The sequence below is a fragment of the Ochotona princeps genome, chromosome 4 (genome assembly GCF_030435755.1).
Source record: "Ochotona princeps isolate mOchPri1 chromosome 4, mOchPri1.hap1, whole genome shotgun sequence".
NCBI lineage: Eukaryota > Metazoa > Chordata > Mammalia > Lagomorpha > Ochotonidae > Ochotona > Ochotona princeps.
Genome location: NC_080835.1, coordinates 54,183,716 through 54,327,320, shown reverse-complemented (window position 1 = coordinate 54,327,320; position 143,605 = coordinate 54,183,716). Strand labels below are relative to the sequence as shown.

Here is a 143,605-nt window from a genome sequence, read left to right as displayed (position 1 = left end):
TAAAATTCACAACAGAATGGATACAACGAAGTAATGAACTAGAAGAGCACATTGAACACAGCATCTACTTTCTGTTGCTGCCTGAATATGAATAAGCTTTCAAGTATTGAAATCAAGATGGCAGAATAGGATAAGGACGTGTTTAAACAGATGGAGAAATATTAGCCAGTGTCAAGAAGAGAGGGCACATTCCAGGAAATAGGAGAGGACAGAACAACTGCAGAGGGGTACCTGGAGACTGACAGACACAAGAAAGCAACAGACACAACAGTGTGATGTTGCACTGACTGATACCCCAGTGGCATTCAGTGAACGGCAATCTGAACTCCACTGGCAGCCAGAACTCCACCAGCAACCGGGTGGGAACAGACTTTCACTGGGAGCTCAGGAGGTGAACCCAGACAAAGAACTGTACATCATGCTGGTCCGTTTGATTTGGCCAGGAACAGAGACAGAGCAGCAGGTCGCACCTCTGCTGCGGGAGCAGGATGGATTTCACAACCCAGTCTGCCTCCTAGAGCCAAACTGGGCACCATTTTGTTTAAGGAGGCAAAGGCAAGGGAAAGGATTGAGCATATAGGAGCTGGGAGTGAACTCATTCCTGACTCAGTGAACTGCAACAATGTGGCATCCTACAGGTTCCACTCAAGACAAGTCCAGGTGGCCTTCAGACCTGACAGCCAGCAGATCAAGAACTCTAGTACTGGCACATCAGGAGCCATTTTGTGCACTGTGACAAAGAATTTAAGACGGCAGGGGACAACAGTGAGCTGTGCATGGGCTGACCTTGGCAAGAACTCACCGAGCTCATTGCATTGCACTGGTCCCACAGGAAAATACTACTGACCATGCTATCGTACAGGTCAAAATAGGCCCGTGTGGCCCTCAGACCTAACGGCCAAAGGGTTCCAGCAAAATCAGCACCACCAACCACCTAGCTATATAGGACTCTTGGTGTCTCCCTAATCCTGGGACCTGTTCCAACCAGAAGTGGGAGAAAGTTTGCACAGACAACAGTGCAGCCTCAGCATGGTGTCACAGGAGGTGGAGAGTGGTGAGCCAGGAGCTGGGGCTATGGAGACCATGGTGGAAATCTAACATAAGAATCCAGACCTGGAACTCACTGGAGGGAGTGGCACAAGTGATTGCAAACAAAGACCAGGGTGCCAACTGCAACAAGTAAAACAGAACTGTAGATGTGTGAGTGACAGAGCTTAGAAATCTGCCCCAAGGAGAAGAATCTGATAACCAGAAGCACAATGACCAACAGCAAAAGAAGAGACAGAGGCACAATGAATATCACTGAAGCCTCCCTCACAAAGGAACAAAACCCTTTGCCAACCTCAGAATTCACTGAGGAAGACATTGAGAAAATGAGGGATACAGAATTCAAAACACTTATTGTGAAACCTCTTATAAGCAATGAGAAGCACATAACGCAGGCATTCAAGAAATTCAAGGAATATGTCACACTGGAAATAAATCAAATGAAAGTTGATATATCAGAAACGAAGAATACAATGGAACAAATTAAAAATACAGTGGACAGTCTCCAAAATAGAATTAAACAGGGCAGAAGAATCTCAGAATTAGAATATATTTCCTGTCACCAGGGGGAAACAAACAAAAAGCTGGAAGGAGAACTGGGTCAGCTAAAAAACTTATTCAAGAATTAAGAAACACTATTAAAAGATCAAATATAAGAGTTATGGGAGTCCCAGAAGGTGCAGAAAGAGAAGCTGGGTTTAAATGTATAGTCAGTGAAATAATAAGGGACAATTTCTCTAATCTAGATAAAGAATTTGAAACAACATCCAGGAGGGATACAGAACTCCCAACAGGGTTGACCGAAAGCGATCTTCACCACGACACATGATCATCAAGCTCTCTTTGATCGAACATAAGCAAAAGATCCTTAAATGTGCACGTGAAAAAAAAAAAAACTGACATACAAAGAAATCCCAATTAAGCTCACAGGAGATCTCTCACAGGAAACACTACAGTCAAGAAGAGAATGGAGGGCCCGGCGGCGTGGCCTAGCGGCTAAAGTCCTCGCCTTGAAAGCCCCGGGATCCCATATGGGCGCCGGTTCTTATCCCGGCAGCTCCACTTCCCATCCAGCTCCCTGCTTGTGGCCTGGGAAAGCAGTTGAGGACGGCCCAATGCATTGGGACACTGCACCCGTGTGGGAGACCCGGAAGAGGTTCCAGGTTCCCGGCATCGGATCGGCGCGCACCGGCCCGTTGCGGCTCACTTGGGGAGTGAAACATCGGACGGAAGATCTTCCTCTCTGTCTCTCCTCTGTGTATATCTGGCTGTAATAAAATGAATAAATCTTTAAAAAAAAAAAAAAAAGAAGAGAATGGAGTGATATATTCCAGATTCTAAAAGAAAATAATTGTTGGCCCAGGATAATGTACCCAGCAAAACTTTCCTTTGTCTTTGAAAATGAAATAAAATTCTTCCACAGTAAAGAAAAATGAAAAGAATATGACTCTTTTTTTTTTAAAGATTTATTTTATTTTTATTACAAAGTCAGATATACTGAGAGGAGGAGAGATAGAGAGGAAGTGGAGCCGCCGGGATTAGAACCAGCGGTCATATGGGATCAAGGCGAGGACCTTAGCCACTAGGCCAAGCTGCCAAGCCCAGAATATGACTCTTTCAAACCTACGCTACAAATGATATTTAAAGATGTTTTCTTGACAGAGAAAAGAGATAGTGCCCACCAAAACCTAAGGCAAATGTGAAGAACACCCCAGTAAAATAACAACAGGAGACTAAATCAATGAACAGCCCATTGCTAAAATGACAGGACCAATTTGTATTGTATTAACCCTATTTGTATTTACCCTATTTGTATTAACCCTGAATATAAACTGCTTAAATCAAACGTCATAGATTAGTAGACTGAATTAAAAGTAAAACATCTATTTGTTGCCTGCAGGAGACACATTTCACCAACAAACTATATCTCATGGGTTTTGATTTTTTTTTTTTTTAGTTTTACCTCTTCAAAACACTTTCTTCTGATTAAATTCTTCAATGACTCATAGGTCGTAAAGTAGCATTATTTTCTTCAAGAAGGTTCTTGATTTTCTTTTTCATTATTTCAGCGACACATTAGTCATTCAGTACCAAGTTATTTAACTTCATAGTGTGATTAATTTCTTTTTTTTTCTTCCTATTGTTGATTTTGTTTTGTGGCTTTTCATTTAAGGGAATATATAGTAACTGTGTAATATAGACTATCATATCCAGATGTGAGGATACAATCCAGTATGCATCTCTATTTCCAGACAAAGAAACTGTTTACTATATATTGACAATAGGATGCTGGACTCTCTGCCATTGTCCATGCCTGCAATGATAGACATATGACTGTGTATGAAGAACTATACCATAGTAATGATATAAGGGAACTCAGTGAGGCAGGGAGGGGATTGGGAGGGAATAAGGGAAATTCGAAGGCCTATGGAACTGTATCATAAAATAATAATATTTAAAAAGTTTTTAAAAATCTAAAATTAACAAGGGGAAGACATTTATTTCAAAAAAACTGCCTTTGGATATAAAAAATTTCAATAGGAAAATATGATGAACCAAATAGTAATTCTAAAATTGAAAAAAAAACACAGGAATTGATTTCATTTTATGTGAAAGACAAAAAGACAGAGAGAGAGAGAGGCTCCATTCACAGACTCACTTCTCAAATGCCTCAAACAGCTAGGGCTGCTCCACACCAAAGTGAGGAGTCCAGAAGTCTGTCCTGGTCTCCCACATGAGAGATAGAGACCCAGGTGCTTAAAACTGTCACCTGTTTCCTCCCAGAAAGCTCATTACCAGGAAACCAGATTTGAAGCAGAGTAGTGGGAACTCAAACCAGGTACTACACATGGAATGTGGAGTCCCAGTTGGTCATTTGACCGCTGTATGACATCCCTGTGCCTAAAAGCAAAATAACTGTTTAAGTAAAAATAAGTTAACTGGAACATACATCATCATGGAATATTCAAAATTCAGCCAAAAATCATGCCACAGACAGAGGAAGGCCTAAGGACTACACAGAATGGAGAATGAGGGTCTAAAATAAGAAATAAGAAAAAAGCAAGAGTTGAACGCCTGATTAAGAATTTTTTTCAAGATTTATTTGTTTTTTTACTCAAAAGCCAGAGTTACAAAGACAGAGGGAGAGATAGAGAGATTCTGCATCCACTGGTTCATTCATCAAATGGTTGTGATTACTACAGCTGGGCAGAGCAGAAGCCAAGAGAGTTGAACTTCCTCTAGGTCTCCCACAGGGGTGCAGGGGCCCAGTCCATTCTTGGTTGCTTTCCCAGGGAGCCATAAGCAGGAAGTTGGATCAGAAGTACAACAGAGCCCAGAGGGATGGCTCAATGGCTAAATCCTCATCTTGCAATCACCAGGATCCTATATAGGCACTGGTTCATGACCTGGCTGCTCCACTTCCCAACCAGTTCTCAGCTTGTGGCCTGAGAAAGCAGCCAAGAATGGCGCAAAGCCTTGGGACACTGCATCCATGTGGGAGACCAGGAAGAATCTCCTGGCTCCTGGCTTCAGATTAGTTCAGTTCTTGCCATTGAGGCCACTTGGGGAGTGAACCAGTGGGTAGAAGATCTTTCTGTCTGTCTCTCCTTTTGATCTGCCTTTCCAATAAAAATAAATAAACCCTAAAAACAAAAACAGAATTGAAGTATTAGCATGCTATGCCACCATGCTAGGCCCCAAGAGTTTTTGAAAATCAACTAAAGATATCAATCCATGTGTTGAAGCAATCTGATAAACCCTGATCAGGAATCTCATAGTAAAGATGCTAGAAACCAAACTTTAAAAAGAAAAAAAAATACTCTTGAACTATCTAGAAAATTTTTTTTCTCCTTAGCAAGGAACCTTCACCCATTAACTGTAGCTTTTTCAACAGAAAGAATTGAGTAAAAAAAAAATGTGGTATTTCTAAAACTGTGATAAATTGTGGATCAAAAATTCTATATTCAATAAAAATTCCCTCAAAAAAAGAAAGAAAAAGATAGAACAATTCTGTAATGAACTTAGGGTATACCCACACCAGAGTATTTCAGGAAAGAGGATGTTAAGTTCAGGTGGAAGCCTGCAGGTGCAGGAAGAAATAAGAATCAGTGAAAGGAGCAAATATGTAAGAAAATCAAATGTATCTAGTTAGAGAAAACTCCTGCTGTGCTGCTTGATACAGTAATTTTATCAAATGTGCCTCTAATAGTGCTGCTGCCTTACTCCTGTGGTTCCAGAATCCTATTGTCCCAAACAACATTAGGAGACTAGTTCTACAACATCTGCTGTCAGCCATGACATACAGAAGGTCATCTCACCAGCACTCCCTCTTTCTCATCAAAGCAGTGGTGCAGTAAACGTAGGTCATCATTTCCCTAGGCATGCAGAAGTCCTCTAGAAAGAAAGTCACTCCAGCTCAAGGCACCCTTGCCATTAAATCCCAAGTCACAGAAAGTTCTCTCAAATCGATCAACTGTACCTTAATCTAATAACGTCAAGATCCATTCTTGGAGATGTTCCTATATTATTATCCAAGTCCTGCTGCAACTTTGTAGTTTACCACTCAAACCGCAGGCACCTGATCATGACCATTAGTGAAGTAACCATAAGGGGAGTTAAAGGTAGGGCTTCAGATTGGAATACATCATCTTACAAGGCTTACCCCTCAATCTACTGTACAAATGTCAATCAAGAGGAGGTTTCTGTCCTCCAGCAAGGAAAAAACAAGCCACTCTTGCAGAAATATCTGAATTCAATATTCTCACATGCCCCCACTCAAATATGTCCATCCCAGGGCTTGGGATCTCAGTCCTTCTCTGTTGGGGCCCTGAGTTTAACATATAAGATTTACCAAGTTCTCATACTCTTAAATCCTGAGCAAGATAAAAAAAAAAATCTATAGAACATGAGGATCTCCATAAATGCTACCACTGAAGCTTCTCATTTTCATTCCTCTCTTGAATTGGTTTTGGATTACCTAAAGCTGCTTCTACTACTGCCTTAAGTTGAAATTTTCCAGAAGCATCTCTCCCATAACAGATGAGCATAAACAGGCAGAGTGATATTGTACACACACTCTCCTTCTCTCTCTCTCTCTCTCTCTTCTGCTTCCTTAGTCCTTATAATGACCATTTCTCTCAGTGATATTAAGTAAGCTAATGCCTATTCAATACTCCATCCTAATTCATCATGAGCATAAAACTTCTACACAGAAACATCAAAACATTATTTTTTCAGATTTTAGCATTTTAATTATGTAATGCATATAGCTATATGCTCTTTTCATAAACTTTAAATACAGTGGCACATAAGACAGAAAAACACAAAAATATGTGCTAAATAGCAACTAAAATAAGCTTGTATTAAATTTATTTCAGAAACACTTTTTCTAAGGTGTGTATTTGGTACAATCATCAGCACTTGGGACAACCTCATTCTGCATCAGAGTGCTTGGAGTGAGTTGCAGCTACTCTATGCATTTTCCTGCTAATGCACATGCTGGGAGATGGCAGATGATGGCTCAACTACCTGGGTCACTGTTAACCATGTTGGGGACCTGTATTGAGCTCCAGGCTCTAGGTTTTAGCCTGGCCAAACTCTGGCCGATACAGAAGTTCGGGAAGTGAACCAGTGGATGAAAATGCTTCATCTGCCTGCCTTTCAAATAAAATGAAAATTTACAAAAACAAAAATTGAGATAACATTTTTAGGGATAAAGTGATATTCACATGATGATACAGAAGAGAACTATTAACCACCTAATAAAATCTTATCAGAAATTTTCATTCATACATTCTGTTAAAGCAGGTATTGGAATCCTGAATTTGTATATGCACCTATCAACAAAGTTTCACAGCAAAAACTAACAAAATTAAAGTAACTGACATATCTATAAGCATAGTAGAATTTGAAGCTAAATAAGATCTGAATAAATATATATGTCAGGATCAATATAGATTACTTCAAAAGTTTATAGAAAAAAGGATTTTAAAAGTTTGTTTTGGTGCAAAACTTTTGCAATTTATGAGTGTGTTCTAGAAGACTCAATGTCATAAAAATATTTAGTTTTCCTAAGTTGATATGTGTGTGTGTGCATTCCAAACAAAATCCAAGCCGAGTTGCATATGTTTGTGGAAATCAATAAAGTGGCTATAAAGGAGAAGGAGGACCACTAGAAAGAAGAGTGGTAAAAGAGGAAGATAAGAAGAAGGCAGTGAGGTGAAGCAGGAAGAAAAGGAGAAGGAAGTAGGATTAGAGAAGAATGCAAAGGAGGATGAAAGATAGAAGGAAAGGTGAAAGATGAGAGAATTGAGGAAAGCACAGATGATTTCAAATAACCAAGAGTAGGATGTACAATGGCAGAGTCGGCTGGGGGTTTCTGGATGACAATGAAGATCCAGTTAAAACAGCTGAGGACTGTGGATTGAGCAGGCCCACATTTTCTGAAGGATTCTTCAGACACACAAGTAGCAATTGACTTGAGTTTTCACTACATGTCTGCAAGATGTCAAGGGGGAAATTATTCTTCCCATTGTATAAGTGAAGACCAGGAGAAAATGCTCAGCCCATGTGGGTTAGTGATGGATCCCCAGTCATAGAGCTTTGGGCAGCTTATGTCTGACCTGGGGACTTTGGAAAGAGGGCATATGTTGCCAGCATTTGTCACCTGGGATTCCTTCACAGAAGACTGGGCAGCTGAACCAGCTGGGACGTGGGACTTGCTCTGGACCTCATTTCTGTGATATTGGGATCCCAAATCCCCAACTACAAAGAGAGAGGATTATGCCTGATGGGTCTATGTTTATGAAACTTCATCTTCAATCCATCCCCACACTGTCCTGGGAGAGTAGCCCAAAGCCCAGCCCTGCATTCCAGGCAGTGGAGAGGACACCCTAAGGAGCACAGAAGCAGCAGACTTAGGACACGAAGGAATGGTGACAGCAAATCCTTCCACTGGGCTCCTTCTCTCACTTTCCTGAAACAACAATCTGCCCCCAGAGGAAAGTGACTCTCCCCAAGGCTTAGCATCAGGAGACCAGGATTCCAACTAGTCCCAGCTTTGCTCTGTGTTCCTGACTAACTGAGAAGCGCAGGGGACACACACATGGCATGGTTGAGGAGAGCAGTCATACATTCAGACCCTGGGGAGAAGTAGATGAATCACTAATCAATGGCAGTGAGCACGGGCCATGCACTGACTCAGGAACTTCATGAAATTGCTTCTAAGTCTCACCAAAACATGTGGGCATTGCTGTTCCCATTTTTCAGAGGGACTATGAGAGGTGAAATGACAAAATGACAGTTTTCTCATCAGTTTTCTCTCTCATATTAAAAACCTGATGCTGATTCAGATGTTAGAAAAAATCTGAAGAGATAAAAATAAATATAATGCAAAAACCCTGGATTCCATGGGAAGGGAAGGAAGAGACACATGAGGGCTAAAAGGCAAGCAAGCAGGACCCAGCGCAGTGGCCTAGCGGCTAAGGTCCTCACCTTGAATGTGCCGGGATCCCATATGAGCGCCGGTTCCTTTCCAGCTCCCTGCTTGTGGCCTGAGAAAGCAGTCAAGGATGTGAAACAAAGCAACTGCCAACCAAGAATAATGTGTCCAGCAAAGATTTCATTTGTATTTGAGAATGAAATTAAATTCTTCCACAGTAAAGAGAAACTCAAAGAATATACTAGCACAAAACCAGCTCTAGAAAATCTCCTTAGAAAGGTGCTAAACCCAGAAAGAAAAAATAAAAACCAAAATCAAAGATGGCAAATAGAAAGACCCCCCCCACTAAAATCTATACAAGGAAAGTCAATCAATCAGAGATACTAATAGATGCAAATACACACTTGCACACTTACACATGCCCATGGCAGCGCAAAATCACAACAATCAACAAAGTAAAAAAACACCCCACAGAATGGGAGAAGATCTTTGCACACTACATAGGTGATAGGGGGATAATCTCCAGGATATACAAAGATCTCCAGAGAAACCAAAACACCAAAACAAACACTCAAGAAATGGGCATGGAAAATGGGCAGACGTCTCACAAAGGAACAAACCCAAATGGCAGGCAAACATATGAAAAAAAATGCACAAGTTCCCTGGCAATAAGGGAAATATAAATTAACACAGCAATGAGGTACCACCTAACGCCAGTAAGAATGGCTCATATACCAAAAAAACACCAACAACACTTGCTGGTGAGGATGTGGGGAAAAGGGAACCCTTCTCCACTGCTGGTGGGAATGCAGATTGGTGCAGCCCCTATGGCAATCAGTATGGAGAACACTCAAACAACTGAAAATCACCATACCATACGACCCAGCAATAGCACTCCTAGGAATATATCCAAAACACCTGTTACACGAGAAACCCACATGCACCCCTATGTTCATAGCAGCACAATCAATAATTGCAAAAACTTGGAAGCAGCCAAAATGCCCTTCAACAGAAGAATGGATAAGAAAGCTATGGTTTATTTATTCCATGGAATACTATTCAGTTATTAAAAAAAAAAAACAAAATGCAGTTCTTTGTGGCCAAATGGGCCCAACTGGAAACCATAATGCTAAGGGAAATGAGCCAATCCCAAAAGGTTGGATACCACATGTTTGCCTTAATTTAAGATGAAATTATGTCAATATGAAAAATAGTTCCTGTAAAATGTAATATTATCTCAAACTCAAACAGCCTATCTCACATGCAATAAGATATTATGAAGTAACCAGTGAAACTACAATCAATGTGAGTCAGACTGCTTATGATCTACATCAAAGAACTGTAAAACCTAATATACTTTTAATACCCTATGTTATTCCGTAATGGGGTGGCAGAGTAGAGAAATCTTCCATAGCTCCCTAGAATGTGTGAGGAAGACGTGAAGTATGGCCTATCAGGATCATAACTGGTAACTCATGGACAGCAGACTCGAATCAGCATTAGACAATAGTAAAACCACAAAGGCATATGGGGGGAATCAAGAGCGATCCTGACAACCTCTTAACAGGAGGTCATATGCACAGAGCAGGAGGGATCCCAGAGTGGAGCGGGCAGACAGGAGGAGGCTTGTATCCCAACCCAGAGGACTCCTAGATCCTCACCAAGGACTATTCAGTATGGGCACGAAGGACTACATCCCAACTGCCAAGGAGACCACAGGGAATTGGAGTGCTTTTGGAGGCCGAGAACTCTGAGGTCACCCACCCCCATCTGGATCTACCACATGGGATGGAAGAAGTCCAAATCCTGCCTTGTAGGATCCAAGGACATCGGAACTACAGCCAGGAGCCCTGAGTGGTCTGCAGAAACAGAAGAATAGTAAAGTTCCTTCGGGACTAGGGAGGGGAGCTTTCTCTGGTCCTTGCTTGGTTCCAACTTTGGGTCCCCACCCTCTCTAGCAATGACCATCAGGATTGCTCCAGAAACCTCTCAAAACAAACAAACAAACAAATCTAGAATAGATAGACAGAACAACAAGGAAAGCTTAGAATCCGACAGGAAATGGTCAGCGTGGATTCACTTATACCTCACTAAGTGGGACACAAAGATTAGTTACTCCTCACTAGGATACTGAAGATTTCTCTGCACACCCCTCCTAAAACTGTTCTGCACCTAAACTGTTGACATATGTCTTGTTAGAGTTATAAGTCAGTCTAGACTACCTGAAAAACAGCCAGGTTCAGCAAAATTATGCTTCAACGCTATAAAATACTAAATACTATAATGAAAATAGACACAAGACAGCTGAATAATAATCTATACCCTTTTTAAGGTGTATAGAACTCAGTTGTATATAAACTAAAATTGAAATGTCAATGAAGAAGGCACAGGATGTGGTTAAGAACTTGCATTTTTTTTTCTTTTCTTTCTTTTTCTTTTAACATATTGGTTACTCAATACTATGTCAATTAATTCCATAATGTTATAAATTGTGGCTGATGTTATGTTGGGGCTTTTAATTGATTGGGATGATACTCTACCGGCTCTACCTTCAGACCGAGATGGTCTCCCAAAGAAGCCGTTGAACTTATCTGGACAATAAGATGCTGGACTCCATGCTTGGTATATGCTTGCAATGAAAGACTCTCAACTGAACTTGAACTGTGGTAATGGAACAAGGTGGAGGAATCCTCCATTGGGGGAGGGTATGGGGAGGGTGGAGGGAATCCCAGTGCCTATAAAGCTGTGTCACATAATGCAATGTAATTAATAAAAAAAAAAAAAAAAAGAAAGAAAGAAAGAAAGAAAGAAAGAAAGAAAGAAAGAAAGAAAGAAAGCAAGCAGTCAAGGACGGCCCAAACCCTTGGGACCCTGAACCCACGTGGGAGACCTGGAGGAAGTTCCTGGCTCTTGGCTCCGGATTGCCGCAGCACCGGCCATTGTGGTCACTTGGGGAGTGAATCATCAGACGGAAGATCTTCCTCTCTGTCTCTCCTCCTCTCTGTATTTCTGACTTTACAATTTAAAAAAAAGGCAAGCAAGCAAAGTTTTCCTGGAGGAGGTAGATTTTCAGCTGGGTCTCTCAGTGGGAGTGAGTTTGAGACAAAGATATATATATATATATATATATATATATATATATATATATATATATATAGAGAGAGAGAGAGAGAGAGAGAGAGAGAAGCAAAGAACACAAGGCCTTAGACTAAGACTTGGCCATTGTCTCAAGTAAGGAGTACATAAGAAGGTTTCGGTAAGGATGGACTAGACATGTAGACTGTTCCAACAAGCAGCCTAGAGAGCCTTATCAAGACTATGGGAATTTAGGAGCTGTAGGAGGTGTGCAAACCAAGGAAGGACCTAGATTTGGGTTGAATGACATAGGGTGGAGTCATGGCTTGGCCAGTGATCAGACCCATGACCCCAAGGAGTCCTTTCGTTTTTCTGACTCTCATCTGTAACTACTTGCCTGATTCACAAAGTCATGCTCATTACTGTATCCCCAGTGCCTGAATCAGGATCCATCACACTGTCAGTTTTCAATAAATGTTGATTAAATGAACTAAGATTAAAAATTTCCAAAGATAACATAAAAACTAAATTACGAACATTTTCAAAGAAAACATGGCAGCATATTTCTAGCTGGGACTCTAGTCTTGGCAATAATCTCTTGAATATAACAAGAGTATAGGCAACAACAAAAAAAATCTGACTTCATCACAATTTACAGCTTTGGTTCATCAAAGTATACTCTCAACTGGGCAAAAAGGCAATCCACAGGATGGGAGAGAATATTTATAAATCACATGATTTCTAAAGGAGCAACATCTAAAATATGCATATTAAACAACTCTAAAATTTAAAAATAAAAATAAATAACAAAAATCCCAAAAAAAACTTGTGCAGAAATGAGCAAAGGACTTGAAAAGATATTTTTCCAAAGAAATGCCTATTTCCAATATCGTATGAAATATTCCACACCATTAATCATTAAGGAAACACACATCAGGACTATAATGAGATGCCATTTCGTAATTATTAGGATAGTTAATCTAAAAATGAAACAAAACCAATATTACAGATGCAAAAAAGTTGGAATCTTTTGCATTGCCACAGGAACGTAATATAATGCAGTCACTGTAGAAAACACCATGATATTTCCTCAAAACATTTGACATAGAATTACCACATAGTACAATAATTGAACTTCAGAATGTATATCCCTCAAATTCAAAGACTCAAAAATAAACCTTCACCGCCACATTCATAACAACAATATTCACAGCAGCCAAAAGATAGAAATAGTCAAAGTGTCTACCAACGGATGAGTGGAGAAACAAAATGTGCCAAAGAAATGGAATTTTGTGCAAACTATGATGTGGATGAACTTTCAAAACATTATTGTAAGTGAATTCAGACATACAATACCAAAGGATGAATATTGCATGATTTCGTCTACATGAAGTACACTGAAGAATCAAGTTTATAGTAATATGTAATAGAAGATTGCTATCAGGGATGGAGGGGAAGGGCGAATAGGGTATTCATTAATAGGCACAAAGTTTCAATTTAGCAAAATATAACAGCTCTGGATTTAGACAGTGGGGATGATTATACAACAGTGTAAATGTACTTAATGCTACTAAATTCTGCAATTGAACATAGCTAAAATGGTAATTTTTATCATATATATCTTATCACAATTTCTAAAACTTCCTATCCTTCTTATAAAACACTATTAGCCATAATAAACAAATAACCCAGAGCCAGTGCCATGTTGCAATAGTTAAGCTTCCACCTTTGGCACCGGCATCCCATATGGCCACTGGTTCGAGTCCCTACTGTTCCACTTCCAATCCAGCTCCCTGCTATGACCTGAGAAAGCAGTGACAGATGGCTCAAGCCCTTGGGCCCCTGTGCCCATGTAGGAGACCCGTAGTAGGTTTCTGGCTCCTGGCATCAGATGAGTCCAGTTCTGATTATTGCTGTCATTTAGGGAGTGAACCTGCAGATGTAAGATCTCGTTCTCTGCCCCTCCTTCTCCCTGTAACTCTGCCTTCCAAATAGAAATAAAATAAATCTTTAAAAACAAATAACTAGGGCCCGGCGGCGTGGCCTAGAGGCTTAAGTCCTTGCCTTGAATGCCCCGGAATCCCATATGGACGCTGGTTCTAATCCCGGCAGCCTCACTTCCCATCCAGCTCCCTGCTTGTGGCCTGGGAAAGCAGTCGAGGATGGCCCAATGCATTGGGACCCTGCACCCGCGTGGGAGACCTGGAAGAGGTTCCTGGTTCCCGGCTTTGGATCGGCGCACACAGGCCCATTGCGGCTCACTTGGGGAGTGAAACATCGGATGGAAGATCTTCCTCTCTGTCTCTCCTCTCTGTATATCCGGCTTTCCAATAATAAAAAACCTTTATAAAAAAAAAAATAACTATACCATAATTGAGTTTTAAAACCTGTCCTAATCAGTTGTGCTACAACAGAAAAAGCTCATTTTCTATCATCGACATATATAAACTCTGGAACAAAAATTTAAAAACAACTGTCTACAGATTCTAGAAAGAAATCAAAAGAAACCAAATCTTGAAGAAATGGCAAAAAGTTGGAAGAAGGGATAAAATTGATTTCCTATTTTTACAAGCTATAGTTGCAATGCCAAACATGATGAATAACACTCAGAAAATCTGCAGTCTAGCAAGAATAACCAGAAGAAAGAGCCTAGAATAATCACCTCCTTTGGAAACATATGAGTGGATGGATCAGGAGTTGTGCTCACGGAAAGAAAGGAACCAGAGGGAAACAATTGAGTTCTCTCAGTAAATTCTTACCAAGTCTCTGGTTAATCCCAAACCGTAAACATTTGAGGCAAACTCAAGCCAACATGCAACTGAGTCTAAAAGATCTGAGTTAGTATTTAAGTTACAATCACAGAGAAAGCAAAACTTTGTAATTTGAGTACAATCATGTTAGTTACTTAAAAAAAATCAGCCTAGTGATATCATGGAGAATAGTGAAATAGTGAAGGAAAATAGGATATTTCCCTTCCCTTCACTGCAGCAAACAGTAAGTTGAAATGAAAAGGCACTAAATAATAAGTCAATATCACACAAAATATTGAAAAGCTCTCTGGTAGAGAAAACCATATAAACAAATAACAAAATCCAGGAATATTGAATATTTATTTTATAATTATATTCTCTCTATGTGATTTAAAAGACAAAGGAATAAAACAATAATTCCCCAGTGTTCATGGGCACACAAGTTAGAAAGTTGTGATTTGTGATGATATAAGGGGAAAGGAGATACAAGAGGTGCTGATTGTGTCAGTGGTTAAGTCCCCTCCTGGGAGCCCTGCGTCTTGTACTGGAGTGCTTGGGATTGAGTTCCAGCTACTCTGATTCTGATACACCTTCCTGCTGATGCTCACCACAGGCAGTAGCAAGCAATGGCTTCAGTACCTGAGTCCCTGCCACCCACATGGAAGCACTCAATGGAGTTCTGGGCTCTTGGCTTTGGCAAGTATTTGGGGAGCAAGTGAATGGAATATGGTTCCCCACCCCACCCCACTCCCTCTCTTTCAACTTTTCAAATAAAAAGAACATAAAAAGTTTTAACGTAAAATCAAATGAGAAAGCAAAATAAATGCTACTAAGGATGTAGTTATAAATGCTAATGAGGATGCTGATATGAATATAAAAGATGGAGCTATTAGGGAAGGAAATTGGCAATTCCACAATAAGTTAAACACAGAATTACCATATAGTCCAGCAACTTAACTCCCATATTGTACCCAAAATATTGAAAGCCAATGTTCATTCAAAAACTTGAGTGTCAATGTTCACTGCAGCAATATTTACAACAGCCAAAACACAGAAACTACTCACAAGTTCATCAACTGAGAGAAGGATAAATAAAACATGGACTGTAAACACAATATGGGATATTACTCAGCCACAAAAAGGAATCAAACCCCAACACACACTATAACCAACATGATTCATGAAGGCATAATGCTGAGATAATCCCCACAAGGACCCGTTTTGTAAGGTTATTGCTTATATAAGATACCTAGAACAAACAGATCCACAGATAGAAAATAGATGAGGAATTACCAGGGATTGGGGAAGGAGAGGATAAAAAGTGATTACCTACTAGTTGCACATGTTTTCTTTGAAACAATGAAAAGAATTTGGAAATAAACAGTGGTGACGGCCACACCACATTGTGAATGTAGTTAATACTGTAGAACTGCACACTTTAAAACAGTTAAATCTTATCATAGTCTTAAAAGTTAGTGTGACATACCAACACTGAGCCATACATTTCAATTGTATATATAAATCATATCCCAATAAACCTGCTTTTGAAAAAAGGAATGATGTAAACTAGTAAATATGTATAACAAGCATGAAGTTTGAAGACATGCTAAATGAAATGAGTATATTACAGGAGACCACATATGGAGTGTGTTCAAGAAGTTCATGGAAATGCACATTATGGAAAAACTACATAAGGATTTTGGTGTGGGGTATATTTTGGGGCACCAAAAGAAAGCATATTTTAATTTCATTTTTACAAATTTATCATTCTACTTCATTTATATGGAATATCCTAAGCAGGCACATCCATAGAGACAGAAAGTATATTAACAGCTGCCTAGGACTGGGAGGAGCTAGGTTAAGGGGAAAGGAAGTGGAGGTTAATGGATAAAAGGTATCTTGTTGTGGGTGATAAAAATATTCTAGAAGTGATTTTGCCGACTGGTGCACAACTCTGTGCATACACTACAAACCATTGAATCCTACACTTTAAATAGATGAATGGATGAAGTGTATGGTATGTGCAATGATATCTCAATAAAGCTATATTAAAAATGAGATCATTAATAGAAAGGCCCAGGCTGGAGTCCGGCCCCTAGCAGTGCTCACAAGAAAGCAGTGCAGAGCTGAGGGTGAAACAAGAGATGTCCACCAACCTGCGCTTCACACAGCACAGACGCATGTAACCATCTGCCCCCTCTGCACCTCCCCAGCTGCCAGAGGCCTTAACTGGCCTCCAAAGGGGAAACAGATCTCTCACCGGGGCGGTGGGCGGGGGGTGGGGGAGAGCTAATTAATCCCTAGGAATCAGGTCCCTATAGCCTCCACTCACCCTAGCCTGGCTCCCCAGTCACTTGTTCCAGACAAAGAAAGAACTTCTCAGACTCCCCAAGGAAAGAGAGGCCCGAGGAGAAGGCCGCATGTGTGGTTGGTGCTGGCTGGCATAACAAGCCCCTGGAGATCATGACTCAGCACAATGAAAAGGAGCACGAACTGCCCTTCCTAGTACCTGGAGGGGAGTGCGGGCTGCACCTGGACACCTCAACCCCTCACAGACATTTGTGCTCTTCGTAACCCCCCAGCTGCCTCAGGGACAGCTCTGCCCACCTACCTCCTATGCCCCCTGGTTTGGAGGCTTGGTCTGGATCCTGCCCTAACAGGGCATCCCCATGATGGGGAGGTCCTGAATTCACAAGAGACACCTCACATAGTTCTGCTCACTGTTCCATGCTCCAAAGTCCCTCTGTGAAGCGTTAGTCAAGAGCCAGACAGGCTACCTCATGCTCCTGGGGAGCCCCCACTGTGGTGGTCCTGGCAGAGCTTAGCACTGCAGGCTTTGGAGCAGAGCTGGCCGGGCCTCAGCTGCAGAAGCCAGATCTGGGGCGGGGAAGGCTCAGCTCTGCCCCAGCGCCCTCTGTTTTCCAACACAGAGTGTTCCACACTGTGTTTACAGCTATAATTTAATAATGAGGTCAGCAGTCAAATACAATTACTAAACAAGACTTTCCTGACTCCTCAGAACCTTCACTATGTTAAGGGATGGAGTCCTTTGTTATGCAAGGAAAATCTGTGCCCAGATCGCAGTGGATGTGCAGAGTTCCAAACCATGTAAGCCCAATGTGCAGAGCACACACGGTTTCCTATATGTGGCTCTCTCCCCAGACCTCTCTTTCGCTGGAGAGTCTGCAAAGAAAATTCTTTTCTTGTCTGAAACAATCAACTGGGGAGTTAAGCTTGGGTGAGAAAACGTGAGAGCCTAGAATGCTAGGGTTGGATTAGGGTGCTTCAGTGGGATCTGTTTATAGTTGGGTAAAATATTTTTTTCTATACTCATGAAAGCTTTTTGAAAAAGTTCATGGAAAATTCATACAATGAAAAACAGGAATAGGTTCCAAAAATCTTTTGCACACAAATAAGCCTCTTTTAATTCAATTTCCCCTGAAATTTCTGAAATATCCATGATAAATTTCAATTTATAAATTGGACACAGTAAGAGAGTAATCACAGTAACTAATAATAGGATAATTATAACTATATTGTAATTGTGTAATTGGAGTTGTGTAATTGTGTTCTTTTTTTGTGGAAAATCAAGATAAATAGTGACATTTTCAGTTGACTGCAAGCAACTGTTTTCACAGGAAGAAAAACTGTGCAGAAAGGAGGAACACTGTGTACTGTGAGTCTCCAGGAAGGTGTGCAAATGTGACAGTTCCCAACTCCTTGACTATAAAATGTTTTTTCCCTCACTCTTTCTATGAGACCAGTGTTCCATAGAATATTCTGGAAAATTCTGACCTAGATTAAAACTGACATTCACCTCATACCATATACCAAAATGAACCCAAGAGAAGTTAAACAGGTAAATGTGAGAAGGAAGCTATAGAGAATAAAGAACAAAAAAGAAGGCAAAGGCAGGCAGGATGTTAGATTCCCAAGCCTGGCCCTGATCCCAGGTCACAGTGCTCTCGGTAATTATTCATGAGAAGAGCACAAAGGTTGACGTCACTGATGGATACGCTATATAGCTAACAGTCCATGCTGCTTTGGAGGTAGGCAAACTGCAGCTATTAGACTGACAGGGCTTTTGCTTGGCCATTTTCCTCTTATGAGACAACATCCAGGAAGCTATAACCTCAGCCCTGGAAAAGCTCCCTAGTGGTGCTACCTCATAGGGTCACCACGACGGACCTCTCCTCAGTGCTGAGGCAGAAACTAACCTTTCATCTGCAGTGATGAGTTCAGACCTGAGCTGATGGTGCCAATGTTGCTTGGGAGGCAGACAGGACTCAATCAGGCTCTTCCTTTTGGTGGGAGCCAGACTTTCCAAAGAAGACTCAGCTTCCAGCAGGGCCCCATCTGAGTCCCAGGAACAAGCTGTGAGGCCAGCAGTATCTACTGCTTATACCTGGCTACCCTTGCTAGACCCTGCCCAGGACCATGGACATTACAAGTCCTTCATCCAATCAGCCACTAATTCCTGCCAGTTCTACCCTTGCTTTCTGTCCACCACTGCTGCAACAATTCAGCCTCTTCAGGGCTCTCTTCCAGGCCCCCTATCTTCCCTCTCCAGGCCTGTGAGCTCTGAGAGGGGCAGGTTCAAGTGTCCCTGACATCCAGCAGAAGAAACTCTTTTTTTTTTTTTTAATTTTTGATGATGTTTACATAGCTGATCACAGTGGAGAGGGTCAAGAATTAGGGGAAAGTGAATGAGACCACTGTTTCCAAAATTTCCTTTTCTTCCTCCTGTATCCAGGGGAAAGGTGGGGAGATAAAGGGAGAAGCCACACCCAGCCTCCCAACCACATCAGTACCCAGGGTTGGAGAGCGGCCACCAGGGTCTCTGATGTGGAACATGGTCCAAGAGTTCTGAGAAGAAACTCTTTCTGAAGGCGGGCGGGCGGGGGGTGGTCACTGGGTAAAGACAAATTCTAACTCAAGATGGGAGCCACAGAAAGGCAGGCCCAAGAAGGGCAGCGGGGAGAAGAGGCTGAGCTCCTTCCCAGTATCCACCAGGAACCCACAGCTGCCAATGACTAAGACTTGTAACTTTAATACTGATCTCCAGACAGGATGGAGACTTTCCCAGCCACAGGACTAATAACATTCTGGGAAGGAATTCCAGCCAGTCACATCCATCACTTTCCCCATGAGCAGAGACAAGTAACAAGAGGTACTATGAGTGTGAATGAAAGCGGATCTGTCTCTGCAATACAGGGCAGGGGTCGTCACTGGTCATTTGCTGAGCCTGAAGCACATGGAAGCTTAGCAAAGGGGAAAGCCTGGGGGAGAGAGGGGTGACAGCTGGGTGGACAAAGAGGTTGATGAGATTGGGTCCATAGCATTTCCCTATAAGAGAGCTTAATTTCTAGCATTCTCCTAGCCCATACCCGTAATTCCTCTTCTTTTTCCCAGCAACCTGCTGTTCCCCTTGGGTTGGACACAGTTATCAGATCTTTCACATCCGTCCACATGATATCCCCCATAATGTGCCTTGCTTTTTGTGGCATTTATGAACTCGGCCTCTTTCCTGATCTCCTGTCTTCTGCAGTTCCCTCCAATCCAACTCTTTCTTACGCAATGGAGATGTTTCTAGAATACAAGTGTGACTATGCTATTCCCTGCCTGAGAACTTTCATTGCAGGTTCTATCCCCTCTCTTGTGGGATAAAATCTGAGCTCATAAGTGGGCTCTCAGGGTCCTGTCTAGCCTGACTCCAAACAACTAACTGCCTGTGTACAGTCACGTGGCCCCAAGCCACACTAGCCTATATTATAGCCTTTGTAGAAAACCCATCCCCACCCCTACCATGGCAGACAGATTATACAGATGCTCCCTTTCCTGGTAAATTAGTCATAAATGGTGGCCATAGGGGGTAGAGGTCTTCTGACAGTGGCATACAGGGCAACACATCCACTGTTACACGGAGGACTAGCCAAGCAGAGTAAGGACTGCCTGGTGTCTCTGCAAGAGTAGATTGCAGCCGAGCTCCCCACACTATGAATGAATACAGCGCTTGCCCTGGAGGCCTTGCTTCCTCCATCCCCCAGCCTTCCTTCCATGCCCAGGAAGGCTGGGCATGTGGCCAAGAGGTGAAGTATGCAGATCTGGAGCCCTTAATGAGACAGGAGCAGCAGGGGCCCAATGAGGACAGGGAACATAACCAGCACAAACTCCTCCCGCTCCTGAGCCTCTCCTGCTCAGACCCTTACCTCTGTTCCCACTGCCAAAGGGACAGCCAGATGCCCCCTCCTACTCAAGCCTCTCAACAGTTTGATCCATGGCCCCACTCCAGCTCTGAGGACCCTCCCCAGAGTGGCACAGAAGGAACCTCAGGCCTGGCTCTGTATTGACTTGCTGAGTGACCACCGCTCTTTCCTCGGTCTGTTTCTCCATCTAGAACACAGAAGATCACAGCAGGTCACCTCTGAGGCTCCCCTGTCTCTTACATTCTCATTGTCAGCAGCAGGAGGGGAAAAAGGCCCCCACTGGTACAGCCTGAAGCTCTAGAAGTTTGACAAGGTTGTGCAGGAGTTCAGGTACTGCAGGGACACTGCCCACTGCTGTCTTCCGGTGCCTCCTCATGGCCAGTTTAGAAAGGCCCAGGTCTTATGTCAGAGTCAGGCAGAGGACAGAAGGAGGCTGGGCTGAATGTCAGCAGATAGGAGATGTAGGAGAACAGACAAGAGGACCAGATCATACAGGGCCTTAAATGCAGCACTTGAGAGCTTAGTCAAGGGCTGGAAGCAGAGGGAGGCTTGACTTGGGGAAGGGGCACAGTCACACATGTGCTTTAGAGGAGTCTGAGGAGCATAGAGCTGAGGGGTAGAGACTGGGAGAGCAAAGGAACAGCTCCCACTGGCCTGGAAGAGGGGACTGGGTACTGAGTCCCAGAGTGACCATAACAGGAATGGAGTATAGAAGAAAAAGGGGCTTAAGGGGATACTCAGAAGGAGAGTGCACAGAACCCAGCCGCTGACTGCCTCTTGACTTGGTGCCCCTAGCTACACGATAGAACACACAGGTAGATCTTACAGATAGGGAAACTGAGACCAGGAGATGATTAGGGACTTGCTCAAGGTCACAGAGCAAGGGAGTGGGAAGAGGAGTCCAGAGCCCAAGCTGTGGTGAAAACAGAGGAAGGCCTCTGTGGGTGTCTCAGTGGTTGACTGCTAAGCCTGAGACTGTGGAGTGCTTCCACGAGCAACTGGGAACTGAGGAGAGTTCTCAGTACTTGGCAGCAGGTCCTACTTCTTCACCTTCCCCCAGCGGGGAGCTTTCCAGTGTTATTGCTAAAATGCACAATCCAGCTGCTTCTAGGCCAACCTAACCCTGTCAGTCATCACGCTGCATAGTGAAACATCCTATCCTGTACACAAAGGAAGCACAAAGCCCAGAGAGGTGAGGAGACTCACTGAAAGCTGCACAGCGAGATAGCAGGCCAGATTGTCTTCAGTCCCTTGCAACATCCTCCTACTCCTAGATACTGAAGTCCAGAATTCTGGAGTCAAGCACCTAGAGAGGGGGAGGGTCTGGTCCACTCCCAGGTGGGTGGCTATATAGGACTTTAGGCTCTAGGCAGACCCTGCAGCCAATGCCACAGCCAGACATGTTCCTCCCCATCCCTGGCCTCTTCCTCTTGGTGACTGCACTTCTGTCCTGACTCCCTCTCTCAGCAGTCATTGTGCCCCCATCTGTCTTGTCAGGGACCAGTGCTGGGACATCTCCAGGCTGCCTTCAATTATGAGCCAATAAATATGAGATGTACTGCGCTCCCACCCCTGCCAGCCTCTGCACAAGGAAGATTGGATTTTGAGTCGTTCATTTTTTATCTCTAGTCCATGTCGGATGGAGAGATATAGGGCGTGGGCAGTGGATAATTTTATCCTTCCCCCATTTATCCAGTGTAGTGCTTAGATAAGGTGTGTGATGTCCTCAGGCTGCCTGCTGCCCTCACATGGGGAGGTCTTCCACCCTAAACCAGAGGCCCTGGATTCGGGTGCCTCACCAGGGCAAAGGGCACATGTAGAGAAACGTATCCTGAGCAGCAAGACAAGAGAGCTGGGTCAGGCCTTGACCCTGCTGCCAATACTCTGTGTGACCTTGGGAAGTGAAAAGATTCTTCTCCAGGTGGGCAGGCAGGAGACTACCATGAAGAATCAGACCTACTTCCTGCGCTCATGGAGCTGGCAGTCGGCTCCAAGCAAACAGAAATGCCCATGGAGGGCTGGCAGTCATCGGTCCCGGATAGGAAGAATGTGAGAAAGGGAGAGAAGACATCCAGGCAGAAGGGCCTCGCAGAGGGAGTGAATGACCAGTGTGTGCTTGGAGTCCCACAAGTGTGGCTGGGGAGCAGGGTGGGTACAATAGGAGACATAAGTTCGTGCGGGTGAGACAAACAGATTTGCATTTTAGAAAAATGGCCTCCAATGTGAAAAAGAAGAATTTGGGGTGGTAATGGAGTATGAAGCCAGGGAATCCAGTGAGAGAATTGCTGCAAAGCTCCAAGAGGGAAAAGATGATGTTCCGGACTACAGCAACAACAGTGGGTTTAAAAGTAACTATCATTATCATCATTATAATGTCTATCTTTATGGGACACTAGGGTTATTATCCCCATTTTGTAGGTGAAATTTAAACTTGAGTGAATTAAAAGAGATATTCCAAGTCATACAGCCAGTAAGTGGTAAAGACAGGATTTCAACCCAGGCCTGTCCAACCCTAAAGCCCATCTTTTTCCAACCCAAGTCTTCCTGCTGTGTTCTACTTCCTGCAAAGGAAGATAAAGTTCCCACACAAACTAAGAAAACATTGACTCCATTTGATTTTTGTGACTTATATTTTGCAATGTTGAAAGCAAAGGATAGACATGTTTTAAGAATTTCATGCCCACATTTCTAACCAAGGAGACTGGGTGAATGCAGAGAAAACAGGAAAAGAATCAGGCCTGGAAGAATTGGATGAATTTGGGTTTGGCCAGTTGAATTAGAGAACAGTTGAATAGCTGGGTGCGCAGCCGAGACCTAGCCTGTAACTAGAGCTCCAAAAATTGTTGACAAATGAGTAGTCACAGTTGTATGCGTAGATGAAGTTATTATAGGGTCTGTATACAGTGGATGAAAGATCACAGCTAGGACCTCAGAGAACGTCAACCCTTTGAGCAAGAGCAGGAGGATGGACAAGGAATCAGAGTGGTGCAATATGAAGCCAGCCAAGGAGCAGTGGAATTGCTACAGGAAGGTCAAAGAGTGATGTGCCTTGATGTTTCTAAGTGGTCATTAAGATTAAAATGTAAAAGCATTGCCTATGTTTAGGGACCAGCAGGCAGAAAGGCTCCATTCAGCTGTCTCTGGGAACCTTGGCAAAGAAGTCTTCATGGACACTGCGTTATCAGAGGGCGGGGCCTGCACATACCCACTCCTGGATGGTCTTTGTGCACTAGGTACTGGCACTCTGGTACTTTCCCAGGAGCTCCAAACCAAATGAGGAAAGTGATAGCACTAAGAAGGGAAATAGAGGAGACAAGGGAAGGCAAGGGGAATGAAGGCTGTACGCGGGGGAGAGAAAGGATAGGAACCACAAAGACTGCTAAAGAGGCATGATTGTTGGAGACTTAAGAAAGAAAAGACTAACTTTGCTACTGTTCTCAGATGATTGTAGTTAGCAAAAAGGAAGTCACAACCCATCATGTGGCTGAAATGTCAGCTGAGCAAAGAGCCAGCAGAGTGAGAATTGTGTGTACCAAGTGAACAGAACAGGTACAGGTCTGCTGCTCTGAGAGACACTTTGGTTGCTGTCTTCACTCTAGAATGACACCTTGGCTTGGTGTATTAAAGTACTGTGAGCAGAAAAAACAAAATGTCATCACTATGTGACTTACATCAAAGCACGCGGTACTTGTCTTCGCTCATATTTTCTACCTTGATGAAAATTTTTTTGCAAAACCACTAGAGCTGTAACACGTATAATTTACAAAGTTAACCTCATGTTTGATTGACAAGAATTTTAGGTTGTCTAAGGAAAACTGGGGGAAATGTAAGGACATAATCTCCACATACTTAGGGCAATTTAGAGGGCAAAAGGTGTGGATGCCAGTTGAAAGAGGAGTAAGGAAGTATAGAAAGCAAACAAAAAAACCTCCTTGGAAAAATCGGGCTGCGAGTGTGCAAATAGAAAGCATGGTGACTGTTGAGTAACACGAAATTGAGAGCACTTTGGAGATGGGAAAGTTGTGAGAATACTGAATGTCCAGAAGCCACTGGGGAGAGAGTGCAAAGAGAAGAGCGGGCGACAAACAAAGATAGGAACAAAGCAGGCTCCAAGGCCTTGTGAGCATAGCAGTTAAAGAGTCCAGGGTTTGCAGGACAATGGTCTGACTTGGAGTCCTGGTTCTACCAGAGTAGTATGACTCTGGGACTCTGGTCAAGTCATTTAATCCAAAAAAGGAGGTTTGCCAAATAAGGATACTAGAGGTGCTATCCTATAGTTATCATGGCTAAGCAATCAGATCCATGTGAAGTGTCAGAACAGTGACTGGCACATATTAAGTGTCCGATGAAAACCAGCTGATAGTATCATTTTTTTATTTTTATTTTATTAAATTTATTCATTAATTACATTGTGTTCTAATTTCATAGGAACTGAGATTCTCCCCACACCTCCCCACACTGTCCCCCCATGGTGGGTTCCTCCACCTTGTTGCATCACCACAGTTCGAGTTCAGTTGAGATTCCCTCTTTGTAAGCATATGCCAAGCATAGAGTCCAACATCTTATAGTCCAGTCAAGTCCAACTGCTTCTTGAGGAGACCCTCTCTGGTCTGAGGGCAGAGCCAGCAGAGTATCATCCCGATCAAATAAAAGCCCTAACATACCAAGCTGATAGTATCATTAAAAATGAGTTGTGGGCCTTGCCTGGAAACCTAGTGGCTGAAGTCCTCACCTTGCACGTGCTAGAATTCCATATGGGTGCTGGTTCTAATCCCAGTGGTCTCACTTCCCGTCCAGCTCCCTTTTGTGGCCTGGGAAAGCAGTCAAGGGTGGACCAAAGCCTTGGGACTCCGCACCCACATGGGAGACTTGGAAGAGGCTTCTGGCTCCTGGCTTCAGATCAGCACAGTTCTGGCCAATATGGCCACTTGGGAAGTGAATCAAGGGACAGAAGATCTTCTTCTCTGTCTCTCTTCCTCTCTGTATATCTGACTTTCCAATAAAAAAAATAAATAAAAAATTGAGTAGTAATTTTGAGTTGTTAATTCACTATAAAGCTAGAGGGAAGGGGGAAGTGGGTGTGGCTTGAGGAGACTCCAATTGGAGAGCAATATAATGGCCACAGCTCCTCCAATGGCTTTGCTCCTGAGCCAGGGACTTTAGGGTTAGATTTGGGTTTGCATCACTTCATCAGCCTAAACCTCAGAGTTTGCATCTGGACACAGCTCTGCCTCAAGGTAAGACAAGGTGTGTGTGGCGAGGGGGTAGGGGTGGGACACAGCATGCAGAACATACATGGATAGAGCCCTATGTGCAGGGCCAGGTACCAGAGATTCTCAGTGAATGGCAACCTCTTGGGATCATTAGCCACTTGCTTCCTGCTGAGCTACACCTTGGTAGGTCAGCAAAGCAGTAAAACAGAGCTGGGCTGGGCAAGTTTTGCTAAGGTGCAGGGTACTGGAAGGTCTAGGAGGAAAGATCAAGCCACCCCAAGTTCAGCCTGGCCAGGAAGGGAAGGCAGGTCAAGGAAAAATTCAGGGGAGAGGCGCACCCCAGGCTGGAGGCCTCTAGGTAGAGAAGAGGGAAGATCCAGGAGAAGGAGAGGTTTTCTGAGTCTCACTCGGTCAAAATGTTTCAAGCACTGTTGTACATCATCACCACATGCAATACTTTATGTGCATGAGGCTAACCCAATTCCACCCTGCCTACCTGATTAGGGCCATGTCAACACAGGGGCTTGTCCTGTGAGGATCTAGGAGGGCTTTGGGAGCCCCTACTCAAGTGGGGCTATTCTCTGAAAAGGCAGAATTCAGCAGCTCCAATTTGATTTATGCTGTTATACAGATTATGTATGGGGAGGAATGAGGAACAGTTGGGAGTATCAAGTGACAGACTACAAGGGGGCTTAGGGGCAGGGGCTGTGCAATTGCAGCCACCAAGAATGTTAGCAAAAGTTGTATTCACGTAGAGACCCTGAGAAAGTGGAAGCTATGAGACAGAGAGATGAGACACACGGGAGAGAAGGAGAGGTGAGCAGACAGCAACAGGACACCTGTTAACAAAGAGAGGGAGGAGACAGTCCCCAGCTGGCCTCTGCTCCCCACAATGTTTAGGTTCCGGAACCAGACCCCATTTGTTCCAAATGGGCTCAAAGGATTGTCCATGCTTTGCAACTAAAGAAATCCAAATAAAGCCCATTCCCATTTTGCCGATGGGAAAACTAAAGCTGAGAGGCCAAACAACTGGAGCAAAGTCAATTAGCTGAGTGGCAGAGCTGGAACTAGAATCCAACAGATTTTTTTTTGTTTCCCTCCTTTCCAGGTAAACCAGGGTCCCTTCTCTTCACCCTCAGCTTCCTCAGACTCTACAGGCCCTGAGAGCAGGGGATGGCAAACCCTTAAATACCCAGCAGGCGCCCTACCCAGTGAAAAGAAAGCATGAGCCTCCTCTCCTCTCAGGAGCGCTGGGTGGACTCAGGACTAACTCTATTCCCCGACTTCCTCACTTCAGTGCTGTTTCTGGGGGCTCCCCAACCCCTTTCCCTTTTAGTTTTCCTGCAGGGGTGAGGAATGCCCAGCCTACAGGACATCAAAGGCCCACACAATCATTTGGCCTGGCCCTGCCAAGGCAACCACAGGCAGGCCTCGAAAATCAATAAATCTATACCAGGCTAATTCTAAAGTTGACAATTGTGTATGGCCCACACATGGTGTTATAAATATCCAAATGGCCCTTGGCAGAAGAAAGGTTCCCATTCTTGTTGGGGAGCCATGACATCCACTTAGAAAGTGCCCAGATTAGTGCAAAGCAAATTTTAGGTCTCTGAAGAGGGGAGTGAAGGACTTGCAGGACTCAGGCCAGAGGCACAAGGTCCAGGCCTGAGTATTGTGGGTGAAAATGAACAATTTCTGAATGAGTGCCATGCTTAAATAAGACTGGATCATCTCCTTGGAGCCTTATGACTCCCTAGCTCAGTGCTAAGAGTACAGCTGAGACAACTGAGGCTAAAGGTGATGAAGTCCCCTTGCAGAGGAGAGGAAGTTGGGCTTTCCTCTTGGGCCTCCAGCTCCACGCACAGGCACCTCGTCCCACTGTGGCTGTCAGCTTTGCTCAGAGCAGGGCTCTCCCTCTGTCCTGCCATGGCATGACTGTGACACTGAGCATGCTGCACAATCTCCCCCCCCCCCCCAGGGTCTCAGCTGTGTGGAAAGGGGCTCCACTCCTTCTGTGGGGTCAGCCCCTCCACAGTCCATAGCAGGGCAGGATTCAGGCCACTCCCCACCTCCTCCATACACCCCTAATAATTAATCTCCAGCAAACAGTCCCAGCTGCAGTGCTTTCATCATCCAATTACCAGAGCTGCTGGCACAATAAATCTTGGTCACACAAATGCAGGCAAATCTGAAGCTATTTTCATGGCCATTACTGTGCATAGGACATTGGCACTCGGGTCATTTGCCTTTCTGACGTGGAGTCTTTCCCCTCCCCCCGTATCTTCCCTGCCTGCTTGAATTGCTCATTAGCAGCCGCCCTCTCCACCCCACCATCCTCCAAGCACATGTGCCTTCCTTCCCCTTCTTCTGTCCATAGGCCACAGGGTCAAGACCGGAAGACTGCATGTGATCTTGGCCAAATCAAATATCCTCTCTGGGCTTCAGTATCTTTACCCGTAAAACAGAAATAACATTATTGACCTCCCAGGGATAGGTGAAAATTAAATAGCCAAAGTGTCAGCAGCCATTAAAAAAAAACTGTGTGCTTATTGGAATATATATATGAGACTAATATATGAGATATATAAATAGGTTTATATATCTCATATATAATATATATGAGATTAATATATGAAATTTCACTCATGAGTATTACTGCTTAGGAACCCAGGGAATTGGTATTTACATGAAATATATATCAAAGGATAAAACAGATTTAGCAAAAGATCATGGAAGACAAATGTGTTTTATACAAGACTGGAACTCCTCTGAAATAATGGCAAAGCAATGCTGACCTTCGTGCGTATTTGTCTTGTTCTCCCACCTCCTCCACTCCCTGAAGAGGGCAGCAGGGAGGCCCACGGAGGGGAAGACACCCCAGTGTGCCGAGGCCGCCCTGGGCCAGTGCACGACCCTTCACTCACGTGAGAGACCGTGCCCAAGGCCTGTCCAAGCGTGTCTCGTGCTGAGTGCTAGGGGCCTCAATGGCGGGACACACAGACACCCTCCAGGGGCCTCAAAGACGGGACCCTGGCCACCGGGACACACACACACACACACACTCCAGGGGCCTCAAAGACGGGACCCCGCCCACAGAACGGACACACACACTCTCTCTCCTCTGAACAAGTCCCTCGGGGGTCCCCACCTTTCCTTGACAGGACGGGGAGCAGGGCTTCGGTTGGCTCCGCCGTGTGGAATGGCACCGACACTCTGTGAGGAACAGCGTGGCGCATGCGCACACGCACTCAGCCTTGGGCGGGAAAACGCGGAAGTCAGCCCGGCTCTGTAAGGCGGAGGGCCGAGCTGAGGGCGGCCTTAGCTCCTCAGAGAAACTGCGCACAGCGCCTGGGGCCGCCTCAAAGACCCCGCAGAAGACTGGCTGGGCCCAAGCCGCGATGAAGTCTCTGGAAGGAGAGTCCCAGGGCCAGGAGCCCGTCCAGGAGCCAGCCATGCTCAGAGGGCAACCAGCCGCAATTCCAGGTGGAATTCAGCGGTCCCCGTGTTCCCTTTTCTTGCTGGCTGCTCGCAAAGAAGCACACGGGTGAAGGCAGGACAAGGATCCACCAGGGCCATTCAGGTGGCCTCAGCCCAGGCGAAGGCGTCCCTGGCTCCACAAGGGGTCTCAGCCAGGTCAAAGGAAATGCGGCCGCCGTCTTCTGAGAGGGCTCTCGGCAACAAAGGCTCCACAAGAGGAACTGAGCACTGCACCAAAAATCGTGCCAAGCATTACCCAGTTAATGCCGGTCAGCCGACTCTACCAGCTTGTGAGCTCTTGCGCATACATACGGAATCTCTTCCTCTGAAAAGACCACCACCACCCTTCTCAAGGGGTCGTGTTCCGCTTGTGGACAGCAGTTTAGGAGGAGACCAGGCAGGGATTGCCGTCTGTCCCCACCCACAGACACACACCGTGTTGGAGAGTCCAGGTTGCCCGAGGCTTGCAGGCAGTTGGGAGGAGACTGCCATCTGGTGACCAATGTTGGCAGTGCCACGGAGCTGTGTATCGACCCCTGGTCTGGGAAATCCTAGGCTCAGGAGCCAGGCCTGACCCTGGCTAACCTTGGGCAAGAGACCTCCACCCTCTGTGCCTTTATCCTCAACTAAAACGAGCGTGGGTGTAGCATGATGCCAGCCTCGCAGGTCCGTAGTGAGGATAAAACTAAATTATTGCATTATAATTGATAGTCCTGGTCTTGTTCTGCCAAGCTCAGGAGTCAGAGAGGCAAAAAGACATCCTCACCCCCTGGTCCCAGCTGCCTGGGTTTCTTTCCTGCTGTCATCCACAGACGTCTGTCCACACGTGTAGAACTGTTCCTAATACAGCCCTTGATGGATCCTCTGATGAGAGAAATTCAGAAAAATGAAATGCGGACTGCAGAGTCTAGTCCTCAAGGCCTGGTTTCCACTTTGGTTCCAGCACATTCTTGCTGAGTAACCTTCAGCCAATCACCAGGTAAGTGTCCCTGTCTCTGCCCCCTCTTTGAATAAAGCAGGCAGTGATTCTTGCCCCTTTCACACCTGCTTTACCCCATCCGTTACCTAGTTAGCCTAATCCTGAAGGAAAGCCCGTTACACACTGGCTTGTGACAGTGGCAGCTTAGGGAATAAGGGAGCAGGGGAAGGGTCTGAGCTTGTGGCAAAACAGTGTAGAGGCCTAAGAAAGCAATGGTAGCAGGAGTGAACAGTGAGAGGGGTTCTCAGTATAAGCTTCCCAGGAACAACACAGGCTAATCCTCCAGCTGTGGTGCCAGCATCCCATATGGGTTCCCATTCAAAATACCAGCTGCTCAACTTCTGATCCTGCTCCTTGCTTATGGCCTGGGAAAGCAGTAGGAGGACGGTTCAAATCCTTGGGTATATCCACATGGGAGATCTGTAAGAAGCTCCTAGCTCCTGGCTTTGGATTGTCTCAGCTCTGGCTGTTGCAGCCATTTGGGGAGTGACTCAGAGGATGGAAAAGCTTTCTCTCTGTGTCTCCTCTCTCTATAAAATCTGCCTTTCAATATAAGTGCCCCAGGAATCTTGGGAAAGACCCTAAACTTTGCACAGAACACAGGATGGAGACTTGAGATATATTCAACCGAGACTGAGAGAGTGATCCCTGAAAGCAGGAGACCTCCATGTCACCCAGAGCTTGTTGTGGAGCTGCCAGCAGATGGGAAGGACTGAGTGTAGTACTAGTGTCCATGTGTGACCTTAGGACATTGTTCCTGGGCTGTGGACAGGCCTACGCAGAGTTGATAGTCACCTCTGCCAGCTCCTCACAATGCCTCAGATCTTGGATTTTGGCCTAGGCCGTCTTATAGATGATGTAATCTAATTCCTAGAAACAAATCCAGGCCTAATCTTCTTTGACAAAAGAAATCAGTATAATGAATTTTCTACTCTGTGCTCAGTCCAGGCGACCCTCTGAGGCTGGAGAACAGAGCCACTTTTCTGCAACTGTCCACCTGCCTGCATAGTTCTGCATCTACACATGCAGCCAGAAAAACCTGTGATGCTCATTTTCTGGGACAGGCCCTGGATGGCTATTCGTCCTGCCTTAAGGAGTTCACAGTCTAGAAAAGGGGCATAGTAACAGCACCAGAGCATTTCCCAAACAATGGCCAGAAGTAGGGGCTGACCTAGGGATCAGGGAAGGCTCCTAGGTGAATGGAACATTGGAACTGGACCCGGATAGAAAAGAGGCACTTTCCTATTAGCGAAGGAGAAAGAGCATATCAGACAGAAGGAGCTGCACAGAGCCATCACCACAGGAAACATTCAGTCATGTGTAAAGAGAACTGTAGTGGGAGATAGGGCGAAAACATAGCCTGGACTCTAACCCCTAAGGTATCAGCTTTACCCTGTGGGTAAAGGGACCATGGATGACCGGAAGCTGATGGAGCAGTAAGGACACTGGGTGGGCAGTTCTGAATGATGCGACAGGCCCGCAGCCTTCATGTCTTCAGGTTCTCCCTTGACCACTAGCCAGGCCTGCTTAGTGGGCCACTGAGGTTCCCTCAGATACCAGAGGGCGAGCCCTCACTGATCTCACTTCCCAGGCCATGGTCCTGCCAAGGCATTAGAGTGGGGACAAGGAGAAGGAGCTGACTGATCCCTCTTCTGAACAAGATGCATTTTTTTAATCTTCTCAGCAATCCGAGAGGTTAGAGTTGTGTACCCACTTCACGGGGGAGGAAAGGCAGGTTACATAAATGGAAGCAAAGGTCAGTTTTCCTTCAGGAACCACAGGTGGCTATGAAGGGCTCCAGGCTTCTTATGAGTTCCAGCACAGTCTTAATTCACATAATTGTGTTCATTCAGTCAGGTCCCATTCAGTACAAGATAGTCTCCTAAATAGCGTTCAGAGGTTTCCCTGCCTGTCTCCCAGGTTTATCATGAAAAAATAGGTTTCATTAATCCCTGCCCTCAGAACAGAGGTTGCATTGTCAAAGACTAAAGGTCTCTTTTGAGAGTGGTCTATGATGCTTCATATGTAACTGTAGGATGGGCACACCCCAGACACCCTGAGTGATGGGGACTGGGTCTGCTCATGGACCCAAGACAGTTTCTCTTAAACATCAGGAGAAGCAGAATCTTAGAAGAAGGAGGAGAAAAGAAAAAGAGGAACAAAGAGAAAAAGAAGAAAATCAGGCAGCTGTGGTTAGCCCCATCTCTGACACACACAGCCCATGGTCCACCTGTGCTCATTAGGAAAATGGCCCCTTCACTCTGGGCTTGGAGCGCAGCCTCCATGCCCCTTGAGATGGCATGTTTGTACTGGATACCAAAAGTGGTAGCCCTGCCCAAACACATCACTTTCCAGAGTGCCTACACCTGGATCTTACCTGTTGTTAGGGGTAGGATCAGCCACAGCCCCCAGTGAGTGTACATGTGTGCAGCCCTGGAACCTGGTCAGGCCCCTGGAGCTCAGGCAGTCTGATGAGAATTCACCCCAACTCCTAACTCTGGGCTTAGAATGAGGCCTGCAAGCTCCCACTAGCAACTTAGAAACTTAGGTGATAGCCTCTCACCTGGGAAGACTGTCCTCTACTCTCTTGAGAATTGTAAGGAAATTTTAAGTTCCCCCAAGGGAGCATCTTCGCATGAGGCAGGGAGGGCAACTGACCCACCAGACTCTGGCCCCTAGGTTCATCTGCCCCTTTAGGTCTCCCCTTGCTCAGTCCTCCCACCACCACTCTGCTGGCCTTTTTGGAGCTTTGCTGTCCTCTTTCAGAACTCCAGGCCGAATGAGCTCACCCTACCATTTGTTTGAGCTGACAGCACGGCAGATGCCAGGCTGCAGTGATCAGACCAGGCTTCCAGTGAGGTTTTCAAGTAGCAACAAAGAACATGGTATGAGCCTGACTTAGAGAAATGGCAAAGCACTTCTTCAGCTCCAGCCTGATGTCCTCTGAATGGCACCTTCTGGAATCCATGTTTTATCGTGGGCTACCAGGGATCACTTTGATGCCATAAAATCTCAAGCCAAACAATGAGGCCAAGAAAGCAGGAGTGTTCCTTGCTGCCTGAGACCCAGCTTTGACTTTTCTAAGCAATAGAAAGTGGAATGGCCAGTAATTCAATTGTTCAATAAATGTCTATGGAGTCCTATCAGTGTTAGAGGGTGGAATCATAGCATGAATAAATGGAAGTAGGACTCTTCTCCATACTCAGAATTGCCCACAGGACTTGGCCTTAAGCCAAGCTCCACAGACTGAAACCATCAATTGCTGTATAGATATTGGAGCTTTCAAGACAAGCAACATACAGTGGCAGGAAGGGCACTAAGGGTTCTGAGACTGAGAACATTCAGGATCATGGTGCCAGCAGACTCTGGCCAAGAAGGGCTTGTTTTCTGTCTTACCAAGTGGCACCTTCCTGCAACACCCTCACATGGCCAGAGGGCAAAGGAGTTAACAAGTTCCCACAGACCTTTAATAGTAGAACAGATTGCTTCATGAGGGCTCTGCCTTCATCATCAAATTGCCTCTCAAATGTCCCCACCTACTAATTCTATCATCACGAGGTTAAGGTTCAACATGTGAATTTAGGTGGGATACATACACTGTGTGTATTTGATAGACTAATATGGTTATTACAAGTTATTAAATTATGGCAATTCCTATTTTTTTAAAAATGTATTCATTTTTATTGGAAAGGCAAATATACAGAGAGGAGGAGAGACAGAGAGGAAGATCTTCCATCTGTTGATTCACTCCCCAGGTGAGCCGCAACGGCCGGTGCTGTGCCGATCCGGGAACCAGGAATCTCTTCCAGGTCTCCCACGCGGGTGCAGGGTCCCAAAGCATTGGGCTTTCCTCGACTGCTTTCCCAGGCCACAAGCAGGGAGCTGGATGGGAAGTGGAGCTGCTGGGATGAGAACCAGCGCCCATATGGGATCCCGGGGCGTTCAAGACGAGGACTTTAGCTGCTAGGCCACGCCGCTGGGCCCAAAAATAGCTTAATTGCTGGGCCCGGCGGCGTGGCCTAGCGGCTAAAGCCCTCGCCTTGAACGCACCGGGATCCCATATGGGCGCTGGTTCTAATCCCAGCAGCTCCACTTCCCATCCAGCTCCCTGCTTGTGGCCTGGGAAAGCAGTCGAGGAAAGCCCAATGCTTTGGGACCCTGCACCCGCGTGGGAGACCCGGAAGAGGTTCCAGGTTCCCGGCTTCGGATCGGCGCAGTACTGGCCGTTGCGGCTCACTTGGAAGTGAATCATCGGACAGAAGATCTTCCTCTCTGTCTCTCCTCCTCTCTGTATATCTGACTTTGTAATAAAAATAAATAAATCTTTTTTAAAAAAAACCTATTTTTGAAATAATTTCCTAAATAACAGACTCTTGAAAGGAGGCATGTTGGGAACAGATACAAAGATCTTCACTCATTGGTTACTCCTGAAATCACTGCAATGACCAGAGTTGGTCCAAGGCAAATCCAGGAGCCCAGTCCATCTAGGACTCTCGAGTGAGTGATAGGAGTCCAAGTACTTGGGCCATCTTCTATTTCCCAGGAACATTTGCAGGGAACTGGTTTAAAAACAGAGCGAGTGGGACTCAAACTCATGCTCCACTATGTAATGTAGCTGTCATAGGTGCTGTCCCACAATGCTGGTCTTAGTTCCCATTTAAAAAATTAGTATATGCCAGTTACTTTTTTTAAGATTTATTTTATTTTTTATTGGAAAGTCAGATATACAGAGAGAAGGAGAGACACAGAGGAAAATCTTCCATCCGATGATTCACTCCCCAAGAGGCCGCAACAGCCAGAGCTGCGTCGATCCAAAACCAGGAGCCCAGAACTTCTTCTGGGTCTCCCACATGGTGCAGGGTCCCAAGGCTTTGGGCCATCCTCGACTGCTTTCCCAGGCCACAAGCAGGGAGCTGGATGGGAAGTGGAGCTGCCGGGATTAGAACCAGCGCCCATATGGGATCCCGACGCATGCAATCTGAGGACTTTAGCCATTAGGATACCACTCTGGGCCCAATGCAATTACTTTTAAACATTAACCAACTTCATCCTCATAATAGTTCTATGAGATACTTTTAGTAGTCTTGTTCTTACAGATGAATTATACTTAGCCAAGTCACTTCCCTTCCAAAGTTTCAGTTCCCTCATCTGGTTGGTGGCTGTGATGCAGATTAGAAACAAGAGCATCCACACTGCATAGTGGGCTCAAATTCAGCCACTGGGGGCAGCTCCAGAGATGGGCCCCAGGCAGGAGAGGCAGAGGCCTGGCTGCTGCCTGCCACCCAAAACATGATCTATTCCAACTTGTGGCTCACAATAGAACAAAAAGAAAGCCATGTAAAATTCAGGAGGTGTTAAAACTATCACCTCATTTCACTTGGATAAATATTTGTGGCCTCTTCAGCTACAACTGAGAATAACAACTGGAGATTAACCTCAATGCGTTTTGAAAGGAAGCGATGGTAGGCAGGGTCAGGGATAAGGGGCTGCATGGAGGGACCAGCACTAGAACTGATGTCAGAGAGGATTTGGTGCATGCTGGCTTCTCCACTTAAAAGCTTGTTTGTAGCGTCATCCTGCCACATCAGTCGCCAGGATCTTGGCCCCGCCTCTCCTAGAAGATGGGTATGTTCAAACAACAGTGTGAAAAAGCACTTAGAAAATAATCCTTGCACTATTTTCTAAAAGATCTATTTTGTTAATTTTAAATGTACAGTTACAGATTGAGAAAGAGAGGTCTCCCATACACTGGTTCACTTCCTAAATGGCTGCAACTGCCTGGGCTGTGCCAGGCAAAGCCAGGTGCCAGGAACTTCTTTCAAGTCTCCCATGTGGGTGCAGGGGCCCAAGCACTTGGACCATCCTCTACGGTTTTCCCAAGTCATTAGCAGGAAGCTCAATAGGAAATGTAGTAACTGGGACCCAAATGGCCAACGAACCACACAGGAGATACTTATGTGGCACAGAGAGGGACAGCATGTGGAAGGGGCGGAAGGCAGAGAGGGGGAAGACAGGATAGAGAGAGAAAGAGGGAGAGACTCTTGCCATAGCGGCAGTAAGGGGGCTCCAAGGGAGCCCAGTGTGGGAGAGAGCAAGCAGCAACAGAGGAACAAGGCAAGAGAAACTTTTCATAACGCATGGGCGGGTGTTGGGGGTACAGGACTACGGGGATTGGTAGATGAGGTGGTGGGCGGGGCCAGGGATACAGGGCTGCAAGGGATTGGTGGGTAGAGCTGTCAGATATGAAATTGGTCTGGAAACTAGCACAGGCTTTACAGAAATGAATCCAGAACCAAAGCTTTGGAGGAAGCGAAGTGGGCATCCAAAATGGAGTCTTATTGGTCTTCGGGGCTGATGATCAAGTCACTTGTTTCATTTAGAAACAAACTAAATATTAGGATCATAGGGCCCGGCACAACAGTGTAGTGGTTAAAGTTCTCGCCTTGCACACGCCAGGATCCCATGTGGGCGCTGGTTCTCATCCCAGCAGCCCCGCTTCCCATCCAGCTCCCTGCTTGTGGCCTGGTAAAGTAGTCGAGGACGGCCCAAAGCCTTGGGACCCTGCACCCACGTGGGAGACCTGGAAGAGCTCCTGGCTCCTGGCTTCAGATTGGCCCAGCTCCAGCCATTGCGGCCACTTGGGGAGTGAACCACAGGTCGGAAGATCTTCCTTTCTGTTTCTCCTCCTCTCTGTATATTTCCAATAAAAATAAATAAATCTTTTTGAAAAAATAAATATTAGGATCATAATCATCTCAGTTTAACAACAGAAACTAATAATCAGAATGAAGCTCTTTTTTTTTCAAAGATTTATTTTTATTACAAAGTCAGATATACAGAGAGGAGGAGAGACAGAGAGGAAGATCTTCTGTCCGGTGATTCACTTCCAAGTGAGCCGCAACGGCCAGTACTGCGCCGATCCCAAGCTGGGAACCTGGAACCTCTTCCAGATCTCCCACGCGGGTGCAGGGTCCCAAGGCATTGGGCCATCCTCGACTGCTTTCCCAAGCCACAAGCAGGGAGCTGGATGGGAAGTGGAGCTGCCGGGACTAGAACCGGCGCCCATATGGGATCCCAGGGCATTCAAGGCGAGGACTTAAGCCTCTAGGCCACGCCGCCGGGCCCAGATTGAAGCTCTTTACTTGTTTTTCATGTTTGAAGGACTGGCAAGAATTGCATGGCTCACAGAGTGTTTGTAGCACACAGCATCACACAGCCAAGACATTAAGAACATTAATAATACATTAAACGTCAGTGCCTCCACTGGAGTCCTAGAGGCAAGGCAGGTATAGAAAATCCACCCGAGAGCAAGAGTAGACAAGGTAGTGAAATGAGAACCCCACATGAAGGCATGCCTTTGGGCCTGGACTGTCTTCCATGAGACATCTAGGCAAGAACAAACCTAGCCCAGAATTAAGACCCTTTCCCACACAGTGCTGTGACTGACCAACCTGGGAGCCAGCAGCATACATCATTCACTCAAATTCCAGAAGTAGGCAACATCCTCCTGCTTGAGGAAGTACTTCCCCAGCCTCCACTCTTAGCTTCACAAGGTCAGGTTTTGCTGATTGCATTCATTCACTGAGCAGAGCTTTACTGCTACCTTTTCTGCCCCAGGTCCTGTGCTGGTTACAGGTGAGAGACAGGAATTCCATACAGTCCTCACCTTCAGGCATCTCAGAATAGAAAAAGCACATATTTACAGATAAGCATATGCAAAAAGAACACTGAGAGGAGTCCACAGCCCAGCAGAGGCCCAGAGGCACATCACAAACCATAACACAGGGCTGTAGGAAGGCCCAAGGGGGACCTCTGACCATGAACCTTGGCAGAACACTTCCTGAATACTGCAGTGGGAAAACTTGGGGCCTACTGAAGAAGAGGGAACAGCCTATTCTGGCCAAAGTGGAGGTATAAAATCTTTCTGGGGATAAGGTGTGGATGTTAGTCTGAGTGTGTCCCAAAGAACCCTATGTCCTCAGGTGAGTGCTTTTGGGAGGTGGTGGAAACCTCAGGAGAGAGGCCTAGCAAAAAGTCCTGAGGTCACTGGGGGTGTGCCCTCCAAAAGTGGTTCTCACCAGATCTCTGTTAAAAGGGCTGAACTTGGGCCCAACCTGTCTCTCTACTTCCCATATTATGATCCTTCACAGACAAGCCACATTGCACCCAACATCCTGACCAGAGCCAAAGCCTGATCATCCTGTTTGAACTTCCAGCCTCTCAACTGTGAACTGCAAAAAAAAAAAAAAAAATCCTTTCCTTTTAAAGTAGGTTGTATCAGACATTTTGCTATAGTAACAAAAAGCCAGTACAATTACACTTGATAAAAGACTGTGTAGCCTGAGATTGACTTCTATGGGTCCTTTGTGCTTCCCAATAGGCAGGCTCAAAGTTTCTTACCTACACCTGTAGTTGCATGATACTCCGTGGCTGAGGGGAAACTGATAGCCATGACAAACAGGTCCAAATAAAAGTACTCAAGTAAGTGAGGGCCTGAGCAGTCTATTAGGAGCTGGGGAGCCAAGGAGCGTGAGCACAACCAGCAGGTAGAATGGACAGGGTAGAATCCAACAGCCAAAGATCCCTAACTATATTTCCTCTACTGTCAGGTGTGCGCCATGTGAGCTAGAGGGATTCATTCTAAGGACAGAAGGAAAAGAATGGGAAGCTTCTAAGGATAAAAAACCCACAATCTGTGCAGCCCTGTCTTCATTAATCTGGATTATTGGCTTACCATTTGCTGTCCTCTTTTCTTCAAAGCTGTCATCATTTGCTCCATCTTTTCTACCCTACTAATTTTAAAGTAGCTGAAATGTGCTCAATTAGGGGGTTCAGTATCATGTATAGGTCCCTGGGGGCTGGAGGGCTTGGGTGATTGACAGAAATAAAATTGGAATCTTTGTGTATCAACTGAGATGTCTTTGTTGTTAACTGGGATGCAGGCAAGCTGGGCTAGCTTCAAGTTAGAGTTAGCAGAACTTTCCCTTCTCACACTTTTCAGGGAACAGTTCCAGCCTGTTATCATTTGTTTTCCACAACAGCTGCCAACTTTGCCACAACTTTAGCATAGGCCTCATGTCTGTGCCGCCTTCTATGTTTGTTGACAGGTGCCAGGATACTTACCTGCTGTTCTTTTCTTCACGGACGCCATCACCCACCCTGTACCTCCTTCGAGTCCTAATCCTGGACTTGCTTGTCTCTAGACCTCTCTTCTTACTATTCCTAAACTAAGTTCACAGGTCCTTTCTCCATTAATGGTTCCACTATTAACTGTTAAGGTGAAACAAAAAGAAAGCACACATGGAGGACTTGGGGAAGACAGTTTGGAGAGATGGGTATCTCATGAATACTGGCATTAAACATCTGTGATTCACACTGGCATGTGGCTGAGGTCCCTTCCCTGAGTTGCCTCTCGGAGAGTCCTTCTTATTCTCATTCTCTTCATCTTTAGCCCTGATGGAAGACCACAGCCACCTTCCATTTTCCAGTTTTCTTGGGGGTAAAGTGCTAAGGAAAGTTTTGCTGAACAAAGAGTTACTGGTCCTCAGGAAAGGGCTGCCTTTTGAATCCCACACTCCTTCCCCAATTACTCCCTACACCACCAACTCTGCCCACCGCTAGGCCCATGCTGCCCTCTGCTTGCCAACAAGACATGGAAGTCTTCCCTTGATTTTGTGCCGGAGTCCAGCTGAGCTGAGTTCGGAACTCGAGAAGGGTACGTGGATGAGGCGTAAAGAAAATAGATGGACCACTAGGATTCCATGATCATCGTGGAGAATGCGAGAACGCTGTCCGCTTTATTTATACAGAAGCAGTCAAACTCTGGCTGAGACTTTTTACGTCATGGTCAAGTGGGAGTTTCCAAGGATAATTCTGCCATTTGTTTCCCCTAAGGCAGGATGTTATCCATCCTGGTGCCTATCAATCAGTAACACATTCCTACTGCAATCCTCATTCTATAGCTAGTCTTGAATCACCTAAGGGAGGAAATGTATCGCAGAAGGCAGGACCTAAAGATCAAAGAAAGAGGGAAAGAATAGGTTTCCCCTGCACCTGGAGACTTAGCACCCTTGATTAGCATATGGTCAATGGGGGAAGAACACCCTAAGCATAGGTTCCCACCACGCCTGGGGGCAGAACACCCTTGATTAGCATATGGTCAGTGGGGGAGGAGGATCCTAAGCATAGGTTTCTGCTATACTTTTTTTTTTTTTTAAGATTTATTTATTTTATTGCAGTCAGATATACAGAGAGGAGGAGACAGAGAGGAAGATCTTCCGTCCGATGATTCACTCCCCAAGTGAGCCGCAACGGCCGGTGCTCGCCGATCCGATGCCGGGAACCAGGAACCTCTTCTGGGTCTCCCACATGGGTGTGGGGTCCCAATGCATTGGGCTGTCCTCGACTGCTTTCCCAGGCCACAAGCAGGGAGCTGGATGGGAAGTGGAGCTGCTGGGATTAGAACCAGTGCCCATATGGGATTCCGGGGCATTCAAGACGAGGACTTTAGCTGCTGGGCCACGCCGCCCAGGCCCATCTGCTATACCTTTGATTAGCATAGGATCAAAGGGGGAGTTAACACCCCTGATCAGCATATTGTCAATGAGGGGCAGCCGTGGCAGCAATAGTGAGAAATCTTTTGGCTAGAAGCGATACCAGCAACATTAGCTTCCAAGCTCTCATTGATACTATAGGTTAACTCCACAGAGGCAGACAATGCCTAAATAGATTACAGGAATCTCAGTGGGATTGTCCGGTGTCCATGCAAAGGGAGGCGGAGCTGCATTCAGGTGATCGTAGAGATATTCCTGCCGGAGCCCTGCTACACAGCAGGAGGTTCCTTGCGGCCCTGTGGCAATGGAACAATACTCTTCACACCTTCCTGTCTTCCACACCCATCACACGGACCAGCAATTTTGGGCTTCACAAAAGAAAGCTGAAGGAAGAGATTATGCATTAATTTAGCCAGCAATTGGAAAATCCTATGTGTTACACTAAATGTAAACAAACTTTTAGCAATCAGTGGGGAACCATAAATCATTATATACCAAAGAATGACAACAGAAAGTATTCTGCATTATGCATAACTTCTGAAGAAGTATTTGGATTAATGTAACATGGATGATTGGATGATCCTAACTGAGAATTGGGGAGTCTATTTTGGCAATTGTAAGCTAACAGAATTCTTAAAAGTCACTTTAGTGCCTGGCACAATAGCCTAGCAGCTAAAGTCCTTGCCTTGAACATCCAGGGATACCATATGGACACCGGTTCTAATCCTGGCAGCTCCACTTCCCATCCAGCTCCCTGCTTGTGGCCTGGGAAAACAGTCGAGGATGGTCCAAAGCCTTGGGACCCTAAACTCACATGGGAAACCTGGAGGAAGTTCCTGGCTTCTGGCTTCGGATCAGCACAGCACTGGCCTTTTCGGCTCACTTGGGGAGTGAATCATCAAACGGAAGATCTTCCTCTCTGTCTCTCCTCCTCTCTGTATATCTGACTTTGCAATAAAAATAAATAAATCTTTAAAAATGTATTTAATGAAATAATAAGGGAAATTTTTCCTAATCTAGAGAAAGAATTGGGATACAACATCCAGGAGGGGCACAGAACTCCTAATAGGTATGACCAGAAGCGATCGTCACGACACATGATAATCAAGCTCTCTTCGATCGAACATAAGCAAAAGATTCTTAAATGTGCACTTGAAAAAAAATCAGTTGATACATAGAGGAATGGCAATCAGACCCATAGGAGACCTCTCACAGCAAACACTACAGGCCAGAAGAGAATGGAGTGACATATTCCAGATTCTAAAAGAAAAAAATTGTCAGCCCAGGATAACATACCCAGCAAAGCTTTTCTTTGTCTTTGAAAATGAGATAAAATTCTTCCACAGTAAAGAAAAGTTAAAAGAATATGCCTCTTCCAAACCTGCCCTAAAATGATACTTGAAGAAGTTCTCTTGACAAAGAGACATAGTGTTGTGCTGGTTTCTGAAATCCCCAGATAATCATCAAGCCAAGTCCGTGTTAAGGCAAAAAGGTGGTTTATTCGAACTAACCTAGGTCTCCCAGCCACCTCCCCCAGCCCAGCATGGCCGGGCGGGGGAGGGGCAGCCGTTGCAGGATCCGCAGCAAGCCCGTGAGCCAGAGAGAGAAGAAAGGAAAAGACCCTGAGAGCCCAAGCTCCCCAGTTTTTATACATTTCAGGCTATTAATTATACAGTCATGATCTAGCAGGCTTCTATTGGTGGGTTTGAAACTAGCGACTTTCAAAAAGTACAAATCGATGAGCTATAGGGTGGTGGATCTTATCAAACACCAGGTACCTCCTTCCTGAGGAGTGGTCTGCCTACGTGACCTGCCAGGTGTCCTGCTGGGTGTCAGGCCTAGAATCCACACAGCCCCCAGCCAAGCCATCAAGGCGGGATCACAAAGGGCAGAAAACTTCCAGGCTCTTCAATAGCACCCACCAAAACCTAAGACAAATGTGAAGAACATCTCAATAAAATAACAACAGAAGACTAAATCAATAAACAACCAATTGCTAAAATGAGAGGACCAAATTATCACCTATTTTTTATTAACCCTGAATGTGAATGGTTTAAACTCATTGATCAAATGCCATAGATTAGTAGACTGGATTAAAAAAACAAACCCATCTATTTATTGCCTACAGGAGACATGTCTCACCAAAAAAGATCAGTGGAAATTCTATCTCATGGATTTTTATTAGTTTTTTTAGTTGTATCCCTTCAAAACACTTTCTTAAATTCTTCACTGAGGTATAGATCATACAGAAGCATCATTTTCTTCAAGAAGGTTCTTGATTTTCTTTTTCATTTCTTCAGTGACAAATTTGTCATTCAGTGCCAAGTTATTTAACTTCATGGCAGTTTTAATTTCAGTTTTTTGTTCTTGTTGTTGATTTGGTTTTGTGGTTTTTCATTCAAGTGGATGTACAGTAACTGTGTAATGCAGACTATCATATCCACATGTGAGGACACAATGCAGTAAGCATCTCTACTTCCAGATTAACTATAGACTCTCAATGAAACTGTTAACTATATCTTGACAATATGATGCTGGACTCTCTGTCATTGTCCATGCCCACAGTGATGGACATATAACTGTGTATGAAGAATTATACTATAGTAATAATATAGGAGAACTCAGTGGCTGGAGAGGGCATTGGATGGGGGGGAAGGGAAATCCCAGGGCCTATGGAACACTCATAAAATGATAATAATACTATTAAAAAGAAGTAAAAAAATAATAAATTTAACCTTGAAGAATGAAAAATTAAAAAAAAAAACATGAATTTAATGTGTGCTGGTTCAAGTCCTGGCTGTTCCATTTCTGATATAGCTCCCTGCTTATGACCTGGACAAGGAGCAGAGGATGGCCCAAGGCCTTAGAGTGCCTATATGGGAGGCCTGGAAGAAGCTCTGGCTCCCAGTTTCACACTGGTCTAGCTCTAGATATTGCAGCCATTTGGGGAGTGAAACAGTGCATGGAAGTTATCTCTCTCTTTTTTTCTCTCTTTCTAACTCTGACATCTAAGTAAAATACATAAATCTAGAGCAAACAAGCAATAACAACAACAAAAACATGGACTTAAACAATATGTTGAAGTAAGGAAAGTTCATCTTTATTTTCGTCCAATGGTACTTTCCTTCACCTGACCGGCATAAGTGCAACCCCAGCACTCCATTAATATGACTTGCCCTCCATGTTCATTACCCAGTACCAAAAGTACTGATATCAATTTAAGGCATTATTTTCCCAAAATGGGACATACAATATAAATAATGATAGAATTTCAGACACAGTGACAGTCTGGGAAATGCAGTAAGATAGGAACAATCATTCTAGCATCATCTGAGAGACCCAACAGTGGATAAGTTCATTTCCAAAACTCTTTTTTTCTTTAAGATTTATTTATTTATTTTTGGAAAGTCAGATATGCAGAGAGGAGGAGATACAGAGAGGAAGATCTTCTGTCCATTGATTCACTCCCCAAGCAGCTGCAAAATCTGGAGCTGCGTCAATCCGAAGTCAGGAGCCAGAAGCTTCTTCTGGGTCTCCCATGTGGGTGCAGAGTCCCAAGCCTTTGGGCCATCCCCAACTGCTTTCCCAGGCCACAAGCAGGGAACTGGATGGGAAGCAGGGCCAACGGGATTAGAACCAGTGCCCATATGGGATCCCAGCGCATTCAAGGCGAGGACTTTAGCTGCTAGGGTATCGCACCAGGCCCTCCAAAGCTCTTAAGCAAAGAGGATTTCCTACTTCACAAGCAGTTCCAAATAAATAGGACTGATTCAGAAGGCTGAGAACCCAGAGACCTTCCCAATGGTAAAGACCTTCTCAGCTGAGAAAGGGGTAGCTAGCCCAGGACACAATACTGAGAAAAAGAGATGCAGGGAAAACCCAGCAATCTGGACAAACTGATGGATCCAGGTACACTCAAAATGCAACTAAGACAGTGACATCAGGGGCTACCACCATTCCAGCGTATAGCCCAACATCTACAATCTGTCTACCCAACTACATTTCTTGAACTTTTTCCTTCTTCTAACCTCTTAAACTATGAGCAAGCTGAGGGCACAGACTGTGATAAGTTTCATCCAATGTTTCAAAGTCCTAACCCAGGTCTTTTTTCCATTAGGACCCATCCTAATAAATAAATTTCAGGCTCATTCTGATGTCAGTGTAATGACATCAAAAGCAATAAGTATCATTATCAAGAACTACTGGCATTGAACTTCTTGTTTTTCTTTCTGGGAAATACTGCTTTCTGGATGAGGAAGGGAAGTTTGAGCAGAGTTGCAAAGCTAGAGAGGTAGGTGACCTCATGACTCTACTGTTTCATTTCATTCTTCTGGGATAGAGTGTCTGCAAAGTTGTGAGCATGATGAGGAGGGTGTGAGTACTTTTCTTCTTAAAAATGGAAGACAGCTTCTAGATCGTCCTTCTTGCCATGACATATGACACTCAGTGAGGGGCAAACTAATAAAAAAGATAAGTCCTCTGAGTTCCACTTTGGGATTAGAGTTCTTTATGCATCCAGGACTTGGAGCATCTGGCCACTCTACCTTTTTTACGTACAGATGGGAAGACAAGATCACAGAACTAATCCTCTCATTTTATAGATGGAGACCCGAGCCATTTCCACATCAGGGTCTTGTAACTCTCAGTTCAGTGCCATTTCCATTGCCTAGCTACTTCAGGCAAATTTTTCAGTTTGTTCTTTGTAGGGGGAGAAATGGGAAAAAAAAAAAGGTAGGGAGCGGAATAGTAACTTCTTGGTTTCTATGTAGGCTTCAGTAACTTCTGTTGTTCTGACTGAGGCTGCCACCCCCTATCGGAGAAAGTTGCAACATATGCCAATTATTAATTCAGGTTCCAACCAGGACTGGTGTCATTTGCCTGCATGTGACTCAGGATCTCTCGGTTTGTAAACAGGCGGAAGGCAATCTGCTCACATTCCCACTTGATCCCACATTCAAACAAACATGCAAACAAGCCCTCCTCCTCCAGAACAGCCAGATCAGAGTAGCCAGAAGGTCCATAGTGCAAGATCCAGGGCTGGGACCAGCAGGCTGCGTCCAAGGGGTTCTGGTTAAGGTAGATACCTAGGTTGAGCCTCCGTTTTTTATTGACTGGGTGTGAGTACAAGAGCCATGACTCCGATGGTGTACTAGCTTCTTCCTTCAGTCTTAGAGTACTTTCCAGTAGAGGGCTCTGTTGAATGGCTGGAATATCTTTGCCACTAGGGACCTGGCTCCTGCATAAGATTTCCAGAGGCCGGAAACTCACCACACTACCCTGACAGCCATGTGGGGGCTCACAGAGCCGTGTGTTCAAGACTTGTCTCTGAAAACATTCACCATAGTCAGTGCTGAGAGCCTCTGCCCGGTACTTGTTGGGTGTTCGGGCACTACAGTAGAGTACAGGGTGGCCAGTCTTCCTAGTCACCTCTGCCACTTCACATTCCACTGTCACCATGGGCTTAATGAGCCTGCCATGGTGCCATGTGTTCCCTAGGTCATCACTGTAAATCATCAGGGAATGAGGGTGGGTTTTGCATGGTAACCGAAAGCAAAGGAACCAATGAGGGATGTAATAAGCATATGCTGGGATGACCAGCCTCCCTGACTGCAGCTGGATGCCATGACCTGGGCCCACAGCAAACGTGGCCCAGTGTTTCACTTCTGAGCCAATGACCTCCTCAGTCAAGTCTGTCACCTCACTCCATGAACAGCCAGCATCCTGACTACAGATGAAGCAGAGGCGGGCAGCATTCCTGCCTGACACAATCTGTTGACACTCGGTGACACGGCCCTGCACACAGATGAAGAACAGGTACACACGGCCATTCTTCCGCTCCCACACAGGACAGGGGTTCATGGTCCGATGTCCAGGCAATGTGGCTTCCATCAGCGGCTGAAGGGGCCCCCACTAGACAAGAGAAGGTAAAGAAGAAAGAAGAGGTGTGAGATATTCATAGGAAGATACAAGGCTCAGAAAAAAAACAGGAAGGCCCTGGTGGATATCTGGCCTAGCGGCTAAGACACTGCTTGGGATGCCCACATCCCACATTGCAGTGGTCTGAGTTCAAGTTTTTGGCTTTGGCTCCTGATTGAAGTTTCCAGCGAAGTCACACCCTGGGAGACAGTGTTGATGGCTCAGTACTTGGCTGCCTGTCACCCATCTGGGAAACGTGGACCGAATCCCCAGACACTGGTTTCAGTGAAGCCCAGACCCAGTCACTGCAAGCAATTGGGAAGTGAATCAGTGGATGGGAGAACTCCTTCTCTTCTAGCTAGCAAATAAAATTAAAAATTTTTCAGAAATTATGGTATATAAGATTTTGTCTTTAATGTCTAGCACAGGATAGTAGCTAAATATTTTTACAAAGAAAAGGAAAGAAGGAAGGACTGATGGAAGGAAAAGAAAAAGAGAAAGAAAAAGAGATTAAGAAAAGAAAGGAGTGAAGGTAGAGAAACAAGAAATAAAGAAAGAGGAAGACATTTCTTTTCATATATTGATGATATCAAAATTTTCATAATGCTATTGAATAAGTAAAGCAGAATAGAGAAGAGTATGCATTGTATGCTTGCTCTCAAATAAGAGTGGAAGAAAGGGACTTGTGCTCACAACAAACTTAGTATTTCAACCAATCATTCCACTGAGAACTAGAACAAAGCATATGTATGTTTGAGAACTTCAAAGAGCAAATAATAATGAATTATAGCCCAAGAACTGAAAGCTCATTCAGAGGCAATGGCCTGGTGTTTCAAGTCCCCTTTTCCTCTGAGAGTTCCTACAGAATTTCAAAGAGGTCACTGAAAGGCTGAGAAGCTGAGTGATTCTTCTGATCATCTTTTGAGAGTAAGAGGATAAAAACCAAGAGCTTGGTAAACCCTGCATGATTTAAGATGAAACCATAAAGGACTACATCCTAGGAAAAAAGATGAAACTGAAGCAGACCAGCCCCTTCAACTAGCACCCAAGAAAATTGGCTGGCATTTTTTTACTGATATGAAATACACATACTTGCAATGCCTCAGTAGTTATGTACCTAAATAGATACCCAACACAAATGCATATCCAGGCACGATGCGGTAGCCTAGTGGCTAAAGTTCTCCCCTTGAATGCGCCAGGATCCCATATGGGCACTGGTTCTAATATTGGCAGTCCCACTTCCCATCCAGCTCCCTGCTTGTGGCCTGGGACCTTGCACCCACGTGGGAGACCCAGAAGAAGCTCCTGGCTCCTGACTTTGGATTGGCTCAGCTCCAGCCATTGCGGCTGCTTGGGGAATGAATCATCAGACAGAAGATCTTCCTCTCTGTATCTCCTCTTCTCTGTATATCTGACTTTGCAATAAAAATAAATAAATCTTTTTAAAAATGCACATCCATAGCACCAAGCAATGCATATAAGAATATGCAAAGCAGCACTATCTACACTCATAATAATTAACCCTAATAGCCAACAATAGTAGACCAACTGGGAAATACTCATACAATGAAGTACATATACATAATTAAAATCAATAAATTATGGCTACAAAGAACAAATTCGATAAATTGTAAGAATGCTGAACAAAATTAGTCATAAAAATATATAGATTAACAGTAAGCAAAACTAAGCTCTAGAGTTATAAGTTGGCATAGTAATTACCTCTGAGAAGGAGAAAGAAGCCATAAGAGAAGCTTCTAGGTACCAGCAGTATTGTTTCTTGGCATGTTGCGGGTGCACTTGATAGGCAGTGTGTTCAAAAGTGATGGCTTCTCTCATAATATTCTGAGCTGACACACATATTCTGTGCATTGATGTTTTATTTTTATGTAAATGTGTTATTATTTCACATTTTTAAATTTCCAACAAGTACTAGAAAGAATATATACTTGCTTTACTTTGCTTCTGTATGAGGAAGTACTGGAAAGAGACCCAAGAAACAACCAGTGGCATCCCTTAGGAGGCAGGGAAATGTGATTAGGACATAGTTATTTCTTGGGATCTATCGGGATTGGTCCTAGCACACCTCCACCCCAACCCAATGGCTACCAAAATCTGCAGATGCAAGTTTCGTTTATTTGTATGTATAACCTATGCATATTCTCCAATATGCTTTATTTTTTAAGATTTATTTATTTTTATTGGAAAGGCAGACATACAAAGAGGAGGAGGGATGAAGAGGAAGATCTTCCATCTGCTCATTCATTCCCCAAGAGGCCACAATGGCGGTAGCTGGAGCTGAGCTGATCCAAAAACAGGAGCCAGGAACCTCTTCCAGGTCACCCACGTGGGTGCAGGGTTCCAAGGCTTTGGGCCATCCTCTACTGCTTGCTCAGGCCACAATCAGGAAGCTGGATGGGAAGTGGGGCTGCCAGGATTCAAACCAGTGCCCATATGGGATATTGGGCTTCGGCCACTAGGCTACCATGCCAGGCCATCTCCCATATACTTTAAACTATCTCTAGATTACTTATCATACTCAAATATAATGTAAATGCTATATAAATACAAATATAATGTAAATGCTATATAAATACTTGTTATACTGAATTGTTTCTGGAATCCTGGCAAGTAAAAAAAATTCTGTACCTATTCAGTATTGAGGCATATCTTCTATCTGCAGAACTTGCAGATACAGAAGGATACTGCTTCTGTTGTCAGTGTATGAATATATTAACTACTCAGAATAAAAACAGAATGTAAAGCTGGTCAAGACAAATCAAGCAAGCTTTAATCTTGAAACCCCAGTGGGCCAGGGGATTTATCCAGTGCTTCCTTCCCTCCTACACCTGAGATGTTTTCTCTTAATCTTCTGGATAAAAGGCCATTCAATCTCCCTGGGTACCAGTCTAGTGACAAGGATTCACCTTTTGGACAGTCCTTTCTATATCTTCACAACCTCAAAGACAAGACATGAAGTCAACTTAATTAGTGAGCAGTCTAGTTTGTTGAGCTATTAGAAACTCAGTCATTCTTAATGGCTGACAGAAGAAAATTATTTGGGCAGTGTGCTTTAATGTGCACATGCAGTTGGCATGGAGATTGAAGAAACAGTAAAGAAAGCACGAAAGCCTTAGAGTCCAAGATGATTTCAACCAGCTGGATATGCTGAAACATACTTTGGGCTTAAAAATTTGGATTGCAAACTTGATTAAAGATCAAATGTAATGACCAATAAAGCATATGAAAAGGTACTCATCACTAATCATTCTGGACATCAAAACCACAATGAAACGTGACCTCGTATTCCTTAGGCTACAATGGTGACGCAATGGTGAAGGCTATGTACTGTTGGTGAGAATGTAAAACATGGGAACCACTATGGAAAACAGTATGCCTATTTCTTGAAAAGTTACATGTATGGGCCCGGCGGCGTGGCCTAGCGGCTAAAGTCCTCGCCTTGAACGCCCCGGGATCCCATATGGGCACGGTTCTAATCCCGGCAGCTCCACTTCCCATCCAGCTCCCTGCTTGTGGCCTGGGAGAGCAGTCGAGGCCGGCCCAATGCATTGGGACCCTGCACCCACGCGGGAGACCTGGAAGAGGTTCCTGGTTCCCGGATCGGCACGCACCAGCCCGTTGCGACTCACTTGGGGAGTAAATCATCGGACGGAAGATCTTCCTCTCTGTCTCTCATCCTCTCTGTATATCTGACTTTGTAATAAATAAATAAATCTTTAAAAAAAAAAAAGAAAGAAAAGTTACATGTATGATTTTGTTTGATGCAGCAGTTTCACCTTTGGATATATATGTAAAATAGTTAAAATTGGGGTCTCAAAGAGATATATTTGCAGAGTTTTTCACAGCAGTGCAATCCACAACAATGCCTAGGCGGAAGTATCCCAAGTGTCCATCAAGAGATGAATAAGTGGGCCCAGCACGATAGCATAGAGGTTAAAGGCCTCACCTTGAACACGCTGGGATCCCATATGGGCACTGGTTCTAATCCTGGCAGCCCCACTTCCCATCCAGCTCCCTGCTTGTGGCCTGAGAAAGTAGTCAGGGACAGCCCAAGGCTTTGGGACCCTGCACCCACATGGGAGACCCAGAAGAAGTTCCTGGCTCCTGGTTTTGGATTGGCTCAGCTCCAGCCATTGCGACCACTTGGGGAGTGAATCATCAGACGGAAGATCTTCCTCTCTGTCTCTCCTCCTCTCTGTATATCTGCCTTTCCAATAAAAAATAAATAAATCTATAAATAAAAGAATAAGCAGGATGTGGCTTACATATCCAAAGGTATATCATTAAGCCCTAAACAGGGAGGAAATTCTGATATATGCTACACAAACGATGAAACCTAAGGAAACCACATCAAAATAAGTAAGAGCAACTGTTTATAACAGGTATTGAGTACTCAAATATAATATAGAACGTAGAATAGTGCCAGAGGCTAGAGAGGGGAGAAAGAGAGGCAGGTGTGGGAAGCACACTGTTTAACTGACATAGAGTTTCAGGTTTGAAAGATGAAAAAGTCCTGGAAATCGGTGGTACAACAATTGGCATATGCTTCATGCTACTGAATTGTACACTTAAAAATTGTTAAGATTATATATTTTGTTAGATATATTTTTCCACAATTTAAAAATATTAAGCAAAACAAATGAAAAAAAAAACCTACCTGAAGGGTTATTCCTGACCTTCTACACAGTATTAGTCAACCATGTGAAGAAGCTGCCCATGAAGTTGACACCACTTTGTATCAGGCTGCATACAAAGGATAGGAGATGGGCCAGTCCTCCTCACTGCTGAGCTATTCAGTCTGACCTTGAGGTCTGAAGTTCAATTCTGAGTCTTATACTTAGTATAAGGACACTGAAACCTCAGACTAGATCTCAAAGACAGTAATCATAATTTCCAAAGGATCACAATTGAAACAGAACTGTGGCCCAAGAAGTCACTAGAAGAACTGAAGCTATCTAGCAGAGAAAATAGAAGACTCAGAGGGTACAACTTCTGCTTCCAGGAGGCTCAGAAAACTGTTTCCTGGAAAAGGTACTTTATCTGTACTATGTACAGACTGACTGCCCCAAAAGATAGAACACAAACAATGGGTGATTAAAAAGAAATAGAGATCATCTCATTAAAAGGGATGGGGGCTGGGGAGGGCAGGTGTTGTGGCACAGTGGATTAACTCCAGTTGAGATTGCCTGCATCTCAGATCAGGAGTGACTGGGATTGAGTCCTAGCTCTGCTTCCAGTCCAGCTTCTGGCTAATGAGCACGTTGGGAGTCAGTATATATTGACTCAAGTACCTGGGTCCTTATCACATGGGAGACCCACATGGAGTTCTTGGCTCTCGGCTTTGGCCTGGTCAGCAATGGTTCTTGCAAGCATCTGGGAAATGAACCAGCAGATAAAAGCATGTTCTCTTTCCCTTTCTTTCTCTCATAGCTCTGCCTTTTCAAAAACAAACAAACGAAATTTATTTGCCCCAGGATTTTGTTACTTATTTGGAGATTTCTACAGTCAGATCCCATATGAAAAGTGATGAATGTTGAATTGTTACTCTGTAATGTCTGCTAGTGATTCCATTTTAAGATGATATGAACAGGGCCCAGCGTGGTAGCCTAGTGACTAAAGTTCTTGTCTTGAATGTGCTGGGATCCCATATGAACACCAGTTTGAGTCCTGACTGCTCCACTTCCCATCCAGCTCCCTGCTTGTGGCCTGGGTAAGCAATAGAGGACGGCCCAAAGCCTTGGGACCCTACACCTGTGTTGGAGATCCAGAAGTTCTTGGCTCCTGGCTTTGAATCAGCTCAGCTCCAGTTGTTGTGGCCATTTGGAGAATGAATCAGTGGATGGAAGATGCAGTCTCTGCATCTCCTTCTCTTATAAATCTGACTTTCCATAAAAATAAATCTTTCAAAAAAACAGACAATATTATCAGGAAAATGTCAAAGGTCACACACCAATGAGTAGCCAGTCTTAGACTGACTCCAAAACCCTGCTGTTAGTCACCTTTAAGCTATTAGTAGCTACCAGCATAATACAGACAATTTCTGTATTGGGAAAGAAGTCTGACTAATGAGTCTTCTCATTTCAAGATTCTACAATCAAGTAAATCAAAGGATGAGCATAAATAAAATAGGGAGGAGAGAGAATGAATTAAAGTGAACATGTTTGTGAATCCATGACCACATGGTGTCAGGGTTATACACAGTAGTCTGACCAAAAGTGCTTGACAGTTGTCAGTGCAGAAAGTAGAGTGACATGACCAGAGGAAACAACTGCCTGGAGGAAATGAAAGAGCTGGAACTCCAAGCTTTGTAGAAGACAGTCACAATAACAGAAGTCAGGGACTAGGGAACCGTGGGGAAACTCATGACAACGTAAGGTGAAGAGCAGGGATCGGAAATTTCCTAAGTGAAAAATCTCCCCACTGGGAAATGTGAACCAATGTCATCAAAAGTAAGGAAAGGGGTTGCTGGCAATGATGAATAGCAGAACATCATTTATGCCATAGCAGCACAGCACATTATCACAAAGCATTAATGGTGAGATTTCAAACATTTGTAGGTAGAAAAGTAGGGCAGGTTAAGGGGGATTAAAGTACCTAGTAGAAGTATATATATAGAAGCAGGTATAGAGATACAGTTATATATTTTTTTTTATAAAACCATTTTCTTCTTTGATCCTCACATCAGCCAGCTCTGGATGAGAACGCAACAATAGGAAACAGGAGATTGAAATAACCCTGCAGCTCCCAGACCAAGAGTAGTCACTATTCTTTTTCCACTAAAAATAGAGTGAAAATGTATACTACTTAAGGCCATGAACTCTAATTCCAGGTATTCTACTCATTAGATATTGTGCCTAAAGCAAGTTCTTTCATTCTCAAGCCCAGTTTTGTCCTGCAAAATGGGGATACAAATATGGACCTCACATAAAACATTTAGTACCACTAGCAGCAGTGTGGTCATTACTGTTACTCCTCTATCATGCAATAAAGGAACAAGTTACTTACCTCTTGAGCATAAGGACTCCTCACCAGTAAAACTGCTCTAGCAATGTTTACTTTCCTGAGTGACTTACCAGGGTTAAAGGCAAGAGAAATGGAAATTATACTACATGTTAGTTCAATCTGAATGGACTATGGAAGCTTCCAGAAATTGAGACTGAGTTTGAAGTCAGTACATACTTCTGCATTATAGCTGCACAATCTTGATTGGACAGCAATCACTCCAGGCCTCAGTTTCCTTGTCTGTGACACAAAATAGACAATAGCCTGCATGGCAAGGAGATGCTGTGACAATCCAGTGTGCACACGACAAGCACTCAGAGCCATTGTTTGTACTATGTTTGTTTCTTTTCCTTAGACCGCCATATTTTTTTTCCTGTACCAATGGGAAAAGGCACAGCCCCTGGTGTGCTCTGAGTTCTGTGGAGGAAAACAGAAGCCCAGGCCCAGATCTGGGATAAGGAATCACCTGCACTGAATGCCCAGTCCTCAACCCTCGCCTCAGCACCAGATGGAGAGCATCCTCATCCCTGCCCGAGGAGCGCTTCTCTGCAAAGGCCAGGAAGGTGTGGGCAGGGGGCACGTAGAGCAGGGCTGGGATCCGGTAGGTAATCCCTCTCTTGTCTTCCTGCTGGAACAGAGGCTTGTTGAAGGAACATGATGTCACTTCTTCCAGGACCTCTGTAAGGACAGAAAGGCAACTCAGTACATGTGCATACCCAGATACTGGCCGCATACCACTTCTGCTCTATCAAATTTAATTCTAGAGAGCACAGGGGAGGCGCAGGCATATCCAGATGTTTGCTATTTATTTATTTTTATATACATATAGGGACCATCCTGGTCTCAATAGCACAAAGCAAGCAATATGCATACTCATATAATAAGTCTGTTCTTCAGGATCTGGGGGAATCCTACAGAGCCTGTGTCAGGGTATCTTCCCCAAGAGAGGCTCTACATTTGCTTCTGTAAAGTAGCCAAAGGTGTAACCAGTCAGGGATGGTTTCTAACATCAGTTTATTGGCATGTGGTTTCTAAATCATTCTAGGAATATAAATACAGACCAGCTAGATCCCTCTGAGTGAATACCTGTGCTCAACAATTCTCCAGGGAAATCTTTTGTTCATACTGGAGCCTAAGATAAAAGACAGCCTTCTTCATCATTTTTCTTTGTAAATAGGAAGATTTCCCTATCTAGATCACGCTATCAGTGGCTTTAGATTTCCACAAAACCTAGCTTCACATAGCGGTCTCAGTTGTAACTAGAGTCTAACCCACGCCATCCGGCAGCTTCATTTGCTGTGACGGCAGGCTTCTGAACGCCCAAGCTCCTGGGTGAGGGCAGCAAGCATGCACAGCTGCGACAGGCATGTCAAGGAGCTGTCTGTGCTGTTTTTCTGGCACAGTTTGTTCTTGGCTTTGAAGTCCCTGGGATTTCTTACTTTCTTGCAAATACAACCACACAGGGTTTACTACAGTTTATCCATCAGTTGACAGGAAAAGCAGCCTCTCTTGAGGCTGACAACAGAGGCCTCCCAGTACTCTCCTCCAGGAAAGCCAAGTGGTTTGCTTCTCTGAGGCCCCAGAAGGAAGTTGAGCAGACAAAACCAAGTGTAGACTTGTGTTTCCTTCAAACTTTAAAAATCATTTTAAATGTGACCAGGGGTGGAAGAACCAGCTGTAAGGTCCTTCTTCATTTTTTTTTTTTTCAGTAAGTATTTCTAGGTACCTCAAGACCATAAGGTGGGTATGGAGGAGACAGAAAAAAATCAGAAATCCCTGTTCTCAAGAAACCCACTTCCTAGAGAGGAAAACACACACATGTAGGGACAAAGGAAACATGAAACAACAGGTGCCATGTTACAGGTAAATGTAAGAGCAGGTTGGAAAGCAGAAAAGCAGCATCTGCTAGGTTCACAGTATCTGGGAAGGATTTTTGGAGAAAGTAGTAACTGAGCCAAGTGAGTTCCTGTCTCATACAGTTCCACACTCTGCCTGGTGCACTCCTCCTTCAGACAGGCACAGAGCTCTGCTCCACTCCTTTGGCTCTATTCAGAATCAGCCAGGCCTTCCACAGTTCTCCAGTCGTCCCTGTCCCTTCCCCACACTCAGTTCTCCACACCACTTATCACCTTCTGATGTCTCATACCTTGTACATGGTCAATATATACTGCAAAATAGAAGCTCTGTAAAGGGTCAGGACATGTCTGTTTTATTCACTACTGAACCCCTAATACCTAGAAACAGATATGTGTTGAATGACTGCATGAGAAGTGAATTGGCTCTTGAAAATCAAGGAGTAAGCCAACTGAGATGTAAAAGAAGAGAAGGGTAGAGATAGTGGACGTCAAATGCTACAGGCAACAGAAAACAGTGAGCTATGTGATTCACTGAGGCTTGAGAGGTAGAGTACAAAAACTGTGTGTAGGAGGCCAGTGATGTGGCACAGCACATTAAGCCACAACCTACAACACCAGCATTCCACACTATAACCCCACCAAGGCGTCCTAGATGTTCTAGTTCCCTGATAATATGCCTGGTTAAGCAATGGAAGAAGGCCCAAGTACTCTCCTGCATGGGAGATCTGGATGGAGTTTCAGGCTCCTGGCTTAGGCATAGCCATTGTAGCCCTTTCAGGAGTGAAATAGCAGATGGAGAATCTCTCTCTCCCTCTGTCTGCCACTCTGCATTTCAAATAAGTAAATATTAAAGAAAAAAAAAGCTATGACCCCCAAAGCCTTGGGTCCCTGTACCCATGTGGGAGACCCAGAAGAGGCTCCTGGTTCCTGGCTTCAAATTGGCTCAGCTTTGACTGTTCCAGACACTTGAGGAGTAAACCAGATCTGCAAATCTGACTTTCCAATAAAAATTAAAATAATTAAATAAAATCTTAAAAAAAAAGAGGCCATGGGTATGTGTCCCATTGAGTCCTTGGGTTGATACCAGATGTCCATTCCACATCCCTGGATACCGGGGTAGTTGGTGGCTGGGTATGCCTTCTCCCCTTAACCTCCACCCCACCAAAACAGGAAGGAAAAACAGAAAACTTAGAAACGATGATCACACCCACTTTTCCCTAATTCTTGATCCATCCCACTCTGATCAACTATGTTAACATCATCTTAAATAATAAAAATAAATAATAGTTTTAAAAGAGGCTAATATTACAAGATCTATGACACAGCATGAACATAATATGACAGTTACTTTTAAGCTATTAATCCCTGTGTACTCTAGTTTTATTTCTTGACTCCTGTGAGTGATAATTAAAACACAGTCGTATGCCACATAATCACAAACCACACACATACACACAAACAGAGCAGGTCCAATAATGATAATCTGCAGCTGAAAAATTCCTGTCATCTAGTGATGTCTTGCCATGTTAACAGCATCATGCAATGTATTACTTCTGTGTTGTGCATGGCCAATCATATAAAATTATAAGTACAGCATATACTATCACAGATAGGTCACAATACTTGAGAAAAATAATAGCTGACTATGTTACTGGTTTATGTATTTAACCTTTCCTCATTATTTTAGGTGTGCTCCTTCAATAAGTTGCCTGTAAATAATAACTGTAGTGATACACTGGTAGAAGCCTTTACATCTCATATTTTCTGAATTTCTTGAAAGCATTATTTTCTCTTGTGCTTGATTTGATTTTGTGTTTTGTTTGTCACATCCCTAGAAGCACCGGACTGTACCATTTATATACTTCACATGGCCTAGCTATGAGGTAGACTGTATCAGCTATGTTTGTGCAAGTATACGCAAAGACAAAATAGCCTAGCCATGCATTTTTCAGAAGCTAGCTCTATTTGCTAAAAGTATTTAAATCCCTCTTTACCTCTGGAAGAGATCACACTTTAAACTCTTCCGAGTTTTCATACTTATATTGAGTTACACCACACTGTGAATCACCAGTGAACACATGACCATTAGTTAACATCCAAGCAGGAATGTTCCAGCGACTAAAAAGAATGGGACGCAGCATAGGCAGGGAGTAGGGTGGAAGGATGCAAGCAAAGGGAAAGAAGAGGAAGTGGGAGACTCATGGCCCAGCTCCATCACATATTGTCCGACCTAAAGCTGGTTACTCGCCCTTTGGCTTGGCCTCCCCAAGAGGCTCAACAAGAACTACTTCAAAGAGCTCCATAAACTTGAAAGCACTATGTATAACAGAAGTCTTTAATTATCTAAAAAAACGTTTGCTGTCACAATTGCACGTGGAACTCTGTTACTGCTCTAACATTAGTCCTTAACAACAATGTTTATTAATTGTGATTATGCTGATCCCGTTGAGGGCACTATAACATAAAATGGTGGCTCTCGCATTGACACCCAAACTATTTTACACAAACCACAGGCTGGGAACTAAGGACCGTGAAGAATCAGTGATAGGTCTGCTTCAGACTTGTTAGTACTGGTGAAGAATTCAAGTGTTCCATTGTTGCTCTGTATAATCATCTGGTGAAGTCCTTCCTTACTGGGAGACCATCCTGGAGTAAGGGCTCTGAAGTCTGAACTGGCTTTGACGGTTAATTAGCAAGTTAGTTTTCCACGGAAAGCGGGATTACTATCATCTGTCAGGCTACAGTCACAGTGTAATTCCACACTTTAAAATTTACCCATTGACCCCTGCCCCGGGAAGTGGGACTTGGCAAAGCCGGGCCAAGTCCCAGGTCTCCCACGTTCTGACGGCTGAGCACTCTTTTCTGCTCACAGATCATCTCTAGTGATGAGGGGATTCAGTCTCAGTGCGCCTCCAATGCCCCTTAATCTTCATCCTAACGTGTAAATTTGGCTTCAGGGGAAAGGCAAAAAATAAAAATAAAAACCAGGGCAGCCAAGAATAACCTCTGGCTGTCAGATGGAACCTGGCAGGGTTGCTGTGACCCCAAATTCCCCACTGCTGTACTTTCCAAACACGGATGGCGCTGCCCAACAACCCGTCCCCTGCAGCGTGGGAGCGGGCCCTCCTGCCTTCCCACTCCCGCTCACCTGCCCGGGCCCCCGGCTCCTCGGGCGGCTTGGAGTCAGAGCTGGACGCCAGGGGTTCTTCCATGGGCGCGGGGACTGGACACCGAAGTTCCGGAGCGATGACCCGCACCAAGTCTCTGGGGAGACCGAGAACAGGACAGCTAGAGCGATGGAGACGGGGAGGGGGCAAGGAGAAACAGCCCGAGGACGCCCAAGGTAGAGCAGAGCGGACAGCGACTGAGGAGCAGGGCAACGGACACCCCGAGAGCCCAAGCCGGACCGGCAGGCCAGCGGCCACCTGCGTGGACGCCAGGCCTCCGGCAGAGCAGCTGACAGATCGCCCCGCCCCTGAGGGCGGGCCCGGCCGCAGCCCCGCCCCCGGCCGCAGCCGTCTGGTCCCTCCCCACTCGGTCACAGCACCGCGCTTCCGTATTTTGGTTGCCAGTAGGAAAGTATAGCCAATTAAAAGTTCCCCGGATGGCCTGAAGCGGTAGCAAAGGTTCCGGGCCTTCCAGGAGGGTTCTAATGCAATTGTGTACTGGATATGTAATTTGTGGAGATGCCTCTGCCATCTATGTGGGAATTTAGACAACAAAAGGAAAATGGCTGCAAAAGATTCAAATTTGATGTTATAGAGAAGTGATTCTTTTTTATTACCTCCAAGGTTGTTAAGGAATGAATCAAGCTTTTCTTCTGCTTTTATTATGCGAACTGTGTTTCAGGGTAACCAAAGAGTTGATGAAGGGGAAGTTCTTTATAGTCAACTAATAACTGTCAAAAGTTTTGACAGAATTAGAATTCCACCAGTTTGCAACCTCTGATTAAATACTCAATCTAGATAATAATTATCAGTGGCTGCTGAAATCATCTGATGAAGAACTGGCACACAATTTTCTAATAGGACAGGATTAAAGTGATCTGAATCATTGTACTCACACAAAGGAGAGCACTGTGTGGTGGCAGAGTAGGCTAAGCCTCTGCCTACAGCACCACATCCCATATGGGTGTCACAGGCAGTATAACCTTGTTATACCACCATGCCAGCCCCAAAGTGTAATTTTTTTAGGAGTGATAATGACATAGTAGCTATGTTTTAAGAGAATGCAATTAACAATGACTATATTGAGTCCTATCTCTTGGTTTCTAATATCATTAGCTAATAAAACAAATTGGGGCTCCTTGAAAAAAATGTTGATTCCAGAAGCAAAGTGGGGAAAAACACAAATGGGAACATCATAGGGCACCATGAAGGAAGAAACAACCCAGGTGCTAACCAGAAGAGCTCCTAATGGCCAACACTGGAACCCACTGGGTGGGAAAACAAGTACCAATAGTCCTAGATTATGGAACAGGATTCTATGTTAACATAATTGGATAATTTGGAAGGGATAGCTCCTCCTTATAGTGTAATTCCAATGAATAACCCTAAAAACAGGAAATAGAGGATCACTGTTGGTTCCCCTTTAAAGGTCTGACAGAAGGACTTCACTTAGCCCATCAAGACGACATGCACACATCACCCCTGCACTAGCATGATAAATGGCTGTCTTTCAGGGATTCATTCCAAGGCTGAGCCTCTGCCATGAGGACCTGCGGGCTCGGCTTCCTGGATGTGATGAACACTGGTAGTACTTCCCCAATTCCCCTCCATGAAGTCATGTTGCCTCAGGTGTCAGGAGAGCCTGCAGCTATCACATCCTTCAGAGATTGCCTCAGCCACAGGCAGCTGCTTCATCCAAAGTCCTGCCCCATCCCAGATCGGTCCATGCCTAAAATCCAGTATCTAATATGAGGTTGCCAGAGCAACCCAGGCAGTCAATGAAGATGGTCATTGTAGGGGCACAGTAGCATAGCAAGCTAATCCTCCACCTGTGGTGCTGGCATCCTATATTTGTGCCAGTTGCTGTCCTGGCTGCTCCACTTCCCATCCAGCTCCCTGTTTATGGCCTGAGAAAACAGCAGAGGATGGCTCAAGTCCTTAAACCCCAGCATCCATGTGAGAGACCCAGAAGAAGTCCTGGCTCCAGGCTTCAGATGGGTTTAACTCCAGCCCTGCTGTAGCCATTTTGGGAATGAACCAGTGGATGGAATGCTTCTCCTTTTCTCTCTAGCTCTCAACTCCTTCTGCACTGTTCACATGCATACCCTCTTCCACAAGCACTGGCTCCAGAAGTGCTGCTTAGCAAACACCTTTAGACTCCCATTCAGAGGGTGCTTCCCAGGAAGCCCAATCTGAAACACACCAATGGCAGGGGGCTAGCTGATCTGCAGGCCTGTTCCAAATTCTTGAATAAATTTTTTTAAATTATTTTTTCCATGACATAGATTTATAAGCATAGAAGTTCATCCCTTTCCCACCCCATCTTTCCTCTCTATAATCCCCTATTATTTATCTCCAGGTTATTATAATAGCACAAGCATTCAGTTCACCATTACAAGCTTAACCTTCTGATCTATAAATGTATCATGATGTGGCAAATACAGGAAAAGGTAGAAAACATAGTAACAATGTAAAAGCATAATTACAAATATTAATGGGAATCCTACTATTAATTGAAAGTATAGATACATGCTGTATATTATTACCCAGTATGCTAACCTCCCTAGACACAGCAGGATGGATTAGTGACTCCCAGATTGCACAGTGGTCCACAGGAGGATGTTATGAGCTGCTATTGCCCGTAATCATCTGACCACTAACTCGAGGCTGACCTAAATATCTTCTAGGCATGAGATGATATCAGCTAAAATTAGGAACATAGTTCATTACCAACATTTTTTTTAAAGATTTATTTATTTTTGTTACAAAGTCAGATATACAGAGAGGAGGAGAGACAGAGAGGAAGATCTTCCATCCGATGTTTTACTCCCCAAGTGACCACAACAGCTGGTGCTGCACCAATCCGAAGCCAGGAACCTGGAACCTCTTCCGGGTCTCCCACGCGGGTGCAGGGTCCCAATGCTTTGGGCCATCCTCGACTGCTTTCCCAGGCCACAAGCAGGGAGCTGGATAGGAAGTGGAGCTGCCGGGATTAGAACCGGCGCCCATATGGGATCCCGGCGCATTCAAGGCAAGGACTTTAGCCACTAGGCCACGCTGCTGGGCCCATTACCAACATTTTTAATAGGATTTCAAGTTAAGGACAAGCACCTGCAGCACGTGCTTAAATGGATCAGTTACTCCTCCAGCAAGTTATTCTAGGTAACTAAGAGCAGGCTGACCTCCAAAGTGAGGACACTAGGTTCTAGGCATGGTATTTCCTGAAACACCTGAGAAAAGAAGCCATGACACTCCCTAAGGGCTAAAGCACTATGCCTTCTATAGTTTTGGCTTCCAAACAAGTATACTCTCGGGGACATGTGTCCCTGGCAAGAAAGTGACATGTGGAACTTATGTCACTTGGAGAAAAGTTCACAGATGTCTCTAATGTGTCAGTTCCTTGCTCACTCAGAATTGAGACCAGTGTGGTTAATGGAAAGACTGCCTGACGACAGTGAGTGTAACTATGTGTCTGTGTCACCAAATAGCATTTGTTCAGCTATAACAAGGAAATATGGGGAAACTGTGATGTGTGTTGCGTGAGAGGTGCTTGCACTGGAAGAACAACTGTTGTTTGACACACTCTGCAGTGAGCTGAAGGGGACAGCCGTTAACACTTGTGGTTGGTGACCCAGTGGGGGATGGCAAATGCAGCAGTTAAGATCAGGGCATTTTCAACAGCTAGAAAGTTACATCAGGCTACTTCCCTTCTAGAGAAAGGTTCCAGGGTTACTCTTTCTAATCACTGTGATCTAGAACAATGCCAGCACAACAAGGGAATCCAGGTGGCTGAACTGGAACTGGAACTGATTGGGCAACGACCGAAGAATATAGATGGGTCTCCGAAACCCGAGAGAAAACGCAGCATTCCCCAAAAGTCACAGCAGAACACCAACATTTCAAAATACATCTATTCAACCATTTCCTCCTCTCCTCTTCAACCACCATCTTTTTGATCAGCACTCACTAAGCAGCCAGGAGGAAGTGAATGCTTTCCAGTGACAGCCATGTACACTGCCTTACAAAAATATATAAATCAGGATGCGGTAACAAGGTAGAGTCAGAAATCTGAATCTGCCGTTTTAAAAGTGATTTCCTGGCACTCCAGAATGGAAAAGTCCACCAAATACTTGAATTGTCATCCCACTGTTAAGAGGCTTTTGGCAATAAAAAGTACACGTTTGGACTGAAAATGGTCAAGAAAATAAAAAACATGACACATTAATTCCAAAGCCACAATGGTGAGGCCAGTCTTGTCCATTCCCTAAAGTTGTTCTGAAACACAATGACTGTTTCTAAAAACATGTAAAAGCCCTACAAACATTAAATATACAGTATCAACTGAAATTTGGAATTAATGCAGAACATTAGTGATTGTTCTCCACTCTTCTGTGGCTATGTTCTGGAAGATCCATACTAATCCAAGGCAGGCGTGAGAAGCAGTGAAACAGGATAATGGTGATGGGTGCTGGGGTTTCCTGTTGACAGTGTGCTAGAAGCCTATCAGAAGGTAACAAGTAGCCAGTGGCAATCAACACGGGCCAGAAGCAGCACTTAGTGGGTGCAAGTGTTGAAAGCTGACCAGAGGTGGTATGTAGTCTCATAGTGTGCCCAAGCCTGCAGAGGGCACTGCCTTGCTCATCACAGGCAGCTGTCCTCAACTGCCTTGGTACAAGTAGTGGGGGAATTTTTTTTCTTTTTAAAACATTTATCTATTTTTATTGGAAAGGCAGATATACGGAGAAGATACAATGATCTTTTCATCTGCTGGTTCACTCCCCAACTGGCCAAAACAGCCAGAGCTGAGTTGATCCGAAGCCAGGAGCCAGGAGCTTCTCCTGGGTCTTCCATGTGGGTGCAGGGTACCAGGGCTTTGGGCCATCTTTTACTGCTTTCCCAGACCACAAGCAGGGAGCTGGATGGGAAGTGCAGCAGCCATGATACAAACCAGTGCCCGTATAGGATTCCGGCGCATACAAGGTGAGGATTTCACCACTAGGCTAGCACGCTGGGCTGGGAACTCAACTTCTTCATCCAAATAGTTTCAACTGGTTTCTGGAATAGGCAGAAAACTTTACATGGATTTTAAAAGCCAAAGAGTCTCAAAGTGGGGTTATGGGCAAATGTTAAGGATTATTTCACTCACATTCATTATACCATAAAGAATGTTTTACTTATGGGTGTTTCTCAAAAAGATGCATTCTCTAGAACTGCTTTACCAAATTCAAGAGTCTTTGTTCTAGAGAATAAATGGGATTTGCCCAGATCACAAATTAGAACACAGATGGAAACCACCCAGGTCTCTTAAATAAGTGCGTATTTTCGCCCCTTCCCCGGCCAAAAGATTGGGGAGAAGCATATTACATATTAAATAGGGAAATAAATTTAGAATATCTACAGCCCAGAATTTAACTATTAAATAGGATCTTGACCTGCATATGCAACAAGAAGGAAAGTACTAAAAAAATATTAAATGGACAGAAATTCTCTCAAAAAATCTAAAACATAAAGGAAATTACAGGACATGTCAACCTAGAATTAGCAGGCAAAAACAAAGCTAAAGGCTTATTTATGCGAAGGTCAAGGGGCACGACATTGTGAAGGATCAATGTCAGCACAGAAGAGGCTATTCACAGCTATATCCACAAACCCTGGACACCAACCATGTTAATAACTTATTGTTGTAAAAACACAAATATGTAATGACACATTCCCAAAACCTTTAAGTAGCTCACAGCATCAGATTTATCTTTGGAAGGTAGGGGGTGAGGAGGAAAAAAATAGAGGAAATGAGCAGTTCAGAATTCTGTCACCCACAGCTTACGGAAATGCATATTACAGAATCCAAAGTTTCATCTTTCCATTCAGTGCTGTCCCATTATCGCCCACTGTGTGGTGCTAGACAGGACAACATTCCCAGGTGAATTAGGAAATGTGTTCATGATAATTTCTAATAACCTGAACAGTTTGCGGAAATAGGCCCAGCTGTAATCACACTTGTTGAAGATAGTAAGGGTTGGGCCCAGCAGCGTGGCGTGGCCTAGCGGCTAAAGTCCTCGCCTTGAATGCGCCGGAATCCCATATGGGCGCCAGTTCTAATCCTAGCAGCTCCACTTCCCATCCAGCTCCCTGCTTGTGGCCTGGGAAAGCAGTCGAGGACGGCCCAAAGCATTGGGACCCTGCACCCGCGTGGGAGACCCGGAAGAGGTTCCAGGTTCCCGCATCGGATTGACGCGCACTGGCCCGTTGCGGCTCACTTGGGGAGTGAATCATCGGATGGAAGATCTTCCTATCTGACTTTGTAATAAAAATAAATCTTTAAAAAAAAAAAAGGTAGTAAGGGTTTATATTTCTAAAGGTCAGAGATGTGGGCATATGCTCAGTTCTTTTCTGATCTCGCTGGAAAAGCACTGACAAAGATGCTGCAGTTCCACCGTTGCAGGAACAAGCTCTAGAGACAGATTACACAGGCTTAAATTCCAGGTCTATTAACAAGATAGGTAGCAAGCCACTCAACTTTTGTGTCTTAGTTTCCCTTAGGGATAACTTGGCCTACTGATTAAAACATCTGAATCCCGTATCTGAGGGCCTGACTCAGTACCCTGCTCAGCTCTTGAATCTCGTTTCCTCCTAATGCAGATCCTGGGAGGCAGTGATGATGGCTGCTCAGGGAAACCTAGGCCAAATCCCTGGTTCCTAGTTCCAGCGCCAGCCAGGGAGTCTTAGTTGGCATTTGGCAAGTGACATCCCAGCAGGTGGGGGCTTTCTGTCTTTCTCTTGATATAAAATTAAAATTTAAGTCACAGTACCAAATTCTTAAAATCCTAATTCTAAAATACATTGTGAGTACCGGAAGCACTCCCTGGCACAAAGTAAATACTGAATGATGTTGTAATTGTTACCACTGCAAAGTCAAGGTCTTCAGTGACCTCTCAAGGGGCCTCTGACCAATAAATAGCCTAGCAATGAAAAGAATCCATAGCAGGAGGAACACCGAGGCCCTTGCTCTTCTGTTTCATCCATCAAAACTATGACTCTTATTTTTTTCACATCTTCTTTCCTTTTATTGAAAAAAATTTTAGAAAATGGCAGTTAATAAAGGGCACAAACAAATCAACAGGGAAAATACAGACAATATAAAACTAAAAATGCCACTGGCTTCTTTAATTGGTTAAGAGCACAAAAATGTAACAGGCAAAGGTCTGTTTTAAACAAATTAAAATGCTATATATTTTTCAAATTCTCCCCAAGTCAGATACACACACCCACAAAAATGGTGTGTGAAGAAAAGCTGTCATACACAAGAAGTTGTATCCTGAATTCTCAAACAGCTGTTGAAATAGGAATTAACAAAGTCACCAAGGGGTTAACAAGTTTTAAAAACTGAGTCTTCAAATGCTGCATGGCACAAAGCTATACTATGTAAGTACTGCTAGGTACAAAGGGAAAAGTCTGCATGGCTTTTAGCAAAAATGCTTTTCCAGAAAAGCAAATAAAATAATATGATCAGCAGACCGAATAGGCTACAGCTAGACATCAGAACTACAACTTCTCGTATCTGTGCTAGAAAACTCTAGTTATCCAGAAAGGACTAAATTCTCAGGACACAACAGGAACATTTTTAACACTCTTACTTTACCCATTTTACACTGTTTCTTCCCCCCACCCACTGGGTAATTCAGCATGAGCCAGCATGAACTGGGCCACTTCTAGAATTGGTTATTTTATTTTTCTTTCTGTGGCAAGACTGTCATGGAGCCTGGATATCTCAGGTTCATATGCATCCATGACCAGCGTTCCACTGTGGTCAAAAAACTTAGCAATGGACTTGGTGAATTCAGCTTCTCGTTGCTGCTTTGTTCTTCCACTGATGAAAGTCAGCTTCAGGGTGTATTTGTCATCAAACCTAAGTATGGGACAAGGAAACCAAATCAAAACTAGACATATAGGTTCAACCACTAATAATATAGCTCCAAGTGTTTATGAAGAACAGAGATAAGCTAGGATATTATAGAGAACATATGCAAAAATCTCAAACAGAAACAACCTAAGGCCCCTAGCTGTCTTCAAAATATTATTTCTGATTTTTAAGCACGGATCTCTTTCCTGATTGCACTTCCTACGCCTCCTTTCACTCCTGGACTTCATATTGCCATACTAGCAGATACTTCTCTCCAGTTTCACCTTACCAGTTCCCATTTAAAAACAATCCACTTGGACAGAAACTTTTCTGTGAAACCCTTACCAAACCCTCACAACCTACCTCCGTTCTCTGCCACAGCATCATCCATCAATATTCAACTCAAATACTGAGTGATTATTATATATCAGGATCTACTGACAGATATTTCATTGACAGCATGAGGACCCATCTTTCCACACACACACATACAAAAGGTTTTCACAAAACAAAGTATTATGAAAAAACTACATATGATTTTCAAAGTTGTTTCTGCAAATTGGTAGCAATCAAATTTTTAGGAATCCATTAAGAATTTTGCTTTCAAAGATGTACCCAAATTCCAGGCCACTTAAGACTCTGTACTCTGTGAGAATTTAGCTCCAGGTCCTACTCTGACCCCATGCCTAGGACATCACTTACTTTTTTATATGAATGCATGGATTATTTAGCCAAATGTTAAGGTATTTTGAAAGCCATTACTATTTTCATCCATCAAAGAGGGCTCAATGGCATCCACTTCTGGTAGACTAACGTTCTCCATTCAACACCACTACTTGTTTCTATCTCCATTTACTGGAGTTTATTCAGGGACTTGTCCAATTGCTGCTAACACCACAATAACTCTCACCTCTGGGCCCAGTTTTATTAGCAGTGGTACCTTAAGGTGTAGCTAAGATAGAACATTAAATCATGAGTGATGACCTAATACATTTTAGAAACAGTTATTCATTAATTCAAATATTTACTGAGCCCTAGATGTATGTCAGGCAATTTTAGATGCTAAGGATCTACAACATGGAACAAAATAAATGTCTGTCTTTAGGAACTTTCATTTTACTGTATGAGGGAATAGATAGCAGAAAAGAAAATAGTAACAAAAAAAAAACCCACAAGAGGCTGTTTTAAACAAAGTGGGCAGCAAAGGCTGCACTAAGAATATTTCAGCTGAGGCCGAAGGAAGCCAGAGGAGAGCAGGAGGAGCAGCCAGTGCAAAGGCAAAACATACCTACAATGGATGAAGAACAGTACAGGGCAACATGAATGGAATGGATGAAGGGAGAACGTGAGTTACAGGAGATGAGGGATGTGTCTGCACATGTGTGGAGGGCAGAGAATAGATACATACAGACTTCTGAAACCTTCTCAGGGTTTCACATTCTTCTGAGAAGGTTTTGTAGTAGTTTGGGTAGAGGACTGAATCGACCTGACTTAACATTTTGCAAGGATCACTTTGTTGTATGCTGGAAATAAACCATGGGCATAAAGAGCAGCTACAGGGGTTCATTTTAGAACATTACCACAGTAACCTAAGTGAGACATGACAGAAGCGATGCAGATGGTAAATGAGCAGACTGAATGCACATAGGTATGTTGACAGAATAGAGAAAGGACCAGGAGATATAAGTGAAAATGGCTCCAGAGTTCTATAAGGATGGAACTTACACTGAGATGGGGAAAACTTAAGGAAGAGAAGGTTTGAATGGAGGACAGCAGTTAGGTTCCAGACATGTTAACTCTGAGCTTCTGGTTGGAATCCAATGTCAAACAGAAAGCTAAAAACACACTTGGAGTTCAGAAAAGAGGTCTGGGATGAAAAATCAAGATGTGGAGATCTGCATCATATAGGCAGTATTTATGAAAGTCTCCTGTTAAGACTCATTCCACCAAGTAAATACAGAGAGGAAGTTCTAGAAATAAACCACAATTGAATTCTGAATTTAGAAAGGGTGAAGGGAGATGAAGAGTCACAAAGAAGATGAAGGAAAAACATTAAAGATTCTGTGCACTAATCTAGAAACCTAGTTTTCTTTTTCTTTTTTTTTTTTTTTTAAGCTATCACATACTAACAAGTCAAGTAAATCAGGTAAGAGAAGATTAGAGGAGCAGAGCCAAGTGATAACTTGAGAAAAGGGAAAGGGGGTCAAGAGATGAGAAGCAGCATAAAGAGAATTTTCTCTTACTTGGTAGAAATTAATTGTATATCCGTACATCTGAAGCAATGATCCAGCATAGAGGAAAATATCAAGTAAGCAAAAATGGAAAAGAAATTTAAAAGACCAATGTAAAGGCTTTAGATAAATACTCAAATTACCGAGACTGATTTGTTATTGGTAATAGCAAGGTTTACGGCACATTCAGGAAATAAGTGTAAGGCATGATGGAAAACAATATCACTGGAACAACTGGTACCGGTACAACCATCTGTTTGGATATGGAAATCACCAAAATTTCTGGAAGGACATAGGAAGATACTTCAAAAAATCCATGTAAGAAATGGGAAAGGTATGTTTATTTTGGTAAAAATATTTTTTTAAATCCATGTACAATGTTTTCATAATACACATTTTTCCATGAATTTTTTTAAAACCTATCATATGCACAAATTTTAAAACTTTCAAATCAAAATGAATTTATCTTTTAGTTCTATTTTCCACAGATTTTTTTAAAAATTACTCTGGTATGTTAGAAGGTACCAATAGATCCAAAACTATCTCTAAGAAAAGACTGGCTCTTAATTTAACTGCCATGAATGGCAAAAGGAGATGACAGTCAGTTCAAAGGGGAGGATTTGGGAGGAGGGCTGAGGATGAAGTAGGAGCAGCAAAGAGGAACAAAAGGACACTTGCCTCCACCTCCAGTACCAACAAAATGAACACCACAATTTAAGAATCTGTAAGGATGGTCATACCTTTTGAGACTGGAGGACAACTGCCAAATATCATCAGGATCCATTCCTGTAGGATCTTTCCTGTGGGCCACAAGAAAGATGCTCTTCTCCTTATATGAGGTATAAATAGTAAGAATCCCCATCATCACAAAATAGGTTCAAATGAAGTTAAGGGAAAAATACATAAACATGCAAAAAAGAGAACTTACAAAAACTGACAAATGACCTCAGAAGCTTTCATAATCAGAATCCTCAGACATTTCTGCCTTGCTGCCTAAAACACTTGAAAATTCAGCTATTTTATTTTAGTTAAAGATTTTTTTATTTATTTGAAAGGCATAGTAAGGCATAGCATAAGGAGAGACAGAGAAAAGCTTCCATTTGCTGGGACAACCCCCAAATGGCCTCAACAGCTGATGATGGTCCAGGCTGAAGCCAGGAGCTTGTTCCAGGTCTCCCTTGTTGGTGGCAGGTAGCCAAGCACTAGGGTCTCCTTCTACTGTTTTGTCAGGTGCATTAGCAGGGAGCTGGATAAGAAATGGAGCAGCCAGGACATGAATGGGATGCCAGTGTCCCAGTTGGTGGTTTAACCTGTTAAAACTGCAATGGTAGCCCCGGCTACTTTACTTTCATCATTTTAAGATATATAAGGCTCTCTCTGGTTAATTCTCCAAACATTTCAAAAATGAAGAAGAAAGATATGGGCATAAACTAGCTCTCATCTTTTATGTTCAAGAACATATTACATTTATTTATCTATAAACAACTCATTAGAACTAATAATAATGGACTTGACCATGTTTAATCAATTGGTCATCAGTGATTTCAAAATATTTTACTGTAAAATCAATTACTTTGTAAGTATACATGAGCTTATGTTGTTTCTGACAGCATCAACTAAAATACTTGAATACTTACTATGTACCAGACACTGCTGAAAGTTTCCTGCACATTGTGTCAATTCAAATGTGACCATAAGGGGAAGGAGGAAAGTAGACTGCAAAGTGCACAGAATTTCAGGTGAGGCGGTCGTACTGTGGAATCTCAGCCTTTTAACAAGCCTAACACTGACAAATTACGTTCTTCCCCAAGCCTCCTTATCTTAAAACAAAAAAAATAGATGGTAATATACTTAGAAATGCCACAAGGAAAGAAGACGTGTGTATATGAAATGTGTATACGATTAAGACACCAGTTAGAATGCCTGTGTTCATTAATTGACTCCAGTTCTGTATTCCAGTGTCCTGCTACTGGAGACTCTGGGAGGCAGCTGAGATATTTCAAGTGGTTCCTTCACCCTTATGGGCATTCTGAATTGAATATCCAGCTAATGGCTTCAGCATAGACCAGCTCTAGTTTGCTACAAGCATTTAGGCAGTGTACCAGTAGTGTACTTCTCTCTTCTTCTTTTAAATAAGCTAAGATAAACATATAACAACCTGATATGATTATTCAAATGAGATCTACATTTTGTTTAAAATAAATATAACTTTGATGGTACTTCATTTGTATGGACATACTTTGGCACCAGTGTGAAGTTGAAAAATCATGACCTTAAACCATTGTTGGGAACTGTATTACATATGAAATGCATTATAAAATCTCTGATTTGATCTTTATAATTCTGAGTGTTTATTATCCTTATTTACAAGTAGCAAGTAAACAGTCTCAAAAAGGTTAAGTTCTTAGCAGCACAGACTTACAAACACCATGGATTTCAAACCCATGCACTCTGTACCGCAAACCCCTCAGCTCAGGACTTCCTAGTCAGCTCCACAGCTTCAAGGAAACCTGACTCAGATCTACATCCCCAAACCTGGATCCTTTTGTAACATTTTGGAATGAATGGCTTGAGGCAACCTGGTCTAACAGTTCTCGGGCAGAAATGGGAAGAGCGGGGTTTCACTATTACTGCACTGGTGTTCCCATTAGTATTACAGAAACCTATACATTACTTGTGAAAGTGAATTACATATAAATTAGCCACAATAAACCTAAAACACCATATATTTAATAGATATCCACATCTCATATGTCAAATTCTAACATCGTTTGGTCCTAAAATGGAAGTTTGTTTTTTGCACTGGAAAACAAATTTGAGCAGCAATAAAGGATATGATATGACGCACAAGGCCAAAACGGGCTTCGACTCCGGAAATGGGTGCATGTAATCCCAAATCAAAGCCACTATTGCAAAGAAGCAGGAGATCGTACAGATGGTAAGGCGACCGTCAATTAAGCCAAAATTCTCCACATACTTATACTTTTCCAGAAGTACCTGGTGAGAAGAAAAAGGAACCACAATAATAGGAATGTTTCCTTTTTACTACCTTGTTCTATTCCCGTTTTCCATGATTCAAGTTATGTTAGGAATTATATAAATCTCGCTTACCTTTCCCCAAAGAATAAACACTTCTTTGCCCTTTTCAAATAGAGAAGATGGTCTCAAGGACAATAAATGAAGATTGCCAACATTTACCCTTTAACATATTTTCTTCCTCTTATTTTGTGAGGATTTTAGACACTGCTTTTTGGCTTGATTCTAACAATTACAGGAGAGATATTCCAGGAGGTGGGCCACCAGCTATATACCTACTAATGAACCCCTGCTAAAAAAAAAAAAAAAGTACCTTTTTGGCAGAATCATCCAGAGAGTTTTTCACAGCTGATCCATCCCACTTATCAATTTTTACAGGTTTATCATCAATCTTCCACTGGAAAACAAAAATTGTACAACAGGAAAGTGAGTATCTTACAGAAAGTAAAATGAACTATTTTGTGTGTGCATCCTTAAGTGTGCGTAACATTTAGGCTGTTGTTCTCTGATGTTGGAGAACCTAAACAAAAACGTTTTACAAGAGATTTGGGGTCTGGCGCATTAGCCTACTGGCTAAAGTCCTCGCCTTGTACTAGCTGAGATCCAAATGGGCGCTGCCCCAGTGACCCTGCTTCCCATCCAGCTCCCTGCTTGTGGCCTGGGAAAGCAGTCGAGGATGGACCAAAGCCTTGGGACCCTGCACCCACGTGGGAGACCCAGAAAAGGCTCCAGGCTCCAGGTTCCTGGCTTTGCATCAGCTCAGCTCCAGCCACTGTGGTCATTTGGGGAGTAAGTTAGCAGATAAAGATCTTCCTCTATGTCTTTCCTCCTTTCTGCACATCTGACTTTCCAATAAAAATAAATAAATCTTTAAAAAGAGAGAGAGGGAGATTCGCCAAGGTTAGGCATTACAATCAGGTGGTTCTCCCACGATGCTGCCAGCCTCCACACAGACGAGCATCTACAAGGCTAGAACCAGAACACTCAGAAGGGCTCCAGAAATAGCATATGTGATCTCACACAGCTGTCCCCACTTTACTCAAAAATAAGTAAACCAAAACAAATTCCATTTGCTCATTCTTTCATTCTGTGCCCAGAGATCTCAGAAAATATAAAATGAGGAAAGTCTCCTTTAAAACTCCTAACAACTTTTTATAATTTATTAGCATGTCTTAATCTTAAAATGACAGCAAATCCAGTATAGTTTGCTAGAAAGAACTACAAATCAATTACAAATCAAATTCTACAGTCAGCCCCATTAACAGTTATGTGACTTCAGACAAATTCTGCTTGAATTTCCCTCATCCACAGAGGTACAGAAGGTTTTTCCAAACACTACCTCTCAGTGGGTATGTGTAAAAGGTTAAGACACCTACCAAAGTCAATTTAGCAGCCTAGATTCAACTTCCCACCTCTAGACATTTTTCTCTAACTGCATAGTATAGAATAATACATGCAGATACAGTTCATCCCTATCAACACTGGTGTTAAAGAAACACGCCCATTCCAAGCTCAGCATGTTTGTCTTTTTCCTTTCTCAGAAAAAAAAAGGTCATTAACTTCAACATTTTTAAAAAATCATTTGAAGGGCTCGGCGGCGTGGCCTAGTGGCTAAGGTCCTCGCCTTGATCCCATATGGCCACTGGTTCTAGTCCCGGCAGCTCCACTTCCTCTCTATCTCTCCTCCTCTCAGTATATCTGACTTTGTAATAAAAATAAAATAAATCTTTAAAAAGAAATCATTTGTAAAAATAGCATAATTTACACAAACTTGGGTCACTCCAAAAAGAAAATATTTTCATGGGGATTCAGCTAGACATCACTGCAGGCTATGCTCACAGAAAAGAAACTTGGCTCCACAATCCAGAGGACATTTGGTAAAAATGTTTAAGGATGAGCCACAAACACAGCATTGCAATGTGTGCTGAAATAGCCTGATTTCTAACTCCACCGCCAGCTACTTCACAGCACTCTTTTTAGTAAGTCGAATAGATCATTTCCATGGCATCATACAATCACAAGAAAGGTGATAAACCGATTTCTGATGAGATGGGAACACTGTCTATTCTGTGTGCCTGAGCAGCCATAGGCCGTTTCAAAAAACAGATAATGTCTCTGCTACAGTAAAGACATCTGGAAAGGCAGCAAGTTGATAATAGGAGCTTATTTTTCTGGCCATTGTCTCCAATGGTTCTTCCTGCTAAAATGCAGGATTCTCCTCATGTTCTCTTCCACTGCGACTCAAGAGTATTTTAGAAGTCATCTGTTCCCTCTACATACCACCCCCTCCCTGTCTTTCTCAACACTACATACAAATTGTTTTTCCTTCTGTACTAACAAGTTAATAAAAAGACAACGGAGGGGTTGGTGCAATGGCTCAACTGACTAATCCTTTGCCTGCACGAACCAGTATCCCATACGGGCACCAGCTCATGTCCTAGATATTCCACTTTCCATCCGGCTCCCTGCTTGTGGCCTGGGAAAGCAGTTGAGGACGGCCCAAAGTTTTGGGACCCTGCACCCACGTGGGAGACTTGGAAGAAGCTCCTGGCTTCGATCAGATCAGCTCAGCTCTGGCCACTGTGGCCATTTGGGGAGTGAATCAGAGCACAGAAGAAATTTCTGGGGCTCTCCTCTCTGTAAAATATACCTTTCCAATAAAAATAAACAAATAAAAAAAAGACAAGGTAAAGGTTACTGTTGTAATATGCAGTATGTACAAGGGTTAACATGCCTGAACCCTTCAGCTAGGCCGACCCTTGGCCAACTGGCTGATAAACAGTTCCCTACACCGAAACAATGTGTTCCCTAAGAGTGCCTCCTTAACTTTATAAGCAAAGTAATTTGTATCAATTGTTTTTCCTTCTGGGAGCCTGCCACATTTAAGACCAAATGTGTGCTTAATTAACCAGGCCCTATTAGAAATTAAGCAGACACTCTCTAAGGAGATTCCCGTGCAAACATTACTCCACTGGCTTTGCTAGAGGAAATAAGTGTGTCCTTTGGGAACCAGTGGCAGAAGGCTCCTAATCTTGCATTTGGTTTCCTCTGGACTTGGCACATGAACCTTTCCTCTTGCTGAGGTTGCTGTGTGCCCTTTTGCTGTAATATGCCTTACCCATGAGTACAACTATATTCTATGTCAATGAGTTCTTCCAGCAAATTATCAATCAGGTGGTCTTGGGGATCCAATTCAGGAAGCATAATAAAGATACGTGCATTTATTTACTTAGTTGTTATTTGCTCCACATGTATTTTATTTAATTGCTATTTACACTAAGGTCATTCATATATGCAGTTTTAAGAGTAAAAAGAAAATATTTGCTTTCTTATTTTCCCTGAAGATCCTTGCCATTGTCATCATCCCTAGAGAAAGGCAAGGATCTTTACCTCCCTATAAATCTACCTTTCCATTAAAAATAAATAAATCTTAAGGGCCCGGCAGCGTGGCCTAGCGGCTAAAGTCCTCGCCTTGAAAGCCCCGGGATTCCATTGGGCACTGGTTCTAATACCAGCAGCTCCACTCCCCATCCAGCTCCCTGCTTGTGGCCTGGGAAAGCAGTCGAGGACGGCCCAAAGCTTTGGGACCCTGCACCCGCGTGGGAGACCCAGAAGAGGTTCCTGGTTCCTGGCTTCAGATTGGCGCGTACCGGCCCGTTGCGGCTCACTTGGGGAGTGAAACATCGGATGGAAGATCTTCCTCTCTGTCTCTCCTCCTCTCTGTATATCCAGCTTTCCAATAATAATAAAAAATCTTTAAAAAAAAAATAAAAATAAATCTTAAAAAAAAGTGGATATAAGCCCCAAGGAAGAAAAAGGAGTAGGAAATTAGGTGCAAGAGAAAGGGATCCTAGGTGCTGCTCACTAAGTTCAAGAACTAGAACTTTACTGAGGAAAGCAGCAGAGACTATTTTAAGCAAAATAATAATCAAATGCATGGCTTAATAAAAAAAAAAAAAAAAAAAAACAGAATTAGTGCACTGGTTGACTTATAAGCCAGAATACCAAAGGGAGGGGGAGAGGCGAGAGAGAAAAAGATCTTCACCCACTGGTTCATTCCCCATTCAGCTGCTATGGCTGCAGTTGGTTTAGAACAAAGCCAAAGGAACTGCACTCTGGCCTTGCCTATCCTCAGCCATCACCTGCTGCCTTCCAGGCACATCAGTAGGAAGCTAATACGAGGGCAGCAGCTGAGACCCCAAACAGCGCTCAGATGTGGGATGTTGGCATTGTAAGAAGCAGCTTAACCCACTGTATCACAACACCAGCTCCCAAATCTGTGTTTTGTGTGTGTGTGGGGGGGGGGGGGGAGGTTGTTCTGTTTTTGTATTGTTTTGTTTTGTTCGTCATTTTTGTGGTAACCTGGCAAACAGTCTGAAATTGGATTAGGCCTGATTGAAAGACAAAATCTGAAAGGTCAATGGAGCAGCAGCAGCGGAATGCAAAGGAAACATTAAGTAGAACTGGTAGGACTTAGTGACAGGATCGGTTATAAGGAACCCAAGAGATGGATGATCACTACTAGAATTAGAGTTTTGGAAGACTTGTTCCAGCCATCATGCCACTTTCAGAAAGAACACAAAAAGAAGGAGGTATTCATCTTGTAGATGTGAAGTCTGAGAGGTGTTTAAGCTCTACCTTATATTTTGTCTTCCTTTGACTTCAGAATTTTTTAAGGAGATAATGTAAACTGATGGTAGACTCAGAAGTTAATGCTACTTGAGCTGGAAATATAAAGACACCCCTAAACTCCACATGTATACAGTCACCAAGAAAAGGTCCAAAGCAGTAACTGGGGATAAGGAAAAACTGCTAAGTTTAGGGAGAGAAATCTCATCTTTGGAATATGCCATCACCTAATTTTGATCTCAATTCAGAAAGACCCTATCTCTCAGAGACTGATTATATCTCTTACCAACATACAAGTTTCAATTTCAACCTATTTTTTATTAAAAAATAAATAAAAATAAAAAATTGACCAAGAAATCTTATCACTGGAGTTAGCCACCCAGGGATTAGAAATTACTACATGTCAAAAAAATACATAAAAGAAATTACTACATGTCAATTAAATTATGAGCATGCCAGAGAAATGGTTTCTGGGGTTTCACACTGCCTCTTTTACTACACAGAAGCAGTGACCAAGCTGCCACACCAGCCTGGTCCCTGCCTGGAGACGTCTACACTACCTTTCTATTGGTTCACATCCCAAATGGCCACAATGGATGGAGCTAGGATAGTCCAAAGCCAGGAGCTTCTTCCTGGTCTCCCCTGTGGGTACAGAAGATCCAGGCCTTTGGCCATCCTCTGTTGCTCTCCTAGGCCATTAGCAGGAAGCTAGATCAAAGTGCAATGCAAACTGTTGTCCATCTTGGATGCCAGCACTGCAGTTGGAAGATTATCCCACAACACCTTGGCATCAGCCCCAGCTGTAAGATTTCTTGTAATCTTATCAGATAATTTCCTGTTCAATTCTGTCTTCTCATTTTCTTGATAATGTCCTTTGATAAAGGCTTTTAATTCCATTAGATAAAAAAAATTAGTTCTAAGATGCTATTAAAATTCAGTTTTTAGAAGTGTTAAAACCCAGTAGCTTGTTTATTTAAATACAATCATACACAATTACAGCAATGTCATAAAACTGTTCCTCTGCTGTAGCAAGGTAACAAGGCACAGGCAGATCGCGAGGTCTGGCAATCTAAGACACTACCCAGGAGAGTAAAGGAGGAGGCATAACCTAAGAAGCCATGGTTAGTGGGTGACAGAGCTAAAGCCACTGCTCAGGTTTCCCACCTCAGAACAGATGCTCTTCCCAGTCCTACATGAACGAGCACAAGGCCTGCTCTCGTAGGAGGGACATGGCACTGAGCAAGCCTGAGTCCAGGAAGAAGCATGGGAGAAGCTGGACTGTTACTACTAACTCAGTTATTTTGGGCAAGTTGTTTCATCTTCCCCTCTCTGACTGTCCCAGGGGGCTATATAAATAAGGAATTGGAAGAAATTTGCCTCAAGGTCTCCTCATTATAAAAATTTTTTTAAAAGATTTATTTTTATTACAAAGTCAGATATACAGAGAGGAGAGACATAGAGGAAGATCTTCCATCCGATGATTCACTCCCCAAGTGAGCTGCAACGGTCCGGTGCGCGCCAATCCGATGCCGGGCACCTGGAACCTCTTTCGGGTCTCCCACGCGGGTGCAGGGTCCCAAGGCTTTGGGCCGTCCTCGACTGCTTTCCCAGGCCACAAGCAGGGAGCTGGATGGGAAGTGGAGCTGCCAGGATTAGAACCAGTGCCCATATGGGATTCCGGGGCATTCAAGGCGAGGACTTTAGCCACTAGGCCACGCCGCTGGGCCCATCATTATAAAATTTTAAAGAAATTTATACAAAGCAGAATAAAGGAAAAATAATCCCTTAAAATTTCAGAACCAGAAAGGACCTTCACATGCAAGAGTAACTGAGAAGTGTTAGTTAATACAGAAAAAAAAGAAATCTGGTTTGGGTCTGCAGGAGAGTCCAGACATCTGTTGCTTTTAACTCATACCCAAGACAGTGTGGTGCAGACAATCTTCATATCATGTGCCAGAAGCCATCTCTTTAAAGACTTTTACTATGCCCACTCACAAAGGAGAAACTCAAGATACAAGGAGATTTATAAACCTGCCCAACAACACACGTCTAGCAAGTGGCAAACTGGCTCCAGAGCTTGTGTTCCCAACTGAGATACAAAAGCTAAACTTTAAGATCAGGCAGACAGCCCATCCAGGAGACAGAATCCGGGTGTGAAGTTAACAGGAAAATGGAAAGCAAAATTTAACCCTACATATCAACTTCAATAGCCAAAACAAATTAAGGAAGTAGCCTTTAAAAGTCAAACATAAAAAAAAAAAAAATCCACTTGATGTATTTGGGGCAAAATAACAGTACAATGATCAAACTTAAATCTTTCTGAGATGGAGATCAGAAGACTATGTATTTGCATACCAATATCAAGAAACTCAGAACACCTATTCTAGGCAGCTCCTCAGGTACAGAAATTCACATATTAGGGAAAGCTAGTAGCACATTTGCATTTTCTTATTACATTTCTTTATGGTAAGAAATAAAATTAAAATCCTCCCCTCAAAACCAAGTCAAATCAAATGAAACAGATGGTATGGCAAGTAACAGGCTCTCATTCCCACAGAGCAACAACTTCTCTATTCATCAGATTGTACTGCACTGAGAACACCACTTCCTCCATCTTCTCCCCAGCAGTAACCTTCAGTGTCTGCCCAGTTAAAGGTACAGTCTCAGAAATGTTTCTGAAGATTGAGGTGGCAGATTGCACTTTGCTGTTAGATTGAATGCTGCAAGTATTTATTTCATCTCGTATTCATCATAGACAGTTAGTTCCTTATGGAAACTGAACAAAATGGTAGAATAAGATAGTATGTGATTTCACTGACAGTTTAATTCCCAAGTGCAGTGTCAGAGGAATTCAGAGGGGTGTCCAGCTTGATCAGACCTACTGTCTTGCTGTCCATTCTTTGTGTCTCTTGTCCCTTCATTCTCTCCTAGGTGGCTGACAGAGGGGGAACAGCTCAACCTAAGACTAAAATGAAGTTTTCAAAGAATTTACACAGGGCCCGGTATTACAGCCTAGTGGCTAAAGTCTTCACCATGTAACCACCAGGATCCCATACAGGCGCCAGTTCTTATTCCAGCTGCTCTACTTCCCTTACAGCTTCCTGCTTGTGGCCTGGGAAAGCAGGAAAGGATGGCACAAAGCTTTGGAACCCTGTATCTGTGTGGGAAACCCGGAAGGAGCTCCTGGCTTCAGATTTGCTCAGCTCTGCCCATTGCAGCCACTTGGGGAGTGAACCAGTGAACAGAAGATGTTTCTCTCTCTCTCCTTCTCTTCTCTCTTTAAATCTGACTTTCCAATAAAATTAAATAAATGTTTTTTTAAAAAGTGGATTAAAAGAACCTAAATTGCTCTTGGTTATTTTTTTCTCTCTTCTGTTGCTCACTTATTTATATCTTTGCTCAAGATTTTTTTAAAACCAATATGCTTTTCTTCTCTTCCCCATCAAGTCAGGTTTCACTTCTAGGGAAGCCATATCCAAAATGACCTTTGGGCAACCCCACCTTCATCAATTAGATCTTTATTGGAACTTCTGTAAAAAATACATATTTGGGGCCTGGCATGATAGCCTAGCAGCTAAAGTCCTCGCTATGCATGCATCGGGATATCATATGGGCGCCGGTTCTAATACCAGCAGCCCTGCTTCCCATCAAGCTCCCTGCCTGTGGTCTGGGAAAGCAGTCGAGGATGGCCCAAAGCCTTAGGACCCTGCACCCACGTGGGAGACCCCAGAAGAAGCTCCTGGCTTTGGATTGGCGCAGTTCCAGCCATTGCAGTCACTTGAAGAGTGAATCATCAGAAGATCTTCCTCTCTGTCTCTCCTCCTCCTCTCTGTATATTTGCCTTTCAATAAAAATAAGTCTAAAAAAAAAGTATATATTTGAAGACAGGCACTGTAGTCTGGTGAATTAGGCTGTGACTTGAAAATCCAACATCTCGTAAGGGTACCAGTTTGAGTACTGGCTGTGCCATTTCTAATCTAGTTCCCTGATAACATATCTGGAAAGGCAGCACTCAGATAAGGCTTCTGGTTTCAAGCTGGACCAGCACTGGGGAGTGCAGCACTTGCAGAGGGAACCAGCTGATAGAGATATCTCTCTCACCTTTGACTCTCCTTCTCTGCCTTTCAAATACATATTTTTTTAAAAGTATATATTTGAATATACTACATACTTCCTGAACTAAGTAGGTATAACATTTGAGTCTCACTCCTATGTTCAGGTTTTTTTTTTTTAAATATTCTAACGTTACTTTTTATTTTCTTTTATTGGAAAGGCAGATTTACAAAGAGAGACAAAGAGAAAAATCTTTCATCCACTGGTTCACTCACCAAATAGCTGCAGATCCAGAGCTGAGCAGATCTGGAGCTTCCGAGTCTCCCATGTGGGTGCAGGGTCCCAAGGCTTTGGGCCATCCTCGACTGCTTTCCCAGACGACAAGCAGGGAGCTGGATGGGAAGTGGGGCTGCCCTGCACCCACATGGGTTCCCAGTGTATTCAAGGTAAGGACTTTAGCCTCCAGGCTACTGCACCAGGCCCCTACCTACTATTCTTGATTTTTTTTTCTCCATCACATATTTGTATTGGGAACTACAACTAACATAGATTGCTAATGTGTACCTTATATGATTCTCTGCAAAATTCTGTGTTCTAAATGCCCAAGACTCTAACATTTCAGATGAAAAATCTTCATACTATTTGCAAGAAGTAGTGCTATCTCAAAGCTGAAGTATTATGATTCCCAAATCCGGGTTCCTTCAATAACACAATGAGGCCATACATGATAGCTGGCCCTGCAGTTTTCCAACCAATAATCAACCAACCTGGGAAAGGAAATACTTAGGGAGAAAAATCCTGTGTGCTGACCATCAAGTCTGTCATTGTCCTTATTCCCTAAACAGTAAACAACTAGTTACAGAGCATTTAGAGTGTATTAAGTTAAGTTACCTAGAGATGATTCAAACAAAACTGGAGAAAGTGCATGGGTTTCGGGCCAATATCACACCCTTTTATATCAAGGACCTGAGCATCTGCAGACCCTGATATCTGTGGGGGTCCTGGAATCTCTCCCCTCCGCTGACTCAGAGGCACTATGCTTACCTTAGCTGTGAGGAGCAAAGGGGAGGGTTCAGTAGAGAAATCCCTGCAGGAAGCATGTGCACAGGCTGTGGGGCACTCACCCGCACAAAGGCAGGATTCGTATACAAAATGAGCATCCACCCCGAAACTCTCACACTTCTAGAAGCGATTTACACAACAACCTCCAAAATGTGACCCTGTCTCTGGAGAAAGGTTAACAGCATGAAAACCAAATCAAGAAAAATCAATGACTCTCGACAATCCCAAAGATCTGCATCAGATCCATTTACTAAGCATGGCCCATGCTTTAGGCGCTGGGAGGTCTGTCTGAGGGATGTTCTCAATTAAAAAAAAAAAAAAATCCTTATCTGTTCATGACACGCTTAGCACTGCTGTTAAACCAGCCCGAGACCCACTACGGAAAAACTGAGTATACCACTGCGCAGATGAGCAAATACAGATGTTGCAGACAGATTTCAAGGTCACAGCGCTAATTAGAAGTATAACCAAGACTAGGACTCAGCTCTCCAGGCAGCTGTTTAACCCAGATGCTGTGCAAAGGGCAAGCACCAAACCTGAAGAAGAGCCTTTCTATCTTTTCTGCTTAGGTCTATGCAGCTACAACTGCAGTCCAAGAAAAAAAAAATGGGCAAAGAGCAAGCAGTGCATCTGATGGCAACCAGTGGAGAAACAAGGGGCGAAGGAAGCACGACAAGAGGTGGGGAAATCTTCTCAAAGGCCTCTCGCAGGCCGCAGGCCGCCAGCAAAGTCAGTACGTGGCGATAACAACGCCTAGGAAGTTCAGTAAGCCGAAGGCAAGGCGCACTCAACCCCTGTTACACGCAAGGGGGGCGTGGAGTTTGGGGTGATCCTGACGGTGGAGGAGACTCTAACGCCTTCGATCTTCAGTTTTCCCCGTCAGAGAAATGGGCAGCCCAGGGCGGGCGGGGGGAAGCGACAGTCACGATGGAATATAGGAATTACGGAATGAGAGGAATAAACTGTGACGGCCAGCACTACGGACCAAGAACAGGGGAAAAAAGCGATGGCCACGATGTAACACGGGAATAACAGAATGAGGAGAGTACACCATGTGGCTACAGCACCAGGAACCAAGCACTCTCAGGGGAAGGAAGCCCTGGAGAGGAGTGGGCGTGGGTGGGTGCCCATGGTGGTCCGACAAGAGCTTCTTAAGAGGCCGCCAAAGGGGAGGGGGCAGGGATGGGAAGACGGGATCGCCACCTCAGGGGCTTCCCCCAGGTTCGACTGTCCGCGCCCCCAGCCGGCTTCTCACCTTATCCAACAAGCCGCTGCGGCCACTACTTGTCCCGCCGCTGGGACCACCGCAAGCCCCAGCACCACCTCCGCCACCGCTCCTCCCGCCCTGTGCAGCCGACGCAGCCATCTTGTCTGCCACCGCGTCTCCCTCCCCTCCTACTTGTCCGCAGCCGATTGGCTGAAACGGACGGCGTGACGCGCCGCGCGGGGTCCTTCGGGATCCGTAGTTCAAGGCTCGCGGACGCAAGGTTGTCCGCGGAAGTGGTCGCGGGGCTTGCCGGGAATTGTAGTTAGACGCTCTAGCCACCGGTTGCCACCCAGACGGGCAGCCGCCGCTTCGCGGTTACCAAGGAGTGGGGAAGCTAGTGGCCGGCGCCACCGTGGAGCGGCTCCGAGATCCCTGCGGGGCTCGCAGGCGCGCATCCCGCCTCCCCGGGACGTCGCCTCCGCGGACAGCTCGGAAGCGGAAGCGACGCCGGAGGCAGGTGTGCCTGGAAACTTAACTTATGTGACTTTAAGTCGCTCCATCTCAGGTTGTAGGTCCTAACCGGGTAGGGAGGAGTCCTTCATCTTCTGTGGGTCGCTGTCAAACGACAGACTCGTAGCTGTGAGAACTCAGGTTTACTCTTGCCTGCTACATGCCAAGGTCCTGTGTGCATTTACAGCTATCCTTTCCTTTAGTCTCAGGTGTGGAACCCGCAAGGAATTCCCCCGAGGGCCAGATCGCAGGCGGTGTTGAGCCAGGTCTGTGGGATTTTTGGTTTGTTGTTTGTTTTTTGCTTATTAACGTCAAAAGCCATGATATTTACCCTTGTGCATTCCACTCTGACAGCTTTAGGATGTCATAGTATTCTGTATGTTAACGAATCAATAGTTCGTCTTGTTAAGGTTTGAGGCTGTTAACTTGCATGTGAAAATAATAATGACTAAATAGCGGATAAGGTTTCTTTACCCACATGAAAGCCATCTCTGGCCACTCCAGCCAAGGGCTTCTGAAGCGTTGTGGTGATATCTGGTAACGTTTCGCTTTTTTTCAAGACCCAGCTCTCCTGTCACCTGCTCTGGAAAACCCTCCCTGGCCCTTGGTGCTCTCCCCTTCACAGGTCAATGGTGCTGATAGCATATTGCTCTCAGTTCAGTTTAGTTCCTTAGCTCGCATTGAAACTTTACCTTGAGTGGGCCAGGCCTTGTGTGAAATGTTGGGGATAAACAAACAGAATCCACACTCAGTTTTCCGGAGACTCTCCTCCTGGACTTGTTTGGGATGGAGACCAGACAAGGGAACAGGCCACTTCTCGTGTACTTCCATTAAGAAATAGGTCTGAGGTGGTAGCTGTAGGAGCCAAGCAAAATGGAACAAGCATGTGTATGCAGATGAAAAATACAAATGCCTCTGTGTGTGTGTGTGTGTGTGTTTGTGTGTGAAAGAGGGAGAGAGGACGGGGCGAGGAATGAGTATATTTGAATATATTTGGGAGCTAGTGGTACCACAGTCCTATTGATGATTAGCTCAGTCAAGTTTGAGCCAGAAACCAGAAGCAGGTGAAGCTAGCTTAGGCCTGCAGGCTGCAAGCTTGGAACTTAGATGTTCTTTTTTCCACCATATAAACGTTTTTTTAGGGTTAACTTCTAGAAAACAGTCTGCAAGACATGTCCTTTTCTTTGGTTCATCAGCTGCAGCTCTACCTTCTCACTTAGTATTCCTCAACGGGAACTGGGATTTCTGTTATTAGTTATAGCCAGGTCTTTTTGTCCCTCCTGAACCTGAGTTTGGTTTGTCCAACATACATGCATAGCAAGCATCTTTCTCCGGAGTTACGCCTTGTCTTTTAGCTTATCCTACTGAATTGTATTTTTGTGTGATTGCTCATGTAACCTGTCCCTTTGTTTCTGATTTGTGCATTGCATGTTTTACTTAAGTAACACAATCACACCCTTCTGTCATAGAACTAATTCTTCTCTGCCTTCCCATCTCTCACCCTCCCACCTCCCTGATGTCCCTCGTCCCCTTCCCCCTTCTCTCCCCCATCCTTTTCTTTTCCCTCCCCTCCCCTTCCCCCTTCTCTCACCCTCCCTCCCCCACCTCCTTCTTCCCCTTCCCTCCCTTTCTTCCCTCCCCTTCTTCTCCCCCCTTCTCCCCCTTTCTCCCCTATCCCTCTCCAATCTATTTCATGGTTGTTTGACCTGATAGGTTTCTCCCTAGCTCCTAAGCAAGACTTATCTTGGAGGAGACTGTACACAGTAGGCTAAAATTAATGACAAAACTCACAGAGCTCTGAGGGTCAGGTTCAGAAAGAATTGTCATTTTGCAGGTGAACAAACAGGTGAAGAAACAAAAGAAAAAGGAAGTCAAGAGGCCATTCCCAGAGTCCAAGATCAAGTAAGTACAGTGCAGACCTGGAAGCAGATCCTGTTATTCTGTAAGTTGCTAGAACCTTCCTCCAGCAATCACAGTCTCTAACATTACCCAGCCAGGGATTTACTCACACGCTTCCCTCCTTCACCTATCTGCTAGATAAATGCCATTGTTCAGGAGACATTCCTGAAAGTTTAACTTGAGTATAAATCTGCCAGTAATTTCCCTCTACACATGTGAAGTGAATTCTAGGCCCTGTGCCAGGTGCTGATGCTACACAGATGAATCAGGTAATCATAGGCCCCCATGGCAGGTGGAAGTTGAGGAGAGAAAACAATTGTAATGAAGTGAGAGGTAACATGCTCAGACAAGCATGTAGTTCAGAAGGAATCCATGAAGAGAACTTCAAGTCCTTTGCAGGGGAGGTCAGAGGTCAGGAAATCCTAGTACCCTGTGTTGACCCAAAGGAAATAAACAAATTCATTCACCCGTTGCACACATAGTTATGAAATATGTACCAGGCACTGTGCTAGGAGTAAATTGATGAAGACCATGTATATTGTCCTGCCCGCTGAGGAGCTTAGGGTCTATTTAGGCAGATCAGATACCAACACCCACTTGTATGCTGCGAGTGTCATCCTCAACTTGATGTGGCTCACACAAGTCCGTTGGCTGTGTCTTGTGAGCTGGGTGCTAAGGATGGAAGAGACCTGTTTTCAGACTCGGAGGTTCATATTGAAAGCAGCCGCTCAAGATTGTTGGTTACCTTGAGATACAGAAAGGGTTCCAGCTGTGAAAGAAACTGAAGAAATAACCCTAGTGTTTGCCAAAGACATCTGCTGCTTCTCCTTGGAAGAATCAGCAAAGATTTTGTGGAATCGGGACTAGAGATAGAAAGATGCTTTCCCATCCCCATCCCCCACTATTTCATCCTTACCACTCTTATGTGGGACATGGAATTTTTATTCCTTTTTTTTTTAATACTTTACTTGAAAGGCATATTTACAGAGAGAGGAGAAGCGACAGAAATTCCATCTGCTGGTTCACTTCCCAAATGTCCACAATGCCTAAAGGTGGGCTGGTCTGAAGCCAGGAGCCTGGAGCTTCTTCTGGGTCTCCCATGTGGGTGCAGAGGCCCAAAGACCTGGAATATCTTTCACTCCTTTCTGAAGCACGTTAGCAGGGAGTTGCATGGGAAGTGAAGCAGCCAAAACTTGAAACAGTGTCTATATGGAATGCCGGTAGCACAGGAAGAGGCTTAACCTAGTACACCATGGTTGTGGCCACTTTTATTCTTGTTTTATATTTAGAAATCCAAGGCGCAGTGGATGGATAAATGCCTGCAGTCATGCAGCTTAGTAGCAGAAACTAAACTCAAACTTATGCTTCCCATTTTCAACATTGTCACCCTTCCTACTCTGCTTGTCTGCTTGTCCTATGTGTTACTTCCAGGAAGCCTCTTTCTTTCTTTCTTTCTTTCTTTCTTTCTTTCTTTCTCTTTCTCTTTCTCTTTCTCTTTCTCTTTCTCTTTCTCTTTCTCTTTCTCTTTCTCTTTCTCTTTCTCTTTCTCTTTCTCTCTCTCTCTCTCTCTCTCTCTCTCTCTTTTTTTTTTCAGGTACCCACCTCTCTGCACTGTTTCTTCCTTTTACTGAACTCCCTCCCCCACCGTCCTCCAAGGCATGCTTCCATGTTCTCCAGATGGCCTCCCTTCCCCCAGCCAGAGGCTTACAGATTCCACGTCTCTGCCGCTTGAAATTTTCTAAAGCTGGGTCAAAGCAGATTTGGATCCCTTTAAAGAGAAATCTCTAAAGCTCCAGCTTTAAGAAACTTAGGTCTTTGAGGTGGTGTGGGGCTGAATCTTAAAACATGCCATCCATCAAGTGAACCCAGTAGAAAAGAGTATTTCAGGCTGAAAAAACTCCAGGAACAAAGGCCAGAAAGACTGAATTTGAATGGTTTGCCTTTGGACTAGGAAATAATTTGTGAGCCTGGATGGACTGAGTAGAATTGGAAAGTTAGGACCTAGGACTCCAAGGCCAGGCTCAGGCACCTGGTGTGCAGGCTCAGTAGGAACCCAGTCAGAAGTCTGCTGCAGTATTATAGGAAAGAGATGATGGAAGACTCAGTGAAAGCAGTGGAGATGGAGAAAAACAGACCTTGGGGGCAGTGTTTCTGACCACCACTTCTTGGTCAGTTAGATGCACGGGATGAGAACACATGCAGGAGACGCAGTGGGGTTAGGACAATGTTGATACTGCACCGGCCAGTGCCCAACTATACATTTTCAAGACAAAAGGAAATGTCTGTTAATGAATTTGTAAAAACCAAGACATGGGAGTTTGTTTTGCTGAACTGGACTTACTGTTTAATTTGCACAGAATGGAAAATCAAGGAATATCAATCAGAAAAAACCAAAAACTTGTAGCGCACGAGTTGAATCTGGTTCATAGTGATTTGTTCAGCCTGCACATTGTTTGAAAGTAATGAATGAGTTGTTGACAGTCACATGATGAGGAAATAGTGCATAAAAATCAGACATCTCTCAAAACATCGTGAAGATCAGGTGTCATTGAACTAGGTTTCTGCAAGGCAGTGGGTGAGAGCAGGAATGTGTGTGAGCATGTACAGCTTTGGTCACTCACCCACTCGACATCTGTACCCATGTGTGTTTCCAACTCCTAGCTAGCGTACAGGATTTTGCAAGTTTTGGCATCAGACTACAGCAAAAAATTCTTTGTTTTTAGCAAACTTTTACATTCAAAATTCTTGAATGACAAGTGGTCAGTGTAATTGCAGTTAAAGATATCTGTTCCCTTGAGGAAACTTTAGTATGTCTAGCCCTCCAAAAAGAACAGTAATTTAGTTGAGAAAAGCCTGGGTCAGACCCTGAGGTCAGAACAGTACTCTGCTCTTGACTTCTGTGTATATGGATGAGTGGACAGACACACACACCACCACCTGCCCAGAGAAATCTGACTCATTCTAAATTAGCAGTGGTGAGGCTCTGGGAACCTCTTCTGGGAGACAATAGGAAGTGGAATCTTATTTCTACGATGCTCGTTTAATTCTTAAAGTGTTAGGGAGTTGGCACACATGGAATCCTTGATATCTCTTCCCTGTCACAGCTGTCTGCTTGCCCTCCCTCCCAACCCAGGTGCTGATGCTACCCTTCCTGGCTCCTCAGGGATGGCTCTGTAGGTCTGCCTGTCTTGAGGAGCCTTTCCTTCTCTACCTGCTCTTTTTCAGGCTGTAGCTACAGCCAAACCTTTCTCCTGCTATGATCTAGGCAATTACTATAATGAAATACTGGAGGCTGGGCATTTTAGCCAGAAAAGAGGTTTGTTGAGCCACAGTTCTGGACGTTGAGGAGCCTGATACTAATATAATTTCAGCTCTGGTAAGAACTTTATGGTGGATGACAGCATGGTGAGAGCATGTGCAGGAGAAAGAGACCACAAAGTGAGTCAGAAAGCCGGAGAGAAACGGGAGCACCAACCCCCTTCTGATGACCTATCCCAATGACCTGAGACCCTCTGAGCAGGTTCGGCCCCTTAAAGACCACACTACCTCTCAGCATCACAATAGCTTCCCACCTATGTATGAACCCTTGGGGGATAAGTCGTGGCTTCCTGTTACTCACCACTGTAATAGAAAATGACCAGTGTGTAATAGTCTTGTGCTGGGGACTGTCCTGAACCTGCTCACAAGCATTTTCTCATTCAATCAGCAAAACAGCCCTATTAAATAGGGGTATGTGACCGCATTTCGTGAAGAAATGAAAGTGTAGAAAAGCCAAGTAGTGTATGACACCCCAGATAGCAAGTGGTGTAGCTAGCATTTGAATCCATACAGTGTGCTTTCAGAGTCCAAGCTCAAGAGCTGTCATTGTGGTGGTATTGGCATCCAATGTGAGTGTTGGTTCATGTCCTGGCTGCTTCATTTCCAGTCCAGCTCCCTGCTGATGGGAAGAGCAGCAGAGAATGGTCCCTGCCACACAGTTGGAGGCCCTGAAGAAGCTCCTGGCTTCTGCCTGTTCCAACCCTCACTGTTCCAGCCATTTGAAGAGTGAGCCAGCAAATGGAAGAATGATTCTCTCTCTGGCTTTCCAATAAAATAACTCTTTTAAGTAAATAAGAGTCCATGCTCAGTTGTCACGCTGCCCACCAGGATTGGGACCAGGGTGGAGCAAGTGCTGGCATAGGAGACCTAGGATTTGCACAGTGCTAGAAATCAGCCAAGTGCCCACTTTGGATCTCTGTCACCTTCCTGCAGTCCATCTCCTGACCTTGCCATTGTTCTCATTACTGTCTTGCTTCTCTCCTCTCTTTCATAGTCAGGCTTCTTCAAAAAACTTGGGCCCATTCACTTTCTGTGTTTTCTTGCCTTACCATCATTCTAACATACACAGTTGAAATCTGACCTGAAGTCTAGCTCTCTCCAAAAGATGACTTTCAACTTTCTCCTGACCTGGTTTTACTCTTCACCTTACCTGACTTCTCTGCCAATCTCTTCTCTGTTTCATAGACCTGTCTGTTTTCTGTGCCTTACCTGACAGCTCCCTGCCTAGTCTTCTCCTATGTCTCTATCAACTTGTCCTAAGTCTTCTAGAGGCTTTTTGTCACTATTTTGTGTCTCTTTTATGCATACCTTAAATGTTTGTGCTTCCAATTGATCTTGTTCATCTTTATCCTTTCACTCACTCCCTTCGTTCTAGATTTTTTTCTGTAGTTCTTTATTAGCATAGGTACTTATCACCTTACCCCTTGGTGCTACAGTTTTGCCCAGCTGCCATCCCAGGTGCAAGTCACTTGCACATAGTGCTGCTGTCAGACCTTCCTTTCTAAAGCACAGCTGGGTCCTAGCTCTCTCCTTAGTTCTCTGTCACCTAAAGAATGAAGATTGAGCTCCTAACCTGGCACCAAAGGCCCTTCAGGAGTCAGCACCGTTCTTCTTCCCAGCCGTATTGTCCAAGACGCACATCTTTTCCCTTGCTGGATCTGGTTTTCATTAATGTACCTTGGTGGCCTCCATCCTATAGCTCTTGTTCGGAATGTTTATCCTTCTCTGTGTGAACAAATTCACCCTTCAAATCCCATTTGCCCAGTTCAAATGTCAGTATTTCCACATCATCTTCCTTAAAATGTGAATCCAGTCTTTTCTGAACTTTTTTCAAACTTCTAATGTGCATTTAATATAAGGGTTTCCAAAAAGTTTGTGGAAAGTGCATATTAGGAAAAGTCAACTGTGCTTGAGTTTTGAAAATTATTTTGCCCCTAAGCATCAAACTTTTATTTATGTGGAGAAAACGAATTTCATGTATTTAATATGTACTGTTTTAAGAACATGGGCCCGGCGGCGTGGCCTAGCGGCTAAAGTCCTTGCCTTGAAAGCCCTGGGATCCCATATGGGCACCAGTTCTAATCCCGGCAGCTCCACTTCCCATCCAGCTCCCTGCTGGTGGCCTGGGAAAGCAGTTGAGGACGGCCCAATGCATTGGGACCCTGCACTCATTTGGGAGACCTGGGGGAAGTTTCTGGCTCCTGGCTTCGGCTTGGCGCAGCACCGGCCGTTGCAATCACTTGGGCAGTGAATCATCGGACGGAAGATCTTCCTCTCTGTCTCTCCTCCTCTGTGTATATCTGGCTGTAATAAAATGAATAAATCAAAAAAAAAAAAAAAAGAACATGATACTTTCACCCTACCCCTCTTCCCTCCCTCATTCCTACCCTCCCTCTTCCTCTTCTTACTTTTCTTTTCATGTTCACAGTGACATACTTTCGGTTTACTTAGAACTACAAGCTTAACCTTCCACTAAATAAAAGATTCAACAAGTAATAAGTAGAAGAATCACTGTTCCTCAGGGGCATAGGCAAAGGCTTTAAACAATCATCAGATCTCAAAATGCCAGTTTTACTCATCTGTATATGTATATAGATAATCCTGTATAATTAGTTACCACAAAATCAGGACAAACATGATATTTGTCTTCTTTTTGCTTATTTATTAAGCATAATGGTCTCCAGTTGCATCAATTTCCTTGCAAGACAGAATTTAATTGATTTTTTTTTAAAGATTTATTTATTTTTATTGGAAAGGCAGATATACAGAGAGGAGAGACAGAGAGAAAGATCTTCTGTCTGATGGTTCACTCCCCAATGGTCGCAATGGCCGGTGCTGAGCCTATCCAAAGCCAGGAGCCTCCCATGTGGGTCTCCCATGTGGGTGCAGAGTCCCAAAGCTTTGGGCCGTCCCTGACTGCTTTCCCAGGCTACAGGCAGAGAGCTGGATGGGAAGTGGGGCCGCCAGTATTAGAGCTGGCGCCCATATGGGATCCTGGCATGTTCAAGGTGAGGACCTTTACCATTACGCTATTGCACCGGGCCCAGAATTTAGTTGATTTTTACAGCCGTAAAATGATATGATTCCTGGAATAAGTTCCATTTGGTCTGAGTGAATTATTTTTTTGTATTGTTTTTTCATTCAATTCACTAGTGTTTTGTTGAGGATTTTTACATGTTTGGGTCATCAGAAATGCTGGTCTATAGGTCTCTTTCTTTTTTTGGTCTATAGGTCTCTTCTTTGGTTTTGAAATAAAGATGGGTTTGGGAGGATTCCTTCCCTCTAAATTGTTTTGTATATCTTAAGAGAAATTGGGATTAGTTCCTTGAAAATTTGCTAGGATTCAGCAATGACACACATCCGGTCCTAGACTTTTCTTTTTTGGAAGGGTCTTTATTACCAATTCAGTCTGTCTTGATTATTGGCGGCCCATTTAGGTTTTCTAAAGTCTTTGTGGCTTAATTTTGGTAAACTTTACGTGATCAGAAGTTTATTAAAATCTTCTATATTTTTCCATTTGTTGGCATATAAATTGCCTGTACTAATTGCTGATGATTATTTTTGTCTGTCATATCTGTTGTAACATCTCATTTTTCATCTCTAATTTTATTACTTTAGGTCTTCTCCCTGTTTTTGGTTTGCTGGGTCAATGGCATATCAATTTTTAAAAAGATTTATTTTATTTTTATTAGAAAATCAGATATTTCCAGAGAAGAGGAGAAACAGAGAGGAAGGTCCATCCTTTGATTCACTCCCCAAGTGGCCGCAATGGCTGGTGCTGAGCTAATCCAAAGCCAGGAGCTAGGAGCCTCTTCCGGGTCTCCCATGTGGGTGCAGAGTCCCAAGGCTTTGGATTCATCCTTGACTGCTTTCCCAGGCCGCAAGCTAGGAGCTGGATGGGAAGCAGGGCTACCAGCATTAGAACTGGCACCCATTTGGGATCCCAGCATGTGCAAGGTGAGGACTTTAGCCACTAGGCCACCCTGCCAGGCCCTTGAGTAATCTTTTAATCCATTATTTTAAATGTCTTTTCTGGGGCTTCATCAATCTCTTTGTCTTCACATTTCAGTATAGAAATGGGACTATATTCTTTTGGGGAAGTCATGTTCCTTGTTCCTGTTTCTTGTATTTCTGTTTTTAAGGCAATTGTGATTTCCTATTTCCCTCAACTTATCTTTTAAATCCATTTTTAATAATTGTTTAAAGTGCTTTAATATATGCTAGGCACAGCCTTTCTTAGTGGAGTGTCATTAAGGTAGATATTATTACCCCCACTTTACAGGTAAAGAAATTGGGGTACAGACAGAGTAATTTGTTGGGTCCTAGAGAAAAGGAGGTCAGAACTAGAATTCATAGCAGGTATCATTTGTGTCAAAAAGTAATTGCTCTTGGGCCTGGCGCGGTGGCCCAGCAGCTAAAGTCCTTGCCTTGAACGTACTGGAATCCCATATGGATGCAGGTTCTAATCCCGGCAGCTCCACTTCCCATCCAGCTTCCTACTTGTGGCCTGGGAAAGCAGTCGAGGACGGCCCAAAGCCTTGGGACCCTGTATCCACAAGGGAGACTTGGAGTAGGAAGTTCCTGGCTCCTGGCTTTGGATCAGCGCAGCACTGGCCATTGCGGTCACTTGGGGAATGAATCATCAGACGGAAGATCTTCCTCTCTGTCTCTCCTCCTCTCTGTATATCTGACTTTGCAATAAAAATAAATACATCTTTAAAAAAAAGTAATTGCTCTTTAGAGCCTTCCACTCAGTTATGATTTTATTTGAACTGGAAAGCTCTTCATGCAAGTGACCAGGCCATCTCTAAAAGAAGGCAGGGTGGGTATGTGTGGGGTGTGGTGGTTCTGGTGGGCTCCCAAGCTCACCAGAGCTTCTCACTCTCCTGCTTCCTTGCTTTCCTTGCCTGGCATTCAGGGAGATGGCCTACTTGGGAAGCTACAAGCTGGACGATGGAAAACCTTACCTGAACAACTGCTTTCCAGCCAAGAATCTGCTTCGGACAACAGATAAAGGTCAGGTGGCTTTTCAGACTTGGACCTCTTCCCCCATACTAGGCTCCTGCTTTCAGCCATTTCTCTTCTGTCCCTTCACTATCATTCCCTACCCCTCACAGTCTGGTCTCTTCCATCTGTCTTCTCTTAGCAGTCCCAGGAGGACTTCCAAAGTATGCGCTTAGTCATGTTGCCCCTGTGCTGTTTTGTGGCTTCTCACTGATTGCTGTTTCCTGGCATTCTGTGTCATTCAGAGTCTAACCTTCCCCCAGTCTCCACTACGACCTCATTCCTGTGTTTATACAGCATTGCACAGTGCTGAACGTCCCAGCCTTCACTCAAGAGAGCCAGACTCTCCCATCTCACAATATCCCTCTCTTCCCCAACTTCTAACAAATGTTCAGTGCCCATCCTCTCTTAGACACTGTTTGCCTGTCTGTGTTTCTTATTTGACAAGTAATCATATTGTGCCCAGCTCCTAAATAAAATGTGTTGAACTGGACCCTCCTAAACATTGTTCTAAGCATATCTCTAATCTCACCTATAGTGGAACTTTCTCAAGCTCCTAAGCAGGTCCCTAGAGATGGAATCTTGCCTCAAAGTGTGGGTCCTCTGGATTGGATTTGTTGCTTTAAAAGAACAGGACTAGGGAGAAGAACACTTGTGTACTCTAAATGTTGGACTTTGTTAGCCACTCACTATGTAGAATGTTGGAAGAAATTTCTCCAGTCTGTCCTCCCTACTTCACGGAATGACTTATTTTTATATAGCAGCCTTCCTTGACTATCTACTTATTAAAATCCTTCCAATGAGGCTGTCTATATGGATTCATGATCTCTCTGTCACTCATATATTCTCTCTCTCACTGTCTCATACACACACACACACGCACACACACTCGGATAGTTACAGAAGCACAGATGTGTATGTGTGTATGTGTTAGTATATTATTTTTCTTAAGATTTCGGTGGTTTTTTTTTTTGAAAGACCAATATACAATGAGAAGGAAATACAGAGAGAAAGATTTACTTGCTAGTTCATTCTCCAAGCAGCCGTAACAGCTGACCAGAGCTAAGCCGATCTGAAGCCAAAAATAAGAGCTTCCCCTGGGTCTACCATGTGGGGGCAGGGTCACAAGACTTCAGGCCATCCTCTACTGCTTTCCCAGCTGCAAACAGGGACCTGGATGGGAAGTAGAGCAGCCAGGACACCAGCCAGCACCTGTATGGCATCCTGGTGCATGCAAGGCAAGGATTTAGCTACTAGGCTATTGCACCAAGCCCTCAGTATACTTTTTTTTTTAAAAGAAAAAAAAGATTTATTTATTTTTACTGGAAAATCAGACCCACAGAGAAAAGGAGAGATGGAGAGGAAGATCCTCCATCTGCTAATTCACTCCCCAAGTGGCCACAGTGGCCGAAGCTGAACCAATCTGAAGCCAGGAGCCAAGAGCCTCCTCCGGGTCTCCCACATGAGTGCAGGGTTCCAAGGCTTTGGGCTGTCCTCGACTGCTTTCCCAGGCCACAATCAGGGATCTGGATGGGAAGTGAAGCTGCCAGGATTAGAACCAGTGCCCACATGGGATCCCAGCACATGCTTGGCCTTTATTATACTCTTAATATATGTATTTCTTGTTCTGCTGCACACACCTGGTTTCAAAACCAGTCCCCATTGAAAGGAGCAAAAGCATCTTGTTTGCAGGGTTGGGGCATGGAAAAATACAGAGTTTATTGGAAGGATGTACGAACCAATCCTAAGGCACTCCTATGGCCAAAGCTGGGACAATCTAAACAATGAAATAAATGTCGGAGAATTGGGATGCAAACCATAGAATAAATAGGCATTCAGTAGTCCACACTGAAGTAAAAATATTTAAATACCTAATTGGGGGAGGAAGAAGAATGCTTTCTTATGGTGAAATTCCAGGTTTCATTGTACAAGGAATGAAGGAAAAGAAATGAGGGGAATAGAAAATCACAATTCTAACAACACAATAGTGATTTTGCAGGTAAGAACTCTCTGTGGCTTTTGTAGAAATCAGTATTCTTCGGAGAAACAGAACTAGTAATAAATAGGTAATTTGATGATCAATAGGCTTTATATTTCAGGAAATTGGCTAATGTGATTGTGGGACCTGGTAAGTCTGAAGTTTGTAGGTCAGGGCAACAGGCTGGAAATTCTCAAAAAGGAACTGAGGATTTGAGGCATGACCTGAGACCCTTGAGGCAAGGGGCTTTTGGTTGGTTGGTTGGTTGGCTGGCTGGCTGTTTTTTTGTTTGTTTGTTTGTTTTTTCTATCTCCAGAAAAAGCTCAATTTTTGCTTCTGTTACTGAACCTGAAATCAGATACTCATTCCAAGAAAGGCCAATGACTCAGGACAAGGGTTTAGGGAAAAGAAAGAAAGAAAGTTTATTTAAGGAGCTAGCAACTGGGCAGGTGGCCCACCAGTGCCTTAATATCCAACCTCTCTACCCAAAGGAAGAAGTCCTGATTTTATATAGGAAAACACAAGTATGGTCCATATCTATAGTCCTGTATAAGGCATGCAGGAGGTGAGGTTCCTCCAAATGCCCGCTCATCAGAGGCAGGGAGGGGTCCTTATTTTACTACCCAGTGGTTGTAGTTCTTTACAACCATTCCATGGCTGCCCAGGCTTCGGGCAAAACAAACAACATCCAGGAGTGGGCAACAGATGCCTGATCAGATTTAGGTCACTCAGGTCTTCTAATCCTCAAAATGATGCGTTGTTCCCTCTTGCCTGTACTCCTGAGGGCTTTCAGCTGACTGGGTGTGAGCCACCCACATGATCAAGGAGAATCTCTCTTTCTTAACATCAGTTGATTTTAGACACTGATCATTAGAGAATACCATCCCAATAAGGAAGCTAGGCAGGCACCACTTTAACCCAGTGACCCTAATGTACTTTACTAGTTATCAAGTCGATTAACATCCCAAACTCCTTGAGGTAAAGCAACAAGAAAGGCACAGCTTTGTGTCTTGAGTTTTTGCTAACGTGCAAAGCCTTAAGATTAATATAGTCATGGAAAAGCCCCAAACAGATTTAAATTAAGGAACATTTTACAGACTGATTGACCTGTGCTCTTGAAAAGTGTCAAGGTCACACAAGAAAAAACAAGATAGAATCACTGTCACAGACTCAAACCAAAAATAAGGATGAGAGAGACGTAACCAACCAAATGCAGTGTGAGATCTTGGGTTGAGCTCTGGAACAGGGGGAGGCCATTAGTGAGAAAACCAGCACAAGTCAAAGTGCTGTAGATCAGCGACTAATACTACACTGGTGTTGATTTCTTGGTTTTGTAATTGTATTATGGTTATATAAGTTCATATTAGGGGAGCTGGCAAAGACTATATTTGTTCTCTGTTCCATTTTTTAAACTTTTCTGAAGGTCTAAAATTACCTCAAAATGAAAAAAGATAAGAAATAACCCTCCCCATGGATCTCCTTCCTGCTAAAAGCCTACCGCATTAAAACCCAAACTCCTCATGCTGGTCCTCAGGACCTTTTATAATATGACTCTGCTGACCTCACTAGCATCATCTCTTCCCTTATTAATTTTTGGGCCTTCCTTCCTGTCTTTGTTGGGGGTTTCGTACCAGCTCGTGCTGGAGTCCTCGGGAGTCAGGGGAGATGAGTAGGGTAAAGGAGATTCTAAGTCCTTGCTCCAAATGGGGACAGACTTAAAAAATAAGGTATCTGTCAAACCCAGAGTGAGGCCAGGAAATAGCTCTTGTGAGATGTAGGGCAGCAACCGCGTCTAAGAGGTAGGATTGGCCATAGTGGATAGGCAATCTGGGGCAGGTCCCTGAGGCTGGGATAGTGGGATGTGGCAAGAAAGAGCCAGTGGTTAGAGACACTAAATTGGTTCCCACAGCTCTGATAGTCTTCTGTGTGGTTATAGATATATATATATAGATAGATAGATAAATAGATAGATAGATAGATAGATACATACATACATACATCTGGGTTTTTGTTTTTGTTTTTATCCCTTCCCCTTTGTCTATGGTGCTTGGGTTTTGAATCTAATCTAGTGATTTTCTTCTGGCATACAGATCCACTTATGCTCTAGGCTGGGTGCTCCCATCTCTAGGCCTCCATGGCTTGCATTACTTCATTGAGCTCCTTTCCATCAGAGCTGCTGTCATATTCATTTCCATAACTCCCGCTCCCAGCACAAAGTGGGTGCTCAGGAAGGTCTCAGCTGAAGCTGTGGTCTGATCTTTCATTCAGCAAATGTGACAAGTTTAGCTCTGTGCAGGCCTTGGAAATACCTAATGCTCAAATACGAATCTCTTGTTCTGGAGTTTCCACTCTAGAGGAAAAGACAGATCATAAATGAATTAATAAAATAATTACTGATTTCATTGAACGTTGGGCAGTATGTCAACTGAAGATGCAAGAGAAAATAGTTGCCAGAATGCTGTGATTTGTGTTGCATATGCTTACTGGTAAACATCAGAGTTTTTTTTTAATTTGCATACACTATCTAATTATTCCTACATGCAGTACTGTGAACATGCAGTATTGTGTGTTGAACTGCAAAGACCTGGTGTTTTTCTTATTCTAAGTTCCTAACATATACTTTCCCTAATAATGGCAGAAGTCTGCGAAGGTGGAATCCATTGAGTTGAGACCATGCATTGGGCTTTACTCAAGAGGTGACCCACAGGGGAGCAACCAGCTGGTCCGGGGAGGAGTGACCAGCTCTGCTGAGGATGATCAGGGATGACTTCACAGAATGGGAAATACTTGATCTTGGGTCCTAAAGAAACAGCAAAATTTGAAAACTAAATTGTGAAGAAAGAGGGAACTGGGCAAGTCCTTCCACCTCTTTTGGTCTAAGCCTTTTCCTCTATAAAGCAGAGACAGCAAGATGCTGTTTCCTGGCTTAGGGGTTCCGTTTGTGCAGACCTCTCTCCGTAGCCCCAGCAGGAGTGGAGTGTCTGGCACATGGCAAGTAACCAGGAGCTGTTTTAGGTTTGGGCGGTCTAGATCAGCATTCTACAGTGGCGCTGGCCAGAACTTTGCAGTTTTCCTCTGCTCGCTGTTCTAATTTTCCCAGCAGGCCGAGGACACTGGTTAGTGGCTCGAAAAGGTAACCTCAAGAATTCTAAGGGCACAGCGAAAGCACCTGCTGGGGGTCAGCACAGCCAGAAGAACATTTCTCTTGAGGTCCGAGGGAATAAAGAGTCTCAGCAGCAAAGCCAATTAGATGTTTCTGGACACATCCTGGACCGGGATTTTCTGGTGAGGACAAACACATCCTGGAGTGGCTGGAAGCGTTGGCAGGGGAGGTTGGAGGGATGAGGAACTCCCCATTCTGTTTTTGTCCTATTCAGGATAAGGAGTTGCCTTGCTCTGGCACAACTACACCCAGGTCATGCAAGCTATTAGAGTGATGTTGGCAGTGTGAGTACAGCCAGGAAGATAAGGGTACTGCAGACTGCTTCCATGTAAAGATTTCTTTATATTTGCCTGAGCTAGGTAATGTGCTGGCCTCCCTGTTCTAGTGTTACCATTGGTCAGATGAGGAAACTGAGGCCCCAGGAAGTTATTTGCCTTGGCTGAGTTCCCACAGCTAGTAAATAGCTTGGTTAGATTAGAACTCCAGTTTACTGATGTCAAAACCTGTACCTTTGATTGTATCAGGTAAAAAAAACAATCTTAATTGGTAAAGGGGAGGTCAGGGAGAATAGTCCATTGAAAAGCCAAATCTAGGACTTATTAGAATAGAGAAATTCCTGCTGCTCTGCTCTACTCTGGGGCCAATTCTCTGGCATCAGATGGAATTGAGGAGGTCCTACTCTCCATGTCCTTTGTCCTTTTGCTTGAGTGTCCAGCTGAAAGCCAGGTAAGCAGACCAGATAGTACCCAATGCCTGGAGCAGGCGTTACAATGACAGGGCTAGCTGTGCTGGAGACAAGCCAGATACTTTTTTTTTTCTGTTTTTCAAGATTTATTTGGGAATTAGAATGACAGAGACCAAAAAAAAAAATCTTCCATCCTCTACTCTACTCCCTACTTGACTGTAATGACTGGGTCTTGTCCAGGCTGAATCTAGGAACCTAGAAATCTGGACATCCCACATGGGTGGCAGGAACCAAATACTTAGGCCTTTTCCTACTGCCTTCCCAAGCACATTACGAAGGAGCTGGATCAGAAGCAGAACAGCCAAGACTTAAACTGGTGCTCTGCTGTGGGATGCTGGGAATCTGGTATTGCAGATGGAAGGTTAGCTGACTGGACCACGATGCCAGCCCCAAAGCCAGGTGATTTCACATCTACTGTATTCAGAACCTCAGTAGATTGAACCATTTTGTAAATCCATGTTAGTGCACAATCTGGTTCTCATAGCTTCCCAGGTTCTGCTGCAATTCCCTAAATGAAGTCTGTACTGCTCAGATGTTGGTTGTTTCTCATTACAGGTGGCTAGTATCAGCTTTTTGCAGAGTCTAGGAGAGAATGTTTCATTGTTGCGTCCACTCCTCACTAGGGACAAGGAGGATGGAAACAACAACCCTATGGAGAAGAAGAAAGTCTTCCTGTGGTCTCTTTCCTTCCATTTCCAAATAGGTGCATATTCCTACTTTTTTTAAAAGATGTATTTATTTTTATTGCAAAGTCAGACATACAGAGAGGAGGAGAGACAGAGAGGATCTTCCATCTGATGATTCATTCCCCAAGTGACCGCAATGGCTGGTGCTGTGCTGATCCAAAGCCAGGAGCCAGGAACTTCCTACTCCAAGTTTCCCACACGGATACAGGGTCCCAAGGCTTTGGGCCGTCCTCGACTGCTTTCCCAGGCCACAAGCAGGGAGCTGGATGGGAAGTGGAGCTGCCGGGATTAGAACCGGCGTCCATATGGGATCCTGGTGCATTCAAGGCGAGGGCTTTAGCTGCTAGGCTACCATGCCAGGCCCTATTCCTACATTTGACAAGTATATTTGTTATTCAGATGGCCACTTCAGGTATTACAAGTAAGGCCATATCCCTTCTGCCTGTTCTGCGGTTCCACTCAGATGTTCCTTTGGCATCTCCTTTTCAGCTGTTCACCAATCCTCCTGCTCCAAGACCCAGACATACCTCTTTTGTAGTATTTGCTATACTATCTCTGTGTTGGCACTATTCTCCACCCAGTCATCAAGCCAGTGACCTGTTACACTGATGTTTATCTCTGTCACAAACGTACATCATTTGCCCAATCACTGATAAGAGAATGAAACCTCCACAATCAGCTTAGACAAATCAAGATTGTTGACTTGAGAATATCTCAGAGAAATGAGAGTTACACCAGTGTTCTTTAACAAAAGTGGAGTAGTTATTGGGAAGGTAATTAACAACATCTGATATATCCATCTTTCCTGTCTTACACATTTTTGTAAGAGATTTTCATAATAAATATTAGCAGCCCCTACCACGAAAACCTCCGACAGCTTTCTGCTGATGTAGCATAAAATCTCTGCAGAGCCACATGGGCTCACATGTTCCAGCACCTACCTCTCTCATCTTGCCTTGTTTGGCACCTTGCTTTTCCTGCCTAGGTAGTCTTCACAGTCCCCACTGCCACTCTCATGAGTCCAGTTCTATTCAGCTCTTAAGTTCCCACTGTAGTAGTATTTCCTCATTTCTAGACTGGCGTTTGGATCTCCTGCCATTGTCTCCCATAGCATCTTGAATTTCTCCTTTAAAATATTCATCGTGTTTATAGATACTTGCTTGCTTGCTTTTTGGCTTTCCAAGAGTAAGCTTTCTGAAAGTGTCTGGGCTTTTTCTCTGTTGTCTTCTCCAAGCCTAGTTCAGTGCCTAAATATAATGGATACCATAAATAAATGATTAACAGGAAAAAAAAGGAATGAGGTTTGATTAAATATAGATAGAAGCTGCAAAGCTGAGATTTGCTTCAACTCTTTAATTATATGGGGTAACATATGGTAGTCAGAAGAGCCTGCAGCTTAGTATAGATTTGGATTGGAATTGTAGATCTGTCCATTACTAGCTGTGTGACCTTAGGCAAAGCACTCTACCTTTGTTAACCTTGTTTTTCTCATTACAAAAAGGGAGATAATCCCACTTAGATCAAAGAATTTAGTTAGGATTAGAAGAAAGTTTATTAATGTGCCTAGCGTAGTACATGGCCCGAGGTAGTGCTTAATAAATTTGTGATGAATGAATGCACAATTAATGCGTGAACAAGCAAACATAACAAAAATATGAGATTGCCCAACATGAATAAATGTAGCATAGATTAATTGATTATACTTCTGTGGGTCTTGAGAGCTGACCCCTGCCCCATGTTCCAGCTGAAGCATCACTGTGTACGGAAGCCGTCGGACCTGTGCAGCATTAACGTGTGCGGCCTGAAGTTCAGCAAGGTGAGAGACCAGCCAGCAGACTGCAGTGGGTGAACCAGACCAGGCTATTCAGGTTTGACCACCGCGCCCTCTGGAGTCCCTGAGAACTGGAAATCTTATTAGCTAGAAAGGAGGTATTCAAACAAAGACCCACTGGGTAGAAACAAAAATCAGTCCAAATGTTTGCCATATGTTGTTATTGCCTTTCTCCTGTTTGAGGTAGATTAAAGGAAATCAGCTTATGAAACTGGCTTTGAATTTGTTATAGAATTTTGTTGGACCACAATTCATTTTGTGACATTAAAGTCCCACCACAAGAGCCTTCAAAAGTGGTTTCAGGTTTTAGCACCAACAATGGCAACTATTTTCTCAAGAAGCTGGTGTGTCTTTAACTTGTAGACACTATGTCCTTTGTCATGAGTCATGTTTTTTTGTTTTGTTTTGCATTGGCTTATATGCAGCTCGGAGCCAGAATGACAGCCTATCATTAGCTAACATGTATGCAGGACATTATAGCAGGTATTTTTAGTTTGTAGGCCTTCCATGCTATGCTTAGAGACATTACACTTCTCAAGCAGTCCCAAGGAGGAGGAGTTTTGAGCCACAGTATTCCCAGCTCAGTGGTGGGACAGGCAGCTTTCCAACAAGGTTGTGCTTTGCTTCATTTAGTACTCCCTTCCTCAAAATTGAACTTTGTGGCAAAAGTCTTGGCCTTGAGACTGAGAAGTCACCTGTTCTCAGCCAACCACCCTGGTCCCCACCAATGTTGGTACATGGTTGACCCATGTTGGTGAAACAAAGTAGATTTCAGGGGTCTCCATCCGTGCAACTCTTGGGGATTACAATCTGGCTAACCAGAGCTCTGTCCCCACGCTGGACACTGTTCTTCTTTCATTTCTTTACTCACCCACCCATGGACCTACATTACTGAGGCCCAGTGTGGCTCTGTGCTGTCCACTGGAGCTTCAGCCAGGCCTCCCAGCAGGAAACTAATCTCGTGGGTTTTTATGAAATGCCTTCCTGCAGGCTAAGGAAAAGGATTTCAAGAATTTTCATTCTGTGATTTATATCAATGCCTCAGAAAACACGCTGCCTCTGGGTAAGTTTTTTTCTTTTTGAAAAATGTCTTCTGTCTTTTGCTGGCACAGCCACTCATTGTGTTGGGATTTCTAAGTGTCCACCTGCCCGTGACTGGTTACACATCTCTTTCATGGATCACAAGAGGTTGAATTTAGAGTAAGCAGATCTCTATACCAGCCCAGCACTCTTCCTTCCTTCCCCTTACAGAGAAGGTGCACGAAACGGTTTCTAAGCATGCAAGAGCAGAGCTGCCATGGTCATTTGGCAAATCCACAGCGACCCCTGCTGGGTGATAGGGCTGTGTTCATTGCTCGGCTTTTAGGGATAAGTGCAGGTAGTTTCTATGCTGGTCAGCTCCTGGTTTGGTGGGAGAGATGGGCCCAAGGCACAGAGATGTAAGTGGTGCAGGAGGGAAGCAGCCAAGTAGGATGAACTTCACCCCAGGCCAGAGGGTCAGAAGGGACTTTTTAAAAAATATTTATTGATTTTTATTGGAAAGTCAGATACGCAGAAAGGAGGAGGGACTGAAAGGAAGATCTTCCATCCACTGATTCACTCCCCAAATGGCCACAACAGCTGGAGCTGAGCTGATCCAAAGCCAGGGGCCAGGAGCTTCTTCCAGGTTTCCCATGCTGGTGCAGGGTCCCAAGGCTTTGTGCTGTTCTCTACTGCTTTCCATATGGAATCCCGGAGCATGCAAGGCAAGGACTTTAGCTGCTAAGCTACTGCACTGGGCCTAGGAGGGACTTCTGAGAAGAGGAACACCCAAGCTGAGGGCACAGCAGGAGTAGGAGCGGCTCAGAAATTTGAGGCCCAAGGCGCAAATGTTGAATGGGCAGTGCCTGATCAAGGGAGTTTGAGGAGATTTTGTGTTTGCCAGGGGAACATGGAGGGGAGAATGGAGACTGGAGATGTCAGAGCAACCTGAATCCTCAAGGTTTTTGAGTGACCCAGACATGAACCTGCAATGCAAGGTTGGAAGACTTTGTAAATAGACAAGGACAAGCTCTGTAACAGCTGTAAAGAGGGCAGGTTATAAAAGAAGACTTTTGTTCCCATTTTCTAGGGGTGGGGGGAGATGAAATCTTGACCTTGGCATGTGGCAAGAGGGGTGAGGGAATTGAAAGGGAAGGAGGAAGAAATAAATGAAGGGAGAAAAGAAGGGACAGAGAGAGGAGGGGAGAAAAGGATCCAAGGAGGTGAAAATCACAGACTTTTTGGGGACTTGGGGAGAGGAAGGGGAATCTCATAGATAGAGTATGTGGGAGGATAGGCATGTCGAGGAGCAGAGGGACTGGACAAGTTCAGTTTTATTGTGTTGATTTTGAGGGGTGCACAAAGAGGTCCCTGCCCTTGAGAGGACAGTGTGGTCTGTCAGGGACACAGGCTTGAAGGGTGAAGGCCAACTGGCATGTAAGATGTTCAACCTCACTGATAATCACAACAGCATCAAGATGCTGTTTTCTGCCTATCAAGTGTGAAAGGACCAATGTTGGCCAGCATTGGTATGGAAAGGGATTCTCTTGTGCTCAACTGGTGGCATCTTGGAAGTGATTGGCAGTGTCTGTTTAAATTTAAGATAGCTTTTAATCTGGTAGTTCCACTTCTAGAAATGTTTTCTACAGAATACATTCTGCAATGATAGAGAATGCTTGTTGTGTAAGGATGTTCATTGGAAGCATCCTGAAATGTGTGCCAAGCAGCTTTTCTGTTAGACTCCATTGAACATTGACAGAGCAGAGACCACCACCATCCCTGGTTGACACCAGATTCCCTTAAAAGGTGCTAGGTAATCCTACACGGTGTGCCAGGAGTGGCAAAGCATCAGAGTTCCTCTTCAGTGGAGTCCACACGACTGTGTGAGCCACAGTCTGTGCTCACCAGGTGCCACTTCAGCGGGGAGACAATGGAGGTATTCAGCATTTGGACGCAGGGACACCCCTGGCTTAGAGACCTCCTTCCCCTCTATGACATTATCCTTTATGCCGTTCCACAGGCATAGCTCCTGGAGGTCCAGGGGGGACATGTCCAATTATAGGAGTCACTGCATGCAGAGAAGCAGCCCAGCAGGTGTCTTCTGTTCATTTGGCTTCCTAGTCCAAGAACTCATTTGGCTTCTAGTCGACCAATCTGGGGTCATTTGTACCACAAACAATATTGCCTGGTGACGTGCTTACCCGGCCATATTTTAGGTTGGTAGGGAACAGGGTAGAAAGTTTCACTCATGGTAAAGGGGAAGGTTTCTTACCTTTTACCTACATAGCCTGAGGCTGTTGATATTGAGACAGTGAAATAAATTAGAGTGCATCTATATTGCAGAACATGATTAGCAGGTTTGTATGTTTTAATGCAAAATAAGTTGAGGAAAGAGCAATTATAATACAATGTACATAGTATGATTCCATTGTTAAACAAAAGTGTGTGTTTCAGTATATGTGTAGGAAAAAGAGCTGGAGCATCATATGGTTGTTATTTCTGGGTGTTGGGATTAAAGGGAACCTTTAGTTTTCTATGATGTGTCACTTGTTGGGCATGTTTAACTTTTGTGAAGATAAGTTTTTAAGTGGGCTTTGCGGTTGGACAGACTTAGATTCAATTCTTGGCATAGCAGCAGTTGCATTTCTAGCAAATCGCTGGGCCTGACTGATTCTCAGCTTCTTCAGCTGTGAACTGGAAGTAGTGGTAATCCTTACTTGTCAGGCTCTTTTAGGGATTTAGAGGCCATGTAAGTAAAGCACCTTAACAGTGTCTGGTGTAAGCCAGTGGGAACCTAGTAAATGGTTATTACCAGTATCTCTCTGCAGATTCTCTCTTTCTCTTCCCCATCCAGAGGTGTTTAATGCATTTCCAGCTTTAAAGGAACTGGAGCTCGCCTTTAACGGCATCAAAACAGTCTATGTGAAATATGGAGACTTCAGGTTATTGGAAGTAAGTCGGAGGTAGGGATTTTTTAGTGCCCACCTGTTCCCCCCTGAAGAATGAGTATAAGTTCTCTACTGAGTCTGTTAGGAAGGGGATTTCTGGGCCTTACCAGCTAGGCCTTTGCTTTGTGGCAGGCTGCTAAAGAGGGCAGTGGTTGTGGTGGTGACAGTCGGGGTGCGGTAGGGGGTAGAGACAGCAATGAAAATGGTAGCAGTGACAAGAAATAGGTGAGACCCATGGCTCTGATGCATGATCCCAGATAATAGCGGTCAAAAGTCATATCCAAAGGATACTAATATGTGAGTGTAAGCAAGGTGTCATAGATGGGAGGTTTTAAGGGGTGAATTGGATGTGGTAGCACTACAGAACATTAGAGGTTTGCAACTAGGTGTACATTAAACCAGCTGAACTAGCAGAGCCATGATGAATTGATTCTAACATCATCCTGGTCTGAGTTGGAACTGAAAAAATTTTGGGGGGGGGCATAGCATATGTTTATTTTTTTTCATTTTTTTTCTTTTATTGCATTTCATTTTTTTTTAATTAATTACATTGCATTATGTGATACATTTTTTATGCACTGGGATTCCCCCCACCCCTCCCCAAACCCTCTCCCCACAGCAGATTGCTCCACCTTGTTGCATTTCCATAGTTCAAATTCAGTTTACATTCTTTCATTGGAGGTATTTACCAAGCATAAAGTCCAGCATCTTATTGTCCTGGTAGGTTCAATGGTTTCTTGGTGAGACCATCTCTGGTCTGAAGGTAGAGCCAGCAGAGTATCATCCCAATCAATTAAAAGCCCCAACATAATATTTCCAACCATTTACAACATTGTGGCATTAATTGACATGGTATTGATTAACCAATATGTTAATAGTAAAATGCAGGTTCTCAACCACAACCTGTGACTTCTTCAAAGACATTTCAATTTTGGTTTATATTCAACCGTGTGGAACTGAAAATTTTACTTACCTTTCTTTCTCCTAAATTTACTTTGTCATGGTCATACATTTTTCTTGTATGTCCTCCTCTTTCACTTGCATGAAAATGAGGGGGAAAGGTACTTTTCACCAAAGAGCAAAATTCTTGTCACTACTTACAAGACACTGCACATTTAGAAAGTAGAGAACAAACTTGGGACCAAGTGTGGGCCTGGGCAGGTAGCCAAGCTTACTGTCATTCACTAAATGATAGCCTCCTCCCTACATGCTGGCCTTAGAGTGAAAGTATTTCTGATTCAAACTTCAGCAAAATGTCTGCATCTCATGAGCCTTGGGGATGATCCCCAGAGTTAGTAACTTAACAAGGTTCAGATTTTGAACATCAGCTGTTCCTCACAACAACCTCATGTAACCCAAACTTATCAGAGAGGGAGACCTCTCACAAAAGTGAGCTTTTCAGAGTTGATGGGCTTTATGTGTCAAAGTTTTTAACTGCAAAGCTTTTTTTAACTGCGTGGAATGGGTCACCTTTCTCAGATGGATTGTCCTTGCTTCTCATTCTGAATGTCATGGTACCTTCTGTCCGTGTTCTCAAGTCATGATGAGGGTACAGTGATCTGTGGTTTGAGATGGAGTGGTCCTCACACTTGTTCAGGTATCAACATTCTTGTAAGTCCAATACAACAAACAGTAAATTTACGACTCATACAATTTTCTGCAATGTTAAAAATATATATATGGTGGATTTTAGTACAATGAAAAACAGGTGCCACAGGTTCTAGAGCTACAGGGAGCCCTTTCCTCAATCTCTGAGTTTGGGAGCTAACATTTATTTCTTTTTATTGGGAAGACAGATAAGATTACAGAGAGGAGAGACAGAAAAATCATCCATCTACTGCTGGTTCACTCCCCAAGTGGCAGTAACAGCTAGCCAGAGCTGAGCTTATCCGAAGTCAGCAGCCAGGAACCTCCTCTGGGTATTCCATGCACGTGCAGGGTCCCAAGGTTTCGGGCCACTCTGTGCTGCTCTCCCTGACTATAAGCAGGGAGCTGGATGAGAAGTAGGGCAGCCAGCATGCGAACCAATGCCCATATGGGATCCCGGCACTTGCAAAGTAATGACTTAGCAATTGAGCCATCATACCATGCCCAGTTTGGGAGCTGCTGAAGAACTCCCATCTGTTTATTCTTTTACTTTTCTGCAGGGTAGTCTCTGGAGCTGTTGTGTGTTGTGTATTTTGTCAGGCAACTTGTCTTCCTCACCAGAACTATTTCAGATCTCCCACTGTCAAGTCCTTGAACGTGACCTGACTACAGGCTCTGATCCCACCTCTTCAAGTTTTTGGAGGATCCATAGTTGATCATGACTGACTTTGGAGGCCCTGCTTTATACTTTAATAGCCCTGGAAAAGATCTTTTATCTACTCGACCCAGCCCAAGCAAATGTATTTGCATAAGGGAGTAGAACAAAGTTATGAGGCAGAATATAAATGAGAAGAGGAAATCTGTTTTTCTCTGTGATTTGCAAGGATACCTTAAGAAAAGGATAAACCTGTCAAATAGCCTGAATTTGCAACTCACAGAAATGAATACTTGATGTGTAATAAAACTTGATGTGACTCAGCAGATCCTAAAGCCAGGTTTGGAATCTTCTGTCCTTGCTGGCCAGAAAAGCTGCTCCGGGGGGAAAGCCCCAGATAGAATTCCGTAGGAGTCACTTTAGAACAGCTTACCACTGCTGTGCTCTGATTTCTGTGTAAGGATCTGAAGAGGTTCCACTGGAACCCTGCGCTGGTAGTCAAGGGAGTCTTGGTTCTGCCAGTGCCTTGCCAGGCCGCCTCCACCAAATAACTTACCTTCCTGGGATTTCATTGTCCTCTTCTGTGAACTGGGAGCCACCTGTGAAGTTCTGTGGTCCATGAGTCAAAGGCTATTTCAGATCCCTTCAAGGCTGTGCTTAGCAAATTTAGATCCAACGTGAAATAGCCAAAGCAAGTAGAATAGGTGGCTCCAAATGTAGTATATAGATGGCTAAATAACTACTTCAGGCTTTGTGATCAACTCTGCAACAGTAGAAGGAAAGCAGCGTAGCCAAGACATAAACAAGTGAGCATATCTCAATAAAATTTTATTTGTATTGCTGAAATTTGAATTTCATGTGATTCCCACATATGGCACACTGTTACTTTATGGATTTCTTTCAAGCATTTCAAAGTGTAAAAGTCATTCTTTGTTGAGAGCCATACTTCACAGACAGGAAGCTGGGTTTGGCTTACAGAACAGAGATTGTCCGCTCCTGAGCTCAAACACTGATAGACCAGCACAGAATGTTTGTGGTGGAGAGTGAGACACACTGGGGTGTCAGATGAGTGGACCTGGAGAGGAGGCAGGAGAAAGAGAGAGACAATTAGAGATGTAGACCAAATGACCTTGGAGCACTAGGAACTGTGCTAAGAGTGTTTAAACTTTCTCTCCTAGGCAATAGGGATCCACTTAAGAGTTGTAGCTGGAGAACGGTAGGGTCAGAATGTGGTTTGGAAGAACCATCTGATTCCTGAATGGAGACTAGACTAGAAAAACAAGAAAGAGATACTAAAGAGGTAAAGAGAATCCATAGGTCTTAATGACTGTCCAGAACTGAGTATGAAGGCGAGACCTTTCCCCATCCTTACCTGCACTTATCTGAGCCAGCCCTCCAAGCCTTCCTCTTCTCTTCGCATCACCCACTGTGTGAACCCTCAGACCTGGCATTTGCTGATGACAGCTTGAACTTGGTGTTCTTTTGATGGTTGGTACCCAGTGCTCTCCTATGCCACAGGGTTCAGTCATACCTGAAACACTTGGCAATTCTCAGAACAAGCAAGGTTGCCTTTCACCTCCAGGCTTCTACAGCTGCTACTTGCTCACCCGAATGTCTCTTTGTTCTTTACAAGTTGGTGAATACCGTTGTGTGTCTGAAGAAGTTTAAATGTCACTTGTTCTGTGGAGCCTGTCCTGACCCCTGGTTGACCTAATCATCCCTTACTTAATGTGCTTACTGCTCTGTGTTCAGGTATCTGTTCCAGAATCAACTTCCCTTAACATTTCTATCAAGGGGATCTGTGAAACTTTGTGGAAAATGAGTTTTGTGAAAAGAGGTGCATGAATTTCACATTTCTTTGTACCAAGTGAACTTTTAATTCATTTTCCTACAAACTTTGAAATTCCTTCAGAGAGGGATCTAGGTTCCTAAGAAGGCTGGGGGCTCAAAGTCAATCTGCCACATTGGGTTGATGAATGAAGGCATGATGTGGATGACGATTGCAGTGGCAGCCAGTGTTACATATACAATTATTATTTAGTGGATGCCAGGCTAAAAGCTGCATCTACGTGACAGTCACTTATTTCCACTTTATTGCTAAGGAAGATCACACATGCAGGACTTTAACCCAGGTCTGCTGAACCCATCAGTTTTTTTCAGCAGCAAAGTCAGAGCCAGTCCAGGCCTTCTCTGGTGTGTGTGTGTGTGTATCTGACTATGTAATGTGGACAAAGATGACCCAAAGACATTCCTGAACCAACTGAATAACGTGCAGAGATTGACTGCATTCAGTAGGCTTTGCTGTGCATGTGTGTACAGCAGTGTGTGTATGGCGGGGGTGAGGGCGGGCACCATGCTAACCACAGTCATATACCAATGCCCTCGTTCTTCAACATGTATTCTGCTATCTTAGACACCTGGCAGGCTTTGACAAGTACTCTGATACCTGTTTAGGGAAGGCTGTTGAAGCTGGGGCAGGAAAAGACTCCATCTGCTTGGGGAACTGGGAAAGCTTTGATGAAGCTATAGATTCAGGTACATGGAAGAAAGGCACTCCTCTCCAGGTGGAAAGCATCACAAACATCTATAGGTGGGATGGGGAGAGAAACTGGGATGAGTCATTTTGGCTAGCACTGCAGAATAAGCAAACTTTTGTGCTGGCAGCTAAGGCTAGAAAATAAGTTGAGAACTGGCTCTCAAAGGCTTTTATTTAAACACCTTTATTTTTAATTGACACATAGTAATCATATTTGTGGACTCCAGTGTGACATTTCAGTGCATGTATGTGATGTATACTGATCAGACCAGGATGACTGGCATATCTACACCTCTGGCTGGATGGTGGGAGCTGGGGAGGACGTAGCTAGTTCTCACCTTGTGAATGAGCAGCATTGTCATGTGTGGTGCCTCTGTTGCCCTTCTTTTGTCTTGGCATGGCAGTTCTTGGACCTTTCCTTCAACAGCCTGACCACAGAGGCCATCAGTGATCTAGGGATTCTGCCACGCCTCCGGGTCCTGCTCCTCACAGGCAACAACCTCACCTCCCTGCCACCCGATTGGGCTGTCACCGAGCAGTAAGTTGTACATCATGGAATCCATCTTGTGTTCCTCGGGAGGCTTTCCTGGTTGTAAGTACCTGCAAAGATAGCCCAGAGCAGCTTCAAGTGCCACAGAAACAGACTGGGTGCTCATAGAAGGCCATACCCTGAAGCTCTCAGGAAAAGCCTGGGTCAGGTGTCCCCCTTTGCTTGGTGCTGTTAAGAGACCCCTTATGGCTTTGCCAGCTACTGTCTCTGCTGCTGATTGCCCATCTGTGAACTGTAGATATTGCTGCTGCAGGGTGATTCCCTTCCATGAGCCCTCTATTCCAGCTCAGTAAGTCTGTTCTCTGACCACTGAGAAAGCTTTGTACCTTACTACTGTATGTCTTTGCTGAGGTCCTTTCTCCTGGCGCCAGGGTGGTTCAGTCCTTCACCTCCACAACAATAATTTATCAGCTTACTACACACCAGACTCAGTCCTCCACACTTTACTTCTGTTGACTCATGACACTCAGAATAGCTCTAGGCAGTAGATGACTTTTATTATCCCTATTATGTAGAAGAGGAAATTGAAGCACAGACAGGTTAAAGAACTTCCCCATAGTTACAGAGCTTGTCAATGGCAGAGCTGGGATTAGACCAGTCTTTGTGATGCCAGAGACCTCAGTCATTCCTGTACTCTCTTGCTGTATAGTTTCTGCACGGATACCAAGGCCTAGCTGAAGTGCTCTTTTTCCCACCAGAATTCTTCTCTGGCTGCCATGCCCTTTCCTGCTTATTTTAAGCCTCAGTTGAGTGTAAATATTTTCCCAGTAAGTTTAGCATTTAGCTTATTCTGTTGTGATTTATACATCATAAATATATATGTATCCTTATAGTAAGTAGATGGATGATATAGCCTTGCCAAGCATAGTGTGAGCTCCTTGAGGGCAGTAGCTCTGTCTGATTGATCCATAGCACCTAGATGGTGATTCAGTACTTTACACAGAATAGGCATTTAGTAAACACCAACCAGCTTTGAGATGGTGATGATAAAAAGTGTTGATAATGTTCATTGCAATCATGGCCGTGTAATAGAGCTCTCTGGGGAAAATGGAGGTCAGCTAATTGCTAAAGGGGATTAAAAGTAGTGCTAAAAGCAGTGCCTGCTATAATCAGGATTTCGTTAGCTGGGGTTTTTTTGTTCGCAAATGAAACAAATTCATTTCAAGCTGGCTTAAACAGAAAAAAAGAATTGATTGGCTTATGTGTCTGAAAAATCCAGAAGTGGACCTTACAGCCAGGCACAGGTATCCCAAGATGTTGCCAGGGCTCCGCGTGCACCTCTGTGTCTTTATTATGTGTCTGTCACACTCTGCACTTGCTGTCATCTGAACATGCACACACCTTCATTTTCCTTGGGGCTGAGTCCATTTCTAGTAAGTATTTTCTCCACCTGAAGACTGTATTAGCCAGGTTAGTAATACAAAAGCCACTGGACACATTGCAAATAGACAGGCTGGCTTGCTTTCTTCTCAGTGGGAAGAGCTAAATAGTTGATTATTTTATGATTGAAAATTTCAAACATGTTTAAAAGTAGAGCTAAAAGTGAGCTAACTCCCATGTACCTATGACCCAGCCATGATCTATTTCCTGTCAGTACTGCACCTCCACTGCTGCTGCCATCCCTGGAAATGCTAACAGAAGCCAGACAACAGGGTTGCCTCTGCCTGTGCCCTGGCTGTCAGCCTCTGACCCATCCCTTTCCTGACAGTACCTAACTAGAAAGGTAGGCTGGGAGATGTAGTTCAGGGAGGCTGACTCCAGGCACTCCAGGGCATAGCTTGCAGAGAAGGTGTGAGGGCTGAGAATGAACAGACAGTGATGGCGCCATCCAACGCTAGGAATCCCGACATCTAATCACCTCTCCTTGTTGAAGTTCCCTATGACATTAGCAACTACACCATGCCTCACCGAAATACAAGAGCATTTCCTCGTACACTGAAGACACTTTCAACATCCTCTAAAAAGGAAGAAGGGGAAGGGTATTTACCACATCCCACCACAGGAGTAGCTGGGTTTGAGCCCCAGCTCCACTTCAAATTCGATTTTTTTTCTGCTAATGTGCAACCTGGAGGGCGGCGGTGATGGTTCAAGTAGTTGGACCCTACTAGTAGAAGACCTAGGTGGAGTTCTGGCTCATGGCTTTGGGCTGGCTCTGGTTGTTGTATGCATTTGAGGGGCGGGGGGTGGGGAGGTGGACCAACAGATGGGAGACAGCTCTGACTTGATTTTCCAGTAGTTTTGACCTGTGGTTAGTCAAATCAATGACTGTAATGGCTTCAGTTAGTTACCTTTGTTAACTGTCAAGGGACCAGTGAGAGTTCAGAAATCTGCTATCCCTGCCACTCTTGCAGCATCTCCCTGGCCCTGCTCCTTTAACTGATGTGCTAAGCCTTCATTCCTGAAGGACTTCTGTTTTTATTTTTATACAATATTGTATCACTTTAAGACTTTTAGTTACATTTGGCCACCTCAAAGTATTTGTAACCTTAGCTTGGTTACTTTAAATATTATGGCCCCTTTTGGGATAAATATTTTTTAAAAATATATATATTTATTTTATTTTTATTTGAAAGGCAGAGTTAAGAGAGACTGGCTGGACCTGGACCAGTCTGAAGCTAGGAGCTTTTTCCAGGTCTCCCACATGAGTCTGGGGCTCAAGAACTCAAGGCATCTTCCACTGCTTTCCCAGGTACATTAGCAGAGAGCTGGATCAGAAGTACAGCAGCTGAGTATCAAATCTGAGCCCCTATGGGCTGCCAGTGTCAGAGGTGGCCCCTTAACCCACTGTATCTCAGCGTCAGCCTCCAATTTTTTTCTAAAATAAATTATAGTAAGCTACAAGTATGAAAGAACCAAAGTTCTTTTGGAATGGTCAGTGAAGGAACTCTTTAAAATTTCTCATATGGTGATAAAGTATTGGTAAAATGTTGGTGCTTTTAGGATTTTACATTATCATGTATACCAACACAACGTATGAGGTATATCTAAGCTCACAGTTTGGGATGCTGAAGTCAAAGTGGCATGCAGGATCTGGTGAAGGTCCAGTGGAAGAGCAGCAGGCACTGCTCTCTGGATCTGTCCTAGAGGCCTTTCTCATTCTGGATCCCACTCAGACTGACAGCCTTATGGATCCTTAGTAAATAAATGAATCAGAACAGCATAGATGTTTTATGCTTAAGTTTCAGAACCCAAAAAAAGCCAGTGAAGCTTTGTGGGTTATTTTGTAATGCAAGGTACAGGACTGTGCCTTTTTTTGGTGGAGGTGTATCCCGACATGCTCTAGATAGCTAGACAGGAAGAAAATTAAAATGATAGGATCCTAAATTCATGCAGCATTTACCTCCATCTTGTTGCACAGGTGTATGGAATGATAGCATCATAGGTGTTTGTAACTTTTCCTGCTCAACAAGTCCAATAAGCATGATGTGCAAGATAGCCAAGTGATCAAGATACCTGTGAAGCAGATTATGCTGTCAGGGCAGAGCACCCTGCTTCTGGCAGCTTTTATAAGGAAGCACCTGTCAGTTCCTCAGCTGTATCCCTGGTGCCACGGGCTATTATTGATTACTGCAATAAAAAGGCTCCACACCTGGAACAACTGGTGGAATTGGAGTCACCGCATGATTAAGCTTACGAGAACCTGCAGTTGTTCTTCAAGATCTGTCTTCCGTACAAGCCAAACAAACAAGCTAAGATAGGCGGGGATGTCCGGGAGTCCTTAGCCTTCCATCTCTCTAGTCTTGAATGATGGCAGTAATCTCTGCTGTCACCTCAAACATGTACTGTCAGCTTGCTTCTGCTAAGAAGAAAAGTTCCTGGGGCTTCAACTGGCATCCTGCTAGAATAGCTCCCACTTTGTTGGGTAGCAAAGGTATTCTGCCAAGTAGGTCAGTGTGTCTATTTTGTTACATGCTCGGGGCTTACAGTTCAGAGGTAGAACTGGTGTAGAGAAAAAACTCAAGTACTTGGGAAGGGGCCGGACCACCAAGGAAGAGTATGAAGAGTACAGAAAAACAGTGGGTTCAAGGTAGGCAACTGGAGGGCACCAATATTTAGGAAGTTGACAAAAGAAGAGGATCCCGCAGAGTGCGGTGAGTGTGAACAGATGGATGGGAAGAAAACCATGACAGTGATGATTGTCTGGAGGCCCAAAGCACAGTCATTTCAACTGGTGCTCTGACATAGGAAGGAGGAATACATTTATTCTCCCCTTTTACACATAAGGAAGTGGAACTGCAAGGTGCTAGAGACTTGTCTTTTTTCTTGTAAAAAAAGACCTTCCACTGAAAGAATGATGAACTAAATACCTGAAGAAATACCCATTAAAATATGTAAGGAGCAGAAATATGGCCTAGCATTACACTGCCCCTTAAGATGTCTCTGATCCCTCATCAGAGTACCTAAGATCAAATCCCCACAACTGCTCCTGATGCAGCTTCCTGCTGGTGTCCACCCTAAGAAGCAGCAGATGGTGACTCAAGTACAGAATCCCTGCCACACTGGTGACCTGAACAGATCTGAGGACATGAAAAGCAATGTTGTTCACCAAAAAATTGGAACTCAATCCTGGTCTCCCACATGACAGGCAGGTACCCAACCACTGAGTCACCACCTGCTACCTGCTAGAGTATCCTCCTGCAGAAAGCTAGAACTAGGAGCAGAGTTAGAGCCCAAACCCAGGCACTCTGACATGGAATGCAGGCATCTCACAGAATGTCCAAGTGCCAAGCCAAACACCAAAGTTTGAGCCAGTATGTGTACCTCATCTAAAGTCTTATAAGCATAGAGTTTTTTTTTAAATCCTCTTAAGTAGATAGGTCTGGGCCCAGAGATGCCTACCAGCAGCCAGAAGTCACACAGCAAGCAAAGCAACATAAGCCAAAGCTCAGGCTCTTCTGTGCTGCTTGTAAAATGGCATAAAATTCCCACTGCTGACGCCAACTGTTCAGCATACTCTTGGCTTCTTAAATAATTAGGTTAAATCTGTCAGAGTTTAAGTGGTTTTTAAAAGCAGTTTTTTAATCCAAATCATTTTTTTATTGAAAAAGCAAATTTACAGAGAGGAGTAGAGACAGAAAGGTCTTCCATTTGTTGGTTCACTCTCCAATTGGGCATAACAGCTGTCCAGAACTGAGCTGATCTGAAGCAAGGAGTCAGGAGTTGCTTCTGGGTCCCCCACATGGCTGCAGAGTCCCAAGCTTTTAGGCCATCCTCTGCTAATTTCCCAAGCCACAAGCAGGAAACTGGATGTAAAGAGAAACAGTTAGGACACAAACCGGGACTCAAATGGGATCCTGGCACCACAGGGTTGAGGATTAGCCTACTATACTACTGTGCTGGCACTGGCCCCAGATTTTGGAGTCTTCAGGCAAGTTGCCAAGAGCTTGAGCCACTTGCCTTTCATATTTAAATAGAATCACCTGGCCCTCATCCACTAGAGGACACAAATGAGATCACATTAAGGCTACTAACTAAAATGCTACCCCTGCCTGCCTGTCTGGATAGTTCAGGACCTCCGTCTCTTAACTCTTGCTCTCAAACATTTTTGGGCTCGCTCAGTTGAGTTTAGGAGGAGACTTTTCAACTCCTCACTGGTGTGTTTATTTTATAAAGTCACCTGAGAGATCACCCTCCTTACAGCCAGCAACAGTGACTCAGGCCAGCCCCTTGCACTTGATTCAGAGGCAAAGCTGTGACCTGTAACAAGGGCATTGCCAGTGCCCTTGTGGCTGCCAGTTCCCAGCAAGGATCACACAGCATCCCCAGGAGTCGGTCCTGAGCCCAAACCATGAGTGCTCCCCTTGCACAGCCCTGCCTTGCTCACCCTAATGAGTGCTACTAATGCCCCCTGCCCTGCCCTGCTCTGCCCTGCCCTGCCCAGCCCAGTGTCAGGGATGTGTGTGATTGTTCCCCCTGCAGGACACTCAGCGCGTAAGTGGGGTTTTGGCCAAGAGTCTGTGGGGAAGAAATACACCTGCTATCCACCCCTGTGAGGACCTCTGTTGGGCACCCAAGAAGTTCCCCAGCTGGAGAGACTTCCCGACTGGTTCCCTACCCTCCATTTCTTTGTGCAGTTGGCACAACCTGTCCCCTGCCTTGCTCATGACCCAAGATTTTGCATTGACAGGGAGGCCTCTGTGACATCGCTGACCAGGAAGAGGTACCTGCTGAGATTCCCGGCACTGGAGACCCTGATGTTGGATGACAACAAGCTCTCCAACCCCAGTTGCTTTGCCAGCCTGGCTGGGCTCCGGAGGTAAAGCCACAGCCTTTTCCTTACCTGGCCCTCCCCACCCCAACCTCTCTGAGTGCTGCTCCGGAAGCTACCGGGCCTAGTGTCCTGCTGTGTGGCTGTGGCTAAAGCTTTGGCTCACCATATAAGTGGGGCATCAGGAAGGAAGATTCTGATCATGTGACTGGATGAGAACTGGCAAATTTGGGGGCTGTTACTCCATCCAGGACCGTCAGCCTGAGGGAGGAGGTAGGGGGACAAAACAACTCTGAGAGGGAAGTCAAACTGCTGAGTTCTAAATTGGTTGAAAGGAGAAGAAATGCTGGCAAATAATTAACCCTTAGATTAAAATAAAAATAAACTTGACTCAGCTGCTATTTACTGAATGTACTGCTGTGTTCCATTTACATATCATCTCGTATTCCCATTTGAGAACCAGGTGTACTGAGGCCCACAGGGTCATTCACTGGCTCAGACTCACACAAGAGAATTAAGTGTCCAAGCGTGATTCTGTGTTCCTTGCCTAAAGCTGGCTTGGTAAATATCACTGAAGTATCATTACTGCTGTGATTCTGTATTCGCTTTCCTTAATTGAAGACTGAAGAAGTTAAGCCTGGACCAAAACAGGATTTTCAGGATCCCGTACCTACAGCAGGTTCAGCTCCGCCACAGGTCAGGGAACTGGGCTGGAGGCAGAGCAAGTCCCCAGAAAGAGCCGCAACCCGTGTCACAGCCCAGGCCATGGATATATGACGCCTCCGATGAGCAACCTGACTATACTGTGCTGCCCATGAAGAAGGACGTTGACCGCACAGGTGAGCCATGCCCCTGGCTCCAGGCCCAGCCCCGCCTAATCCCTGATTGTCCCATGTGTTTGTCTCCCTGCCAGGGCCTGTACTGAACCTGGTCCCCAGTTCTGTCAGGGCAGGTGCTTTTGAAAACCACTTAAAAGTGGATACTTTTTTTTTTTAAAGATTTATTTTTATTACAAAGTCTGATATACAGAGAGGAGGAGAGATAGAGAGGAAGTGGAGCTGCTGGGATTAGAACCGGCGCCCATATGGGATCCCGGTGCGTTCAAGGTGAGGACTTTAGCCACTAGGCCACGCTGCCAGGCCCCGTGGATACTTTTTTTAAAAAAAGTTTTATTTATTTTTATTGGAAAGTCAGACATACAGAGAAAGGAGAAGAGACAGAAAGGAAAATCTTTTGTCTGCTGATTCACTACCCAAGTGGCCGCAACAGCTAGAACTGAGCTGATCCGAAGCCAGGAGCCAGGAGGTTCTTCCGGGTCTCCCACACGGGTGCAGGGTCCCAAAGCTTTGGGCTTTCCTCGACTGCTTTCCCAGGCCACAGGCAGGGAGCTGGGTGGGAAGTGTAGCCACTGGCACACAAACTGGTGCCCATATGGGTTTCTGGCGTGTGCAAGGCAAGGACTTTAGCCACTAGTCTACTGTGCCGGGCCCAAAAAGCCGATACTTAAAAAACAAAATCTCAAATTACGAGTCATGCAGAAGTGAGGCTTTGCAGAGCCGTGTGCTTTGGTGGTGTGGTGCGCTGAGGTCCCTGAGACTTGGTCCCTGTGACTGTCCCTTGGTCCCTTGCTGTCCTGCAGGATGCCACTGTCCTGAGAGTCACGTCCACAAGACAGCATTCAGAGGCAAAAAGGAAAGAAATGTCACCTTGATTAGAAACCCAAATCCCTGTAATACACACAAGTCTGTTTCTGGATTGTGTATTCTGGTCCACTGATCTGGCTATTGTTAGTATGCTACATTCTACCTGCCCCCCCTTTATTTTAAATGAAGGAAAATCACTTTGCATAAAACATAGGAAACTTATATAGAACTTGAACTTTTTCAGAAAGGAGTACTTTCTTATTTGCATGAACATAGTTCATAGTTCATAGTTTCTTATTTGCATGAACGTAGTTTTATAAACTATGTTCCATTTTGTCTTAATAACTGCATGTAATATTCATAATCATTTAAGATATATGCATATTTTTCCTTTGTAAATTTTTAGTTTTTAATGGATTCAATACAACTCAAAGATATATTCTAAGGATATGATAGTCCCTTCCTCCTCCTTCCTCCTTTCTTTTCTTACTTTTTGAAAAAACAGTTTAAATTTATTTTGCAATAAAAAGGCTTTAATGCTTAAATGTCATTGGTGTTTTGGTCAAGCGTGCGTTGAATCTGTAGGATGTTTTAGTAGTAGAGATATTTTTAAGTTTTTTTTTATTATTCTAAAGATTTATTTATTCATATTTGATAGGCAGATTTACAAAGAGAAGAGGATTCAGAGAGAGGTGTTCAATCCACTATTCCCCAGAAGGCCAAAACGGCTGGAGCTGAGCCAATCCAAAGCCAGGAGCTTCTTTTAGATCTCCCACGTGGTTGCAGGGGCCCTAAGTCTTGGACGATCCTCTACTGCTTTCCCAGGCACATCAGCAGGGAGCTGGATCAGAAGTGGAGCAGCAAAGACACAAACTGGCACCCATATGGGATGCCAGCACTTGAGGGTAGAGGATTAGCCTGTTGAGCCACAGAGCCAGCCCCAGGATAGACATTTTAATAATAGTGGTTCTTCCAATGCCTGAGCAAAGAATATCTTTCCTTTTTTATGTCCTTGATTATTTATTTCATCAATTATTGTGGAGTTCTTTAACTTCTTTGGTTAAATTTATCCCTAAATGTTTGGAGTTTTTGCGGCTATTATGAATGTGATTTCTTTCTTGATTTTTCTTTCAGTGAGCTCATCATTATTGTATAAAAGAGTGGGTTTTGTTTGCTAATGACCTGTAACTTCACTGAATTAGTTTATTGATTCTAACAGTGTTTTGGTGGAGTGTTTAGGATTGCCAATGCACATCACATCACCTGAAAATAGGAATAGTTTGACTTCCCTTCTAACAGTCAGTTTCCTTTGTTTCTTTTTCTTAAGTGCCCTTGCTAAGTTTCTTGTTACTGTATTGAGTAAGAAAATGAAAGTGGACATTCTTGGCTTGTTTCACATCTGAGGGGAAATGTGTCCAGCGTTTCCCCTCTCAGTACAACACTGGCTATTGGTTTGTCATATGCAGCCTCATAATTTTGAGAAATGTACCTTCGGTATCTAATTTATGCAAAGGTGTTTGTTTTTTTTCTTTTGTCATGAAAGAGTGTTGAATCGAATGAAATGCTTTTTTCTGCATCTATTCAGATGACCATTTGGTGCTGACCACTTGTTCAACTCAAATGCCCTTATGGGACGTCAACGTTGCAGTTGGCAGCTGAGTCCGCTGTGCCATGGTATTGGCTTTTGTAGGCGTATGCTACCTTGCTTCTTCATGTCTCCTGCGTCCCTATGTTGACTTCTACACATGTGATGTAATCAATCCCTTCCTTTTATGGAGTAGGTTTTATTGGAAGAGAGCTTATGGTTTAGCTGGAATATAAGATATCACTAGGTTTATTGTTTTGGCTTTGATCTGAGTGACATGATTGTCTTAATCTTTTTTTTTTTTTTTTTTTTTTTAGATTTATTTTTTTATTTTTATTACAAAGTCAGATGTACTGAGAGGAGGAGAGATAGAGAGGAAGTGGAGCTGCCGGGATTAGAACCAGCAGCCATATGGGATCAAGGCGAGGACCTTAGCCACTAGGCCAAGCTGCCGAGCCCATGATTGTCTTAATCAATGTCACTTGTGTCTATTGAGTGACCCAGTGATCAAGTGGGCTACATTTTTAGGGATAGAAATGTGGCTTTGTGATGAATATGGGTTCATCAGGGTGTGCATTTGATCCACACAGAGTTCCATGTCAGTGCCTCTGGAGAGTGTGGCAGCCAGGTCCATGTTCTTGGTGCCGAGGGAAAAAAAAGCGACCGTCTCCTTGTTCCATGGGCAATCTTGAGTGATGCTGGGACTTGTGGCCCCAATAGCTATGGTTCTAGAACTGTGTGGTGTGGATGAGCCATCCTGGGATGAGTCCAGCTGGTGCGGTGGCTTAAAGCACCAGCAGCCCTGGTCCTGGGACCAGGGGATGCAGACTGCAACGTGCTCCAGTCCTGTGGGGTGATTACAAGGTCTGCAGGAGATTTTGCTGTAGTGGATTTAAGTCCAGAGGTGGAATGTCCGTTGGTTCTTCCTCCAGATCGATTCCAAAGGGACTGAGAAATTCAGAGCTAATTTTTACAGTCCTGGTGCTGCAGGGTAGAGTGAGGTCGTTATCCAACCTGTTAGGGTGGGAGCAGGGTTTTTTTTTTTTAGTTGCTTTCTGTGTTAGTGGCTGGAAGCTGAGATGAATCCCCTTAGCTCACACAGAGTGAGAGAGCATAGGCCGCCCCCCAGGATCCCTGCAGAACCCCCAGAACCCCGACAGCTGCAGGATGCAGGGCACCTGTGCTTTGCCCCTCAAGTTGCCCTGACTCTGACTCCAACTCTGGCAGGAGGGGAGCGGGGGCCCTGTGCGACTTTTCACTGCTGAGGCCCACTCCACAGAGGTGGCGGGGAGAGCCACAGGGCTTTCCCCAGCAGTTGCTCAGACCTCAGACAGTTCCCTGAGGTCAAACTCAGTAGGTGACAGTGGAATTTCCTCTCCGGGAAAACTCTGAGTGACTGAGCGTGTGACAGTTTCTCTTGTGACGTGGTAAGATGGCGGCTCACAGCTGGAGCAGCTGGCAGCTGCTGTGTCTCGGTTTTCTTTCCTCTTGTGCCACAGAGTCCTCATGTTTTGTCACTTCTCCACTGAAAATGTCTGTTGAGTCAGGCTCTGAAAATATGGTCCTTCCTTCGTTCTTTTTCATATTCCAAAGGCAGCTGAGGTCATTGTGACTGTACCCTATTCAGCCATCCTGCACCTCCCAATACTACAGCAGGGAACAGTTCTGGGTGACACTCTTCCAGTCAGGAACTCCTCCAGGAATGACCACCTTCTGGTTTCTGTCACCGTACTCCCATCTGGCTTAGTTTGAACTTCATGCATATGGAGTCATCGTAACATGTGCTCTTGTTTGATCAGTTTTACTCAACACTGTATCTGTGAGCTTCAATAATGTTATTGTGTACATCGGTAGTTTGATATCTTCTATTTCTCTTATTTAATTCATTGAATCCACAGTTTATTTAATGTTTTTAACTGTGGATAGGATGCTGGCATCACAAATGGTGGCTTAAGCCACTGTGCCACAAGGCTGACTGTCGCAGTTGTGAATTTTAATGAGATCCAGTTCATCAGCCTTTTATAGTTAGTGCTTTTTGTTTCTTAAGATTTTTTTTTAACATATCACAAGGCTATGAAGATATTTTCTTTCAGAAGCTGAAGTTCATACATTTTGCTCTGAGATTTATTCAGAATTAATTTTTGTGTATGCTATCAGTCATTCAAAATGGGTTGTTTCCTTTTTTCCTTAAACCTGTGTATCTTACTGACCCAGCACCATCTGTTAAGAAGGGAACATCTTCTGCCTGCCTTTTCTTGAGTTGTGAGGGACAGGGGCATTGTCTTCAGCTGGGTGACAGTCTAGGCACCAAAATGTCCGCAGTGTAGAACAAGTTGTGGGACCTGGCAGTGATGTTCTGCAGTCGGTGGCTGCTCTTCCGGGACCTTGCGTTTCATGCACATGGAGACTGTGATGGTCAGTGTTCACACAAAATTCTGCTGGAAGTTTGCGGGGCATTTGCATGGACCCCTTAGATCAATTTGGAAAAAACTTGACACCTTCACACTATTGAGTTTTCAAATTCATTAAAAAACTGTATCCTATGAGGTTTTTGTTTTTGTTTTTTTTTTAAACTCTGCTCAGCAGTACTTTGTAATCTTCAGTGGTGAGACAGTGTACCTTTTTGTTTTTCATTAGTTTGTCCTTAAGTGGTTGGTTTTTTTTTTTAAGGTTTATTTTATTTTTATTGCAAAGTCATATATACAGAGAGGAGGAGAGACAGAGAGGAAGATCTTCCGTCCGATGTTTCACTCCCCAAGTGACTGCAATGGCCAGAGCTGCACTCCGCATTCAAAGCCAGGAGCCTAGAGCCTCTTCCAGGTCTCCCTGGTGGATACAGAGTCCCAAGGCTTTGGGCCGTCCTGGACTGTTTTCCCAGGCCACAAGCAGGGAGCTGTATGGGAAACGGGGCTGTTGGGATTAGAACCGCCACCCACATGGGATCCCAGTAGATGCAAGGCAAGGACTTTAACCGCTAGCCTACTGCACCGGGCCCAAGTGGTTGGTTTTTTATGTTGTTGCCAAAGGTATTGCTTTTTTTTTTTTTTTTTTTTTTTTTAGTATTTCATGTTCCTTTTTTTGTTGCTAGTATATAAAAATACTGAACTTGTGTCTGGTAATCTCTGAAGTCACTACTGCTGATCATTTGCATGTTCTTCTGGATTAGCTAATATCTATGATTGTAACTACTGCAAATGATAACCCTTTTATTCTTTTCCAGTCTTAAAAACTCTTTATACCTTTTGGTTTCCTCTTTCATTGGCTCAGATTTCCACTGTATATTGAATGGTCAAAGTGATGCATCCACAAGTAATTCTCTGCTTCAGAAGGAATGTGCTCAGTATTGCAAAATTATGAATTAGCTGTAAATGTGTATTTTTAGATGCTTTTTACCAGATTAGAGAAAGTTCCTCATATTTCTAGTTTGTGGAGAGATTGATGTTAGGAGTAGATAGTGATTTTTGTCTTTTTTTTTTCTGAATCTGTTAAGGTGATTGATTTTGCTTCTTTAATCTGTGAAATGGGATTAATTACAGCAATTGGTTCTTCAATTTTGAACAAGGGTAGCATTCCCCGGATAAACTCTACTGGTTTGTCATGTATATCACTGAACTGAATTTGCTGAAATGTTGTCAAGTGTTTTTGTAGCCACCTGCTGGAGATGTTGGTATATTTGTCTCTTTTGCTAGCAACATCCTTGCCAGGATTTGCAGTCAAAGTTACGCATGCCTCACTGAATAAGCTGGAAATGTTCACTCCTGTTTCCTGAATATCTGTCTAATTTCTTCCTGATTTTTGGAAGAATTCAGCATAAAGCCACCTCTGGAGTTTTTTTTTTTTTTTTCTGTGAGAGAAAGTTGGAATTAGTAAAATGTAGATGCATAGGGAAGGGGTCCCACAGAGCTTCAACCTGCAACTTCAACCCTCCCAGGGAGGGGTACCGTTGAGCTCAGAAGGGCCCGTGGAGATCAGCCCTGGGTCCCTTTGAGAGGATGCTGGCCAGCTGGTGCTGGTGTCTAGGAAAAGAGCCAAAGGATGCTGGTTAACCAGTCAGAAGGACTGCCGACCGGATGCATGTGCCGCTAGGGTAAGGAAGGTTACTCTGGTGCAGTCACAGGAATCTCAAGCAGTTGGAAGAGCCAGGGAGCCAGCCCCTCCTCCACGCCAGCTCTGCAGTGGTCCTCTTACCAGCAGCGCTATTGTCATGCTGTTGGCAGAGTTTCGCCGGAAGCCCAGGCACAGCAGGAATGCAGTTGATAGACCCCCAAAACAGGAGGGAAGAGGAGTTTCAGAAGTAGAATGTAACTGGCACAATTGTACAACAGAACGTTCCCCTAAAATGATTCTTCTGCTGTCTGGCTGGCACAGAGAAACCGCTCACCGCTGTTGAGGCATGATCGTATTTCCTCGCACTTCAGCATTGTTTAGCATCCAGCTTGTTCAGGTCACTGTTATCTAAGTAGATTCTACCTTCAAATCACTAAAAAATGTCCTCCCTTAGTAATAATTTTGAACTTGGGCCTCTGTTTTTTGACTGATGTATTGTAGAACATCTCTAGAATACTGTAGCACTGCATATATTTTCCAGAATAGGTCATGTCCTGTAATAGAATAACTTAAACTCATATTGTGGTTTTTGGTACATTTCAGCTTAAAGCTATCACTCCTACTCCACAGTCCCTGTTTGTCCAGGATTTTTGATCTTCTGTGTGCCTTTTTGTGAAAACTGACCAAATTTTCTTTTGTTTGTTCTGGTTGTTGTTCTGATTGTTTAAAATCATGCATTTCATTTCTGTATTTCTAATGGCTACCTTAAAACTGTGAAGCACATTTTTAGACTAACTCTGGTCTATCAATACATAGATTCAATCCAATCCAAGTCTTTAATAAGAAACAAATTCGACGGGCCAGTGCTATGGCTTAGCAAATTCAGCTTTAGCCTCTGTTGACAGCATCCCACATGGGCACTGATTCATGTCCCAGATGCTTCACCTGTGGTCCAGGTCCCTGCTTATAGCCTGGGAAAGCAGTGGAGAATGGCTCAAGTCTTTGGGACTCTGTACTCAGGTGGGAGACCTGGAAAAAGTTCCTGGCTCCTGGCTTCAGATTGGCTTCTGGCTTCTGGCCACTTGGGGAGTGAACCAGCAGATGGTGAGGAGACAGCAATTAGTAGAAACCAAACCTTTTGCTTGGGTTGTTTTTAATTCTCTTGTCAAGAATTAGTATGTGTAGGTTCACTTCTGGAGTTTCTGTTCTGTTCCATTATCTTCTCTGTTTCTGTACTAATACCACACTGTTTTTGATTACCACTGCCTGTAGTATGTCTTGAGGTCTAGAATTGTGATTCCTCCAGCTTTATTTGTATTCTTCAGGAAGCTGTGACTGTTTGTAGTCTCTTGTGTTTTCAGATGAATTTCTGTATCAGCTGTTCTATTTCTGAGAATGTTTTGGGGATTTTGATTGGAATCACATTGAATCAGTTGATTCTACTGACCCAGGAACATTGTAGATTTCTTCTTTTAATGTCCTCTATTTTTTTTAAGTGTTTTGTAATTTTCTTTATAGAGGTCTTCCACGTTTTTGGTTAGTTTTATTCTAAGGTATTTAAGGTTCATCTCTGCTCTTCTGAAAGGATCTGTATTTACAAGTTCTTTCTCAGCCATGGAGTTATTTGTGAATGTGGTCATCAGTTTATGTTCATTGATTTTCTACTTCGTGACCCTGCCAAGCTCTCCTGTGAGCTCCAGTGACCTCTTTATTGAGTCCTTTGATTCTGTCATGAGTAGAATTGTGTCATCTGCAAACAGAGATAGTTTGACTTCCTCTGTTCCAATTTGAATTCCTTAAATTGCCTGTTCTTGTCTTAAAGCTCTAGCAAGGACTTCCAATACTATATTGCATAGCAGTGGTGAAAATGGATATCCTTATCTAGTTCCAGATCTTAGGGGAAAATTTTCCAATTGTTCCCCATTCAGTATGATGCTGGCATGGGTTTTTCGTATACTGCTTTGCTTGTGTTTTAGAATGTTCCTTCTGTGCCTATCTTGCTTAGGGTTTTTTTTTTTTATCATGAAGTGATGTTGGATTTTATCAGATGCCTTCTCTGCATCTGTTGACATGATCATATGGTTTTTATTCTTCGTTTTGTTGATGTAGTACATTGCATTTATTGGTTTGTGTATGTTAAACCATCCCTGCATGCCAGGGATGAATGTCACATGGCCCAGGTGAATTATCTGTCTGATACATTGTTGGATTTTGTTGTCTGGTATTTTGTTGAGGATTTTTGCATCTATGTTCATCAGGGATATTTGCCTGTTATTTTTCTCTTTTTTAAGATATATTTATTTTTATTACAAAGTCAGATATACAGAGAGGAGGAAAGACAGACAGGAAGATCTTCCGTCTGATGATTCACTCCCCAAGTGACCACAATGGCCGGTACTGCGCTGATCCAAAGCTGGGAACCAGGAACCTCTTCTGGGTCTCCCACACAGGTGCAGGGTCCCAGAGCTTTGATCAGTCCTCGTCTGCTTTCCCAGGCCACAAGCAGGGAGCTGGATGGGAAGTGAAGCCACTGGGACTAGAACCAGCGCCCATATGGGATCTTGGTGTGTTCAAGGCAAGGACTTTAGGTGCCGGGCCCTGTTATTATTTTTTTTTCTTTTTTGTTATGTCTCTATTGGCTTTAGTATTAAGGTGATGTTGGCTTCATAGAAAGAGTTCAAAAGGATTGCCTCCCTTCCTAATGTTTTGAATAGCTTGTGGAGGATTGGGATAAATTCTTGAAATGTTTGGTAGAATTCAGCAGTGAGACCATCTGGTCCTGTGCTTTTCTTTGTTGGGAGGGATTTAGTTACTGATTTAGTCTCTGTTTTGGATATAGATTTACTTAGATTTTTAATTACCTCATGATTCAATTGTAGTAAATTCTGTGTGTCCAGAAGTCTTATCCATTTCTTCTAGGTCATTCAATCTGTTGGCATATAGTTGCTTTAATAGTTCCTGATTATTCCATGTATATCTGAGGTTTCCCTTGTTTTATTTCCTTTTTTTTCTTTGTCTCTGATTCTATTTATTTGCATCTTCTCTCTCCTTTTTTTGATTAGTTGGGCTAGTGGGAAATCTTTTGTTGATTTCCTCAAAGAACGAGCTCTTTGAGTCACTGATCTTACATATTATTCTTTTGGTCTCTATTTGTTTATTTTCTCCCTTATTTTGTTTCTGTCTGTTTTCTGTTAATCTTGGGATTATTTTGCTGTTTTTTTTTTCTAGCTCCTTCAGATGTATCATTAGCCCATTTACCTGGTGCCTTTCTAGTTTTTTGATGTAGACATTAATTGAAATAAACTTTCCTCTTAACACTGCCTTGACTGCTCTACCAGTTTTCATATGTTGTGTTGATGCCTTCATGTCAAGCGATTTTTAATTTCCTCTTTGATTTCACTATTCATTTAGCAGCATGTTGTTCAGTCTCCAAGTAGTTGCATATCTTCTGGGGTATTTTGACCTGTTGGTCTCCAGGTTCACTCCATGATGTTTCAAAAAGATGCATGCTGTGGGGTCCGGTGCAGTAGCCTAGTGGCTGAAGTCCTTACCTTGCATGCGTGAGGGTGCCAATTTGTGTCCTGGCAGCCCCGTTTCCTATACAGCTCCCTGCTTGTGGCCTGGGAAAACATTCCTGGATGTCCCAAAGCCTTGGGACCCTGCTTCTTCTGGCTCCTGGCTTTGGCTCAGCTCAGCTCTGGCCCATTGCAACCACTTGCAGAGTGAATCATCAGACAGAAGATCTTCCTCTCTGTCTCTCCTTCTCTCTGTATATCTGACTTTCCAATAAAAATGAATGAATCTGCACAGTGTGATATTAATTTTTTAAAACTTGCTGAGGCTTGTTGTGTGCCTATAATGTGATTAATCCTGGAAATGTTCCAATGTACTGATAACAAAGTATGTTCTGTGTCTGCAGTAAGAAAGATTCTATAAATATCAAGTTCATTTTTTTCTGTCATCTGAGTGAGCTCTGCTTCCTTGCTGAGTTTCTGTCTCATCCGTCTGTCATTTGAAGTTAGTGGTGTGTTAAGGTTCCCCATTATTATTGTATTAGAGTCTATTTCTGCCTTTAAATTCATTCCTGCCCTGGCATTTGGTGCGTATGTATTTATTATGGCGATTTCTTCTTCCTGAATCATGTGGTATCTGCCTTCATCTCTTAATGCTTTTCACATCAAAGTCTGCATTATCTGACTTTGGATTGGCTACAAGCTCACCCTGGAAGTCTCAGCTGGCTTCTCTTCCCAGTGAGCCTTGGAGCCGAGGACCAGTGAGGGCCCCTTCCTCGCTGTGCACTATGGGTGGCCGACCCGACCCTGGCCTCTGAAGAGTCAGTCAATGCTCTCTCTACTCAACCTTCATTCTGTTTCTCTGTTTCAGAAGTTGTGTTCTCATCCTACCCTGGATTTTCCACCTCAGAGGTAGGAACTACCTATTTTATATTTGTGTTCTTAACATAGGACCTTAATTTTTAGCATCAAAACAAATAAGGTAATGGAGCCAGGAAGCTGCATTTCTTTTTTTAAAATATTTATTGATTGATTTATTTGTTTTATTGCAAAGTCAGATATACAGAGGAGGAGAGACAGACAGGAAGATCTTCCATCTGATGATTCACTCCCCAAGTGACCACAACGGCCGGTGCTGCGCTGATCCAAAGCTGGGAACCAGGAACTTTTTCCAGGTCTCCCACACGGGTGCAGGGTCCCAAGGCTTTGGGCCGTCCTCAACTGCTTTCCCAGGCCACAAACAGGGAGCTGGATGGGAAGTGGAGCTGCCGGGATTAGAACCAGCGTCCATATGGGAGCCTGGGGCGTTAAAGGCAAGGACTTTAGCCTCTAGGCCATGCCACCGGGCCCCAGGAAGCTGCATTTCTATAGAGCACACTGAGAAAGCCATCCACTGAGGCCTTCAAACCTTCATGGAAAAGTGGAACTAAAATATATGCTTATTTTGAAGCATGAAGATTATTGAAATATATGCATGTTTTTTCATAATGTATATGTTTCATGAGCCTTTATTTATTATTTTTTAGTTTTACTGGAAAGGCAGAGAGATGGAAAGAAATATTCATCTGTTTCACTCCCTACATGCCTACAATAGCCAGGACTGGGGCAAATTAGAGCCAGTAGTCTAAACTCAGCCCAGCCTCCCACATGGGTGGCAAGGACCCAAGTACTTGAGCCATCATCTGATGCCTTCCACAGTGCATGTTAGTGGGACAGTGGACCAGAAACAGAGGAGCTAGGGCTTGAGCCAGGTTCTCTGACGTGGGATGCAGCTACCCCGTGACATCTTGACTGTGATGCCAAATGTCTTCTTCTCCGTGAACTTTTTGAAGATCTCCTGTATTTATCAAATACCTACCTATGCCAGGCTCCGTGCTTGGCCTGGAGATACGCTCGTGGACCAGACTGTGGCCCTGGCTCCTCAGCCCACAGCCCTGCTTTCATTGTTGTCAGGAGCTGTTTAGCCTGGTGTAATCATGGTGGCCACCCCAAGTGATAACACTGGCATTAAGGCAGAGCTGCCGTCCTAGTGCAGCCCAGCAGTTCAACAGGAGTCCATGCTGTGCTGGAAATGGCCTGCCAGGTACACAATCCCCAGGATCTAGTGCTTGTGTTACAGGCTTAGACACTGTTTTTGGTCAGCTGAGAAGATGGTTTCTTCTCCCAGGGCAGATGTATAGCAACCAAAGTGATAGAGGCTGTGCTTGTGAAATAAATATAGACTTCTTCATCTGCAGTAAGTAGTACAACTATATACTAAGAGAGGAAGCTGAGCATACTGCCTCCCCTACAGAAATAGTGTGGGACAGGTTCTATCTGCTGCAGAACAAGGCACTGTGATAATTTCTGACTTGGAACGAGAACACAGATAGTTTCTCACAAGCACATGAGCTGACTAGGTGGTTCTACTGGTTCCACCAGGGCTCACCTGTGCAGCTGCATTCAGCCAGCAGGTTAGCTGGAATCTGGACTCAGTAGGAAGTTGGCCTGGTCTAACAATTCTATATTGTCTTTTCAACCTATTGTGTTTGTAACACAGTGGCACCAGTGTTTCAAGAAAGCCAGGGATTCTAAAATTGAAGCAGTGCTGAGTAGCAGAGACAGTCCCAGCACTCGGGAAATCCCAAGGGCTTTAGAAGCTGGGACCAGAAACCCAGGCCAAAGGCCAGATAAATTCTTCATTACACCACAGTCCCTCTGGTTTCAAGGGGTAAAGATATGAAGGGCTAAAGATAATCAGTAGGATTGCCCAGTGCTCAGAGTCCACCTGTCTGGCGCCTGAGTATATAGAGTATGAGTTGGATAACTGAGACTTTTAGTTAATTCCACACACCCCCCCCACACACACACCCCACCCTCGCTGAAATTCTGTTGCATCAGTGTCTAAGACGGAGCCTTCTCTGCTCCCACGACACACGCAGTCAGTCCTACCCCTAGTCAGGACATACCTGAACCTGCCTCGCAGGCTTTCCCTCTGCTGCCATGCAGTCTGACTTGCTGCCTTCCACTCCTGCAGTCTTGCTCCAAGCAGGGAATTGTGGCGTGGAGGTGGCTGCTGCCACATTGCGCTCTGGCCCCTCAATGCTGATGTACGGATCACCCAGAAAGGGCAGTCACAGAGGTTTCCCACACAATCCCTGGTTTTTGTTTCATTTCCACCTGTGACTGACCTGTCCCATTTGTGTGGCTTTTAACTCATTGACCCAGGAGGCTGCAAAATATTTGACTCAAGGTAGGTGCCCTACAAATGGTCATTGAATAAACACCATGACATTTAAATGATGTACTCAAGATCATGCAGTGATGACTGGAACATGGCACCGTGTCTAGTTTGCTCTAACCTAGTCACTGGTCCCTCCCAATTGAAGCCACCAGTAAGTGAACTGATCTATGCAGGTTTAACACACCAGTTTGTTTTTTGCTTGATTGAACGTGTTGGTCCTAATGTAACCTGGGTTATGCATGGGCCACATACAAGCCTGGCTGAGTCGTTCAGGACGTAGCTGTTGTTTCATTGCTGAATGAAGACCTTCCACTGTAGGAATAAGGCTGGGGCCTCAGGCAAGGTACTCAAGGCTCTAGACACTCTTGCTGTCCCTCTCTCCAGAGAACTCCCCTTAACCACCTGTTGGAGACAAGTCAGTCCAACTGTGAGAAGGACTGATGGAGGACAAGCTGCTTCAGCCTGAGGGTTGGAGGTGGGACAAAAATACCTCTGCTCTCTGCCCCCTGCTCTTATTCTGTGGCCTCAACATGAAACTAGATGTGGGTGCTAGAGAATTAGCTCACTGTATGACCTCAAACATGGAGGCAGAATTCTGAGTCCTTGGTGATTTCTACCCTGATGACCCCAGATGTTCCTTGGGGCAAAGTGTCTCTAGAAAGGTCGTTCTTTCCACCACGTTCCAAGGGAAGGATCCTTTGGCGCTTGACAGCTCTAGCTGCTTTATCATCAAGGCCCTCTGACTTTGACTTTTTTCTTTTCCCCTTCTAAGACAACCAAGGTCTACTCACTTCCTCCCATATTTGAGATCCTTCCTGTGAAGTCTCTGAAGGCCAGGAACCAGACGCTGGCCCCACCCTTCCCGGAGCTGAGGTACCTTAGCCTGGCCTACAACAAGGTGACTCTCTGCCTCTCTGCTAATTTCCTCTGGGTCACCCGTGGTGGGTGGGGTGGGTGTGAGCTGTTCTGGCCTGAGGGTCAGTCCTCCAATTCCTTGCATTATGGGTATTCAGGTTCAGGAATTCTTAAGGTGAGGAAAGTGGAGGGAATGCCAGCCAAGGCAGGCGTCCATCCATCCATCCAGTTAGAAATACTTCACCTGCCAGCCTGTGAAGTAGACATGTTACACCACTGAGAAAGGAGAAACTTGGCCGCTGCCCTCTGAGTTTCTCATCTGTGGGGAAGATGAACACGGGACAGTCGGGATGCCAGCATGCCTGCTATCAAGAACAGACTCACCATGTTACAACAAGGGGATATAATGTGAATGATAGGGCCCAAGGACCCTATCTAGTGGACTGCTTTCCCAGTCCACTAGAAGGGGACTGGATTGGAAACAGAGCAACCTAGATTTTTCAAGTGGTAGCTCAAAGGCCCCCTCGGTACCTGGCGGTAGATGATGACTGGGATGTGGTGGTGAGAGAAGTGCGGGATGTGCAGGAGGCTGTACATGGGCCCAACCTGGAAGTGGCACTTACCACTTCCACACAGTAACCACATCTAGAGCCCAGGGAACAGAAGCAGGAGACATGGCCTAGCCTTTGTACACAAGGTGCAGGAAATAGCTTGTGCTAACACGGAAGTGTCTGCCACCCCCTGGCTCTCCTCCCCCTGCCTTCACTGATTGCTTCCTTCCCTCCTTCAGGTCTCTGACCAGGGCAGACCACCTGGCATTTGTCATGCTTACCACAGTTGTCAGCCTACTCTCCTTTCTTGTTTCTCTCCAGTGCTTGTTTCCCACTGGAAACTGCTGAGGACAGGGATCCTAGCTGTTTGGCTCTTTCCTCAGCAGTGCTTGGCACAGGGTGGTAAGAGAAGGAATAATCCAGGTTGTGCAGGGGAGAGGCAGTGTTCCCTAGAGAACCCAGGGAAGCCAAACTGAGGTGCCCTCCCCATGCCAGACCCTGGGCCTCAGCACCAGACCCAACACTTATTAGTGTATCCAGGGTCTGATAAGCTGCGGAACCCTTACTAATCCATCTCGCCCCAGGGTCGTCCCCATGTAATCCGGCCACTCTGTTCATCAAGGGTTCTATTGTGGGTGAAACAGCATGGAGTCTCTATTTGTGCTGGCTTCCCCTGGCCTTATGTGCCCTGTTCCTCCCCTTAGGACAGAAACCATTGGAGGTGCAGGTGACAGACTGATGGAAAAAGGGGATGTGTCATTCTGAAGTCAAACCTGCCAGACTCTGAGACAACTGCTCTGTGTGTTTCTCTCACTTTTCCTGGGTACTTGACATAGGCCACATATCCAGTATGGGGAAGGGAGAGAAAGGCTCAGCTCAAACATGAACTCTGGTTCTGGTGGAAGATTGGCCAGAAGGGGCAAGGCCACTGGATGGAAACAGGTGCCGTTGCAGGGATGAGGCACAGTGGCAGCTGCTGCCCGGGCCCTGCCCTGGGTCCTGGCAAGTCGGTGGCTCTGCACTGTGTGGCCTGGACACAGCCTGGAGCAGTGAGGGTGTTGTGGACCTGACAGTGTTCCCTGCATTTGTTATAGATTGCCAAGGAGGATGCTGTGCTGCCAGTAGCTCTCTTCCCGTCTCTCTGCGAACTTGTCTTTCATAACAACCCTCTGGTAGCCCACACACGAGGTATGCTGCTCACCAACCTGCCTCCCCTGTACAGCACCCCAGGAACAGCATGGCCACATTCAGCACCCCACCCCCAAACCCAGTCATCAGGGCCAGGCCCTGCTGCACTCGGCCTTTGTGCTAGGGTATAGGGCTGAGCAGTACCAGTGTCCGCTCAATTCCTCCCCACTTCCCACCAGCCCCTACTTACCTACCTGCCCATCCAGGAGGCAGGCAGCATTGTCCTGCGTGGCTTGGGGAGGCCCACTGTCTACCCCAGATGGCATAGCAGGAGAACTGGCAATTAAATGCCCATGAATCTGGCTTGTGCTTATGCCAAGCTGCACCTTTGTGGAACAGACCCATGTGAACTCATTTCCCACTAACTGTGTGCGTGGCTTGGTGGGGCGGGGGCAGCAGTGCTGGCTGGGCCTGGTGTGTGTAGCGGGGAGGCATGGAGCTCACTGTCCAAGGTGCAGAATTATGCCAAAGACCTGGGCCCAGTAGGGATGCTCAAGGAGTTCTGATCCCTGCCCCCACACGCTCTTTGGTATCTTGGATAAATTTCTTGACCAATCACATGGGGATCATGTGGTGTCTACCTCCCTGGGTTGGCAGGAGAATGAAGTGACATTAGTGTGTGAACACCAGAGGGCAGGGCTGCTACACAGGAAGTCCCCACACACCCACGTGGGCTGACAGTCATCTTATTCTCTCCATCATGACATCAGGAGTCCCTCCACTGCTCAAAAGCTTTCTTCAGGACCGACTGGGGATCCACTTGATTCGAAAGCAGCCAGTAAAAGTTAAGCATCATATGTTGATGCCCCGGAAGGAGTCGTGGAAGGTAAATCTCCCCAGCCTGGGCTGCTGTGATGCCTACACGATGATGGAGCAGCTCTCGGTCTCAAGGCCTGCAGTCTCTCCAGGTTCAGTGTTGCCATTTTGCTTTGCTCTGCTAAATACATATAGGACCAGGAGGTGCACAGTGAGTCAGACCTAACAGGTTAGAGCAGTTTGGCCCTTGGAGGTGACTCTGAGCCCCCCATGAAACAGAGATGTGAAGGCCTGGAGATTGGGGAGGAATCAGCTTTGCAGTTGGAAGATCCAGAGGTGAGCCTGGGCTTGCTGCTTTTCCATGGCTGCTGGGGAGACTAGGGCTCAGAGAGGTGCTGACAGCTGGTCGGGAAGCCCAGGAGGCCACCTCTCCCTCCCAACACCAAGGTCCTGATGAGAAGAGTTAGAGAAGATAAACCCAGAACCACCAGCTAAACAAGCACATCAGCGCTCTGAAGCCAGTCTGGCACCCCAGCTAGACTGCAGAATGTGCTGAAGGTCTAAAGCTGCCCGGAGATGCCTGCCTATCCCCTGTGTGCTTAGGGCCGCAGCTGAGTGCACCACCAAGCTCCCAGCCTTCTGCTTGCTCTGGGACCGGATAGAGGCCATGGGCCCTGCACCCATACCCACAGATGGACACAACAGGGAGCAAGGGCTTGCAACCTATAACCTATAACCAAGTGCCTCGCAAATGGAAGGGAATGGCCTACCCTTGAGGCAGGGAACCCAGCCCCCAGCAAGGTGGACCAGGCACCATCAGCTCTCACCACTCAGAACCTTGAAAAAGGGCTGGAAGAGTGGGGCAGGGAAGGGGTAAAGCAAAAACACCCCCTGCAACACTCCTCCATCCCCAGACTGGGAGGGAGGGGCAAATGGTGGCACTTGGTGGACCTCTGTGACGTGGTCCCAAGCCTGGGACTGTCCGGCTTCGTGCCTGAGCACTTAGGTCATGCATGTCAGAGCAAGTGTCTTCCTAAAAAGAAACTTGTTTCATGAAACAGCCTCCGCACTGCTAGCATGGTAGGGGACACTGCTGCATGTCGCTTCCCTGGGAGAGCACGGGATGTCCTATGTTGACCTCACCATACGACCTCAGTTTGTAAAGGCATGGCAATGAGTGGACCAAATCCCCTGGACAAAGGACAAGTGTCACTCAGCATGAACCATGAGAGGAGGCAAGACAAAGCCCCACTGGGCTCAAGGGCCCGGCAGCCACAGCGAAGGAGGAAGGCGTGAAGGTAGCAGGCATGTGGTAACCAAAGCAACCATGCAGGTCCCCAGGACTCTGGTGCTGCCACCTTCCAGAAAAGGCAGGTCCATCTGCCACGCCCACCCGGAGCCTCCAGGGCACTGTGTTAACCCTGATCTGAATAGTGAGTCTACCAAGAGCCACCCAATCACTGTGTGATCTCAGTCATCTTGCCTCTCTAAGCCCATTTCCTCTTGCAGTTTCAAAGTGTATACCTGCGAAGATGTCTTCTCTCCCCACGCCCTGAAGGCCTGCCGAATGCACTGACCCCAGCCCAGGCTCGTGAGGCCCAGGAGGAGAGACTCCCAGCCAAGCAGCGAGTCCAGCCTAGCCCTTCTCCCCTCACAGGTGAAAACCCAAGTCCCAAAGGTGCCGAAGCAGCCTCTGTTGCCGCGGCACCCATGTGCGAGGGCCCTCAAGTCCTCCTGGAGCAACCTGCTGGAGCCGGAAGCCAACCTGGCCGAGGAGCTGCCTCCAACCCGCAGTGCTGCCTTGGAGCCAGAGGTGCCCCTTGAGGGCCTGGACAGCCTCTCCCTGTCCCACCGGTCCTTTGTGCCACTGCCTCCCATCTGCTCTGACTCCACCCTGCACAGCGAAGACACTGTGTCCCACCACAGCGATGCAGCTGGCCTTCTCAGTCCAGAACACCTGTCAGATGAGGACACCAAGAGCACAGCTTCCATCTTCTTAACCCAGGTACCTGTACCCCACTGCCCTGCCCCCCCTGTGTCCCCAGCAGCCACAGAGCTCTGTGTCTTTCTTGGCTGCAGCCTGCTGGGGACAGCTGGAAGCACAGGATACTGAAGCCAGAAAGCAGCACCCAAGGCTGCTGGCGGGGACACCCACTGGGTTGTGTCACAGTCATATGTCACAGACAGCATCCAGAGTGCAGCTGGGCGTGGTTCAAGCCAGCATGTCAGGAGGGTCTGCTGCTGCCTCTGCCCTAAGCCTGCATCAGCTGGTGCTGCCCATGGAGCCTGGCATGCAAGTGTGGCAGGGAAGATGGGCAGGAATGATGTGTGTGATCAGTATTTGAGACCAAGAGAAATGCGGGACAGGCAACCTGGAGGATGGAAGATGCTGCAATCTCCCCCCTCCCTGCCACTCCCAGCCAGGGGAATATGGAGCTGGCCTTGACAGGATGGGTAGGAGTTAGCAACGAGAAGACCTGAGCATTATGGGGGCATTCTGGACAGAGCGGTGCGTGAGATAGTGCAAAGAAGGACGTTGCAGAGGCACGTGGGGGAGCCGTGGTGTTCATCCTCAGTGTGCTGCGGTGTGGTGTTTAGACAAAAGCGAATGAATCCACGCTACAGCAACCCCCAGTGTAAACAGTCCGCACCAAAGGGGGACATTTTGTTTCATGTGGAAAGTCACTGAAGCTGTCGTATAGAATTTCCTTCAGGCCAAGTGTATGAGGTGTGTGTGAAACATCAACAAACTTTGTGTTTAGGCTTGGATCTCATCCCTTAGATATCTCATTAACTGTTATACGACTATTCCCAATTCCTAAACATTCTGAAATACTTCCAGTCTCAGGATACTAACCTGTGTAAGTCCAGATGTGTTGGCAGAGTGCCCTGGCACATCCCATCAGCTTTCCTCTGCCTCCAGGAGCTGCCCACTGCCAGAGCTACACATCTATATCTGACTTTCCATCTATCTTGTACATAAGAGACAAATGTAACCAGTAACAGTATCCTTATGAGCTGACTCTGAACCTTTTTTAGAGCAACATGGAAGAAAAATATTTTTTAAATAAATGGAGAACTACTGATGTGGTGTAGCAGGCTAACTTAGCAGATCTGTATTAGAGTGTCACTTTGAACTCTGGTGCTCCACTTCCAATCCAGCTTCCTGCTAATGCACCTGGAAAAGCAGTGGATGATGGCCCAAGTACTTTGGGCACCTGCCACCAAAGTGGGAGACCAAAATAGAGTTCCTGGTTCTTGCTTTTGGCCTGAATCAGCTCTTGCCATCCAGCCATTAGAGGATAGATCTCTCTGCCTTAAAAATAATAAACCTTTCAAGGGGGGAAAAAAAAAAGAAAAACCTGAACATTTGGCCTCACAGTTAAGATGCTCACATCCTCCACCGAGTGCCTGGGTTCCGTGCCCAGCTCTGGTCCTTGACTGTGGCTTCCTGCTAGTGCAGACCCAGCCTGGGAGACAGCAGTGATGGCTCAAGTCATACAGAAACCTGGATTGAGTTCCCAGTTCCCAGCTTTAGCTTCTACCCTACCCCAGCTGTCACGGGCCTTTGGGAAGTAAAAGCCCCAAATCAGTGAATGGCAGAACTCTTTTTTATCTTTTTCTGCTCATCAAGAAAAAAAAATTTTTTTAAGATTTATTTTATTGCAAAGTCAGATATACACAGAGGAGGAGAGACAGAGAGGAAGATCTTCCGTCCGATGATTCACTCCCCAAGTGAGCCGCAACGGGCCAGTGCGCGCCGATCCGAAGCCGGGAACCTGGAACCTCTTCCAGGTCTCCCACGCGGGTATGGGGTCCCAAAGCTTTGGGCCGTCCTCGCCTGCTTTCCCAGGCCACAGGCAGGGAGCTGGATGGGAAGTGGAGCTGCTGGGATTAGAACCAGAGCCCATATGGGATCCCGGGGCGTTGAAGGTGAGGACTTTAGCCGCTAGGCCACGCCGCCGGGCCCAAGGAAAAAAAATTTTAAACTGAGTTAGATGAAAGGAACATACAGACAGGAAGGAAAGGCCATTCTGAGCTTCCTGGAAGCCAAAGCAGTGCGTCGAGTTATGACTCAACACAGTGTAAGAACAAACCTGGAGTGCTTGTTGACTTTTCCCCCTGCTTCATCACCTTGTCCCCTCCAGTGTAGGGCAGGACAGAAGTGGTGTGAACAGGGTGGCCTTATCTTATTCCTTCCATCTTTGAGGACATGGCAAGGTTAGCCATGGAGCCTCAGTAGATGCCCTTTTGACAGGCTGATGAGGTTTCTTTTGCTTGCACTCATGCTGGTGGCCGGCAATCATGACAGGATGTTGGATTTCCTTAATGCTTTCTCTGTGACCAATCAACCCTGCGTTTACCTGGGACAAATTCTACCTGGCCACAGTCTTGAACCCTCTTACCATGGTGCCAAATCCAATTTGCTATTGTCTTCGAATTTACATTCAGAAGCAATGATGACCTATCATCTTCCTGTTAAATCTTTTCTAGTTGGCTTCCAAGAGTAGTGTGGTATCCCTTATCTCTAATTCTATAGGAGATGTGAAAGATTGGTGTTGATTCCTCTCAAAATGTTGGGCAGAATTCACATCCTCTGGCCTTTGCTTTGCATTGATTTGTGGGAAGTTTTAGAATTACTATTCAGTCTTTTTCCTTAGCAGACTTTTGCTTCTTCCTGAATTGGCTATTTTAATAAGGGTGTGACTGTATGCCCAGAAAACAGAAAACATAGCTATCCCTTTATTTATCTACTTATTTTGAAAAGCAGAGTTACAGAGAGAAGGACAGCAAGATCCTCCATCCACTGATTTCCTCCTCAGATGGCAGCATCAGCCGAGCTCAGCTGATATGGAGCTAGGAGTTTCATCTGGATCTCCCAAGTGGATAGAGGGGCCCAAGGACGTGGGCCATCTTCTGCTGTTTTTTTTTTTTTTTTTTTCCAGGCCATAAGCAGAGAGCTGGATAAGAAGTGGAGCAGCCAGGACATGAACAGGTGCCACTGAAATGGTAGCACCTGCAGATGAAGGATTATCCTGTTAAGTCATTGTGCCAGCCCCAGCTGTCCTGCTTCTTATAAAATGCTAAGGGCCTGCTGGAAGCCTCCAATGATTTGCCATCAGAGTGAAAACAAAGAGAACACAACAGGCCAGGCCAGGTTCTGTAGCACGGTGAGCTAAGCTATAGCTAACAGTGCTAGCATCCCACATTGGAGGGCTAGCCCGAGTCCCAGCTGTCCTTCGCTTCAGATGCAGCTTCCCATTAATGCTTGTAGGAAGGCAGCAGATGATGACACAAGTGCTTAGGCTCTTGCTACCCAGGTGGGGGACCTGGACAGAGGCCAAGGCACCTGGCTGAGGCCTGGAGGGTCTTGGCTGTTAGTGCCACTTGGGGAATGAACCAGGTGGTTCACTCCGTGTCTCTCTCCCGCCGTCTCTGCCACTCAGAAACATGCATGCTGTTTTTTTTCTTTCAAAGTGTGTATCTGGACCCTGCTCACCTATTTGCACTGCACTCTTGCCATACTGATAACTTTATGCTGCAGAAGCTCCCGGCTCTCCTCATTGCTGCACCTTCTCACTTGCTGCCCCAGGCCTGTAGCACTCCTCCCATCCCTGCCATCGCCAGGAAAGCATTCCTGGCTCTTGAGACTTAGGCTAGGGGCCTGGCACAGTGACTCAATCTTCCCCTTGCAAGTTCTGGGATTCCATGTGGGCATCAGTTTGTGTCCCGGCTACTCCACTTCCCATCCAGTTCTTTGCCTGTGGCCTTGGAAAGCACAGGAGCATGGTCCAAAGTTCCTGATTCTTGGCTTTGGATCAGCTCAGCTCTGGCTGTTGCAGCCATGTGGGGGGTGAACTGCTGAATGGAAGAGGGTTTTCTCTGTCTTTACTTCCTTCTGTGAATCTGCCTTTTCAATAAAAATATATCTTAAAAAAAAAAAAAGAAAAAGAAAACTTAGGCTAGAGTACTCCCTCCTTCCCTCCATCCAGGGAGCTGGGCTGGGCCTTCTTCTTCCTTGCTCCGAACTGTCAGGGATTTTCAATTTCCCAAGGTGTTGGGCTCACATCCCCTCTGACTTCTCCCTGGTGGGGGCTTGGCCTCTGAGAGGGCCCAGCTGGAAGACCGCTGAGGCATTCCTAGGCTCAGTGTGTGGGCATCTCTTTCTCGGCACAGGTGAGCGAGCTGCCTTCTCCTGGCACCCCTAGGGATGACTCTGAAGTGAAGAAGGAAGAGCAAAGCAGACAAGCCATGGTGCCCAAGGAAGCGAAGAAGCCCCGGAGGAAGCTCTCAGCTGTCTCTGTGCCCAGCAAGTACCGTGGCTACGAGGAGCTACTGACAGCCATGCCAGACCCGACCTTTGCAGAGCCCAAGGGTGAGGGCATGGCCGTGCTCCAGGACCAGGGGCCATCACCACCAGGCCTGGGCCGCTGCCTAGACTTCCCAGAGCAGCCGCAGAGCCATCCTCTGCCTCCTGGGGTGGCCTGGCTGAAAGCCTGAAGCTTTGGGGTGCAATGCTGGCTTAGAGTCCAGTTGGCATGAGCCTCCTGACTGTTAGAAATGGCTCCTCTCAGGAGCAGGGTGAGGAGCACCCAGAGGCCAGGGCCCTGAGCTCCCTGGGACTACTCAAGCCCCAGGCTGAGCGTCCAAAGCCTTCCTCAGTTGGCTTGAGGCACATGTGGTACCCCTCTCTGAACTCTCATTTCAGACCCATGCACTTCTAAAGGACCTGGCCCTCTGCTGGGCGCCTGACCCCTACAGTGGAGTCCCGAGGTTAATGGGGCCATGTGGTCCCTGGATGGACAATGGCACTGTGGGCACAGGGCCAGCTCAGAGGGCAACTTGGAGAGGCTTTTCATTCTAGAACAGTGTCCTCCACCTTCTCCCCCCAGGAATCCAGAAGAATGTGCAGGCCCTGCAGCACATGCTGAGGCACCCACTCATCTATCGCTCCTCCAAGCCCAAGCTGGACAGTCTGCAGAAGTTCTACGTCCCCAGGGAGAAGCGTGTGAGCTGCCTGTGGCTGTGCCACCCACAGCCACCCAGGGCTCCCCAGGGCTGTGTGAGGAAGGGAGGCCCTGAGAAACTGCACACAAACCCGGGGTGACCCCTGCTCCCCTCTTACCTATCAGGCCCACAGAGTCCCGATCCCACCCCCAAGGAAGACTCGAGCCCAGCTGCTGGATGACCTCCTCATTCGCATGCGAGACCCCCGAAACATCACCGAGGCTCCGCTAGGTAGGTATGGGCCCTCGCAGCGTCCACTCCAGTCTGGAAGAGGCTGAGCCCTCAAAGCCCTTCCACTGGGCCTGGGCTAGGAGAGCATCAGTGGGGCATGGCTGGGTTGCCCCTGGATGCCCTCCTCCCGTGCACCTGTTTCCCGGCAGCCTTGGCCTGTGTCCCCGCAGGTGCGGTGCTGCGCCGGCGGACGGAGCAGCGGCTGGTGAACCAGAAGCAGTACCTGGAGGCCAAGCGGCTACTCAAGGAGTTCCGGGCACGCTACCGGCAGCTGGTGCGTGGCTCCCTGCGGACGGTGTTTGGGACCCAACCACCAGCCCTGGCCCACCCAGCTCTGAGAGAGGGCCAGCACAACTTGGGCCGCTTTCTTGATTTCATGGATGAATTCTGCCAAGAGCCCACAGCCGGTGACTTGAAACGCTAGGGCTGCATGAAGGGCCCCGCGCAATGACCCTCCATTCCCTGTGGGAACAGTGCCCTCGCCAGCTCCTTGCGGCTGGCTGGTGGGATAGCGGGGCTAGCCGCTCAGCCTGGAGCCAGTCCACCTCTCTCCTCAGGCGGGGCAGGACTGTGTACCTGGTCCAGCAGCAATAAAGAGTGGGCACAAAGAGCAGCAGAGTGTGCGGGCCTTCTTCCTTGGACCCCAGGCCAGAGCCACAGCAGCGTTTCCAGTGGGAACGCTGTGGGACTGCCCCACAGAGCAGGAACAGAACCCTGGGAGATAGGTCAGAGAAGCATCGAACCCACGGCAGAGACAAGATAACTGGCCTGCCCACAGCCATGTCCAGGAGAGGGAAAGGACAAGGACTGGGGAGGTAGGGGCTCGGACAACTTTCACCATTGTACAGGGGAGAGGGAAAGCCTGTGCCCAGGCCATCTAAGGGAGTGCTAGCGGGGCAGTGTCTGTGTGGAGTCTTCTGAGACAGGAGAAGTCTGGCCTGCAAACACACTAAGCTGTGGCTGGGAAACAAACCCTGGGTTGAGCTCAGTCACCTGAGACTCACAGTGGCCAAAGCCCTTCTGGCCCATGCCCCAGGCAGGGCCACCCAGTCTAGGTGCCCAGCAGGCAGCAGCTGCCACAGACAAGCATGTGCGGAAGGCCACGTGGGCTGGATGAGTGTTGTGTCTTTGGGGATGAGTGCAGGGTGTGAGGCTCAGCTCCTGGGGATAACCAATCCAGCCCTGGGCAACAGCAGGCCTGCAGTTATGGGGTCCAGGAAGCAGTGGCCCCAGGATTAAGTTCCTCAGCAAGGTACAATCTCAGTCTCAATCAGGTTTGCCTACTACCCTGCTATACAGTCTCATACAAGTAGCCTGGTAAATAGTGACGCCCAGCCATGATCATGCCAACACATAGCTTCACCATCATATAGGTCACATGAAGCTACAAAGGTACATTTTGCCCAGACTTCCCAAGGGCAGTGGCCCGGGTCACAGGTGGTTCATTTCCCTACAGCCCCCAGAGGCTCAGTCAGCTTCGATTTGCTGAGGTCCCAAAGCCCCTTTCTGAGGTGATTAGGATGGATAATCCACTCCAACCACTCACA

General features: G+C 44.9%; 3 protein-coding genes across 5 annotated transcripts; 1 reads left to right on the top strand and 2 right to left on the bottom strand.

Moving 5' to 3' along the window:
* Positions 1-44,460: 44,460 nt before the first annotated feature.
* Positions 44,461-58,867, bottom strand: NEU3 (neuraminidase 3). Its single transcript, XM_004590036.2, has 3 exons — positions 58,685-58,867; positions 54,147-54,358; positions 44,461-46,651 (listed from the first exon to the last, which is right to left on the bottom strand). Exons 1-3 carry the CDS (start codon positions 58,746-58,748, stop codon positions 45,584-45,586), a joined length of 1,344 nt encoding a protein of 447 aa, XP_004590093.2. The 5' UTR covers positions 58,749-58,867; the 3' UTR covers positions 44,461-45,583.
* A 6,973-nt stretch (positions 58,868-65,840) lies between these two features.
* SPCS2 (signal peptidase complex subunit 2) lies at positions 65,841-83,022 on the bottom strand. Its single transcript, XM_058663584.1, has 5 exons — positions 82,870-83,022; positions 72,184-72,267; positions 71,672-71,831; positions 69,575-69,710; positions 65,841-66,609 (listed from the first exon to the last, which is right to left on the bottom strand). The coding sequence occupies exons 1-5, from the start codon at positions 82,978-82,980 to the stop codon at positions 66,423-66,425; spliced, it is 678 nt and encodes a 225-aa protein (XP_058519567.1). The 5' UTR covers positions 82,981-83,022; the 3' UTR covers positions 65,841-66,422.
* An 84-nt stretch (positions 83,023-83,106) lies between these two features.
* XRRA1 (X-ray radiation resistance associated 1) lies at positions 83,107-142,493 on the top strand. Of its 3 annotated transcripts, none has more exons than XM_058663581.1 (20): positions 83,107-83,334; positions 83,535-83,597; positions 85,166-85,233; positions 93,467-93,564; positions 98,631-98,815; positions 101,869-101,940; positions 102,946-103,018; positions 105,830-105,927; positions 111,106-111,239; positions 117,379-117,507; positions 118,081-118,298; positions 129,118-129,158; positions 132,242-132,367; positions 133,970-134,063; positions 134,774-134,889; positions 136,477-136,824; positions 140,997-141,195; positions 141,713-141,828; positions 141,953-142,058; positions 142,229-142,493. In XM_058663581.1, exons 4-20 carry the CDS (start codon positions 93,471-93,473, stop codon positions 142,480-142,482), a joined length of 2,403 nt encoding a protein of 800 aa, XP_058519564.1. In that variant the 5' UTR covers positions 83,107-83,334; positions 83,535-83,597; positions 85,166-85,233; positions 93,467-93,470; the 3' UTR covers positions 142,483-142,493. The 3 variants fall into 3 exon arrangements, with proteins under 3 accessions (XP_058519564.1, XP_058519562.1, XP_058519561.1); XM_058663579.1 differs by having other exon boundaries at positions 83,142-83,338; positions 98,634-98,815; XM_058663578.1 differs by having other exon boundaries at positions 83,142-83,338.
* The last annotated feature ends 1,112 nt before the right edge of the window (positions 142,494-143,605 follow it).

What these genes read in the sequence shown, in the direction of transcription:
- SPCS2 (XM_058663584.1), bottom strand. Translation starts at nt 82,980, where the DNA reads ATGGCTGCGTCGGCTGCACAGGGCGGGAGGAGCGGTGGCGGAGGTGGT. An exon ending in GCAGCGGCTTGTTGGATAAG is followed by an intron (nt 72,268 to 82,869) that starts GTGAGAAGCCGG and finishes TTTGTTTTCCAG; the next exon opens with TGGAAGATTGATGATAAACC. An exon ending in TTTGGCCTTGTGCGTCATAT is followed by an intron (nt 69,711 to 71,671) that starts CATATCCTTTAT and finishes ACTTCATTTGAA; the next exon opens with CCTATTTTGTGATGATGGGG.
- XRRA1 (XM_058663581.1), top strand. Translation starts at nt 93,471, where the DNA reads ATGGCCTACTTGGGAAGCTACAAGCTGGACGATGGAAAACCTTACCTG. An exon ending in CTGGATTTTCCACCTCAGAG is followed by an intron (nt 129,159 to 132,241) that starts GTAGGAACTACC and finishes TCCCCTTCTAAG; the next exon opens with ACAACCAAGGTCTACTCACT. An exon ending in CCCGGAAGGAGTCGTGGAAG is followed by an intron (nt 134,890 to 136,476) that starts GTAAATCTCCCC and finishes CTCCCCTCACAG; the next exon opens with GTGAAAACCCAAGTCCCAAA.
- NEU3 (XM_004590036.2), bottom strand. Translation starts at nt 58,748, where the DNA reads ATGGAAGAACCCCTGGCGTCCAGCTCTGACTCCAAGCCGCCCGAGGAG. An exon ending in GGAGCCGGGGGCCCGGGCAG is followed by an intron (nt 54,359 to 58,684) that starts GTGAGCGGGAGT and finishes CTGTCCTTACAG; the next exon opens with AGGTCCTGGAAGAAGTGACA. An exon ending in GGACTGGGCATTCAGTGCAG is followed by an intron (nt 46,652 to 54,146) that starts GTGATTCCTTAT and finishes TCTCTTGTCTAG; the next exon opens with TGGGGGCCCCTTCAGCCGCT.